Below are 144,179 nucleotides of genomic sequence, written 5' to 3' on the forward strand. Positions count from 1 at the left end.
ACTACTTCTAATCAAATCCAGGCTATAACCTACAAGGCCCTGACATTAACATTGGTTTTACTAATTAGCAACATCTTTGGGTGTAGCATTTTAGTTTTTCTAATAAACATTTGTTGGTAAATACATAATTTTTTAAGGTGTACACTATGGACAGATAGCATGGCCAATGGTCAGGGATGATGGGAACTGCAGTTCAAAGACATCTGAGAGACCACAGGTTCTCCACCCCTGTTGAGTGTTAGAATCGTATAGCAAGCATAAGCTAAAATTGACCCATGCTTTGAATTTCCAATTTACTGAGATTGTAGCTCCCTACCATCTGGAAAAAAAACCTTTTGAAATATGAAGTAAGACAGTGGTTGTAGGTTGTGATCTTGATATGTGATGTGGCATTTATGAGATCAGTCACCATACCAACATTATCCACTTTTTTTCCTATCACCACTGTGTAAAAATGGTTGTGAAAATGTAGAAAATCTGAAACAAAAATAGTATTAAAAGATTGGCTGTACTTTGTATGACTGTATAAACTCACAGACCTTGTATACTTTCCCTTCTCTGAAAGAGAGAATTGGCCCACAGTCACATTCTAACAGACATATTGAACTATGTCCAATTTTTTCTGCCAGCCAAATTTTATCTGAAAATGATTTAAAGGTTTTATTAAAATCTAGTTAATTCTAGTCTGGAAAGAGTCCTAATAGAGATCAACATGTGAGTAAACATGTAGCAATGTTCTTACCTGGAGCAGGAATCCCATCTAGACAATACATAGACAAGCATATGGAGAGAGAGTTCTGAGAAAACCATTGACCAGGGAAGTTTTAGAAAATATTATTCAGAACATCAGAGTATTAAAAACACTATGATCAGCAGCTGCTCTGGATTTCTGTCCTAATACATGTTTTGAAACACTCTCAAAATAGCTAGGCTTGGTTGGAATGAACAGGAAGGGATGATAAGAGATTGGGGATGAAGTAATTATTTGTGAGAGACTCAAAATATTGAGTCCTAAAAGTGAAATTGTAGCGAACATGATTAATAATGATGGGTAAAAGCTTATTTAATCAGAAATTAGGCTTTACGAGAGCCATGGTTTGGCACATTTAAAGCCTAATCCTGATTCAGCAGCATTGGCAAACACGTTTATCTGGGCCGTGTAATGCTGGCACTAGGCATGCTATTGCATTTATGACCATCCCTCCTGCATGACATAGATGGCATGTATGTTTTTGCTTATCACACTGGAGAACAGCCGCCAGCTTTCACTGAAAAACAAAACAAAACACAGAATAAAAGACAAATATTAAATAAAAGACAAATAAAATAGAATAAAAGATAAACTTAAGAAGCTTCTTGAAGATGTACCTGTTCACTCAGGCTTTCCCTGACCTATGATCACATCGCTCTGTTTTACTGATTTTGCAATGTTATGTACGTATGACATTTATATCCCACCTTTTTTCCTCCTCAAGTAACCCAAGGCAGCATACATAATCCTCCTCCTCTCCATTTTAGCCTCACAACAACCACCCTGTGAGGTAGGTTGGGCTGTGAGTCTGTGACTGGCCCATTGTCACCCAGTGAGCTTCCATGGCTGAGTAGGGATCTCCCAACTCCCAGTCCAACATACTAGCCACTATACCACACTGGTTCTCACTGGTTTTTACGTGGATTTTTATATTGTTTTTTTTAATGTATTTCTTGTATAAGCAGCTTAGAGATCTTATGATATGAAGAAGCACATAAGTAGTTTAATCAATCAATCAATTCCCAAACATGAATTTTTCACCCCTCTCCTTTTTAGGCACCATAAAACTACCCCTGTCCAGCTGTGCTGTCTGTCTTACCAAGTTCTCCCTACATCCCCTTGTTTCTGTTGCTTTGGGCCTCTCTTTTCACTCTCTGTGCCAGGAATGGGGAACTTGTGAACCTCTAGATGCTGCTGGATTACCAAACTCCTATCAGCTCCAACTAGGATGGCTAATGGTCAAAAGTGATGGGAGCTGTAGTCCTAACAACATCCAGAAGGCCAAAGGCTCCCCATCCCTGCTCTGTGCAAACCTTACACACACACACACACACACACACACACACACACCCCTACCTTTCCACTCTAAGTTGTTTCCTCTTTTCAGAGACACAATCCCAGCTCTGAGGGAGGGTTTGTGTGTGCATGTGTGGAAGGGGAGGGTGTATTTTGTGAACTCTTGTTATACCAGACCCATTATTGATGGATGGTACACAAAGTGGACACAGTAAGTAGAAGTCATGATTTTTGCCATCTCACCAAAACCATAACCAATTTTTGATAATGAAAACCTGAAATAAGGTTACATTTTATGCGAGACTGTCACTATACCTCAGTTATGGAGGGGCAATTTCAGGCTGTGTTGCAATAGAAATAAAATATACTAGAATGGCATTTCCAAAACTAAACCCTTTCATATTAATATTATTCTAATGTATACCTCTTTTACTTATTATTGTGCTGCTTTTGCCTGTGTTGAATCATTGGCTGATGCAACTACAATGGTGCTAGTAAACAGCAAGAATAAATGTTACAAATGTTATTTTAGAAATAACCCTCCCTTCCCATCTGGAATGTTTAAAATAGAAACATGCATAATGCTGTAAGTAATTCCACATTCTTTTTAATTTATCTGGGTTAGAACAACATTTTCAGTCATATTTACATGTTTTCACTTTGCCATATGGACAGTTAGATCCTAGGATTTAAAAGTATTTACGGAATTAATGATAACAGAGGAGTGTGGGGGAGGACATTAAAAAAAATGAAATGTGAAAAAAATGAGATTATTTAGATTTTAATTTGGGGGAGGGGAACTATGAGATTGACTGGATTATATATTTCTTTGGCTTTCCCCCTGTTTTTAATAAGGAGCAACTCCAGCCTCTGAATTCACATTTTCTAAAAGGGAAGGCTGTGTGTGTGTTTGTTGCAGAAACATCTGTATTCTGTCATTACCAAATGGCTTAGTGATATTAATTTTTAACTAGCATTTTATCTAGGTTTATCCCATCTTGCTGCTTGATGGGAGTTTGAAATTGAAAGATTATAAGCAAATGTGGTGTTTTAAGAGATTGCCCCCCAGAGGATAATATGGGTTATTGCACATGGGAGAGAAAGTGGAGTGAAAGCCATATAGAAAGATGCTGTGGTTTTCTCCAGAGACCACATATAAACTACAGGGTATTATCCAGGTCTCATTTTGCACAATATTGGTTTGCATTGCTTATAGCAGGGGTGGGCGACCTGTGGCCCTAGGGTAGGTCTAATTTCATGCAGCCCTCAGCTTAGTTTCATAATATAAGCCCACTTGCAAGTGATCAGTTCAGACTTCTGGAAAAAGTGATCTGTCCCTTCCTTGGCAGCCTGCTGCATGGGGAGGAAGGCTTATGGGGAGAGAGAAAGGGGTGGCAGAAAGAGAAATGGGGTGACACCTCCCCCCCTTTGGTTCTGGCCTTGCCCACGCTGGCTTCAGCCCTGCTCTCTATCAATATGCGCCCTTTGATGTTACCCACAAGGAAATGGGGCCCTTGACAGAAAAAAGGTTGCCCACCCCTGGCTTATAGCACGTTTGCCATGAACCTCCTGTTTTTTCCTCTGCTCTGGTCTAAAGAACTTTTCCTTATGAGAGTGCATAAGCATTTAGTTCTACTGGAGGTGTGTGTGTGTGTAGGCAAGAAATTGGTAATGGTTATTTCACTGCTCCACTGAATGGTGAGAAGTTGAGGATAGCTTTAACAGGCCAACCTTTGTAGAAGAGTGCACTGGTAAAATATAAGATCTCAGAGAGAGAGAGAGAGAGAGAGAGAGAGAGGTATGTATGTACGCATGCATGCATGCAGAAAACCTAACCTAAGATATAAACAAACAAAACCAAAATTTCCTCTAAAATGCCTAGGCAGGTCTTAACCTGGTACTGGAAATATTGTATTTATCTAGGCTGGAAATTCTTTTGTCCTTTGTGATTCATGGGAATGACCTTCATCATTCCTTCTAACAAGGAACTCAGCTGGGTGAGTGCCAACAGGACTGTAGCCAAAACAGGGCCACTGAGAAACAAGACAGAAGGGTCAGCATGCTTGTGGGAATCTTTGGAGGGTGGTGGGGGGAACCTAAAGGAGCAAAACCTCCATCAAACATCCCGATGAGGACTCAACATGCTCAGTGGCCACAAAATGCTATTTGTTTGTTGGGAGGAAAAATGGAGAACTGGGGAGAGGGGAAATGGAATGGGGTATGCTAGAAGAGGGCATTGGCTGGTTGTCTGGAACATTGAACAGAAGCACTCCAGACTGCAACATTTTGTTGCAGGTCCCACTGGTATTATGTTTTTAATCTACCACAGTTTTTGCATTTTTACTAGTACTTAACAAAGATGCTTAACCACAATATAGAAAAAAATAAATGTTCAAGAATACCCTTTGAACTGTGCAAAGGAGGCCACAAGAACATGAGCATGATTGGACTTGGTTCCACCTCCGGCAAAAAGTCACAATGCTCAGTTCCTCTACATACATTCTTATTCTGTTTTAAATGAAGAAATTTGTCCAATTCAGAGCCGGACAATGTACATCACAGCAAAACCCACATGATTCATGAATGTTGTTTGTGCAGACTGCAGGTTCCAGGTGCTTGATTTGGTGCCTTAAATGGTGTAAGAGTTTTAAAGCCACTTTGGATGGCTTTAAAAGGGGGTTGGACAAATTCATGGGGCTATCAATGGCTACTAGTCCTGATGGCTATAGGCCACCTCCAGTATCAGAGGCAGTATGCCTATGTACACCAGTTGCTGGGGAACATGGGTGGGGGAGTGCTGCTGCATACATGTCCTGCCTGTGGGCTTCCCGTGGACACCTGGTTGGCCACTGTGTGAAGAAAATGCTAGACCAGATTGACCTTTGGTTTGATCCAGCAGGGCTCTTCTTATGATTTTAAGAGTTGTTTTAACCCACGAATAAGCCACAGTGTCTGGGTTTGCACAACACAAAGCATCCACTGATTGTGTCATGGCCCATCTTCAGCACTGCAGCGGACCTTATGGTTTAAAGCCAGAATCAGATCAGAAGTGGTCCAGAAAGGCCTATTCAGCCTGTGGAATGTCAGAAGCACGGTGAGCTTATCTCTGTCGGTTTTCTCAGCGGAAAGCAGGCTACTCCCATTCAGCTGGTAGCTTCGGCCTTGACAGGGAAGGAAGCTGGCAGCTTCTCTGTGAGAACCTAACAGAAGGGGGGGGGGTTCAAAGGTGTCACACAGTTGAAGTGTCACCCCTGAAGGGCAGAATGGAGACACCGTTTAGGCAGGGGTCTTGTTGATGGGCTAAAATAAGTTGTCAATTAGTTGTTTTGGAGGAGGGCTATTGCAGCCACACCTTCGCCTTTAAGCAGATGCCCAGGCTTGGAGCCTTTGTTAGGAACTTTTTTGCCTTTACTGCATCAAATCCTCTCTGTTTGGACTTGTTGGACCTTCTTGAGGCACTCTTCACATGGACCCTCCATCCAATTTGGATTCTCGTCACTTTGAACTCTGTTTTGTTAAGAACTTGCCATGAAAAGTATTGCTATACTTTTCATAGACCTTGAATTCTTGTTTGTTATGGATTTTGACCCACGTAGCATGAAGATATCAAAGTGGAAGCTATGGTCATCAAAATCTCTGCGTGTGTGGGATTACTTTGGATTTACTCTTGGACTTCTCTTGATTCTTGGATTTGATGGGCCTTGACCATGTAGCACTGAGTTTCCAGTGAAGATTTCAAGGTTGGACTAAACCTCTGCTTGTGTGGATTTGTTTAGGTCTTTTTCTAGAACCCTTGTGTTGGATTGCCTGGGATAAATAATGCCAGGAATCTTCTGAGGCCCTTTCCCTGTATTTGAAAACCCTTGTCTTGGATTGCCTTGGATGGATTATGCCAGGAATCATTCAAGCTCTTTGCCCTGTATTCCGAGCTGTAGGGGTTACAACAGGGAAACCAAGTTGTCTGGATCTCTGACATGATTATAGTTATTAGCTTTGGATTGTTTTGGAATTACTTATGGAGCCTACAGCTAATGGTCACCAGCTATATGATTCCTGAAGAATGTAACCATTAAGTTTTTACTGTGGGATTTGCTGCAATTAAAAAGCCTCACTGATTTGGGGTGTCCTGTATCAAAATGCCAGAGTGTGTGCTTTGACGGATTGGGCCCATGACAGATCAGAGGTTAATTATGCAAAATGGCAGCACACGCACACAGCATACAACCCGATAAATCATGGGTTGATTAATGAACCCACAATTTACTGCCATTACGTGCGAACCAGGTCATAGAGTTACATCCAACATTATACTAGTGGACTTCCACTCAAGCACTGGGACTTTCCCTTTCCTTCCTCCCCCTGTAGCCTCCAGCATCCCCCACAAATCTATTTCAGTGGGTCCCCTAGAGCAGAATTTTTTGGGTTCACCAGGGGCTACAGCGGAATCTGTTCCACTAGCAGGTGCTATTCCACTGCCAGAAAAACACTATTGGATGCAATCCATACAAATATTCTTACATCTGTAACAACTCAATTATATTTGACCTAATAAATCCCACTTGGGCTTTGGTTAGTTCAATATCAAGATTTCATTGCTTCGAACATATTCTCAAAAGTTACTGCATACATGCTCCCCCCACAATCCAAAAGCTGTGGCTGTATGTGTAAACTTAAAAAAACCCTAAGGAATGGGGAGAAAGGATGTTGTATACCTTATTAAAAAAAAGAAGCTTCAGTGTTAACAATAAAGGAGGCATTGAAAGATGCTTGATCTGTTAGGGATGTTTAGTGATTGCAATATGGTCTAATCCTAATTTGAAATATAAATTGCAAATGAAAATTTGGCAAAGCTAAAAAAAGAGGAAGTCTAAAATTCTACTGATCACCTGTTCAGGAGAAGGAGCAGGAATTCAGTCCTCTTGCTAAACAGCTAATTGCTGAGATTTTTGTGTTTTAAAAGAGCTCTGAATGCACAGGCCTAGTAGCTCCATGTGCCGTATTGGATTCATTGTATGTATTACCTGTTTAGAATTCAAGCAATTGCGGTTCATGTTGTATACACTTGGACTTTATTTCTCCCTTGTTTATTTATATTTCAGTATACTTCAGATTTTACTGAACCTATCACAATCTCTGTTGGCATCCTGTTTCTGAAGTAAATGTTGGTCATGCATACCACAATGAACCATCACCTTTCATTTTCTTGTTATAGCAAAGAATCAGTAGTCAGTAGTGCTTCTAAAAGGTGTTGCGCATGTGATGAACAGAAGAGGGCAATGTTCAATTATTTTTCATTGCTAGAACAAGAACAACTAGACTGGATAAGGAATAGTTGCTGAAGAAAGAAGTGACCTAAGGTAGATCTCAGTGCACCAGTGAATCACTGTGCAATTTCCAGCAAAGCTTTGGTCTCATCCTGAAAGGCATTTCATAGTTCTTAAGCAAGAATATTTGCAGTCTTTGTGGGGTTGCCTTTGAAGATGTTCAGAAGCTTTAACTGGTGGGAAATGTGGCTGTTCAGGGGGGCAGATCAGAACATATAACATCAATTTTGCACCAGTTCTGGGCCCAAGTGAAAGTGCTGGCATTAACCTTAAAACCCCTAAAGAGTTTTTGACCAGGTTATCAAAAGGACCATCTATTCTCCAGAGCCCTAGTATCCATTGGTGCCAATCGAAGTTTTTTTTTCTTAGCTTAATTGACATGCAGGGAAAAACGGGGATTGCAGATGTGGAGCGAAGGGCTAACACCCTCAATCCCCCCTGCATGGCAATTACACCGAGAAAAAAAATTCAAATTGTGCCAATGGGAGGCTTTTTTAAAGCTTAATTGCCATGCAGGGAGGGGGATTTCCAGGGGGATTGCAGTTGAGGAGGGAAGGGTTAACCATCCCCTCCCTGTGTGATATCTCTCCCCCCCACCCCATGGCACTTAAGCCATCATGCCAATGGAATCTTTTTTTGAGATTTAATTGCATGGGGTGGAGCCAATTTTCCTCCAGAAAGGAGGGAGGTGGGGGAGAAGCAGGGGAAAAGAGTGGGCAAGAAAGAGAGAGACTGTTTTTTGTCTTCCTGAAGGTTAAACATTTGGGGGTGACCCCCTGATTCAACCTTGGCTTGCTTTTGTGAAATTAGTCTTCTGTCAAATTTTTGAAACTCAATTTTGGTGCAAAAGTTGGCATTTTTAAGTGAGAGTGGGGAGAAAGGGCTCATGAAAAACCATCCTCCTTTTTTCCATTTTTCATACCATTGCAAATTTATTTTAATTGAAGAGGAACTACTGATTTGGGATGATCTAGGGCAGGTTTCAAATTAATAGAAGACTTTCTTTTATTTGAGGTAATTTGGATGAGAAATTAATTGGCTGACTTTACCTTCTGTGACATTTAAATAAATCCTTGTAATTGTTTCTAAATTTGTGCATATAAATTAGCATATACAAATTTTTAAGTGCCTAGCAACGGCCCTGCCTCGGAGTAAGCCCTACTGAACTCAGTGGGATTCAATTCTGAATAGACATGCATAGGTTTGTGCTGTTAAGCAGAGACTGGTAAACTCATACTTTCCAGTTCAGAAAAGGAAGCCAATTATTATTAGCTTATTAGCTGAGATAATTACAGAACTATTCCTTGTGAGCCTCTCAGCAACCAGCATACATTTTATTGCAAACAGGCTTTCTGACTTTAATAATGAGCTCTCAGCAGGAAGGGAATCGAGAATCTATTACCAGATAAAGCATATATACCTAAATGATTAGTAAAGAAACAGCAATTCAAGGTGGGCCAAGCGCCTATTGAAACTGTAGGGAGAAAAGCAGCATTTACAAATCTCTACAATAATAATGTTAATATAATATTTATTTATACTTCATACCGTTCTGAATGTTTGGGAAAGATTACTTCCAAACTCAATCATAAAACGCTCTTCATAAATAACTGAGAATTTTAAGCTTGATCTGTAAAGTTGAAGAAACAGAGAACTGTAATAACCTCCAAGTTAAAATGTATTTATTTACCTAGAATTTTGTAACATGTAGCCCCGAATTCTTTAATGAAAAGTGGATTCCCCGACTGCTGTTTTTAAAGAAAAACTGACCAATGCAGAGGAGAGCAAGCAAAATGACCATGGCCTGCAGCAGCTCCCTTATAGGCAGTGGTTGCAACATCTCAGACTCTTTAGTTAGAAAAAAGGTGAGTAAGGATGGACATGATAGAGGTGTATAAAATTATGCACGGTGTGGAGAAAGTGAATTATGGTGTTTCTCTCAATACTAGAACCTGGCATTGTCCTATGAAGTTGAATGGTGGGAGATTCAGGACAGATAAAAGCACATAGTTAAACTATGGATTTCACTACCAGAAGATGTAGTGATGGCCATCAACTTGGGTGGCTTTAAAAGGGGGTTAGACAAATCCATGGAGGATAAGGCTATCAATGGCTACTAGTCATATTGGCTACATATTACCTCCAGTATCAGAGGAAATATGTGTATGAATACCAGTTGCTGGAGAACTTGAGCAGGATGGTGCTATTGTGCTCATGCTCGGCTTGTAGGCTTCCCATACGCATCTGATTGGCCACTGTGTGAACAGAATGCTGGACTAGATAGATCTTTGGTCAGATCCAGCATGGCTGTTCCGATGTTCTTATGACCTCATATGTGACAAAATGGCTACTCACTAAATTATATTTATTTCATTTCTATACCGCTCAATAGCTAAAGCTCTCTGGAGGCTCACAACAGTTCACAAAATCACAAACCACAGATACAAGATAATAAAATACAGCATAAAATTTCAATATGCAAAATTTAAAACAATTTAAACAGCTAAAAACAATTTCAATAAAATACTAAACCTGTTAAAGACAGTTGACATAAAGGCCCCATCACATGCTATTAAATGCCTGGAAGTCGAGGGCAGTCTTAACCTGGTGCCAAAAAGATGAGTGTTGGTGTCAGGTGGGCCTCAGTGGGGAGATCATTCCACAATCGGGGCTACCACTGAGAAGGCCCTCTCTCTTGTTGCCACCTTCCGAGCCTCCCTGGGAGGTGGCACTCAGAGGAAGGCCTCAGATGTTGATCCTAGTGTCCAGGTAGGGATCAGGAGAGGCGTTCTGTCAGGTATTGAAGTCCTGAGCCGTGTCAAGCTTTATAGGTTAAAACCAGACCCTTGAATTGAGCTCGGAAACATACATGCAGCCAATGCAAGTGGGCCAGAATTGGTGTTATATGCTCAGCCTTTCTGGTCCCAGTTATTAATATGGCTGCCATATTTTGCATAAGCTTCAATTTCTGAACAGTCTTCAAGGGCAGCCCCACATAGAGTACATTGCAGTAATCTAACTTGGAGGTTACCAGAGCATAGGTTACTAAAACCAGGTTATCTCTGTCCAGAAAGGGGTGTAGCTGGGCCACCAGCTGAAGAAACTGATTGCAGTGTGGCTGTGACCAGGGGTACCTTCGTCCAATTTTGGCTGGTGGTCCAAATGCACCCTTTCCTGGTGAAGGAGGTTCTTGTCGCAGTGACACATGCTTTAGTCACGTCCTAGTTAGACTGCTGCAACACACTCTACGCGGGGCTGTCGTTCAAGATGCTCGGAAACCTCAGCTGGTGCAAAATGTGGCAGCCAGACTGCTGTATGGACTACATTACATTGGTCTTACAACAGTTGCACCGGCTGCCGATTTGTTTCCCAGCCCAATCTGAGGTGCCGGTTTGTACCTATATGTATCGTACGCTGCTTTGAGGGCCATTGGCAGAAAGATGGTGCAGAAATATTTTAATAAAATAATAAACAAATTGTAAGCCTGTACATATCAGTCAATCTTAAAGGAAATCAACCCTGAGTGCTCATTGGAAGGACAGATACTGAAGCTGAAGCTCAAATATTTTGGCCACCTAATGCGAAGAGAAAACTCCCTGGAAAAGACCCTGATGCTGGGAAAGACTGAGGGCAAAAGGAGAAGGGGACGGCAGAGGATGAGATGGCTAGATGGCATCACCGATGCAATGAGTATGAATTTAAGCACACTCCGGGAGAGAGCGCAGGACAGGAAGGCCTGGCGTGCTATGGTCCATGGGGCACGAAGACTCGGACACGACTGAACAATGCGAAGAGAAAACTCCCTGGAAAAGACCCTGATGCTGGGAAAGACTGAAGGCAAAAGGAGAAGGGGACGGCAGAGGATGAGATGGCTAGATAGCATCACGGATGCAATGAATACGAACTTGAGCACACTCTGGGAGAGAGCGCAGGACAGGAAGGCCTGGTGTGCTGTGGTCCATGGGGTCACGAAGAGTCGGACACGACTGAACAACAACAACAACATATTTACTAAGAAGTTCCATAGAGTTCAGCTGAGCTTGTTCCCAAGTAGTGTATAGGATTGTGGCCTATAACAGCGGTGTTGCTAGGCCAGGTCCTTGGTCCAGAACCTATTCCTCACAGCCGAATGCCCATGGAAAGTTTTTTTTGTCAGATTTAATTGCCTCGAAGGGGAAAATTTTGAAGGGGGGCTGCCCCATACGCGGCAACCCCGCACAAACAAAATCCCCCCTCGCGCGGCAATTCGGCTCAGACTAAATCTTCCCGTTGGTACCACCCCAACTCCCCCCCCCAGCTTAACCGCGCGGCGCCTCAGGCGGCAGCTCCATCTGCGCGTCGTGCGGGCGGGGCGGGGCGCTTGCTGGCGAACACTACAGGGTCGTGCCGTTCCTCTGCTCCTTTGTGAACAACGTTAAAACGTTTTGCACTCGCGGGGCGGGGGAAGGCGGGACAGGCGTGGCGCGGCGGCGGCGGCGGCGCGGGCTTGGCACAGCCGCCTCAGGGCCTCCGCGAGGCGCGCAGTTCCCCAGGCGCGTCCCCGCTCGCTCCTCTGGCCCGGCGGAGGCGGCGCCGCGCCGGCCGGGCAGCCCCTCGCCCACCACCCCCGCACCGCGGGGTCTCTGGCGGCGGCCTCATGGCGACCCCGGCCGCGGCGGCCGTGGCCCGCAGCCACCTGCTGAGCGCTCTCAGCCGGCAGCCGCGGAGGCTCTGGGGCCGGAGCAGGCCGAGCGCCCCCTGGGGACGCCCCGCTTCCACCCGCCGGAGCGGCGGCGGCGAGGGGGCTCCGGCGAGCGCCCCCTTCCTGAAGGGAAGCTACCGGGAGCGGCGCGAGCGGGCGGCCGAGGCGCCCGGGCCTTTCTGGGGGGCGCTGGCCCGGGAGGCGCTGCTGTGGGACGCCGCGCACCACACGGACTGCGAGTGGGATTTCGCGCGGGGCCGCGTCCGCTGGTTCCTCGGCGGCCGCTTGAATGTGGCGGGTAAGGAAGGAGCCCCTTCCCGGGGCGGCGGGGGGCGGCGGCGCGACGAGGCGCTGCCCTGGAGCTCCGGCCCCTGCTCTCTCCCGAGCGCGGAGCTCTCGAGTCGCGCGTTGCGTTGGTGTGTGAATGCCAGCGGTGAGGGTTTATTGACCGCCTGGCTCCGAAGGCGAAAGATGCGGCGTCCTCTGCAGTGCCTGGAAGTCACGCCCAACCCAAGTGGAAGCCCTGCCCTTCTAAGCCGATGTCCGTGCGCCGTGATAACGTGACTGCTACTCGATGGGGAAAGGGGGGGGGGCGGCTTGTTCTGCACATGCTCAAAAGCACCGTCGTTTCGTTAGTTTTATGCCTCCCAGGTCTGCCCTGGTGTTGGAAGCAGGTTCTGAAGGGCCCGACTCGCACTCGTAGGTTCTGGAGGCGTGTTCGAGAGGCCACACGCTAGAGTGGCAGAGCGCATGCTTTTGTGTACAGAAGGTCCTGGGTTCAAAACATCCCTTGCATTTCCAGTTAAAAGGACTGCTGGACCAGGAAAAACTTCCTCTCGGATCTTGAAGAGCTGCTGCCAGGCAGAATAGACAGTACCGGGCAAAATGAACGATGGCTCCTGGTATAATGCAGATTTCCCTGATTGGTGCCCTCTGGATGTATAATAGCCCAGCTTTATGGTGGTTATAGTCCAACACATCTTGAGGGCACCAGGTTGAGGAAGGCTGCCCTACACTCTATCCAGGGGATCACAAAAGCTCTCAGAGATGCACAGTAGACAATAGGAGGAAGGCGTGTGAAATATGAAGAAAAATTATACCAGCCTTCCCCAAACTGGTGCCCTCTGGGTGTGTGGGACTACAGCTCCCAGCATCCCCAACCATCAGTGGTCCTGCTAGCTGGGGCTCATGAGAGTTGTAGTCCAAAACATCTAAAGGGCAACAGTTTAGGCAAGGCTGGGATCATTTTTCTTCATATTTCACAGGCCTTCTCTTCTGCTGTCTATTATGGGGATTATGGGAGTTGTAGGGAGGGCAACCAGGTTAGGGAAGGCTGGTGTGGGAGATTCATTTGAAATCTTTCAGGACATTTCCAGCAAAAACAAAGACTTGTGCCATCTTAAAGGCTAACATACATAACATAATAATTTGTTAATCTTTAAGATGTTCTTTGTTGTTTCTATGATCATAGGTGTCTTATGCTGTGTGATGATTCTCTGGATTTTAATATCATTACATGACATGCTTTTAGCTGCTTTGGTTTTTATGTGGATGGTAAAAGCAGAACTAAAATGTTATAAATTAATAAATATTGCATTTCCCCAGCATTTAAATGCTTTGTCTCTGTGAAAAGGTTTTTTTTTTTTTTAAATGGAGTATTTCCATTGTTTCTTAGAATGCCATGTGGAATGTGGTTGTGCCCGTGTCACAGGGCACCTATTAGATAGTGTTTGTGATATCACTTGTGATGAGTGACACAGCATTTCCCCTCTTTGCCTTATTTATTTATTTTGTGACAGCAGTGTAAATGAAAGTTTAATGTAAACAAAAGATAGCACCCTGGCAAAAATCACTTAGAAAGCTTTCCCTTACATTTACATAGGTTTTTTTTTAATTGCAAAATAGTGTATGATGGATCTTTGCATTAAGCTCTCCTAGACAGCAACCTTGCACATCCTTGGTTTGGCAGTTGTGCACTATTTTGAGAGTATGAGCAGTGGGACAAAGGTACCCTTGGAGCACAGATGCAGAACCTCCTGCCTGCTGAGGTTCTGCATCTGGCCTGCAGAACCTCCTCAGGTTCCTCCAGGGGGCAGGGCGTCATAGAATCATAGAATAGTAGGGTTGGAAGGGGCCTACAAGACCATTGAATCCAACCCCCTGCTCAACGCAGGAATCCAAGTCAGAGCATCCCTGACAAATGGCTGTCCAGCCAGCCTCATCTTGAATGCCTCCAGTGTGGGAGAGCCTACTACCTCCCCAGGGAATTGGTTCCATTGTTGTATTGCTCTAACAGTCAGGAGGTTTTTCCTGCTGTTCAGCCAGAATCTGACTTCCTGTAACTTGATCCCATTATTCCGTGTACTCCACTGTGGGATGATCAAGAAGAGATCCTGTCCTTCCTCTCTGTGACAACCTTTCAAGTACTTGACGAGTGCTATCATATCTCCCCTCCATCTTCTCAAGGCTAAACATGCCCAGTTCTTAAAGGCTTGGCCTTTCAGCCCTGTCTGGTGATGGAATCTCCCCCTGGAGGAATCCCTACAGAGTGCATGCTGCCTACCTGGGAACAATGCATGCTGCGTGAAGCCACCGACTGGGCTGGCACCTGGAGGAGTGACTAGGGATTAAGGCTTAGAGGGATGGAGGCCTTAAATGATGACTTGCTGTACTGAAGGTATGGCTCATGGTGATTCCACAGTTGCCACTGCTTGTCTTGTGTGTGGATCAGGAGAAACGGAGGATGAATGCCACATTTGTAGGTTTATTTTAAATATTTTTATACTGCCTCTGGAGTCAAAGCCTTCTCAACGCAGTTTGCAAGATAAAATGATAAAACAATAAAATATAAAATACAGTTAATTAAAACAGCAGCATAACAATATTTAAAATAACAGTGACAGCTAAAAAAAAGTCCCAATTTATAAAATAAAGATTTGCATCCATGCATTTAAAAGCAGGCTGGAACATCCAACTCTCTGAGGCCCATTTAAAAACAGTGGCCTGGTTCAGATGCAACAACAACTAGGTTTTTCTTCTTCTTCTGTTCTTGTGAATGAGCCAGCATGCTAGTCACCGTGGCACTTCTGCTCCCTCTTGTTTTTTCCTGCCAGCGGGAGCAGCTAAACAATCCAGGGACACACTGTCCCTGGGTTATCTAGCATAATTTCCAAACTCTGGCTTGTCTGTCCCTTCACAAGCCAGAGTTGGAGTCAAGAGTTTGGCGCATGGAGCCACAGTGACTAGTATGCTGACTTGTTCATGACAACCCAGGGTTTAAAAAAGTTAGTACTTTAAATTGGGCTTGAAAATGCACTGGCAGCCAGTGCAACTGGTACAGAAATGGTTGTATTTTCTGATAGCCTAGTCTCCACAAGAAAATGGGCAGCTGCATTCAGTACCAGCTGAAGTTTCTGAACCATCTTTAAAAGCAGTTCCACATAGAGGGCATTACAGTAGTCTAGCAACCAAGCATGAACGACTGTAGCAAAGTCCACTTTATTCAGATAGAGATGCAGGTGAATCAGCCAAAGCTGATAAAAGGAACCCCTCGTACATGATGTCATCTGTGTTTCCATAGTTAGCTCCAAGGCTGCATACCGAAGATGTGTCTTTCTACATTTGAACTTCCCATGTAGGGTTTCTGCCCTAGTATAGGCAGTATGATGGTACTGGTTGACTTGGGATGCCTCCAAATGACAGCTTTTCTAACCACCTAGCATGCTGACATGAGGATCAGCATGGTCCCTTTATGGATAGCAGCTGCAAGGTGCAGTGATTCAGACTTTACATCATGGCATGGCAGTATCATATCACAGTGCTCCAGAAACATTTCATGCATTTGACTGTACAGTTGCTAGCAAGTAGCTATTTTGTTAGATTCATAATTCTGGTCTTGTTTGCGATAATTATACTCCACTGATCTATCCAAATGCACAAGCTGCCAGTTGTATTTTGTCAGACCATTACAAAAGACTCTTAAAAATTTGAGAATAGTTTCCTTCTTGAAAACTTGCTGGCTTAGATCTTAAGTGGCTCCTCTGCTCATGCGCGGGAGGGGGGCAATTTCTGACAACTCCCACCTCCATCTGCAGCCCTCCTCCCCACACCATATCCCACACTATTCCCAAGGGTATTGCAAGTCCCAGGAGCAGATCTTTTGAGTGGGAGGTACAGGGAGCTGCAAAGGGGAAGGTGGGAAAGCCCTGTTTTGGGAATGTGAACTCATTTCTGTCCATGGAAAGCAAGTTAGAATCCAAACCATTGATTCCAAAGCCCTTTAATCAGCTGTTCTCTTCTCCACAAGGTTGTTTAAACACACAGGTCACCCCATGTAGTCCATGTGTACCTCTTCTTTCACTCTTTTAGCCCTTCCACATGCATTTTACAAACTCTTGACTACCCTAGCTGCTCTCAAATCCTCTGGAAAGTGATGCCTGTTTTTAAAGCTAGTTTGGCCAGTTTCTCTTGTTGGGGCTGATCCTTAACTTCCCCATTCACAAACTATAGATGGGATGGGCTCAGTCCAATCATGGTCGAGTGGTGGAAAAGTGTCCGCACAAAGCTGCCCCCATTAAGAACGTAAACAGAACTGCTGTTGGAAGCTTTCCTTGCATAAGTATCAACTGTCAGATTAAAAAACACCCCGCAGTTTGCAGAGAAAAGTATGGTTGATAAGGGGCCTTCTTGTAATACATACATATACCTTTATGTATCGTGTTTGAAAAGTAGAAAGTTACAGTTGGTGATGATGGTGCATTCAGCACACTTCACCCTCAATATACAGTCAGGGCCAGAAATATTGGAACAAGGATAACTGTTTTGGCAGTTGGCCTCTGTACACCACATTGAAGTTGAAAGGAAACCCACCCAGATGGGAGCGTAGTCAGGACTTTCAGCTGTAATTCAAGGGGTTTGGAAAAAGTGGGGCACTAACCATTCAGGAAGGACAGCCAGTGGCATACACACACACCCATCGTTGGTGGCTCATAAGTAATGGAATGAATGGCTGACAATCAGCTGCATCTCCAGGTGTGGCCTGTTTCCTGGGCACCCCATGACCAATCAAGCAGATAAAAGGCCTGGAGGTGGTTCTGAGTGTGACATTTGTATTTGGTAGACATGAGGTCCAAACAGGTGTCTATGCGAGTGAGGGAGACCATCATTAGGCTGAGGAAACAAAATAAACCCATCAGAGAGATAGCAAAAACATTGGGAGTGGCCAACACAACACTTTGGGACATCCTGAAAAAGAAGGATTTAAGTGGCAAGCTCAGCAACAGCAAAATGCCTGGAAGACCACGGAAGACAACTAAAGTGGATGACTGCAGAATTCTGCTCATGGTGAAGAGGAACCCTGTCACAACATTTAGCCAGGTCAAGAACGCTCTTGAGGAGGTAGGCATGTCATCATTGTCAACATCTACAGTCAAGAGACGGCATTATGAATGTAAATACAGAGGCTTCACAACAAGGTGCAAACCACTGGTAATGCTCAAGAACAGAAAGGCCAGATTAGCCTTTGCCAGCAAACACCTAAAAAAGCCTGCCCAGTTCTGGAATAAGATTCTTTGGACTGATGAAACCAAGATTAACTTGTACCAGAATGATGGGAAGAGAAAAGTATGGAGAAGGAAAGGAACAGCTCATGATGCAAAGCATGCCACATCATCTGTCAAACATGGTGGAGGCAGTGGTATGGCATGGGCATGTATAGCTGCCAATGGAACCGGGTCACTGGTGTTTATTGATGACCTGACTGCTGATCAAAGCAGCAGGATGAATTCTGAAGTGTCTAGGGCTATACTTTCTGCTCAGATTCAGCCGAATGCTGCCAAACTGATAGGACGCTGCTTCATATTGCAGATGGATAATGACCCAAAACATACAGCAAAAGCTGCCCAAAGGTTTCTCAAGGCAAAGAAGTGGGATGTTCTTCAATGGCCAAGTCAGTCACCTGCTTTCAACCCAATAGAGCATGCTTTTCACTTACTGAAGACAAGACTGAAGGCAGAAAGACCCAGAAACAAGCATCAGCTGAAGGCAGCTGCAGTAAAGGCCTGGCAAAGCATCTTGAGGGAGGAAACTCAGCATTTGGTCATGTCCATAGGTTCCAGACTTCAGGCAGTCATTGACTGTAAAGGATTTTCATCCAGGTATTAAAGGCGATCCTTAAGTTTGAAATGATGTTGGTTTGTTCCATTACTTATGAGCCACCAACGATGGGTGTGTGTGTATGCCACTAGCCGTGCTTCCTGAATGATTAGTGCCCCACTTTTTCCAAACCCCTTGAATTACAGCTGAAAGTCCTGACTTCGCTCCCATCTGGGTGTGTTTCCTTTCAACTTCACTGTGGTGGTGTACAGAGGCCAACTGCCAAAACAGTTATCCTTGTTCCAATATTTCTGGCCCTGACTGTATTTGTTACAGGTACTGGATTTTTTTGGCCCCTGGAATGCTTGTTTTATTATTTATCTATTTAGTTTATTTAAAGTATTTTTATCCTGTTCTCAGCCAAAAAGGTCTCCTGGAGTGGTTTACATATAATCAGTAAAAAAAAGTCAGTCATGGCACGTAGGCTTGCAGTTTAAAAAGACACGACAGAGAAGGAAAAAGTAATGGGAAGGGAAGTGAGGGGAGTCAGCAGGGCTGGTGGAGTGGCCCCAGTTCCCCCTCTCTCCCACAGAACAGTCTGCTTGTTGGCTTGGAAGCCTTCTTGTGGAACTTGGCTTTGTGGTAAAATAACTCTTGTTTTTCTCCTTTTTAAAACATGCACAGGAAATGAGCCAATGTGGTGCAGTGGTTAAAGTGTTGGCCTCTCACTAGGGAGATCCAGGTTCAAATCCCCTCAGCCATGAAGCTTGCTGGGTGGCCTTGGGTGGGTTTGCACAGTCATGGAGGGAAAATAAGCCATGTGCTGGTCGCCTAAGTAGCATAATTATCCTCTCAGGGTGTAGGTTGTTGTGATGTCTGAACCCGGCAAAGGTGGCTGGCTGGGGTGGTTTACAAACCACCCTGAAACCCATGGCTTGTTCTAGGGCTTCAGAGTGGTTTGTGAACCACCCCAGCCACCCACCCTTGCTGGGTCCAGATGTCTTGACAACCCGCACCTGGCAAGGTAGTTATGCTAATTAGGCAGCTCGTGGTTGGCATGCGCGGAGACTGGCATGCAAACTTGGTCTCTCTCTCTCTCTCTCTCGGCCCAACCTACTTCATAGGTTGTTGTGAGAATAAAATAGGTGGGGATCACTTGTGATGCCTTCAGCTCCTTTGAAGAAAAATGGGATATGAATGTAATAATAATTAAGCAAACTATTTTTTCTGGTTGGGGATATTTCTTCCCCTTTATTATTTGTCTTGTATGCTGTTGTGTAACACTGTAAAATGCTTTGTGGCAATTATGTATATTTTTAAAGGCAGTTTATCATTGGTCAGTTAGTAACTGGAAAAAGGAATACCAACCAGCCTTTCAGTTTGAAGGATTTGTCATGAGATTAAAGTCTTCCTCCATCGCTGTTCCTTAATTGCAATAAGAAACCCCACTTGAGAGAAGGTTGTGCTAGAATTCTTCTCCCCCACCTCCTCTGTTTATTTAATTACACTTGCACTGATTTACCCCTGTGATTAGTTTGAATTCATACAAAACAAATACTGGTGTTTCCCTTAGTTATTCCAGTGTAAATCAAGGTGGAACACAGTTTCATAAAATTAATGAGATAAAGAGCTGGTGTGCCTTACTCTTAACACTTTCTGGATATGGCTTTATATTTACAACAATTACCTGTGATGCCAGAGTGCTGAGATTTCATCATCGCAATCAGCTTATGGTGAAGAAAACTACAGTGAAATTATAGGTGACATTTTCCAGAAATGCCATATAACCTTCTTCAACTGCTGCTTTTTACAAGTTAATGTTCTACAGAATACGTGCCTTAAGTTGTTGCACATAGATGGTTTATGATGAATAAAGTAACTGCATTAAAAGCCATTTCAGTTTGATCATTGACCCAGGTTCAATCTAATTTTTAACAACTCCCAAGTGACCTAGCTCAAAATTAATGCTGCCAACGTCCACTTGTTTTAATAAAGCCTGTCATATTATACCCACGTTTGTTAATAACACAGTGTTCCATTTTATGTTTGTTCCAGTTGTATCACAGTTGTATGCATGCTTACTTAGAAGAAGATTCAGTTGACTTGAGTGGGCTTTACTTGCTTAAAAGGTTGGTGTGTTAATGTCTTAGGGAGAAAATTTATCTTGTGCTACATCTTTCATAGAAGGGGATAGCAAATTGCAAACTAATAAAAGGATAAAAAGAAAAGGTAAAGTAAAAAAGTAACCTACATGAGTTTTCCTTACATATGCTGATATATAAATAATCATATTCATAAATAAAACTGTCTTGGAGATCACTTGATCAAAAGGTGAAGTATAAGAAATATCTGAAAATAAATGCAATTTAGTTAAAAAGGAATCAGGTATTAAAGTGTCTTACAGTGGAGTCTTCAGTGTACAAAATAATCAAGGTCATGAAAGCCATTTCAATGTTAAATATTTGGGTATTAAAAAGTTACAGAGGAATCCTGTATAAACTCAGGAGTAAGGGTAGTATCCAATGTTACTCCTATGCAGAGTAGACCCATTGAAGTGAATGGGCCTAATATAAGTAGGACTGCCATTGGATACTGCCTTCAATCCCATTAAGGTCAGTGGAGCATGCTCCCAGATAAGTGGGCATAGGATTGCAGCCTTAATCACCCATTAAGCTACCATTGCCATGTAATTAGGGAGATTGTGCACATAAGAGTTAAAAGATACACTGAATGTGACTGAAATGTGAAGGAATCCAATATTGCTACTGTTTGCTGAAGAACTTAGGCTGCAATCCTAAGTACTGTTACCTGGAAGTAAGTCCCACTGAATTCAGAGGAACTTTCTTCTGAGGAATCATGCATAGGACCGCACTGTTAGCCTTTCCTTTTCAAGGACAAGTTTGGACTCAAAGGCTGTATCTCATAAGAAAAACCCGATTAAGTATTTCTTGCATAATTTCTCCTGTATAAGTTCCACATACTTTGTACAGTAAACAGCTGCCAGTTGTATCCTTGATAGTTTGAAGTAGTGCTGTGCTGAAACCCCACCTGCCCTTTTGCAGCCTCTTCGTTCCCCTGCAAAAGAGGCAGTCGTTTTTCTGCCTCTTTCGTTGGGATGTTTTCTGAAATTTCTTACCCTACTGGAAGCAGGTGGCAGAGGGGCCCCTGTGTGCCCTTTCTTTTACCATTTTTCCCCAGCCTGTCCTTGCAGCATCTCCGGCTGCATGAGCATCTCGGAGAGCCCCGTGGACGACTTAGCCAGGACTTCCTACCATGGGGCTTTCCAGTGATGCCACCTACTGAGTGCCTGAAAGCCACAAGGGGCAGTTTTTTGTTTTTTGTTTGCTTTTATTTGTTGTTAGACATCCTTTTAACAACAAGAACAGCAAGAATAAGAAGAATAACAACAAATTCTCTCTCAGCTTTCAGGCACTCAGCAGGTAGCAGCATTGGAAAGCCCCAAGGGACAAAGTGCTGGCAAAGTCCTCCAGGGGGCTTTTTGAGAGACTCAGGCAGCCAGAGAGGCTGCAAGGACAGAAAGGGGCATGGGGGGGGGGGCGTGAGTAAAAGAACGTGCACACCCCCCCCTATGCCACCTCCTTACAGTAAGGTAAGCACTGAAGCCCTCCACCCTGAGAAATTTATCTGAAATTCTCACCCCTTCCCACAATTTTCAGGTGCAGTTTCTTTTCACTACTCCACTCCAGTGAATGGTCGAAAATAAAGAGGTTGAAAAAATTGGCACAGTGCTAGTTTGAAGTTCTTGTAAAGAAAACTACTTTAGGGAAAAGTTTTTTTAAAAAGCAGTGAAGGGATTGGCTGAAGAACCACAGTGTTACAATATTTGGTTTCCTGAACATACGTTTATGATTATAAAATAGTCTTTTTCTTGATGGAAAAAATGAATTGATGTGGTCTAAAACAATGCTACACAGTTATACAGTGTGCAGTTTAGCTGTGTGCTGCCGATGTTCCTAGCCTTCATGGGAGTGAAGAGCTGGAAAACATGAGGGCAGGTTCTGCCAAGCTGCGAGCTGCAGGGGAATTGTGTGGGTCCTCCTATGCTTAGGAGGAAGGACTTTTGCAGCATGTTTTTTAAAAATGTAAAACATTTCTATAATGCCTTTTATCAGATCAGATTCCAGGGTGGTGTACAACATGTGAAGATTATAATACAATAAACAGAAAAATCAATATCATAAAAGAAATGGCAATAAAATCACAGAACACCACAGAGGTTAAGCACATGCCTATCCTTCCTTATAATAATATGTAGCATATACATAGTGCTAAATTATCCAAATGGTTTGAATCTCTTGGCCCTTCAATTCCCATTGTACATCTCTGCCTCTACTAATCTCAAGTCCTTCCCAGATCTTACATTTTTTTCAGATGGAATAAATTAGGTAAATATTTATTATTACATTTCTATCCCATCTTTTTTCCTCTTGCAAGGAACCCAAGGTGGCTTACATGGTCCTCCCCCTCCCCGTTTTATCTTCAAAACAACCCTGTGAGGTAGGTTAGGCGGAGAGTCAGCGACTGGCCCAAAGTCACCCAAGTGAGCTTCATGGCTGAATGGGGACTACAACCTGGAACTCCCAAGTCCCAGTCCAACACTCTAACAACTACACCACGCTGGGTCTTATATGCATATATTCCTGGCTTACATGCTGATCACATAACTTTGGTTTGGTGGTTTTAGAACTGTAGGTACTCTAAACTGTAAGGATATCAGTAACCTAATTCAGGGAATTGGTCAGTTTTGCCCATTTTTTAAAAACAAACAGAATCCTGTTGTCAGCCTCCTAGTCTCAATACCCTATTGTAACTGAGCAGAAGTGCATGTAGCTATCGAATCACATATTCTTCCCCTATTCACTCCTGTCTCCATTTCTTTCCCCTTTCTTAGTAGTATCCCTATATCTATATTTTGACTGTAGACAGTTGTTTTCCGGGCCAAATTCAAGGTGTTGGTTTTGACCTTTAAAACCCCATATGGTTCCGGCCCAGCCTATCTTAAGGAGTGCCTCCAGCAACACCAGACAGGCCACTTAACAAGATCAGCCTCGGATGGCCTTCTCTCTGTCCCATCAGCCAGGACAGCTAGACTGGTGGGGACGAGGGAGAGGGCCTTTTCTGTGGTGGCCCCCACTCTGTGGAAGTCCCTCCCTAGGGAACTCCGTCATGCCCACTCTTTAATGAGCTTCCGTCGTGCATTAAAAACGTGGTTGTTCAGGCAGGCATTTGGGGTGGGTTAGGGTATTTTAAAAAAATTTTATGGTAGAATTTTATTGTTTTAAATTGTTTTATGGTATGTTGTACATCGCCCAGAGTGGCTGGGTGACCAGCCAGATGGGCGATTAATAAATTTAATAATAAATAAATAAATAAATAATAAACCCCTGGTGGTAGGCACCTGTCAAACCTGTTCTTTGTAAATCACCATGTACATAGTTGGCGCTGTAAAAATAAATTATTATTATTATTATTATTGTCAGCTAATACATGTGGTAACTGAATCTAGTGAGACCATCCTGATATTTAGAAGCTGAGAATTCGTGCAGATGTTTCACTGTATGTTTATGAATTAAACTGAAGTACAATGCAGCCTCATTTAGCTTAATGACCTTTGAAATATTGAAAACATCTAGATAATGAGATGGAGTGAATGAATGGATGGGAGTGCTGTTTACATAGGCTTATATTGCGTCGGGGGATGTATAGCAAAAACAGTTAATAAGGAGTATTGTAAAGACTAGGCTAAGAAAATGAAGATTCTACATGTAACATTATACATTTTAAGGCACTTTAAAATCTAACAGATTTATTATATGGACTAGATCAATAACAAATTGCATGCTTTGTTTTCTTTACAATTTGTTTGTGTGCAGTTAATTGTTTGGACCGGCATGCGCAACATTATCCAGACAGAGTGGCTTTGATTTGGGAAAAAGATGAGCCTGGCAATGAAGTGAAAGTCACCTACGGGTATGGCACCTTCCTCCTGCTTTGCTTCCGAATGTGTCTTATGCAGCATTTGGAGCAGATTTACTGCCTGCTTGAGGAACTTTTGTACAAAAACCTTTGCTGCTTTTGATGATGGCCAGTCTAGAAAAGAAACGCTGTTCAGGAATAGTAGAAAAGAACATGGCACGTGTTCCCAATTTAGTTCCCAAATAGTTCAAGTGTTGGCAACTAGAAACCACTGCATTAGCATAGCCTTCTCGGTGCTCAAATGTGGGATGTATGCAGCTTGGCCACAAATATGGATCTTTCAGGGGAATATTAGCCTTCTGAGCAAAGTTGGGGCTTATGTGTATGACCATTTTACATGGTAAAGCCAACATGGACTCTCTTCACACCTGGCATTTTATCCCACTACAAACCGATCGTTTTGATTCCAGATCCCTTCCGGGATTTACACTGGCCCTGTATACAGGCATCTCTCATAGCACGTCCCTCTACATTATATCTTTACATGGCGGGGCCGAGCTGCATGGGACAATCAGGACAGAAGGGGGCTGCTGGCTCCATACCCCCTCCCCTCTGCTGATCATTGGTTCCTGTAACACGATTGATGGCTCCGCCCCATCCCTCCACTCCTCCACAGCAGGCTTGTAGTCGCAAGCCCTTCTAGTGATCTGGATAGCAGGCTGTTAGAGCTTGTCCCCTCCTTCCTCCAAGGGAGAGAGTGTCTTCTCGGTGGCTTACCCCGACGTTGCTGGCGCTGCTAGTCCTTCTCTGCAAAATATGTCAGTGTGTGATGGAATTAAATGCAGTATATTGCTTGCACTACTGAGTTTGAAGGGTATACCGATTTCCGGGTTCCCAACTACAGAAGTAAGAAATCCACAAATGGACTTGTATACAGTCAATGCACTAAGCCATCCCTAGCAGCCCCTGCCCCCCCAGGCGACCACTTCATGGGGGACACCTTCTTAATTAGACCCAGCTTGCTTCCCCCCCCTGCGCTTTTGTTGCTCTTCCCCCTTATTCTGGCTTCCCAACGACCCTGCAAGGTGGGCTAGGAGAAGAATCATGGAATAGTAGGGTTGGAAGGGGCCTACAAGAGATAGTGGCTGGCTAGGTGGGAGGGAGTACTATGGAAAACCACCTCAGCATTACTGCCTTGTCTACAACAACTCCACACCCCAAAAAGAAACTGTTAAAAATGACCATTCCAAGCTCTGCATGATGAATTTATTCAAGGGAGGAGAAAAGGCACTTTTAATACCCATTGAAATCCTAACTGTCAAGCCTTTCTCCTGTGTGGCTGAGAAGGGAGACTCCTCCATCCACCCTGGGAGGAAAAAAAGCCCATCTATCTGGTGAGCAAAAGGGAGAAGAAGCAGTCAGTGAAGGCATTGAAGGGAATGGGAGACCTTAAGACTGATACTCTACATAAACGTACAATACACTCCTATGCATGCCTACTCAGAAGCAAGCCACACAGATTTCAATGGCACTTCCTTCCAAGAAAGGAAAGCCTTACAGGCAATGGGTTTACTCAGAAGTAAGCATTGTTGTATTCAAGGGGATCTTGGAGCCTGTAGTGGAATGGGAGAGAGGGAGAAACGGTCATTAGAAGCCCGGTCAGTGACCTGCCCCCCTTCCCACCAATTTGTTGTCATGACAATGTTATTCAACACCGCCCAGCAACACCCCCTAGCACATACCCATACAAAGTGGGACAAAGCGCTAAAGGGGAAATACACAGGGGGGAAATGACGATTTCACTCACAAGCACAGAAAATGCTGGGTTTTCTCCATTCTCAGATAACGTGGGAAGAGGGAAGGAAAGTTGTGAGATAGCAGCGGCTTCATCTAAAGCTCCCGTGAAAACCAGTGATTAAAGAAGAATGATCCTGCTAAAAAACTCCGGTGTGAAGAGAGCCATGGAATGACTTTTTGACAGGGTCTTGTGAACACGGGTGACCAGAAAGTAGATCTCAACTCCCAGCATTCCTGACCATTGGCCATGCTGGCAGCGGCTTTGGGGAGTGGAAGTCCAAAACTTCTGGAGACCTACCTTCTGCCCACCCCTAATCTAACTTCAATCTGTTGCATGTTGAGGCAGACACCTGTTCTCTTGCACTCTTTCAAGTGCCACGCATGCCAATGTTGCTACATAAATAAATGAATAATCGTAAATTTCTGGAAAATAATTGGAATGTTAGTTGACATGTGAGGTGGTGAGCCAGTGCAATCGCAACTGTCAAAACATTCACAAGAGCAGGCCAAAAAAGTCAATTAATGTGAATGTGAATTAACTGGACTCTTTTTTCTGGGACTTTGCATGCAGAAAGATCGTTTAACTGTTATATGTAAAAGAAAGTTGTTAACCTTCTCACAATTTCTTTTCTTTTCTTGGAGGAGGGAGCCTTCACAAACAGACATGCTTAATTTAGCCTTGAATGCTAGAGGAGCAAGCACTCACCTCATATCAGTTGATGTTTCTGAACTCGCTTAGTGGAGTAGAGTGGATTTGTGTCTGGGAAGGCCTTGGCCCCAAATGCATATTATTTCTTAACTAGAAAGGCACATAAATGTTTGACTGAAAGCACAGCTCTCCTGGTCTGTCCTGCAATCCCTAATTGTTCTGCTTTGGGAAAATTCTCCTTCTCAGTGTTGTTTCCGATTTGTATTAACAGCTCCCTATCCGTTGTGCAAGGTTATACCAACGTTGGAAGCTGCTTTATACAGAGTCAGGCCATTGTTCCATAAAGTTCAGTTCTATCTAAAGTGACTGGCAGCAGTTCACTGTTTCAGACAGGAGCCTGTTTCAGCCCTACCTGGAGATGCCAGGGATTGAATCTGGGAACTTTTACATGCAAAGCATGAGCTCTGCCACTGAGCTACAGCCCTTTCCCATACATGATTGAAGAATGGCCTTGACTTATTTTTTGTTTGAAGTGTCTCACCTGTGCTACACATGACACCTATAATTAAGACTTTCAGGTAAAAGTCCTGTCAGTAACATTGTAAGCTGCTTCAGGTGCCTTTTTCGGCTGAGGAACGGGATAAAAATACTATAAATAAATAACTAAATAAAATTAGGGCTGTTATGAGGAGACCTGAAGATATCTATCTATCCTTGGCAGAGATCAAATGCTTTCTTAAAAGCAGAGTTATATAAGTCATCTGTCTACAGCGAGGCACTGTTTCCTGCAAGGTCTTCTAATATTTGTTACCTATAACAAGTTGTTAATAGACTCTGGGCAGTACCCAACAAGGCTGTTGCGCAAGCAGACCCACCCGTCGCTTCTGTTGCGCAAGCAGTGTCCCCCCCTTCCTGCCAATTCCATTGCGCAAGCAGACCAACTGCTTGTGCAATGGAGATTTAACACTTCCCATAGGGAGCTCTGAAAAGAGCAGAAACAATTGTTTCTAGATTGGGACCTGCCCCATCCCAGAAGTGAATATTTCAACTCGTTTCTGGTTGGTCCCAGAAGTGTTAAATCTCTGTTGTGTAGGCAGTGGATCTTGCTTGCAGAATGGAATCTGGGGGGGCACAGCGCCACACTGGATGCTGCCCTTTGTCCTCAAATTAACCAAGGTGCTATAACAATGTATTGTCTGTTCTAAGGAGTCCATACCCAGCTGTTGCCAGCAAGAGCCAGATAGATATAGCTGTTACCATGTAGAAAGCAGGTGACCAGAGAGATAAAATGAGTACATGTGTGTGTGTGGGGAGCACATCTACCTTGACAACAAGGGAAGAGGTAAATAGCCAGAACCTGTTAGTGTGGATTGTTATCTTAACTCTTATTAGCTATGTCCACATGTTTGAATAGTAAGTGATGCTTGCTTCCTATTTATGCTGTCTGGGGAAATCGGAGAGGATGGTGGAGGTGATGCCTTCAATGTGGTGTCACATTATGTGTTGATTTGTTGCAAAACTACATAAAAAATACACTTCCAGACCCTTTATCTTCCTTTCATCTGATCCTAATCTTGCGGTCTCTGTTCCTAGGCAGTGTCTGACTGCATTGGTAAGATGGGTACAAGTGAGCCAATTGAAATGGAATCCCAATCTCCAGTATAAGCTACTTAGCATGTCTGGTGATCTTGAGCATGTTTGATAATTTTTAAATCATGGGATGAAGTATATGTGTTAGCTGAGGTTTGTTTCTTTGGTGCGCTTCTGGTCCCTTGTACAGTCAAGTTGTACCAGGAGCTAGGGGTTCACTTCACATTTTAGCAGATAAGAAGGTTGCAATATTTTGTCTAAGATTTATTAAAGACAGCTGTCATTTGTTTTTTATTATTTATTTAAAAGATTTTGAACCTGCCTTTCAGGGCACACTTCCCTCACAAGATGGCTTATAATATTACAAAAACATTAACATTCAATTAAAACACACACGAGCAGCAGCTAATGATTTTTTTTCTAATTATTTATTGAGAAAGTATCTAAGTACAAAATAGCTGTAGCACACATCCAATACACACATACATTTAACATAAAAATACAGTCAACATACAAAAAATACAGTCAGATAAGAACCATATGATATTAAAGCGGAATTTTATCAAAACATAAAACGGTCAGCAGCATCTTTGGATTAAGCCAGAAATTTAACATGTAGCAAATAACTAGTCTCCATATGAGGCAGATGGTTTGATAGATCACAGAGGTCCTCTGATAAGCACTTAGTTTAATTAATTTAAGAGGATCTCTCAGGCTGCTTGAATCCCATTGAATTCCATGGGATAGACAACTGTGCACAGGATTGCAGCCTATGGGAAAAGTACAACAGGGGTTCAAATTCTGAACCTTTAAAAAATTATTAATACATTTATTATTTTTGAAAACAAATTACTTTACAAAACAGATCACTGTGAACTCTAAGACACTGCTGTTTTTTTGATGTGGTGAACACTAAAATCTATTACAAACTTTAAAAAGCAGTGAGACCCATCAAGTACCTTCCAACATCATTAGAAATCATTAAAGCTAATGATTTTAAAGCACCAAATGCAGACTGGAATAAATGTGTCTTCAAGGTTTGTTTGTTTTTTTAAAGCTGGCAGTGATGAGGCCATATGTATCTTCCTGGGTAGGGAGTTCCAAAGGTGTGGAGCCACCACTGAAAAAGACCTATCCCTAGTACATGCCAACCTAATGGCTCTTGCTGGTGGGCTAGAAAATAAGGCCTCTGACACTGATCTGAATGCTTGGGCAGCCTCATACATGTCCTTCAGATAACATGATCCCAAACCATTTAAGGATTTAAGGCCAAAACCAGCGCGTTGAATTGGGCCTGGAAACTAACAGGCAGGCAGCATAAGCCATACAGAATAGGAGTAATATGATCAAAGCAATTAACTCCCACAAGCGTTGTAGCTGCCATATTCTCTTCCAGTCACAGTGTCTGAATCAACTTGAAGGGCAGCTCCACGTACAGCACATTACAGTAATTCAAACTGGACATAACCAAGGTATCTGCTACTGTGGCTAGGTCAGTTTTCTTTAGGTTGGGCTGCAGTGGCCAAACTAGCCTCTGGTGGTAAAAAGCACTTCTGACAGCTGATGCCATCTGCACCTCCATAGACAGTGCTGAGTCCAGGAGGAGTCCAGTACTCACAGACTGGGTATGTGAGACCCCATCTAGAGTCAGATCTAAACCTCCATGCAGATTAGTGGACTTCCCAACTCATTTCTCCCTTATTTGGATTATTTCATCTTATGATGAAACATCCCTCAACTATTCCAATACTGGGCCCAGACACCCATCCAGGGTTTCACCTGCCCCTAGGATTAGATGGTGGAAAAGTAATATGGTTTCCCATCCAGGGGAAAATTGATTAATTATACGATGTTCTGCAGGCATCCCAAGTAACAAATCCAGTTTTCCTGGATTATTTTATGTATGTATGTATGAATGTATTTATTACTACACTTATATACTGAACCTGTATGAAAAATGCTCAAAGGCTGGGTTACAATAAAAGGTAAGATGCAATAAAAAATACAGTCCACAACAACACAGTAACCAGCCTCTTAAAATGAAAAGCAAGAAAACAACAACAGATAACAATAATAAATCACAGCAGGTAGAAACATAAATAGTGGCTTTAAAAGACTGTGTATTACACCTTTCCATTACATCTAGTATTCCAATAAATGTAAACTATATAAACAGTACTGTAAACACAGCCTTACTTAACCTTGTAAATTCATCTGTGGCAATCGAAACATTGTGATTGTCAGTTAGGCAGATATGTAGCTCTGCCTCTCATGCTGTAGATTGCTTTTACGGGATGCATTTTGTATGCAATTTCCGTTTGCAAGTTAAAGCAATGTTTTGTTGACCACATCCCTTTCTTAGGGAGCACAAATTGATATGAAAGATTGCTTGAGTAATGTCACAAGATCTCTCTTCTTGCTAACTGTGTTATGATTCTGGCTTTAGTTAAACAGTTCTTTTTATTGCAGGTCTTTCTTTAAAGAACAGGTTGTGAACCTTTTTCCTATGAAGGGCCATTGACCCAAAGAAAAAGTCAGTTGGGGGCAGAGGTGATGTTGGGTGGAGTTTGCAGGATTGCAGGACTGCATAGCTTTGTTTTTCTGTGCCAACTCATCCCTTCTCTACCTTATGTGTGCATACACATGAAGCAGAAGAGGAAGCAATTCCCGGAGAGACAGTTTAGAGAGCAAGAGTAGGCCTTGCAGCATCCAGAGAGCTAGATGACACTGAGGGTCAGATGAAATTACTCTGTAGTCCAGATGTGGCATGCAGGTTCCCCACCCAGGTTGTAATGGAACAGAAAAGTCAACTCTTGGACAGCCAGGAAAAGTTTTGCTAATAACAAAAGGAGATTTCTTTTTCTATCCCTGAAAATGCATATATGTTCTTGCACAACTTTTTCCATTCCTCCTCCCAAAAGTGGACGGCAAAATGAATTTGATCAGTGGAGTTTTGCAGAGAATTTAATGCCAGATCTGGAGTCCACTTCACAAGAGATGCACTCCTTTATGCAGGTCTTTGACACATGTACACCACTGTTACAGAAAGAAAAAAAGAGCTAATATTTCAACCTGTGGCATCCAAGGCATCTTTCAGGCAGCAGCCAAGTTATCTCCCCTCCATGGATGAATAGTATATATCAGGACAGCTTCATATGCTACGGACTGCTTACACAGAATGCACTTTCATGTATGAGTTAACAATTAAATGTCTACATCAATCTGTTGGTGTTTGTCTATTCAAATAAAGCATGACAAATAAGCAAAGATGGCAATAGAATTTTGTTGCTTTTTATGAGCCTCAAAGTTTTATTTTGATGACTTTGCTGGGTATGCCAGCTATACAGCCTAGATCAGTCTTCCCCAACCATACTGGCTGAGGGATGCTGGGAGTTGTAGTGCAACACATCTTGAGGATGCCAGGTTGGGGAAGGCTGTGATACATTAGATGACTACCCTTGTAGCCAATTAATATATAGCGGGTGAGAACTTTGGTGGATTAATAATTGTCTGTAATGGATCTCTGAATTGGCACTTACCAGTTTTCCTTTATAGATCTAAGTCTTCTGCAATGGAAACATATTTAACAAAGTGAAGCATACCCAGATGAAAAGCCAGTTCTTTTTTGTGTTGCAGGGAACTTCTGGACATGACTTGCCGCCTTGCTAACACCTTAAAGAAAAATGGAATAAAAAAAGAGGATCGAGTCGCTATCTATATGCCTGTGTCTCCACTGGCAGTGGCTGCCATGTTGGCTTGTGCCAGAATTGGTGCTGTCCACACAGTTGTTTTTGCTGGATTCAGTGCAGAATCCTTAGCAGGGAGGATCAATGACTGTGAGTACTTTTCAGTTGCTGGGAAAGGATGGATATTAAACATTCATAATTTGACTTGTTCTCATACTTCAGAGCAAATTAATCTTTCTCCTGAGAAAATCTCTAATACATCATCATTATCATCATCATCATCGGGATACTTAAAACTTATTAGGGTCATTTTCTGATCAATAAGCTAAGGAGTGCCCTATGCACACAGTGGGTATACCTTATATGCATGTGGAGTATTCCCCAGCCTAAAATATGTGTTAACCTCTTTGTGAATAAAACTGAGGGTACGATAGAGCCCTGTGAAACTATGCTGTCCCAAATGGTCTTTGATGTAGTAAATAATATTGGTTGCTTTCTAACACCAGTACATAATGCGCTGTAATCCTATTTCTGAAATAATAGTAATATATGTATCTTTTCTTGTGATGATTTTTGCACTCATATGCCCATCCAGAGATGTCTTGTTTGTGGCAACTATGAAAGAGAGTTCCTAGATCAATTTTAATCTTATAATGGATACTTTCATGGTAATTTCAGTGTTGTAATGGCTCCAAATGAGGTGCTAAAATAGTCTGAAGTTGGAGAAATAAGTTCAAAAGTACATTCATTTGGAAAGTGGCCAGCTCATGGTCATGACACCACTTTCCACAGGGATTTATCTTGCCAAACGTAACATACATTTCTATATTTTATTTATTCTTTATGTGATTTAGGGAGCAATCCTACTGGGATAGGCGGCTGCCTCTGAACTCGGAGGCAACCACCTATCCAATGCAGGGCAGGAGAACCATGGAGGGGATCATCCCCTCCATGCTTCAGCTACCCTGCATTTGTGGCTAAACAGCCAATTTTGGCTGTCTAGTCGCGGGAAGGCAGAGTGGGGGAAGCAGCTGCTGGACGACATGTTGGATGTGTCGTAGCGGCATGTCCGTTTTTCCTGCCCCGGAATGCCCCCTGGAATGCCCTGTGTCAGGGTGGACACTGAGCCCATAGAATCCCAGAGTAGTTCTGATTCTGAGGTGGAGCAGCCACTCCTGGGAGAGGAGCGCACTCATCCTTCCCAGGGCCAACAGCTGGCAGAGATTCCTCCCACCGGCATTCCTGACATAGATAGTGGTCCCGGGAGTGAGAGAGCGCAGGAAGAAGACTTGCTGGACACGCGAGGCCGACACAGGGAGCGGCGCCAAATGGAGGGCACGGAAAGGAGGCGTAGTGCCCGGTTGGCGTGCAAACAACGGTTGCGCCCAGAGGATCCAAGGGAAAAGGGGAGGGACTCTCCCTAGCCCTTAAGTTCAGGGTCTGCCAGTGATTCTCCTTCAAATGGGGACCAACTGTTCCAACTTAGGGCATAGGTACTCTGCTGCTTATAGCTAGTTGCTAACAGTAGAGTTGTTAAGTTGTAAAAAAGGAATAAAGCTTTGAAAAGAATCCGTTTGTCTGTGTCTGGACTTGGCTACTGGATTAGACTGAAAGAGGCCGCCAAGGAGCCCTTGACACCCTGTTTTCAGCACTCCGTGCTCCTCTTCCGAGCGCGGGGCTGTTCCAAGCAGCCTGCTAGGCAGTGTGGCGGTGGGGGGGGGAGGTCGGTTCCCGGAAACCCATGTATCCCATGGCCATCTAGCCGCTGACTAGCAGCCATAGGATTGCTCCTTTAAACACTGTACTTCAATAAAATTTCCATGGCAGTTTATAAAATTTAGAATGGCACTTGGTCATCCTCCTTACTGCTTCATTTTCCCCATGATTAGGTCAGAAGCTAGGTTGGTATACTATGATACAAATTGTATAGAGGGGAAAAAAACACTTTAAAGGCTGACAAATCTTTTTGTCACCACCTTAAAGACTGACACATGTATTATGGCATAAGCTGTTGCGGACTACAGGTCCACTCCTAATTTTGGTTCAAGATTCTTTGTTTTTGCTAATAAACACAGGTCTAGCCCACTGATGTTTCCTGGCTTTTGTGCACTTTTCCCCATTCGAAAAGGTTGAAATTCCTCTCCTAAGGTTTTGTTATTGGCTGGTATTTTTGGTTTTTGGCCCAGCTCCTTTTGCCTTTGGCCCGGCCCACCACTGGAATGTGGCCCCCGAGAGCTTCTCCGAAATGGTCCTTGGGTTGTAAGAGTTTCTGCACCCCTGCTGTAGGATGACTTCTTCTTCTTCTTCTTCTTCTTCTTCTTCTTCTTCTTCTTCTTCTTCCTCCTCCTCCTCCTCCTCTTCCTACTACTACTACTACAACTACTACTACTACTACCACCACCATTTATATCCTGCCTTTTTTCCTCTTTAAGGAACCCAAGGCGGTGTACATAATCCTCCTCCTCTCCATTTTATCCTCACAACAACAACCCTGTGAGGTAGGTTGGGCTGAGAGGCAGTGACTGGCCCAAAGTCACCAGTGAGCTTCTATGGCTCAGTGGGGACTAGAACCTGGATCTCCCAACTCCCAGTCCAACACTCTAGCCACTACACCACACTGGCACTAACCTGCTGCTCTGCAATATATTACATGCTGATTACATTGTACCTTGGGACAATAGTGTACATAGAACTGCTAAATCCACAAATGGTTTCTCTTCCTAGCTGAATGCAAAGCAGTCATCACCTGTAACCAGGGACTCAGGGGAGGACGGGTCATAGAACTGAAGAAGACTGTGGATGAAGCAGTGAAGGACTGTCCAAGTGTCAAGTGTGTCTTCGTGGCTCAGAGAACTGTCAACAAAATCCACATGGGCAGTCGTGATATTCTCCTTGAAGAAGTATGTTCATGATGTTCACTGTACTTCTTTTAATCAGGTATTCCTACAGGGCATGATATCTCAGCAGGTAGTCTTCTTGTTGTCTTCTATATAGGATAAATTAATGTGTGCCAAACCTAGTTTTATGATAGATCAAAGGCTAAGCTGAAACTTGGGGTGAGATTCTCAAGGTAGGCCAGGGCATGCCCACATGGCAGCTTCATATCTCCTCAGTTTGGTCCTCTAACAGAACCAGAAGGAAATGAAATGTTTTGGGAAGAGGTAGCTAGCTTTTCCCTGGATTACATGTGTTTGCTGCAGGAAGCTAGTACTGCTCTCATGATCGTTATTGTCAGCTGTGTAGCCTAGTGAAGGACCAGCATGAGCTGATGAAACCTACCTCTCTTTACAGTCTATGTCTTCATTACACACACATATCCTGTCTTTAATCCTTTCTCCGCTCACTCACCAGTCCTCCCCTGCAAAGGTCACCTTACCACTTTTCCTTCAGTTAGTCTTACGTATCGTTTTGGAATCTGGATGGGTGGGAGTGGGGTGGGGATGGGACAATTAAATTGGTGTCAGGAGCATTTGTGTGTAAAAAAATCGGCCAGATCTTACTGGCCAGATAAGGGCACAGCTGGCTTACCAGGCGAATGCGGTAAAGGATTCCCCTGGCCACCCAGGAGAAGAGCAGAATCCAGAAGTACACCCAAGCAGCAAATTTGCTGTTTTGGGGTGAGTGCAACACCCATCAGTAAATGAAAGCAATTAAAGAAACGAAAGTACAGTTTTCATGAAATTACCCATGGAAAATACTTATCTGTATTTCCCTTCTTTCCTTTTTTTTCTTAAGGAGATGGCCAAGGAGGCTTCAGTTTGTCCCCCTGAAATCATGGACAGTGAAGACATGCTCTTTATGTTGTATACCTCAGGGAGCACAGGGAAACCTAAAGGAATTGTTCACACCCAGGCTGGCTATCTTCTTTATGCCGCCGTAACACACAAGGTACTTGAGCAATCATCTCCCTGGGGAAGGATATTTCTTGTTTTACCACATCAGTAGTAATTGTGGAGAAAGTAAAAAAAGAGAAAAAAAAGAAATATTAGCCAGTTTGGGGGCAGTGAGCATATTGTTGCATTTTGAATATGGTACGTGACAAAGAAATCTCTGATTCTATCAGCTAGAGTTAAAATTAATATGCACACCAAAATCTGATGCTTTATCACTTCAGCTGTTGTAATTAATTTGGGTTAAGTACTGATAATGACTCTGTTCTCCCATTATTTTGGGATAAGGACAGAGAAGGAGTTAAGAACACTGCTTGCTGCGTCTCTTGAGGGTGCTTAGAGAGTTTCTTTGGTCCCACCTAAAAGTGATTCCCCAAGTTAAGTGGTTGGCTCCCTCCATTTGTTTTGTAATAAATGCTTTGGGTGATATCTGTCCTTCTGCTTCAGGTAGGAGAGGGAATGTATGTGTCAAGAATGGGATAATAGAGTAGGAGCCATGAGGGCCACTGGCGAAGCCGCCACCTGGAGGTTGATTTTTTTAGCTGTTTCTCAGCTCTGCAGCTCAAGGCCACGGTTTGCTGTAGCTAATTGGAAAATGATAACAGCTGTGTCTGGTGGGAAGATGCAACCTCTTCGGAGGCTGGGGTGAGGTGTCCCGGGCCTGGGTTTGGATTGGGTGCCTCAACTCTGCCTTGGGTTGCTAGGGCTGGGCAATAAAAGGAGGGCTAAGGAAGAGGTGGGTGTCTGGCTCTGATGGTACTAGGATGTGCTGCTGGTCGATGGCTATCGTGGGAGGCCCATACTTTGGTATGTATAGGATAGGCTAGCTAGCTAGCTAGCTTTATTGTTTTGCTCTTGGGAGTGTGTGCCTTGGTCTTTAGCATTTCTGGTTTTGTTTAGAATTTTGTACCTTGCTTGTAATTTCCTGTACAATCTACCACCTCTCCCTATTCCTTCCTCTTCATTCCTTCTCCATAATAAACTTTTATCCAACTTCCAGTTGGTGTGGTGTGTCCTGAATAACTTCAGTGCTAAATACAGTGCCTATTGGCCTGGAAGGGAGCTACTGGGGTAATTTTGAGGGAACTTGTGGCCACGTTTGGCCTGGTCTACCTTGCAGGGTTGTTGGGGTGAAACCAGCAATCCTTCATGGTATGTTTTTTTGTGCTGTACCTGTCAAGGAATGGGGCATGTGTGTTGTCATGTCCTTGCTGCAGAAAGATGTCCATAGCTGGTAACTTATCAACTGTACAGTCATGGAAGGATTGCTCTGATTCTCTTCCCAGTAACTGAGCGTCTGGCTGGGTAGTAACATGTAACTATGTGACCTGGTTTGTAAGCTCTCCGCTGAAACTCAGCCTGCCTAGATTAGGGAGTATTCAAGTAAATTAAAAGTTTATTCGCTTTTATTTGTGTTCTAATCTCTCTGAACTCTAACAAAGCCATGTGTATCGTTTAAGATACAGCTTTGGTCTATGTTTTCTAATAGCTTTTCATCCCCATGAACATTAGACTGCTCCGGGGCTCACTATTCAGAGGAAATCAGAAGGAATGAAGGACTGATGGGAAGCCAGGATCACATAACAGTGCTAATTAAACACTGGTGCATACATTTCTGTTTTCTTCTCTTTTTGAGACACAAAGTATTCTGATGTGAATTGGAGGTGTCCATATTTGAATGTGAGAGGAAGGGCCTTCTCCTTTCCATCTCAGAATAAATAAATACTTGTTTTAAACACATAGTAGGCCAATTTGGGCATCATGATAAACCATAGCGAGCCTTGGGATCACATGCTTTCCTCTCCTCCTCCAGCACAACCCCAAAGAGGAGATGAGATTTAACTTCCATTTTTGATTAACAGTAGTTTAGCATTACATCTGAACTCATAAGATGTGAATAATCACCTTACGGCTTCTTTGAAATAAGCCATAACCTGTGGCGTTGTCATGGTCCAGGACCCCAACTCCTCATTCTCAGAGGATGAGGCTCTGGATCAGAGAAAGGACTTGGTTACAGAAGGGCATCATGAGGTTCTCACCTCCTTAGAACCTAGTTCTCCAGAAAGGCCCCAGGGACCAACTTTTCTGTGTCCAGAGGAGCCTTATGTTGCTGTCCTTAGGTTCTGAGGATTCTGGCATGAAAATATCATCAAACTGCAGTAACTTTTGCAGCTAGGGATGTCAGAGAATTCCGCCACGGATCTCGGTGAGGCTGAATGCCAGTGCATTCGGCCCCCCGAACTCCGTGGCGGAACGGACTGCCCCCCGCCCCCCCCGCGGATTCCCCCTGGGACGAGACTTACCTGTGGCGGATCTTCCAGGCGGTGGCGGCTGGTCTTCCGACCACCTGCCGCCGCCGCCATTTCCAGGCTTGTGTAAAAAAAAAAAAGATGTGATAGGCTACGTAAATCTTTACGTAGTCTATCATGGTTGGGTGGGTTTAAAAACAACAACAACAACCACGTATGCAAATGGCGGCGGCTATGGCCACCACCATTTGCATTCCTTCTTTTTACCGTCTTAATCTATGTAAATATTTACGTGGACTATGACGGCGAAAATAAAGGGGAACGCAAATAGCGTAGCGGGTGCTATTTGCGTCCCCTTTTGATTCGCCGTTTTAGCCTACGTAAATATTTACGTAGGCTAAAACGGCGAATGAAAAAGGGACGCAAATAGTGCCTGCTATGCTATTTGCATTCCCCTTTATTTTCGCCGTCATAGTCTACGTAAATATTTACGTAGGTTAAGACGGCCAAAAAGAAGGAACGCAAATGGCGACAGCCGTAGCCGCCGCCATTTGCGTACACGTTTTTTTTGTTTTTACCCAAAGCCCTCCGTGGCCGGAAATCCGGCTGTGGACAGCTCTGGCCTGGTTGGGCCTGGCCAGCTGCTCCGCGGAGCTGCCGCGGAGCACAGCCGGCCGTTTGAGGATTCCGGGGCGGGGGAACGGAGCGCCCCCCCCCCCGGCGAGCATTCCAGGCGGAGGGACGGAACGATTCCCCCCCCCATAAATTTAATCCGCAAACAGGTAAGTCACTTTCGTACATCCCTATCTGCAGCATTCTTGAGGCTGCTGAAATAGACTGGGCCTCTTGAAGGGAGAAGGCCTCAGTCAATAGGGAGGTGGGGGCAACCAGCCTACAGGAAGCCAAAACCACACTGAATAAGGCTCAGTCACAATCTGTTGCTTGTTGGAGCAACGTGCAGGCAGGTTGTCCGGCTTCCAGCCACAGCATCACTTGGAGCTCTGTGTGGTGCTGGTTGGTTTCCTCTCTCTCTGTCTCTGGGAAACCTGACTCTTGCTTGGTTGGAATCAGCTGAACCTGACTTCCCCCAAGTCCTCAGTGTGATTTGGACTTCATTGTGCAACAATGACGCCAGGCCCTCACTCACTGGCTGAAATGGAGTAGCCTTGACGTTGGCTTGTTTCAGACAAATCATAGGTAAGATTAACTACCGTTTGTCAGGACTGGGCAAAATAACAAACTGTGGTTAATCAAAAACAAGTGAAAGCTTATGGACATCTCTTGGCTGTGTCAGAGGAGGAGTGGGGAGGGGGGACACGTGAACCTGAAACTCTGCATTTCATTCCATCACAATAAACCAAGATTTATTATGACACCTGAACCAGGATAGAGCTATTATATGTGTTTATTTATGTTTGGCTGTCTGTAGCTGATTGAGCAGAAAAGCTTGCATGGTGTATTCATGGTTAATAGCCTTGATTCACTTTAAAAAAATGAATAACTTGCCTTACTGTTCATCTCTGTAGCATGTATTTGACTACAAGCAAGGTGACATTTTTGGTTGTGTGGCTGATATTGGCTGGATCACAGGACACAGCTATGTTGTCTATGGACCACTCTGCAATGGAAGCACCACTGTTCTGTTTGAAAGTACCCCAGTTTATCCTGATCCAGGTGACTTAGTAGAAATGGCAGATCTGATATATAGATCCTCTACTGGGTATAGGGAAGGGCTGTTGCTCATGGGTTTTAGTACATGCTTTTGCTTACAAATTCAATCACTGGCATTCCTGCTAGGGCTGGAAAAGGATTCCTGTCTGAAACCCCAAAGAACTGCTGTCAGATTATGAACCCCCAGCCTGTGAAGCCTTCCCATCCAGCTTGCTGAGTCCCCCCCCCTCTGAAGTCCTGCCTCTTGGGAAAAGGGAGGGAAGCCACCTTCCCAAGGCCCCTGGAGTGCCTTGAAGCAGCAGTTCCCAAAAGAGCAACCCCCTCTTTGCCACTGCTCAATTGTTTCCCCATCAGCTGAGCAGCAGGTGAGAGAAGGCAGGGAGGAGAGAGGTGTGTGTGTATGGTGTGTACTGTATAGATGGATGAATGGGTTGTGTGTGCTGTGTGCATTTGCATGGATGGATGAATCAGGCGGAGTGGTGTGAGAATGTGTGTGAACGGTGTGTGTGATTTGGCCTCACCTATTCCTGGCATAAGCCTGCCCATCCACTTTTCCCTTAGGAAATGTGGTTCTTGGGAGCGGAGCATGGAGCGGGGGGGAAGGTTCCACATAGGTTTTGATCCAGTTCCTCTTGCCTGTCAGTCATTTCTTCTGCCTTTGTGCCTTTAAAAGCAGGCATTTTGTGTCCATTTTGCCATGGAAATCTTTGTACAGTAGTCTGTACTATAGACAAGCATTGCCATTGTGCTTGAAATATTCTGTGCGTGTACCGTTTTATGAAGTTCACTTCGCAAACTTCAAATAACTATTTGGGATTTTGCAGGCCGCTATTGGGAAACTGTGCAAAGATTAAAAATTAATCAGTTTTACTGTGCCCCCACTGCATTACGTTTGCTGCTGAAGTATGGAGAGGAATATGTGAAGAAGTATGACAGATCTTCTCTGACTACCCTTGGATCGGGTGAGGATGAGGGACTTAAGCTTTACTTCCTTTTGAAATCAGTAGTTCTGTTGATTTTCTGTGGAAGCAGAATTTCCTTAGGACTGCAGGAATTCTGTGGCTAAATAGTTGAGATAAGCTCTGTATTTTATCAGAGACAAGGGAGCGTGGGCTAAATCCTACATTAGAAACACATGTGATTACGAAGAGCGCAATACATGTTTTTTCTGAGAATGGGAAAAAAGTCACATTAGTCTTCACTAGGTAGATCAGAACCCCTGAGTAGGTTGCACCGCAACCTTAGCTGAGTTGTACCAGTGGCACCGCTATTTTCTTTAGCTTGGAAAAAAACAGGAGAGAGAGAGAATAGCCAAACGCAAAAGGAGGACAAGATTCCTGTGCCTCTTACAGTTGGTAGCTTTCAGCAGGTAAAGCTTTTTTTCACCCTGCAAGCTGAAACATCCTCCTGCTCTGCAACAATTGCAGGAACTCTACTCTGCTCTTTTGCATTTGTTCATCCTAGAGAGAAAAGGAGAAATCTACAATAGATGTTTTAAGTTGGGTTCTATATTGTAGGTTGGGATTAAAGGTGGATTCTGGAGCTGACAATGTAGAAGAAAAGTACTTGCATAGACAGTGTAGCCCAATGCCAGGGCCAGATTGGGGTCATGGGTGGTCTAAAAGTGAACCTGGTCTGGTGAAAGTGCTGCAGAAGCTGGAATTTGAGCCTTGAGTGCACCAGACAGGAGATTCTACTTAGTTGACAAGGCAAAGCACAAATGCTTGGGTTGGTGCATTTTGCAAGGGTTGGCCATTTGCAAACCTCAATAGGAGGAATATAACTGAGAAGGTGATACGGGGTTGCCTCCTTTCCAGATATCAAGAAAACGCTTGATTGTTGCCATTTCAATTTGTGCACTCATGGTTAGGGGTCTAGGAGAATAATCTGGGAAATCTCGGCTCAAGACATGGAATTCATGACATCAACCCCTCTTGCTCTTTAGGTTCTTTATAGTAACTTCAGCAGATACCAGTCCATGTTTTCCTTGAAAACCTACATGGTTTTCTGCAATTCTCTAGCTTTTTAAAACCATATTCTGTGGTTGAACAGCTGTATCTTATTAAGAAGTTTTTCATTTAAAACAGGGGTGGGCAACTTGTGGCCCTCCAGTTGTGGTTTGACTGCAGTTCCCATCAGCCCCTAGCCAGCATAACTAATGGTGAGGGATGATGAGTGTTGCAGTCTAACGACATCTGGGGAACCACAAGTTGCCTGCCCCAATCTAAATGCACCAACCTTTTTAATTCCATCCTGTTGCTTCATGTCTTATTCTTAATGGGAAGGATGAACAATTTTGAGCATTGTCAGTGTGCTCCCTATAGTCTGCTTTCTACTAGGCTAAATGTGCCCAGTTCTTTCAGCCATTCCTCATATAACTGACTTTGCTGACCAGTTATTAAATATAAAATATTCTCACCAGAAATTACAATTATTTCTTTTACTGCTTTTGATTTTAGTGGGAGAACCAATAAACCATGAAGCTTGGCAATGGTTCTACAATGTGGTTGGAGACGGAAGGTGTACCCTTGTGGACACTTGGTGGCAAACAGGTAAAATAATGGCAGTGAGTGGGCAGTGTTTACTAAAAAGGCATAGTGGAGTGGCTTGTGTATCTGCTAATTGGGGTAGCTGTTGGTCCCAGCCATCAAGCTCGCTAATGATATTGCACACTTGCCAGTTATGTTAATAGGTTTTTGCCAAAAAGGGCAATCACTTTAGTACACACTTGTGCGTTCCTGAAAGTCTGGATTACAGTACATGTCTTAAAGGTGTGCCATCTGTGTCTACGCTATAGATTTAAACCAGTTTCAAAATGGTTTAACAACCATAATTTCCAACCAAAGGATCCTGGGAAATGTAGTTCAAAAGGCGTCATATCTTTTAGCCTTGTGATACGTTCCATGGGGTTTTCTTGGCAAGAATACTGGAGTGGGTTGCCATTTCCTTCTCCAGTGGACCACATTTTGTCAGAACTCTCTGCCATGACCTGTCCGTTTTGGGTGGCCCTGCACGGCATAGCTTATGGCTTCACTGAGTTACGCAAGCCCCTTCGCCACAACAAGGCAGTGATCCATGAAGGGGAGTTCAAAAGGAGCAGTTCTCAAATACAGATTTGTGGGACAAGAATTCTAGAATATGTGTATGGTATTTAGAAATGAAAGAATTTTGTTCTTAGTTTTGCTATAAAGTAGAAGTAAACTAATAAAGCTTAACATTCCTTTAGCACTATGTAGCACAGCAGGGGAAAGCCTTGTGGGTGGAGAGAAAAGAAGGTGTCCTTTATCCTTTCCTCAGTCCTGAAACTCACTGCTCCCCCGCCCCCCCAGCTCTTGTTCCAGGTTGTCTGGAGCCATGAAGAGTACGCTCCAACATTTTGTTGCAGATCCCACCAGTAGTTAATTCAGGTGGCTGAATGCCTATCAGTTTGGAAGCAAAATGGGGCCACTCAAAAATAAGGTAGTGGTTTCTATATACATGGGGATTCCGAAGGTATGCAGAATCATGCAAATACGTAAATTAAATGAGACACTTAAAACAGATTAAAATCTCCAGACAATGATTTTTGGAAGGATCTGCATGGAATGTTAAGTGTCAGTTGTCAGGGGTGGGTGGTGGGTGGGAAAGAAACTGAATGTTGGGGGAGAGAAGAGGGAATTGGTCTGCTCAGGCCCCCAACATCTCCCTGGATGGGGGATATGTGCCATGAGGTTAAAGAACTTCCTTCCCTGCACTATGCAGGGAAATTTAAGGAGGAAGGAAAGGAAAAGGGATACAATTTCCCTTTACTGCTCTCTAGAACCACTCCCCCACCACTATGTAGCTACAAAATAGCTGGTCTTTATAAGAACTTTTAACTAAGAACTAGTGCCTGAATTTGCTTTTTTCCTCTTTTTCCCGAATTCCTTTTCCTTTTGTGTTGTGCATATACTGTAAGTCTAAGCACAAGGACTGTCTTATTACTGATTTTTTCAAGCTTGTCTGGGAGCCTTTTCTGGCTGAAGATCAGTATAAAAATGTTGTTAAATGTTCACTTCAAAACCTCTCTAGCACTATATCACAGCAGGGAAGGCCCCAGAGATGTGGGAAAGGAAAAAGGTGCCCTTCCCCCCATTTCCTGAAACAGTGTCCCCTACCCCCTCTCCCCAAGAGGTCTGAACAGCATGACAAGGCTCCTATTCCAAGTGTTCTCCTGTTAGGGTCTGGAGATACATTGTAAGATTTTGTTTCAGTTCCACTTCTAAAATAATAATGTTGGTCTATCTAGTTTAAACAAATTAGTTGAAAATATAATGATTTTTCCATAATCACTGTTGCTAGAAAGAAGAAATCATAATCTCTCAAAAGCTGATTACTCAGTGTAAAAACAATGTACACATTCTTGTGGAATGTATTATTTCCTGTGGCTATAAATGGTAACGATAACAATAATTCATACAGAGAATTGATTTGCTGTAGTGTTAGCTCAATTGCACATCACACAATCAATTTAAAAATAGCTCATTAATTGCTGTTTATCCTCTCTGGAACATTGCTCTCTGAAGCAGCAGCGTGCCAAAAGATAATCAACTTGAACAGGCATAAAGATTAGCAAATCAGTCTTTACAAATCCATTTGAAAGCATTTGGGTGAGTGGATAAGTGCGAGGGAGATTATGAGAGTGAGATAGAGAGTGTGTGTGTGTGTGTGTGTGTGTGTGTGTATGTATATGTGAGAGAGCGAGACAGAAAGACAGGAAGCTCATCCTGCAAATCTTAAGTGTTCATATATTTGGAAAGTGTGATCAAGCTCTGTGTGATAGCATAGTTTCTAAACCTAATGTCCCAGTGAACCTTGAGTCTTCGGAGCATAGTGTATTACTCTCAAACATAATATTTCTTTCCGTAGTTCCATAGGTTGCTGCCTTATACCAGGTCAGACTATTTGTCCACCTAGCCCAGTATTGTCTACTCTGACGGGCAGCTCCTATCCGGGGTCTCAGGTGGTGGTTTTTCCCATCACCTGCTACCTGATCCTCTCACTGGTGATGCCAGGGACTGAACCAGGGACCTTCTGTATGCAAAGCATGTGCTGTACCACTGAGCTATAGTCCCTCCCCTATTTATCTAGGAGACATATATATAAAAACAGGACAAATAAAACGGTCTCCGTTTAGTGCTGGAACAAAATCAGTTGGCTCCAGGTGAGCCTCCCAGGGAAGACCACTCTGGAGTTCTGGCACCACAGCCAAGAAGCCGCCAGTCACCACCTGCTTTGCCTGTGCAGGCAGGAAGGCCTGCCGAAGGAAGAGCCTCTGAGCCTGAGGTAGACCTTAGTAACTGGCCGGGTTTGTGTGGGAGCAGGTGGTTCTTGTGTTACCCGAGCCCCAAGCCATTGCAACAATACCCAGTGTTTAAAACCCCAAACCCAAGACAATAAACACACTCCAGGATATTAAAGCCCATCACCATGCCAAGAAAATGTGTGCAAAATGGCCTTAGGGCGCTGATTGCACTATTCAAATGTCATTGCACTCAGTAAAGTATATAGCGCATTCAAGTATTCAAAGCACCTCACATACATTATCTCAGGGTCAAACTACATGTTATATTAGATACATAACATGCAGCCCCCTTTATATTTTTGTCTATGTTTTACTTACTGTAGAGTGAGTATGAGGGCCTGATCCAGATCAAGACCGCAGCATTCAGGAAGGGGAAGTTTAATCCTTCCCACCCCAAAGTTGGCCATTCTGTGTGGCAGTTAGTGGGAATGGGGGGCTTTTTTTTTTTTTTTTCACTACTGCTAAATGCTGCATTTGGGTACAATTCCAGCTGGGAGGGAAGGATTAAATCTCTCTTCCCTGCATACTGTGGTCCTGATCTGGAATGGGCCCCCATGTTTACTTGAGAGTAAAATAAAAACAGAAAGCAAACTGCAAGCTGTGTGTCTTGACATGGCATGTGACCCTTAGGCAAATATTAATATCCCCACTGCTTACTTAAGACCATCCACCACGTTCATGACAGGCAATATATGAGATTTAGGGGCTAACTTAACATTACACAACATGCATTACTACCACATGTGCTGGTTGACATGCATGGAGCCACTCAGATGTTTAATCTAAGGATATTTTACTTTGATTCACCAAGCACTCCTGAAAATAGGCACCTTGGTATTAAAGGAATCAAGAAAATGAAGACAAGGATTTTGAAAGAGTAATATGATTTGTTTGTTAGAATTTTTGGGAAGCATGAGCATCTAGCTAAACATAGGGAAGGTAAGAAAGGAATCTGTTCAGTTATGATCCAATTAGAAGATTTCAGTGATCTAGAACACAATGGGTAGCAGAGTTTAGAGCAGGTTTAGGGGTACAAAAGATCATGGGTTGATGTAAGCAAGGAAGAAGAGATCTGAGGGTTGGGGGATGGCTGTTCACTGGTGTGGAATGTAGGATAAGTCATGGTAAGGAAATAATGTTGTGGGGGAAAAGACCTGGCAGCAGTTTCATGGGGAGTTTAAATCTAATGAGAACTGAGATGTTCAGACCTTGCTGAGAATCTTCATTCTTGAATTAGAAGAACAGATGCTGCTGCTGCAAGCAACCAACCAGGAAAAGTATAGTTTAGCCTATCTACTTGCTTGCTTATTTTAGCATCTTTATTTAATTAAATATGTATTTTCTTTAGGGAAAAGGCTCACCGAGTGGCTTATGAAGACCAGTAGTATGACCCTACCCTCAGGTTGACCATCTAAAAGACATGATACACAAGAATGGAAGGGGAGGGGGAGGAAAAACACTAGGTCAGGCACCAGTTCTTAAAGGTACAGTTTGCATAATGACCAGCTGGGACTGGAAACCGTTCAAGTAGCCTGGTGGAATGGCTGCTGCTAGGTGACAGTTTGAAGGAGGCTCAAAGGCAGCTGGTCTCTCAGCAGAAGTGATGGAATAGCCCTACTCCCCTTCTGTCCCTGCAGCATTCTTGAATAGCCTAAAGAAATAGTAGTTTAAAGTACTCACTATGTCTGTGTTTGACAATGCAGGCATTCCTCAAAAGCGAGGATGAGCAGGGCGGCTCTGAGTAGCCAGAACACCGCAGATCCAACAAACATTTTGTTAACGTTGGCATATATTAAGGCTGAGCAGAGAAAAGGAGTTCCAGCTGCCTAATGGACTATGGAGGAGGCACTCAGACATGGGTGGGGAACTGATTGTTGTTGGATTACAACTCCCATCAGCTCCAGCCAGCATGGACCATAGTCTGATGATGGGAGTTGTGGTCCAACAACATTGGAGGGCCACAGTTTCCTCACTCCTGTAATAGGAATTAATAAGAAGAATATACCTGTCCTTAGTCTGCATGGTTTGAGATTGAATGTGCCCAGTAGCAAGAAGAGGGGTTTAGAAAAGCAGAGACTTGCAAGTTTGCAATAGCTGCGTTTGGACATCATGATAACCCATGGTGGCTTAATAAGCTACTCACAGTAGCTTATTTTTTAAATAGTCCACGATGCCCTGCCACATGACTGGGCTAATAAGCTACTGTGAGTAGTTGATTAAGCTACTGTGTGCAATTTTACTCAACCACTCCCTGTCCTGCTGCAGTCCTCTTGCCTGAGCAGTGGTACTATTTCACCTTTAAAGTGCTGGAAGTCTGCAAGATCTGGACAAAATTTCAGACACAGCTGTTCATTCCCCCCCCCCCCTTTACTCTGTTGGCTTGGTCACTTTAACATGTTCTAAAGTGCTAAGCCAGCGAAGAGCAGAGCAGCGGCAGTTTTGACCACTGTTCTCACACACCTCTGTAACTGGTCAAAATAACCCATGGTGACTGCCAGACGACACGATTACCCACGATGGGTTAAATAACCCACTCTGCAGTCCATGGGTTATCAGACTGGGTCATTTTGGCCAAATAAGCCGTCATGGGTTAAAAAAAAATCCCACCAGATGACACAACAACCCACGATAGGTTAATTAACGCATCGTAGGTTATCATGACGTCTGAAACCAGTCGGTGTCTCAGTGAGGATTCTTGGGAGAAAATATTCCCAGTGTATATGATAAATAGTAACAATGGCTTTAAGATATGTTGCAATGATGTGTAATTAGGGCAAACATCCATTACCTCTGAGGATTCCCAAATACCTTTCCCATTAGCATATAAGCCTTTTTTGAGCTCTGATCTCTATAAAGGAAAAAAAAATGTAGGATTGCTATTTTTTGCCAACTGGGCAGCTCTTCCCTCTTCTTTTCCAGCCTTCAGAGTGCAAGCAAGAGGCAAAATCCTTCGAAATGAGTATTAATAAATTAGACATTTCCCAGTAGATCTTCATTTAGTGTAAATTGCCGCTATCAAAGGAATTGCATACATTTATGCCAACTGTGGGATATGGCTTTTATTACTGTAGGGATGATTTCTTTGATTTTATTACCATTGCTTCTTTTTGTGTTCATGTTAGTGTTAGGCTATAAAAGATCTGATTAAGGTTGAAATCTGATTTAACATTTATCCTGATAGAAATGAGGAAAGAATGATTAAGAGGCTCAGTCCTGAACTGAAAATAATCGCAGAAAGCCCATAATGGGTGGGAAGATCTAATCCTATACAATAATAGTATTTTAGTCTCATAAACCGCTTTTCGGCAATCCATTTGAAGTGCTGTGAAAACAGCATGAGGAAGCACATTTTGTAATATCCTTACACTTCTTTCATTGCTGTGGAAATCACTTGCTGGGTGCATAAAATTGGGTTGAATATAATTTTCTAGGCAGCTTCATGGTAGTGGGGGGTTGGGGTTGAATAGAACATGGAGCTTCCCTGTATTTTTACGTGGGAACTGTTTTACATGTTAGGAATTTGGCCCCAAATGAGCCCAGTATAGGCATTTCAGCTCAGTTATAATCCGCAAATATAGGGTAAGTTGGTATGGCCATGGTCTTCTTACCTGATGGTTCCGGTGTGAACTCAGCTGCATGGGCTTAGTACAGTGTGTCAACAAAAGACCTTCTTGAAGGTCCACAAAGTCATGACAGCGTTTATAGGAGGCTGTAGGACAGGAGTGGGAAACATCTTTTTTTTCTATTGAGGACTGGGTTCCCTCGTGGGTAATCTTTTGGGGGTTGCATGTCAGGGGTGGAGCCAAAGCCAGTGGTGGGTAGAGTCAGAACCAAAAATGAGTGGCTCACCCCTTTTCTCTTTCTGCCACCCCTTTTTTCTCTCTGTCTGCCACCCTTTTCTCTCTCTCTACTGCTCCCTTCCCAGGCAGCTGGCTGCCAGGGAAGGGATAGATTGCTGTTGCCAGAAGTCTGAATTGATCACATGCAGAGGGCTTATGAAATTAGGCTGAGGGCTGCATGAAATTTGTCCCAGGGCTGCAGTTTGCCTGCCCATGCTCTAGAATGTGATTGCCTTCCCGAACATACCAACACTCATTCTTCCTTTGTGGACAGTTTGGCGGTCTTATAACATCAGCTAGAAATCTAAGTTTTAACCCTGATCTATGATTGCCCATTGTTGCTCTAGTAGTTTGAGTGGCTGGAGTCAGAAACAAAATTTTCAACCAAAAAACAGTCCCGTTTCCCCTTCCCCTGGCATTTCCACCCATTGCTTATTAAGGAAAACTGTAAGGTTGGGAGAATAATCATATATATAGCAGTTCAGTGTGCATTTCTTGAAGCTGGGATTCTGGTATAGTGATGGGGATCCTGTGGGGAAAGGGTAATCAAATGCCTGGGCTTTAATGAATTATCCGTTGTATATGATAATTGTTTGCAAGGCTGTTTTATTCATTTTCTTGGGGTACAATCCACCTCCCATTGTAATGAATGGCAAAACATTTGTTAAAATGAGGCTACATATTTCCTTTAATTAGAGAAGAGCAGAGGATACATGGATTCAACTGACTTGCCTTCCTCATTATTCTTCCAGAAACTGGTGGCATTTGCATTGCTCCTCAGCCTTCAGAAAAAGGAGCTGAGATAATTCCTGCTATAGCAATGCGGCCTTTCTGTGGGATTATTCCAGTACTGATGGATGAGAAGGTGAATTGAGATATTGTACAATTCTGGGTGTTGAAAATGCAGAGATATTTAGTAGAGATGTCGATTTTTTGGTTTATCTATTGTTCCTAAACCCTCCTAAAGCATTTTAAATGTGTCTTTAAAAACATTTAATAACACCTTAAATATATTGTTACAAGATTGCTTCTTCACTGCTGCAAAGGAGTCTAGAGTTTGAATAAGAATGGTTTAAAGGGGCCAGAAGGACCACTTAAGTTTTTTGTACTGGTCAAACTGCCAGCCAAGCCTGGCCATACCTTCATTTTGTTAGGGAGATTGCTGGCTAAATGGCCAGTAGATGCTCTGAATAGCTGTATAGTCCTGGACTGTTCTGAATAGGGTCACACCTTTCTCTCCCCACCCCAGCTAAAGATAATGTAATCTAGGTAGGGGTGTGTGTGTGTGTGTGTGTGTGTAGAAAGGAACAAAAAAAACAGTTTGAGATGGGAAAGGGACAAAGGGCACTTCCAGATGGGCAGCTAACAATCAAAAGACATTGTGCAGTTGTTCCCTCTTTTCCTCTTTTGTGGAAAGAAAAAGGAGGGAAGAAGTGGTGGGAAAACATGGGACAGTTCCAAGTGAAAGATCATGTTGTCTGATCTCCCATAGAAATTGCATGAATGAGGCAGGGTGATTGCATGCTAAAAGCACCCGGAGAGGGCAGATTTTCTTGCGCTAAAAGCTAAATGCATTTGGGAACATAGAGGTGTCTCTTTCTGGGGATCTGGTATGAGGTAACTCTTCTGTTGCCTGATGGAGTGTAATGCTGTGTACAACCAATGCTCAACATGTATATTTGCAAATAAACTCAAATGCTACAGAAACATCATAAGCTTCTCTTTACAAAGGAAGCCACACTCAGGTAAGCAGTGCCTCTGGAACGTCAGGCAAGTATAATAGTATGTTTGTTTAACATGCATAGAGCTCTAGCTCCCAGTATCAAGGTATCTCTTCAGAATCACTCCTTTTCAAATGGTTGTTTACTATGTAAGTTTTGCAAGTCCTTCTCACTCCCACAGTTCAGCTTCGCTCAACTTCATTCCAAAAAATAGGACATCTAGCTTTTCATCTCATCTAGTTCTTTGAATAGCTTATCAAGACCTCACCCTGAGGTCTTTGCCAGTCCCATGGTCTGAGAGCCATTAACTTGAGATACTAAGGGTTGAACCTGGGACCCTGTACATACAAAACACGTGCTCTGCCATGGGCCCTGACCTGGGAGACACCTAAATCAACATCACACATTGAGTCATGTAGACAGTATGGTCCATGTTGACCCTGCCATCTTACATCTGTCTGTCTGCTCAGGATCAGTGCAGGCTCATATCAGAGTACGAGTAGCTTGTGGGGATTGAATCCACTGAGTGTGTCCAATGACGGCGGGTGGGGTAGGGTGGGCAGGACAAACATCTAGATATGTCATAAAGGCTTTACATTATTCACTGCAACAACTGTTTCCTTGATCTATTCCCATTTGAAGATGAAGGACTGAGAGAAATTGGCTTGCCTGAGGCTACCTGGTAGCTGAGCTGGAATTTGAAAGCTGGTATCTTTTAGGTTCAGGGCCAACACTCTTAACTTTAGCCAGATGTCTCCAGATGTTTTGGACTAGAACTCCTATAATTCCAGACAATGGGCTGTGCTGATGGGCTAAGGATTTATCCGAATCATCCGGAGGGCACCAGGTTGAGTAAGGCTGCTCTAGCCATACTGGCTCTGCATTGATTTATGGACCTAAGATGCTGTTTGAGTTCTCCGGGTTAGTATAACTAACTCCAGGAGATGAATCAGCCCTCCAGCAGCACTAGAGGAAGGCAGGTACATATCATCTCCTTACCCCTCCTTGTGCTATAAAATAAATTAAGTATTGGGTGGGAAGTGATATTTCATTGTGTTCCAAGAGGTCATATCTCTTTTCCCACCCTCCCACCCCCTTTAAAAAAAAGTTACTTTGTTCATATCTCTGGGCATGTTGTATACGCCATATGTTGTTTTTGACAAGCACTTGGATTTGGAAAGAAGGCTGTGGTTCTCTTGCTGGTCCTAGTGTTAATACTGCTGATGTGCTAACTCATAGGTGTTAATGGAAAGCACAGTTAGGCCATTCAGCTCAGCTTCTGAGACATTTCTGTTTCATAGTCACGTTGACAGTCTCTTTTGTGCTTGGACCCCTAGGGGAAAATTTTAGAAGGCAATGATGTGTCTGGTGCTCTGTGCATTGCACAGCCCTGGCCTGGTATAGCACGGACTATCTATGGAGATCATCAGAGATTTATAGATGCTTATTTCAAAACTTATCCAGGTAAGAATGATGAAAAGAAATCTTGGTGCAATTAGTGCACATCATTATTTGCATAAACTGCTGGCTTTTTTTCTTTTGACATGTTGTACAGTTAATGCTGTTTTATCTGCACTTAAAAACAACAAAAAACAAAATTCTGTACCAGCAAGTTCTTGTGCTAATTAAAGCTGAATCCTGCAACCTGTACCAGTCATTAAGCAAATGTGTATAGAAAGGCAATGTTGATAAAAATGAATATTTTGAAACATCTCTGCTGATTTGATATAGAATCATAGAATAGTAGAGTTGGAAGGGGCCTATATGACCATTGAGTCCAACCCTCTGCTCAATGCAGGAATCCAAGTCAAAGCGTCCCTGACAGATGGCTGTCCAGCTTCATCTTTAATGCCTCCAGTATGGGAGAGCCCACTACCTCCCTAGGTAATTGGTTCCATTGTCGTATTGCTCTAACAGGAAGTTTTTCCTGATGTTCAGCCAGAATCTGGCTTCCTGTAACTTGAGCCCATTGTTCCGTGTCCCGCACTCTGGGATGATCGAGAAGAGATCCCGTCCTTCCTCTCTGTGACAACCTTTCAGGTACTTGAAGAGCGCTATCTTTCTCCCCTCAGTCTTCTCTTCTCAAGGCTAAACATGCCCAGTTCTTTCAGTCTCTCCTCACAGGGCTTTGTTTCCAGTCCCCTGATCATCTTCATTGCCCTCCTCTGCACCTTTTCCAGTTTGTCTGCATCCCTCTTAAGGTGTGGTGCCTAGAACCAGACACAGTACTCAGGATGAGGCCTAACCAGTGCTGAGTAGAGGGGAACTAGTATTTCCTGGGATTTGGAAGCTATACTTCTATTAACGCAGGTGAAAATATCATTCGCCTTCTTTGCAGCCACATCACATTGTTGGCTCATATTCAGCTTGTGATCTACAACAATTTCAAGATCCTTCTCGCGCACAGTATTCTTGAGTATCCCCCATCTTGTAACTCTGCATTTGGTTTCTTTTTCCTAGATGCAGAACTTGGCATTTATCCCTATTAAATGTCATTCTGTTGTTTTCCGCCCAGCGCTCCAGCCTATCAAAATCACTTTGAATTTTGTTTCTGTCTTCCAAGGTATTAGCTATCTCACCCAAGTTTGTGTCGTCTGCAAATTTGATCAGCATTCCCTGCACCTCCTCCCCCAAGTCATTAATAAAAATGTTGAAGAGCACTGGGCCCAGGACAGAGCCCTGAGGTACCCTGCTCGTAACCTCTCCCCAGTTGGAGAATATCCCATTGATAAGCACTCTTTGAGTCCGATTCTGTAGCTAACTGTAGATCCACCGGATCGTTGTTTCATCTAGCCCACTTTGAGATAGTTTGCTCATCAGGATATCATGGGGCACTTTGTCGAAAGCTTTGCTGAAGTCGAGGTATATGATGTCCACAGCATTCCCACAGTCCACAAGGGAGGTTTCCTGATCAAAACATGAAATCGGATTTGTCTGGCAAGATTTGTTCGTGACAAATCCATGTTGGCTTTGAGTAATCATTGCATTGTTTTCAAGGTGCTTACAGATCGATTCCTTGATCATCTGCTCCAGAACTTTCCCAGGGATTGATGTCAGACTGACTGGTCTGTAGTTCCCAGGTTCCTCCTTTTTACCTTTTTTGAAGATAGAGACAACATTAGCCCTCCTCCAGTCATCTGGCACTTCACCCATCCTCCATAACTTCTCAAAGATAAAGACTGTGGTTCTGAGAGCTCTTCTGCCAGTTCCTTTATTACTCTAGGATGCAGTTCATCTGGCCCTGGAGATTTGAACTCATTGAAAGTAATTAGGTGTTCCTTGACCATATGACCTATCAATCTCAAGCTGAAATCCTGCCTCTTCGGCCCGTACTTTGCCCGGGGGCTCATAGACCTTCTTTCAGGAGAAGACTGAGCCAAAGTAGGAACTGAGCACTTCTGCCTTTTCTTTGTCATCTGTTACCATGTCATATGGACCTGAATGCTAGAGCAGAAAGAAAGTTGATGGGAAATGTGCAGTTACATAAGGATAGCACTTGAATTTCAAAACTGTAAAACCTAATTACAGACTATTTCAGACTATTTCACTTGTTCCTTCGGATAGGGATATGCTGCCCCTACCCGAAGACTCTCTTGGCTCCTCTGCCACCTGATCCTGCTGACCAGGCAGCTGCAATGGCAACCTCTGGCGAACTGCAGTGATGGCACTGAAGTCAGTGCAACAGAGAGCACAGCACAGGAGCTCCCCACTCTGGCAAGCGGCTGTGGTGGCACAGAGACTAAGGCCCCTGGGTCCCATTTTCAAAGTTCATGTTTTCAGACCCTGACCCCTTCCAGTTCCTTGGTACATGTACCCATAACCTGCATGTGTTAGTAAATATGTTAAGTTTGCTATGCATATACATTATTAGATGTACATAGTATAAGAAAATTGTAGTGTGTGATGTAACCTCAAGATCATTTTCTCCCATTATTGTTGTTATTACCAGTGAGTAATTATAATTACCAATGAGTGATTATAACCCATGTACAACATACACACACCAATTTTCCACAGGAGTAACGTGCAGTACCTTTTAAGAGCATTGTGAATTTAAGAGCATTTAGTGTGTTAAGAGCACAGTGAACTTAATAAACGTGCATCAACACTTACTGTCACTACGTCTGTTTGTCACTGCAGGTTATTATTTCACAGGTGATGGTGCTTATAGAACTAAAGAAGGCTATTACCAGATAACAGGGCGAATGGACGATGTCCTAAACATCAGTGGACACAGGCTTGGAACTGCAGAGATTGAAGATGCCATGGTAATTCCTGGGGGAAGGATAAGTGTGGGTGCCAGTAATTCTCTTATGTAAGGTGATTTGGTCATAATCGATCATCAAGGAGCAGCATTAATGTATACGGTTTTGGTTTTAGGGCTGGTTTACACATGTATATTCATTTATGCTTTTATTGTGGCATTAAGTGACTTCCATGTGTGAATGAGCCATCATGGATTAGTCACCACAGGTGGAACTTCTGTCACTCTGTGTCAACTCAAACACAATACTTACAATGGAGAAGGCTCACATATTTGGCCAAGTGTCATCAGTTGATGCAAGGTCAAGGCCTGGGTTTCCCAAAGGATGAGTTGGTGAATCTGTATCTCTTAGTACTACATCAGACTGCATGTGAGGGTACATAAAGAAAAACACTTGGAGGAGCGTTCCATCATGCGAGCCCTCACCTGCTGCTTGAAGTGGTATCATTGAGATACAGCTTTATCATTTACTGTTTGTGACAGCTAGGTCCATGTGGCATATATACATGTACGTATGAAACAGCCTTTTGGCATCTGTTTATACAGGTTTTAAAGGAAGGCATAGGTTAAACCAGCATAGATGCATAGCTTGGTTTTCTTTTCTTTTTTTCCTAATTCATCTTTTTTTTTAAAGGATGAACACCCCGCAGTACCTGAAACAGCTGTGATTAGTTTTCCCCATGATATCAAAGGGGAGGGTAAGTGACTGGAATGTTTTAAAGCTGTTATTCAAATATTTAATGTCATGTTTACTAATTGCCTTTTTAAGGTCCAGGTATGGAAACCTGGTTAAAGGAGGAAAAAGTGAATAGATCCCATTCCAGGTGTTTGTGTTGCCAGTTTGATCAGTTCTGCAGAATCAGGACTGGAGGGTGGTTTTTCTTCCTACCTATTACATTTCACTGCATAAAAATGAGGCTCCTTTGAGGAATCTTGCGCAAGTAGCAGTCATCCTTCAGGGGTCTGATCCTTCGTTTCCTTTCACTACATAAGGAAAGCATGTAGAATAATCTATTATTCAGTGACATAAAGTGTGATTTATTTATATTTATTTTATTCTAAATTACGTTTAGGCTGCCTTTAAGGGTAGAATCATCGAGTCATAGAACAGTAGGGCCGGGAGGGGCCCGCAAGGCCATGGAGTCCAACCCCCTGCTCAGTGCCGGAGTCCGAGTCAGAGCATCCCCGACAGGTGGCCGTCCAGTAGAACATTCTCAAGGCAGTGATGTGGTTTGGCCTCAAACCTATGCACGCTTATCTGGGAATAAGTAACATTGAACTTAACAGGACTTAGGTCTGAGTAAACATACCTAGAGTTGCATTGAAAGAGTATTTTCACAAGTAAAGCTGAAGTCATTTGAACTTTACTTTAAAAAAAACACACACAGTGAAACAGCTGCATTCATCAGAACAACATTCTTAGAATCCCTTGTGAAAATACCTTTAGACCTAAAAGCTTTCAGGCCAGATAGTCACCTGTATTGCATTGAGTAATGGATTATTCTACATGGTCTATCTTGCATAGTGAGGAAGAGTGCCCCACACATGTTGAAAAGCACGTTATTGTACAGTAAATGAATTCTGGTCCTTTCTTACAGTTGCATTTGCTTTCATTGTGCTAAAAGACAACACGGCAAATCCAGAAATAGTTACCAAAGAGCTAAAAGCAATAGTTGCCTCCAAGATAGCTAAGTATGCTGTGCCTGATCATGTTCTGGTAAGTTCTTCAGGATGATAGTCAACATTTTAAACTGTTACAAAACCATTTATCTTTAATAATGTCATGCTCTCCTCAACCTACAGGGAGTCAATTGGGACTGCCTGTGGCACTGGGGACAATTCCTAGGGGAGGCTCAAACATTTATTAGACCCCTCACAGATTAGCTTGTACATATCCCTTGATTCAGTCAAGGTACCTGTTGCCCATCTTTTCATCATTTTCTTCAGTGAAATGGGAACAGCTCATGTTGGGTGGGTGAGGGCTATTAATGACTAATATGGCTTGGGCAATGTTATAGGCCTATATTTTTGACAGGCTTTTTTTTTTTGGTCTTCATATCATGAGGGGTATAACTCAAACCATGTTTCTGGGACTACAGTTGCCTTAATTTTAGGGAGGATCAGACAGATTTTTCTGATTTAGGGAAGCTCACTGTGTTAGCTTGCTATCCTCTGAGTTGGGAGGGGTAACTTACCTTTACCTCCCAAGATACGTCCTTCTTCATTGTAAGACAAGGGTACCCTCTCATTACTAATTCTCTCAGAATTCTCCTTATAGTCTGAGGGGTTTCTTTGTACTCAAGCCTGGCTTCCTATTACTAGACCTATACCACCACTCATGAATGCTAAGGCTATGAATGGCTATGGGTATCGGAGGCAGTATGCCTCACAGTACCAGTTGCTGGGGAACAGAAATGGGAGGGTGCTTTGCACTCATGTCCTGCTTGTGGGCTTCTCATAGACACCTGATTGGCCACCTTGGGAACAGAATGCTGGACTATATGGGCCTTTGGTCTGATCCAGCATGGCTGTTTTTGCATTCTTGCTCTTTGTCCTACATATAGCACTTTAAAATGTCAGGTCTCTCTTTGCATACACATACATTTACTGCTTTAGGGATATGACTAATGTACCACCTAAATATAAAACAATGGTCCAGTTAGGATGTAAAGGGAAATCGTGGTGGTTTCTTGTTACGAGAATGAGCCGCATGCATCTTGGGCTTGTACAGCCCCCTTCCCTTCCTTCTCCTTTCTTTGCATGCAAGGAGAAAAACTTTAAACCTTCCTTTTATGGTTTGGAACAACTGCTTATCCACCATATATGATTGCATATTTGTTATATTCAAATATGGGAAACCATGGTTTGTTCAAGCTACAGTTAGAAGAAACCAAGGTCTGAAACTACAGTTTGATCCTAGTTGTTTTACATTCTGTATTCAATTTTCAGGGGAGAATACCTACACTCATGGAGCATAAATAGCAAGAACCATGTACAAGAGGGGATGTATCAGTAGACTTGTGGGGGTGGGGGTGGGTGAGGTTTGCAGAAGTTACTTCAGAAAAAAAATAAGAGTAGGGAGAAAGCCACCAAAACAACCCAATGAGGACTGAGCATGTTCAGTGGGCACAGCTTGCTGACTGACGGAGTAAAAAAAAAACCCAAAACCAGGTGGGAGGGGGAATAGAATGGAGCGACTGGAAGAGGAGAAGGGAGGAAGAGACACATAGATGTAAAAAGTGTAGAAAGAACTCTCCCATTTTCTGTATAGATCACTTTTATAATCAGTAGGGAAAACCACTAAACCATTCAGGTATGACCTAAATCATATCCCTTATGAATATACAGTGGAGGTGAGGAATAGATTTCAGGGATTAGACCTGATAGCGTGCCTGAGGAACTATGGACAGAGGTCCGTAACATTGTTCAGGAGGCAGCAACTCAATCCATCCCAAAGAAAAAGAAATGCAAGAAAGCAAAGTGGCTGTCTGATGAGGCTTTACAAGTAGCTGAGGAAAGAAAGGAAGCGAAAAGCAAAGGAGAAAGGGGAAGATATATCCAACTGAATGCAGAGTTCCAGAGAATAGCAAGGAGAAACAAGAAGGCCTTCTTAAATGAACAATGCAAAGAAATCGAGGAAAACAATAGAATGGGAAAGACTAGAGATCTTTTCAAGAAAATTGGAGATCTCAAGGGAACGTTTTGTGCAAAGATGGGCATGATAAAGGACAAAGAAGGCAGGGACCTAACAGAAGCAGATGAGATTAAGAAGAGGTGGAAAGAATACACAGAAGAACTATACAGGGAAGATCTTAATGTCCCTGATAGCCATGTTAGTGTGGTCACTGAACTTGAGCCGGACATCCTCGAGAGTGAAGTCAAGTGGGCCTTAGGAAGCATTACTAACAACAAAGCTAGGGGAGATGACAGTTTTCCAGCTGAGCTATTTAAAATCCTAAAAGATGATGCTGTTAAAGTGCTGCACTCAATATGCCAACACATTTGGAACACTCAACAGTGGCCACAAGACTGGAAAAGGTCAGTTTACATTCCAGTTCCAAAGAAGGGCAATGCCAAAGAGTGTTCAAACCACCGCACAATTGCGCTTATTTCACATGCCAGCAAGGTGATGCTCAAAATCCTACAGGCTAGGCTTCAGCAGCATGTGAACCGAGAACTAACGGAAGTACAAGGGGGGTTTCAAAGAGCCACTTTGCTTTCTTGCATTTCTTTTTCTTTGGGATGGTTTCAAAGAGGCAGAGGAACTAGAGATCAAATCGCCAACATTCACTGGATCGTGGAGAAAGCAAGAGAAATTTCCAGAAAAACGTCTATTTATGCTTCATTGACTACGCTAAAGCCTTTGATTGTGTGGATCACAACAAATTGTGGAAAATTCTTAAAGAGATGGGAGTACCAGACCACCTTACCTGTCTCCTGAGAAACCTGTAAATTAAGGGTCAAGAAGCAACAGTAAGAACCAGACAAGGAACAACGGATTGGTTCAAAATTGGGAAAGGAGTACGACAAGGCTGCATATTGTCACCCTGCTTATTTAATTTATATGTAGAGTACATCATGAGAAACGCTGGGTTGGATGAATCACAGGTTGGAATTACGATTGCCGGGAGAATTATCAACAACCTCAGATACGCAGACGATACCACCCTAAGGGCAGAAAGCGAAGAGGATCTAAAGAGCCTCTTGTTGAGGGTGAAAGTGGAGAGTGCAAAAGCTGGTTTGAAACTCAACATTAAAAAAACGAAGATCATGGCATCTGGCCCAATCACTTCCTGGCATTATAGAAGGGGAAGAAATGGAAGCAGTGACAGATTTTACTTTCTTGGGCTCCAAGATCACTGCAGATGGTGACTGTAGCCATGAAATTAAAAGACGCTTGCTCCTTGGGAGGAAAGCTATAGCAAACCTAGACAGCATAGTAAGAAGCAGAGACATCACCTTGCTGACAAAGGTTTGTATAATCAAAGCTATGGTTTTCCCAGTAGTAATGTATGGCTGTGAGAGCTGGACTATAAGGAAGGCTGAGTGCCGAAGAATTGATGCTTTCGAACTGTGGTGCTGGAGAAGACTCTTACGAGTCCCCTGGACTGCAAGGAGGTCAAATCAGTCCATCCTAAAGGAAATCAACCCTGAGTGCTCCTTGGAAGGACAGATACTGAAGCTGAAGCTCAAATATTTTGGCCACCTAATGCGAAGAGAAAACTCTCTGGAAAAGACCCTGATGCTGGGAAAGATTGAAGGCAAAAGGAGAAGGAGTTAGGAGTGTTATTCCGTGCTCTGTGGATACAGTTAGTGAGCAGGAGGCGGTCTGTGGCACACCGGTTTTGTGGGATCGGTTCCAGCTTCTTCATTCTGATGAAGTGGACAAGGTGCTTTCATCTGTAAGGCCGACCACCTGCTTACTTGTTCCTTGCCCATCTTGGCTCATTATGAGCTGCAGAGAGAGGCTGGGTGAGGGGATCAAGGCGGTGGTGAATGCCTCCCTTGAGGAGGGAGTGATGCCATCAGCCCTCAAGGAAGCAGTGATAAGACCGCTTTTAAAAAAGCCCTCCTTGGATCCCCAAGTTCTGAACAACTTTCGCCCAGTGTCGAATCTGCCTTTTTTGGGCAAGGTGATTGAGCTAGTGGTGGTGATGCAGTTGAAGGCAGACTTGGAAGAAGCCGATTATCTAGATCCATTTCAGTCGGGCTTCAGGCCTGGGCATGGGACAGAAACGGCCTTGGTCGCCTTGGTGGATGATATGAGGAGGGCTCTGGATAGGGGCGAACGCTCCTCCCTTGTTCTCCTCGACCTCTCAGCGGCTTTTGATATCGTTGACCACGGTATCCTCCTGGACTGCCTGGAGGGGTTGGGCATTGGAGACACCGTATTACAGTGGTTCCGATCCTTCCTCTCCGGCAGGTACCAGAGGGTAGCACTGGGAGAGGAGGTTTCGGACCCGTGGCCGCTCACTTGTGGGGTTCCACAGGGTTCCATCCTCTCCCCGATGCTATTTAACATCTATGTGAAGCCGCTGGGGGCTATCATCAGGAGGTTTGGGGTGTGGTGTCATCAGTATGCGGATGACACGCAGCTCTTCCTCTCGTTCAAATCTTCACCAAGGTTGGCCATAGAATCCCTGTCCAAATGTCTGGAGATGGTGAGTGGCTGGATGGGGAGGAATAAGCTGAAACTGAACCCTGACAAGACCGAGGTACTTTTGGTGGGAGACAAGAGGAGGTTGGGGGATGTTGACCGGGAGTTGAATGGGGTACGGTTACCCTTGAAAGACCAGGTCTGCAGTTTGGGGGTCATCTTAGACTCCCAGCTGTCTATGGAGGCTCAGGTGTCAGCTGTGAGCTGGGCGGCGCTGTACCAACTCCATCTGATACGGCAGCTGCGCCCCCACCTTCCTGACCATCTGCTCCCATCGGTAGTACATGCCCTGGTCTCCTCTCGTTTAGACTACTGTAATGCGCTCTACGTGGGGTTACCTTTGAAGAGGGTTTGGAAGCTGCAGCTGGTACAGAATGCGGCAGCTAGCCTGATTAAAGGCAGCCGCCGGCGAGATCACATCACTCCAGTGCTGAAGGAGCTGCTCTGGCTACCAGTTGTTTTCCGGGCCAAATTCAAGGTATTGGTTTTGACCTCTAAAACCCTATATGGCTCCGACCCAGCCCATCTCATGGTGCGCCTCCAGCAACACCAGATAGGCGGCTCAACAAGATCAACCTCGGATGGCCTTCTCTCTGTCCCATCAGCCAGGACAGCTAGACTGGTGAGGACGAGGGAGAGGGTGGGCCCCCCACTCTGTGGAACTCCCTCCCCAGGGAACTCCGCTATGCCCCCTCTTCAATGAGCTTCCGCCATGCATTAAAAACGGTTGTCCAGGCAGGCATTTGGGGTGGGCTAGGGTAATTTTAGAAATTTGATGTTTTTAATGTTGAATTTTATTGTGTAAACTGTTTTTATTGTTGTACATCGCCCAGAGTGGCTGGGTGACTGGCCAGATGAGCAATTAATAAATTAAAGGAAGGAAGGAAGGAAGGAAGGAAGGAAGGGACGGCAGAGGATGAGATGGCTAGATAGTATCACCGATGCAATGAATATGAACTTGAGCACACTCCGGGAGAGAGCGCAGGACAGGAAGGCCTGGCATGCTATGGTGCGTGGGGTCACGAAGAGTCGGACACGACTTAACGACTGAACAACAACAACAACAATACAATAGAGTATATAAAAATTCATACGCTGTATACATCGGAGTACATCGGAGTACTATACATTACAATAAAATAACTTTAAACCTCCATGATCACAATCTGTGAATGGGGAATGATAGAGAAAGCTACATATTATAAACAAACTAACATGTACCATCTAATATAGATGCACATAAATGCCAAAAACTTTTGACTCTTCAGTCTTCTTCAGCTACATAGTTTAGAATTAGGCAGACCTCTTCAGAATAAATACAGAAGGCACACTCATCTGATTATATAATTGAAAAAAAAATACTCTAAATGCTCCTCTGGTTAAACCTACCTGGTCTAGGTAGAAACTCTTCCAGTACAAAATTCCAAACAGCAGTTATGTGTCTCTTTTAAAATATAAGGCAAGCTAGCCCTTGGGCTTCCCATATAACCAACAATTAATTATACTAAACTGCTCTCAGGTATAAAACCCACCAGAATGGTATTAAGCCATCTGTAAGGATATATATATCCCCCACCTTTTCTGTTATCCTTCTGGATCCATACTGGAAAAAGCTCAAACTTCTATAATGCCACATGAGGTGGCTCATCTAAAATTTATTAATTTAGGGCGCAATCCTATGGCTGCTAGACTGCGGCTAGACGGCCATAGGATTGGTCGCTTTCTGGGAACTGACCTTGGAGCCCGTGCTCTGAGGTCGGTTCCTGGAGAACCCCCTTCCCACCCCCTCCCCTGTCGCCTCATAGGTGGCGCGGATTGTCCCCACATTCCGAACTCGTAAGAGCAGTGCGGAAAGTGGGCATTTCTGGGGGCGGGGCAGGATGGGGAGTTCGGAAGTGCCAGTGTGACACTTCCTAGGTGTCGTCAAGCATCCCCACCCCGTGCTTTGAGGCCCTGTGGCTAGACAGCTGAAATTGGCCGTCTAGCCGCAAATGCAAGGCGGCTGGAGCATGGAGGAGACGATCCCCTTCACGCTCCTACTGCTGTGCATTGGGTAGGCGGTCATCTCCAAGTTTGGAGGCGGCCGCCTCTCCACATAGGATTGCTCCCTCCATAGTTCTGTAAAAAAAGTAAGCTAATAGGGTTTGTGTCTTAAGGGTGTACCTGATGTTTTTAAATATATTCTGTTGTATTCTGTTTATAAATGTTTCTATTTTTTAGCAGTGTTTGTATTTTTTGTTCTTACCTTTTATATATTGCAGTTTGACTTTTGAGTGGTTAGGATATTATTATTCTTTGTTTGACTTGGTTAGGTCATTTCCCAGTTCTTACTGTGAGAAGCTATTTTTAAAATGTCTCCAGAGATAGGAATGAGAGCTTGCCATAGAAATCAGTGAAGGAACTCAAGATTTGAATGTTGTTAAGGTTGGACACCAGTGTGTCCATCCCACCCTCAGGCAGCAGTTGTTGTTGTTCAGTTGTTAAGTCGTGTCCGATTCCTCGTGACCCCATGGATCATAGCACGCCAGGCCTTCCTGTCATCCGCTCTCTCCCGGAGTGTGCTCAAGTTCATGTTAATTGCATCGGTGATGCTATATAGCCATCTCATCCTCTGCCGTCCCCTTCCCCTTTTGCCTTCAATCTTTCCCAGCATCAGGGTCTTTTCCAGTGAGTTTTCTCTTCGCATTAGGTGGCCAAAATATTTGAGCTTCAGTATCTGTCCTTCCAATGAGCACTCAGGGTTGATTTCCTTTAGGATGGACTGATTTGACCTCCTTGCAGTCCAGTGGACTCGTAAGAGCCTTCTCCAGCACCACAGTTCGAAAGCATCAATTCTTCGGCACTCAGCCTTCCTTATAGTCCAGCTCTCACAGCCATACATTACTACTGGGAAAACCATAGCTTTGATTATGCGGACCTTTGTCGGCAAGGTGATGTCTCTGCTTCTTACTTTGCTGTCTAGGTTTGCCATAGCTTTCCTCCCAAGGAGCAAGCGTCTTTTAATTTCATGGCTACAGTCACCGTCTGCTGTGAACTTGGAGCCCAAGAAAGTAAAATCTGTCACTTCTTCCATTTCTTCCCTTTCTGTATGCCAGCAAGTGATGGGGACAGATGCCATGATCTTAGTTTTGTTAATATTGAGTTTCAAACCAGGTTTTGCACTCTCCACTTTCACCTTCAAGAAGAGGCTGTTTAGATCCTCTTCACTTTGTGCCTTTAGGGTGGTATCATCTGCATATCTGAGGTTGTTGAAAGACCAAGAGAGAGTTCCTGCTCTCTCTGTTTTATTTAGTGTGAAACATTTTTTAAAAAGACAACTATACCCAACAAATGCAATTTGGAAGCAAATGCAGTTCACTGTCCCTATATTGCAGGTTAGAAGGGGCTGTGGCTGGGTCTGGGAGAGAATGACTTGTGACAGTCCAGCAGCATAGTTTATGCTGAATACTGCAGGTGTTTGTAACGTCCCTGCTGGCATGGCTGGCGGTCCTGTCGAAGCCCTAGTTACTCTGTAGAATGTAGATGATTCCCAAGCACCCTCTCCCTCTGAGCAGAGCCTGGGCAGGTCCTTGGTATACACTTGAGCTGAGGGCAATGAAGCACAAGGAAAATTGGTTAGGGCACAGGTGGAGGAAAACTTATAGAATCATAGAATAGTAGGGTTGGAAGGGGCCTACAAGGCCATCGAGTCCAACCCCCTGCTCAATGCAGGAAACTTGTGCCGAGACTGACCAAAGATAGGTTAGAGCTCATTATCAAGCCTACTCTGTGGCAGTGAGGGAGTTCTTTTCCATCATCATAGCATATTCTCAGTGTCCTGCAGTGGAGTTTTTTCTGAGTAGTTCATGGACTTTTGCAATCTGTGCCAGGGAGAGAGTTGGTGGAAACCTCAGCAGCATGCTGTGAGGAGTTTGCATGACTCATTGACGAAAAAGTTGCTCGTATTCATCATAAATTTGACACCACAGTTAATGCATTCCATTAGTGGAGATGTCCAGAGCACTATCTGGTTCTGTTTTATTGGATGAGTTTCAGTTGTTGAGGCCCAGGATGTGGACAAGGTGCTTGGCCAAGTCTGGTTGACCACCTATGTACTTGACCCTTGCCTATCATGGCTTATTACATCTAATAGGAAGGGGATGTCCAGCTGGGTCCAGGAAGTTGTCAGCTCCTCCTTAAGAGAGGGAGTGGTGCTGGCCACTTTAAAGGAGGCAGTTATTAAGCCACACCTGAAAAAGCCTAACAAGGACCCAGAAGATGTTAACTACTATAAGCCGGTTGCTAATATCCCCTTCCTGCACAAGGTGCTTGAGTGAGTGGTTGTTGACCAACTCCAGGCACTCTTGAATGAAACCGATTATCTCGATCCATTTCAGATGGGCTTCAGGCCTGCCTTTCGGATGGAAACTGTCCTGTGGGATGACCTTTGCTAGGGGAGGGACATGGAATGCGACCCTGTTGATTCTTGTGGACCTCTCGGTGGCTTTTGATACCATCGACCACAGTATCCTTCTGGATAGGCTATCTGGGCTGGGAATTGGAGGCACTGTGTTGCAGTGGTTCCACATCTACTTGGATGGCTGATTCCAGAAGGTGATGCTGGGGGATTATTGCTCTGTCCCTTGGCATTTATCCCCTTGGGGTGCCCCAGGGCTCTATTTTATCCTCCATGCTGCTCAACATCTACATAAAACTGCTGGGGGAGGTTATCTGGAGATATGGACTGAGGTGTCACCAATATATGGATGGCACCCAGTGCCATCTCTCCTTTTCATCAAATCCAGATGAGGCAGTGGGAATTCTGAACCGGTGCCTTGATGTGGTAATGGACTGGATGAGAGCTAATCTTAGACTCAATCCAGACAAGACAGAGGTACTGATAGTGGGTGGTTCATCTGTCTGGCTAAGAGATGTTCAACCTGTTCTGGAGGGGGTTGCACTCCACCTAAAGGATCAGGCTTGTAGTTTGAGGATGCTTTTGGCTCCAGCATTCTCACTACAGGTACAGGTGGACTCAGTGGCGCAGAGCACCTTTTATCAGCTTAGGCTGATATACTAGCTCTTTCCTTATCTGGACAGAGACAGCTACAGTTATCCATGCTCTGCGAACCTCTGGTCTGGATTACCGCAATGCGTTATACGTGGGGCTGCCTTTGAAAACGGTCCAGAAACTTTAGCTGGTCCAAAATAGGACAGCAAGATTGTTAATGGGGACTGGCCAATGTGATCATATTGTGCCAGTACTTTTCCATCTGCACTGGCTGCTAGTCCATTCATTTCTGGGCCAGATTCAAAGTGCTAGTATTAACATTCAAAGCCCTAAACGGCTTAGGGCCAGGTTACCTGCCTGTACTTTTCCTTTGTTGCTTGGCCTTCCTTCCACTTCCTATATGTGTGCTTTTTTGTTTTCTGGTCGTCTCTAAGCTTTTTGTGAAGCCACATTGGCTTCTTCTATTGTCTCCCGCCTTTTTTTCTTCTTGGAATTGTTTGTAATTGTGCCTTGAGAATTTCTGTTTTTAAAAACTCCCACCCATCTTGGACTCCTTTTCTCGTTAGAGTCGCTTTCCATGGGACCTTACTGATCATTGTTCTGAGTTTATTAAAATCAGCTTTCCTAAAATCCAGAGTATGCGGCTGGCTACACTCGGCTTTTGTTTCCTTCTTCCTTCTGTTCTACCAGGAACTCATGGTTGCTTTCTCCCAGAGTTCCTGTAACTGCTACTTTATTCACTAAGTCAGCGGCCCCCAACCTTTTTGGGACCAGGGACTGGTCTCGTGGAAAACAATTTTTCCATGGACCGGGGGTGGGGATGGGACCGGGCCACAGTAGGGGTGTGGGAACCCCACTTACCTTTGGTCCACGAGGGGGGGAGGTGATCCATCCACCCCCCCCCCAGAATCCTCGCCAGAGTTCTGAGTCCGTGGAGCTGCCGGCTGGCGGACTTCCGGCCGCTGGGATGCAAAAGGCGCGCGCGTAGTGGACGCCATTTGCATCTCAGTGGCCGGAAGTCTGCCAGCGGCTGGAGCTGGCCGGCAGCTCTGTGGACTTGCCGCAGAGCAGAGCCAGCCATCGCCTCCCTCCCCCCCGCAGACCCAAGGTAAGGGGGGTTCCCACACCCCTACTGCAGCCCAGTTCCTAACAGGCCACGGACTGGTACCGGTCCATGGCCCGGGGGTTGGGGACCCCTGCGCTAAGTCATCTCTGTTGGTTAGGATCAAGTCAAAGATAGTCGATCCTCTAGTTCCTTCCTCTACTTTCTGTAGAATTTCTTGGAGGGGCCATGTTTTGCAGAATTTGTCTCCCAACAAATATCGGGGAAATTGAAGTCCCCCATTACTACTACATCATGCTTCCTTGAAACATTGGCTAGTTGTTTTCAAAAGTTCCATCCTTGTCCTCCTTGATTCGGTGGGCGGTAGTAGACTCCATGTTCCTTTTATTCTTTGCTCCATTTATTTTAACTCAGATGCTCTCGATGGGGCTACCAAGCTCCTCCTCCTGTATTTCTGTGCAGAGATATGTATTTTTCACATATAGTGCAACCCAACCTCCCATTCTGTTCCTCCTATTCTTTTTGAACAAGTAATATCCTTCAATTGCTGTATTCCAGTCATGAGAGTCATCCTACCAAGCCTCAGTTATACCTATCAAGTCATAATTTCCCTCCTGTATTAAGAGTTCAAGTTCGTTCTGTTTGTTTCCCATACTCAGTGGCTCAGGTAACACACACCTGCAGGTATACACTGCAATAGTGTTGCAGGGCCTTGCTTATTCCTTCTATTTCCAATTTGATTCTCTAAGTGCTGTTGCTTATGTAGCCAAACCCACTCCACATATGTAGAAGGGGGCAGCATCAGCTGGCTCGAGGTAACCCTGAGGTTTGCAGAAGTGCAGAAACCTTTAGGGATCAAAACCTTAAGGGGGAACCGACCTCCCAAAATATCCTAATGAGGATTGAGAAAGCCCAGTACCTACAGCAGGGGTAGAGAAATTCTTTCAGCTGGAGGGCCGGATTCAATTTAGGAGAAGCTCTCAGGGACTGCATTCCAGTGGTGGGTGGGGTCCAGAGGCAAATATGGGGATGGGGGAATACCAAACATAACAGCACATTTTAGCTTAAAGCTGTTACTGCCAGTAACTAAGCCTTAGGACACACATTTCAACCATTTAGAATGGGAAAAAGCATGCAAAAGCTGGAAAACCACCAAATGATTTGTGGTCAGGTTGTAGGAAAAATAATTTACGGATAATAAATCCAATTAAGCAGACCCCCGGTTATCTTGACAGACTTCTACTTCCTGTCTATATCTGGGTCCATAGAGATGTGGTTTTTCTGATTCTGAGAAGGACTCAGAATCAATGAGTTGAGTAAAACACAAGTAAAATGTGTTGAGTCTTTTTACACTCAACACAGTTACTTATAAATGCAGTAGATGCTCATAGACTATATTTTCAACATTTATTAACAACAAGGAAGTGTATTTAAGATAATTATAGAAAGAAATTGATACTTGGTATGTGTTGACAAAGATTACAATAGGAAAAGAAGACAAAGGACAGTGTAAACATTACCAATACAAATTTCTGCCAGCAGAGATTACTCCCTGCCAGTAGAAACCCGACCCAGTTTCTTCCCTTTACTTTTATAGTTTTATACTTGTGCAAGAGATGTGATGTGATTGTTTACTATACTCTAATTGGCTATTGTACTCTTTTAATTCCAGCTCTTTATAATTATTCATATTGGCATGACATATTTTTACTTGTACAGTTCTATAGAAATTTCCCATCTTGTTCTCTGTGGTTTTGATTTGTCTAGGGCATGAACCTTATTGAACAAGAATGTTTCTTGTAATGTTCTATTTTCCCCAGATCAAGCTTCCTGCCAGTAATAGGTCAAAAGCAAACTTTGGTTCAGACAGCCATTTTAGCTATGCTGCTTTGATATGCCTGACATGACCATTGCCTTAAAATTGCCTACAAAGGGAAAGTGGAGGTGGCCAGAAAAAGGGGGTATGACCACCTGGGGTACTCTGAAGGGCCAGATTTGGCCTGCAGACCTGAGGTTCCCCATCCCTGGTCTACAAAAGACTGACTCCACTTTCAGTCAGGGTGGGTGGGGGAATGGAATACAGTGGCTGAAAAGGAAGAATGAAAGACATGTAGATATAAAAAGGGTAGGGAGAACTCTCTTACTGTCTGAATAGGTAATTTCATGGTTCACACTAAGGATGCTGAGATGATTCTCCCTGTACATGTTGAAAGAGAGAGAGAGAGAGAGAGAGTGTGTGTGTGTGTGTGTGTGTTGGGGGGGTGTAGTCCCATTCCCTGTGTGTTTGGAGCACATTGGAAAAGGCTTTATGTGCATATTGATTATATGTAAGTAGTGTGTCCATCCCAGAAAACTCACAAAATGGAACTCCTTGCAATAGTTCAGTGGATATGGAATGCTGGTTGTGAGGGTAGAGTGTGGGTGGGAATGAAAAACCAGTGAGAAGGGACAGGGAATAGAATAGAATAGAATGGAGTGGCTGAAATGTGAACAGAAACATTTTGCTGCAGGTCCCCACTTGTTTGCTTTAACTGTAGTTTGAGCAAACTACATTTTCCTCTGTTTGGACATAAGGAAACTGTAGTTTGTTTCAAACCATGAAAGAAAGCTTTAAACTTCTTTCTCTTCCACATTCTTGCATTGAAAAACCATGGTTTTCTGTTACATCTGAATCCAGCCAGTATTTCAAGGCTGTACGACTGGCTTGATTTAAAGTAGTAGTAATTAGTAGTAAAAATAGGTTTCATTCTTTTTTTCTTCTCAAACAGGTAGTGAAGCGTCTTCCCAAAACCCGTTCAGGAAAAATCATGAGAAGGTTGCTACGGAGAATAGTGACAGGCACTGTTAGTGACATGGGAGATACCACCACACTGGATGATCCCAGTGTCATTGCAGAAATACATGATGCATACAAGAAGTACAAAATTAAGCACCCTACTTTGTAATTGGAAGCTGTGGAGATAAGTTCCATAAGAAACCCAGAGGAACAAATGGAATCACCAAATCTACTCATGCTCTGTCAGAGAATTCTGTTTGCTTATTCATGTGAGGAACAGAAGATTATACTCCTAAAAAAATTCTGTATATTACATTTGTTGGCCTCCTGTGTGTGCTTCTCTACACTTCACTATGCTTTCTTTGAAACTATGCAAGGCTTAATTTAGATTTTATTTTAGAGACTTTCTGCCTCTAGCATTTTAAAGACCTTGTTAAAGTCATGGCATGTGGAAACTCTAAGCTGCAGGCCTGAATTGAGCCTCATATCTGTGCCTCAGGAAATGGGAAGCACCATTTTGAGCTTTGTCTTAGGGAAATCTGTTCAAGTGTCCCTGACCATTCAGATAAGTTGAAATTTTCAGCGCTTGAAGTCATGCGAGTTCCTAAACCTTTGTAATCACACAAATGAAGATATTTCTGTATGCCTTTTTTCTTGAAAGAACAGTAAGAAAAAGCACTCTTCTGATTTTTAAGCTTTTGGCTAGCCAAATCATGTTTTCAGACTCAACTAGGATTCCTTTTTAGTAACATGTGGTTCTATAGTATGTATGAAAATGGAATCACAGGTTGGAATTAAGATTGCTGGGAGAATTATCAACAACCTCAGATACGCAGACGATACCACCCTAAGGGCAGAAAGCGAAGAGGATCTAAAGAGCCTCTTGTTGAGGGTGAAAGAGGAGAGTGCAAAAGCTGGTTTGAAACTCAACATTAAAAAACAAAGATCATGGCATCTGGCCCCATCACTTCCTGGCATATAGAAGGGGAAGAAATGGAAGCAGTGACAGATTTTATTTTCTTGGGCTCCAAGATCACCACAGATGGTGAATGTAGCCATGAAATTAAAAGACGCTTGCTCCTTGGGAGGAAAGCTATGGCAAACCTAGACAGCATAGTAAGAAGCAGAGACATCACCTTGCCGACAAAGGTCCGTCTAATCAAAGCTATGGTTTTCCCAGTAGTAATGTATGGCTGTGAGAGCTGGACTATAAGGAAGGCTGAGCACCAAAGAATTGATGCTTTCGAACTGTAGTACTGGAGAAGACTCTTACGAGTCCCCTGGACTGCAAGGAGGTCAAATCTGTCCATCCTAAAGGAAATCAACCCTGAGTGCTCATTGGAAGGACAGATACTGAAGCTGAAGCTCAAATATTTTGGCCACCTAATGCGAAGAGAAAACTCACTGGAAAAGACCCTGATGCTGGGAAAGATTGAAGGCAAAAGGAGAAGGGGACGGCAGAGGATGAGATGGCTAGATAGCATCACCGATACAATGAACATGAACTTGAGCACGCTCCGGGAGAGAGTGAAGGACAGGAAGGCCTGGCGTGCTATGGTCCATGGGGTCACAAAGAGTCGGACACGACTTAACGACTGAACAACAACAAGTGGGGGAAGGCTGGTAGAGGATTGCTGTAAAGTTGCATTGGGATCTATTCATGAATGTAGGGTTCTTTTCATTTGGCACAAAATAGCTTGTTTTTAATATTAGGAAGCCCTGTCCTCTTCTTTAAGATGCTGTAACTTCCTCCCACTTTTTTTGAGCTGGTAATGTGCCCGAATTGACTCAACAAGCCAGCAGTGGGTTGAGTATTCATTACACTCAAAATTAATAGAAGTGCCATGATAGTTTAATAATGTTGGGTTATCATGTTTGCCCAACTCATAATTCAGTTGTGCAGTTTTCCTGTGTGTGTGTGTGTTGCTTTTATGACATGTGAAAAACCAATAATATATGGGAGCTGAAGGTAAAGCATCATGCAGTATGAAAAGAAGAATAAAAGCGAGGTCACACAGGAAGACTACAACAGCCAGGATGCCCAAATTTCCACCGGGGTGCCTTAACGAGAAACTGATTTCTGAGGATATTGCACTCATATCCTAGGGGAGGTGCACTCAGAACATCTGAAGTAGAATCAATTATGATTCATATCCTTTTTCATAAAAAGTGAATTTTAGTTAGGAATAATGAGAATATAAATAAATTCTTTAGTAAAAATAAATACGCATGTGAACCTTTTTATATACATATGCACATATATTGCCTATTTAAAAATACGTAGCAAGTCTAAACACATGCAGTCTTTCATAAATGATATTCTGTGCCACTCCAAAATCTTGAATCCAAGCCAACACAATTACTTGGGTTTTGAGACTAATAAATTCCTGTGACACTCAGCATGTGATGAATTGAAGGGAGAAGGAAGAATGATTCATTAGTATATGAGAGCTGCTTAGATATTATTAGATTGAGTTCCTGTAATGTTGGGATTTTCATGGTCTATTTTGGTGCTGAGTCCTGCTTGTTTTTTAGCCATAAGGGTTATTCCTTCTGTGGGATTCCTGAATACCCCTCTTGCCAGTTGTTACAGATTGTTTAGTTAAACAATGCATCTGCTTTCACACCTTAAATAAAAAATGGCTTTTAAAAAGCAACACTGAGTGTCTACTTAAATAATGTTGTACGTATACTTTGCAGAGGCATTGGGACCCATTTCACGGTACTATTTACTATTAAGAGCAGGAGTCAGAGAGGTGTCCTTCACCCAGACAAAAAAAGGCAGAGGGAGTGAGGATCAACTTACTCCCACACTTGACACACTTTCGAAAAGGTGCCTTTGTGGCCATAAGACAGCACCGCAGCTGTGGTTGAGGGACGGACAGACGGATGATGAAGACGACAAAGGGAATTTTGTTTGTTCGTTCTGGAACGACGACAAAGACAAGGGAGATGAACAACAAGAAATAAACAAATATAATTCCTCAGCAGCAGCAAGGCAATTATTTTTCTAAGCAGAGAGGAAGCTCCAAAAAGACTATCTGCTATGGTGGTCGAAAGAGAATTGAGGGAACGGGTGGGAACCCACTGGGACTTGCGCAGTGGACAGTGGTGGAAGGGTTCCTGCCAAAACGTTCCTCAGCTATAGAAGCTTCCCGAATGAGATTCAGTGCAGGCGCAGAGCCCATATGTGTGATGCACAGAGACCACGAAGAAGAACCACCATTATAGTGGTATAATGTGAGTCCGCCAGCGGCCTAATATATAATATAGCTGCGTGTACAACACATGGATCTTGTGTCAGTTCTGAAAATTGCAGATTTCTTCCCTTCAAAATACACAGGAGCAAGAATTTGGTCCTTTCGCGGTCACCACTTCCATGTATTTTGAAGAAAGAAGCTACAATTTATATATGTGTGTTCTTCAAAACTGATTTAAGATGTGTGTATTCCGAATCTGAGTGTTGAAAGTAGAGTACAGCATGCATCCTAAGAAGTAGCACCCAGAATCTCCTCTGCTGTCAACTTATCAAAACGCCTGCTGTGCTTCTCATACCTAGAACAGCTCTCTAGTAATGTATCTTGCCAGTATTAAAAGAACGTCATTGATTGCAGCTTGTTTCTGAACCCAATTCAAGGTGTTAGTGCTGAACTTTAAGGCCCTACGTGGCTTGGGTCCAAGGTACCTAAGGGAGCAATCCTATCCGGAGGCGAACTTGCAGGTGACTGCCTATCCAAAGCAGAGCAGGAGAAGCACGGAGGGGATAATTCCCTTTGAGCTTCTCCTGCCCTCCTTTTTTTGCGAGACAGCTGATTGCGGCTGTGTAGCCGTGGGAGCACGGAGCAGGGAAGAAGACTACTGTACGACACATTGGATGTGTCGTACACGCAGCTACGCCCTCCCCCCCAGAACGTCCCCAGCCACGCCCCTTTCCAGCCCCTCCGCGCCCCTCTTACGAGCACAGAGGAGGGGGCTGTTCCGCACGGAACTGGGGGGAGGTTGGATCTTCGGGAACCAGCCTCGGAGCATGGGCTCCCAGGTTGGTTCCCAGGTAACAGTATATCCTATGGCTGTCTAGCCGCTGTCTATCGGCCATAGGATTGCTCCCTAAAGGAATGCTTATCTCTATATAATTTGCCAATGCTCTCATTCATTATACCGCCTCATAGCTGAAGCTCTCTGGGCCGTTCACAAAAATTTAAAAACTATTAAAGTACATTATATAAAGTATAAACTCATTCACATAATGACATAGAACAAATATCACACACAACAACATATAAATAAAACAGCTTAAAACAATTGGCTGGAGACAAAGAGACTCCCTATATGTTGCCAAATGCCTGAGAGAAGAGAGCAGTGTAACCTGGCGCTGAAAAGATGACAAATGTTGGCACCAGGCGAGCCTCGTCAGGGTGATTATTCCATAAATGGGGGGCCTCTCCCTTGTTGCTGCCCTCTGAGCCTCCCTTAGAGGGGGCTCCCAGAGGAGGGCCTTAGATACAGAGCATAGTGTATGGGTTGGTTCATGCTGGGAGAGGTGTTCCATCAGGTAATATGGTCATGAGCCACGTAAGTCTTTATAGGTCAAAATCAGCAGGTCGAACTGGGCTCAGAGGCATATAGTCAGCCTGTACAAGTGGGCCAGAATCGGTCTTATACATTCAGACCTTCTGGTCTCCGTTATAAGTCTGGCTGCCGCATTTTACACAAGCTGCAGTTTCTGAACCGTCTTCAAAGGCAGCCCCGCGTAGAACGCATTGCAGTAATCTAACCTATTGGTTACTAGAGCATAGAGAACTGAAGATAGGTTGTCCCAGTTCAGTCGGTGGCCCAGCTATACCCCTGTGAAGTTGGTAGAAGGCACTGTGCGCCACTGAGGCTACCTCAGCCCCCAAGCTATGAACCTCCTTGAGGGGGAGTGCAACCCCATCCAGGACAGGTTGAGCACCCTCCATCTTGTTAGGAGAACCACCTGCTAACAGCATCTTTCTCTTGTCTGGATTGAGTTTCTGTTAATTAGCCCTCATCCAGTCCATTGATGCAGCCAGGCACTGATTTAGCACATCCACAGCCTCGCCTGAAGAAGATGAAAAGGAGAAATAGAGCTGCGTCTCATCAGCATACTGATGACAGTGCACACCCAAACGCCGGATGACCGCACTCCATGGTTTCATGTAGATGTTAAATGGCATGGGTGCAAAACCAACCACTGTGGAACCCCATACTGGAGAATCCACAGGGCCGAGCAATATTCCCCAACCACCACCTTTTGGAACCTTCAGGTCCCCTGCTGTTGGAGGTGACGTAGGTGATGACCAGAGGGGGCGTATGATGTGCCTGTTGCACCCAGGTTGTGGAACTCCCTCAGAGAGGCCAGGCTGTTACCTACTCTATTATCTTGTTAGGCTTCAGCCAAGACCTTTTTCGGTTTTCCAAGGCCTTTTAGTGATTTCAGTCTGCTGTTTTGTTACGCGGATTGTATTACGTTTTTATTGAAATTGTTATGTAAGCCACTATGGAATTTTTTCTTCCTTAATGAAGATGGTATAAAATACCCTGAATTTTTTTTTTAAAAAAGGGTAAAGTATATAGTAACTCAGGCTGATTCATCTGAGTGAATCGGATCTCTCTGCCTTTTATTAGTTTGAAAACCTGGATAATTCCTGTTTTCTTGCTTTACATAGCCAGAAGGAACTGCAGAATGGCTCACAACGAAGAGCTTATTTTACTAGTACAGAGAATTAGTGCCATCTAGTGGCTGGCATATAGTGCATCTTAAGGAAAATTGATCACTCTCATGATTTAATTATGTTTTGTCTGCAGCTTGGAAATCACCAGTCTACAATAAGTACCCATGGGTGGCAATCCTATGTAGATTTTCCTGGGAGTAAGCACCATTAAACACAGTGGGACTTATGGGTATTCATATATAGGGTTGTGTGATTGGATTTGAAACTATGGCTTCATTGGGGCAACTCCTATGTAAAAGGCTTTCAATTATAGGCAGGAGCTGTAGCTCAGTGGCAGAACACATGCTTTGCATGTAGAAGGTCTGACGTTCAGTTCCTAACAACTCTAGGGAGAGCTGAGGACCCCATCTCTGATATCCTGCCAAACTGCTGCCAGTTTAGAGACAATACTGAGCCAGTTTGACTTGGTACAAAGCAGCGTCCTGTGTTCCCAACCTTGGTGTGCAGGCAGGTTTGATCCTGGGATGATTATAGGAAGTAGGCAAGGTGAGATTTTGACCCAATGCCTATTTTAAATGAAAAATATCTTATTTCAGATTTCTCTAGGGTGCTTCCAGATGGAGGGCTTCTATCGCTAACAATCAAAAGGCATTCATTGAGTAGCTATCCCACCTTTTTTTCCTTAACACATTTTTTTTCTGGTAAGAAAAAGGATGGAAGATGTGCTGGGAAAAGGCAGGAGGGCTACAACTGGAAGATGACATCATCTTGAACTCACCCAAAATTCCATAAATGAGACAGTGCAATCACACAATAAAAGCCTAATTTGGAAGCACCACTAGTAATTAGGGGGGTGTTAGTTGAAATTAGATACAGCTATGATCTGTCAAAAACCTTAATTTTGATACTCTGACAGAGCAGGGCTCAGGCAGAGATAGATGTTTTGGAATAGGGCACACTCCCTGACATTACCAAAAGCAAGCTTAACTCTAGGTAGGAATGACCCCAAGACATTCCCCGCCCCACATCTCTGCCCAATTTCTTGTACAGAAGCTGACAACAGGGACCTTCCTTTTAACACTAGAGCCAGGACAGCATCCTCCACTGCAGCTGAGAGCAGGGCAGCAGGCTAGCTTGCCCCAGGGGCGGGGGGGGGGCACAGGGCAGACTGTGTGGCACTCATGGTTCCATCCTACACCTCCCCACCTTCCAGCAGTTTGCTGCCTGGGGGCTGCTATGTCACTCTGCTTAATGGTAGGGTCAGCCCTGAGTCTTGGTATGGTTGGCAATTACATGTTCTTCCATTGTACCTGGCTTCTATCAAATTCATTTCTCACTTTCTCTGAAAACTTTCAACATCATAGCAGCAGCCAGCGCTCCAACATAGCACTAGTCAAGACACTAGATGGGAGTGAATGTTGGACTGTGGAAGCTGTCTTCACAAGACATGGGGGATTTGCAGTGGCAGCCAGGAACAACATAAGTTTGCATTATAGTTTTATTTACTAGTATTACTTTGATTAACCACCAACTTCCCAAGGAAACTGACTAACCATGTATTCACTTGTTTTAACATTATGGCCAGCTTTTCTGTATAAAAAAATACAAAGTGGCTTACAAATGAATTTCAAAAGCAAAACATACCATCCTAATTAAAAAAAATATGAAACATAAGAAAAGCAGCTACAGTAAATAAGCCTATGTATAAAAGAACAGCCAGGAAAGCTTTAAAAAATCAGGGCAACAGGGCGGACTCCAGCTTTGAGGGGACCCTAGGTGAAATCCCATCTGATGGGCCATTGATGACAACAGTGCCCCAAGAGTGGCTGGAAGCTAGCATTTTATTTCCGAAGAGTCGGACATGACTGAACGACTGAACAGCAACAACAAATAATGTCACTAGGGTGGCATTTTAAGTGGTGGCTTGTAGATACAATGAGCTGGTGTGGGAGACCCAGGGCAGGTGTCAGTGCTCTGGGCCCTGCCATAAGATGTTGCACCAATAGGAAAGAATCATGGATGCTTTAGGGCCGACTTCTCCAACATGGGGGCTGCCAGATATTGGGCTTTATTTACTATAATCCCCAGCCACTCTGGCCACTGGCCAGGGACAATGGGAGTTGTTAGTCCAACACCTGGGGACCCTATGTTAGGAAAGACTACTTGAAATAAATGGATAAATCTAATTGAACTCAGTAGACTAACTTGAGGAAACCCAGGCTTAGGAGCATGCCCCCTGATCCAACACAAATAGAGCATGATTAGGAGTTAGCGGTTAGTGGTAAGGAGTTATATTCTATAATTTCTCAGAGGGTGGGAGACTTCAGAACTGATCCAAAACCAACAGCTTGCAGTCACCAGATCAAGTACGCTGTTTTCTAAAACAAGTAAAAATCTTATGGCACCTTAAAGACTAACATTTTTTTTCTACCATAAGCTTTTGTAGACTATAGCCCATTTCATCAGATGCATGGAATATTATGGAGAGTTTTAGGTTTATGCATAGTACCTATGGGGAGGGGGAAGAATGGTAGACACTGAGGTCAGAAGGCAATTAAATGCAGAAAGTGACAATCACATTATTAACAGTGATCATTTACAATGCTGTTACTGATGATAATCCAAACATCCTGGCACCAGGGAAACCAATCAGCACATGTACTGTGATAAAAATCTTTTATCTCGATTCAAGCCTCTGGGGACAGAGTTAAACCGCCGATGAATTCTAACTCGGCAGCCTCCCGCGCTCCGATACCCACTGCGCGGCAAGGAACGAGCGCGCGGCGTCGCTGACGTTTTCTACGCCCCTAACAGAAAACAAACGAACATTCTCTTGATCCCGCCCCTAAGCAGGCAACTCGAACCCTGATTGGGCAGCTGGGCTACATGCGGTGGGCGTGGCTTTCAGGCAAGCTGATTTGCTGAATGCCCAGTTGAGAAGGTCGCGCGCGCGCGCGGGAGGGAGGCGCTTCTGTAAAAATGTAGGGGGCACGGCAGAAGTTGAGCCGTTACAGGCTGTCTTGAGAGACCCTTGCCCGTCGCCATCGGCCGAACAGCGATGGGGGCGTGGCTCCGCGGAGGCTGCGGGTTGGCCATTGACAGGGATGGGCTTCTAAGGCTGTGGGCAACGGCTGGGCTATCGCGGAAGCAGGGTGGGAGTTGGATGGCGCTGATTGGGCCGTCGCGTAGAAAGGGGTGGGACGCTCGTGCGGCGGTTGGGCTGCCGTTGGGCGAGCGGAGCGGAGGAGAGGCTCTGCGGCGGCCGTTGGGCGGGCAGAGGGGAGGAGGGGGAGGGGCTCTGGCGCGGCAGCCGTTGGGCCAGGAGGGCGGGGGAGCGGCTCTGCGGCGGCCGTTGGGCGGGCACGGAGGGGTGGGCGGGGCTCTGGCGAGGCAGCCGTTGGGCAAGCATGGAGGAGTGGGCGGAGCTCCGTGGGTGCGGTGGTGGGCGCCGGGGGCGGGGCGCGGCGCGCTGTGGCGGCGTCGGGCGAGCCCGTGCTGCGGTGGCGGGCAAGCGCGCCTCTGGTCTGTCGCGCCGAAGAGCAGTCCGGGCAACATGAATGAGGCTGAGGGCCTACGGCAGCGCCGCCCTATCCGGCCGCAGGTGATTACCGAGGACAACACGGCGCAGGAGACCAAGGGTGGCAGGTGCGTGGGGCTGGGGGCGGGATTCCTCTCCCCTCAAGGCGCCGACCCCGCGCGGCCCGCCGCCCCCGGAGGGGGAGGGACAGTGCTGTTGCTCAGAGGGGGTGGGGTGTCGCGCCTTCCCGTCGCTGCCAGCCCGGCGGCGGATGCGAGGGAGGAAGCGGAGCTTCTCGGCGCGCGAGGGGAACGTTCTTCCCCACTCTCAGCCCCGGAAGGCGTTGTCTTGAGGGCTGGGCTGGTGGCTGAAGGGAAGGGACGCAGGCTTAATGTTTCAAGTGGGACGACCCTGAGCTCAACGATTTGAAAGGCCTCTTGGAATCATAGACAAGTAGGGTTGGAAGGGGCCTACGAGACCACTGAGCCCAACCCCCTGCTCAGTGTAGGAAGCCTGATCCCCAGGCGCCCATCCAGGTTCTAACCAGGCCTGACCCTGCTTAGCTCCGAGATCAGACGAGATCAGGCACAATAGCTGCATAATATTGTTAGTATTAAATCATTAAAACAATACCGGCTTTTGGTCTTCTCTGGGGTCCCAAGACAAAATGTAAAATAAATACAATATTTTGTATCCGCTACGTTTTATTTGGCCCCACTGTTTGCATTTCCTCCCAATATACCTGTGTGTGTGTGTGTATGCATATGCACACAAACGCAACACTCCTGCCAACTGAAAATAATACTTCGTGCATCTGTTGAAATGGGGTATCTTTAAGGAACGCTTAGGCCACCCTTCCCCAACCTGGTGCCATCCAGATGTGTTGAACTGCAGTTCCCATCATTCCCAGTCCGCATGGCCAGATTTGGGAAGGCAGGCTTATCCCTTAAGGTGCTACAAGAGTCCTCTCTCTCTCTCTCTCTCTCTCTCTCCCCCTCCCCCTCCCCCCCCCCCGCTTCCAGCTTTCTTTTGTGTTAAGCTGTAACAAAACCTAGGTATGTGTTTGATTAACTTACTTGTTCATCACTTACTATCCTAGTTTCTCCCTTCTCTCACCCCTGTGGTTCTCCATTCTCTCAAAATTTAGCCTATATGATGCTTGGGAGCAGGATTAGCTTCTTTTTACATTATTCAAGGCAGTTAAAGTGTCAAAAATGCCAGTGCTATACAAACAGAAAAACAGCTCTATGATAAAAGCAATAAAACTGCAGCAGTAAAAAGTCCAAATAGACTTTTCTCAATCCTAGGTGTGTGTTAGCTGGCTATGGGCACAGGAGAGGGTGCTGCACATGGTCTCAGAACTTTCCTTTATTTATACTTCCTAGAATATCTTGGTCAGAGATCTGATGTTGGAAATACAGTCTAGCTGTAAGCCCTGAACTCTTTTAAAAAAGAAGAACCACAGAGAGAGGGTGACAGTTAACTAGGTAAGAGGTTAGTAAGGGAGAGTTCAAGAATATTTATGGCATAGAGAAGCCCCTAATACTTGTACATGCTCTATTGTTTAAATACCTTTTCCTATTGCAGAACCTTAGTGAAGGTGCCTCTTAGAAAATCTCAAGAGAGGGATGTGGCGTTCCTGCCTCTTACCAGTGAGAATACCTCTTCGCTAAGGCCTTTCCCACAGCAGGCAACCCGCCCCCCACAATAACGCTGTTACCAGGACCTTTAGCCTCAGGTCCAACCTTTTACTCTGTTTTTGAGCCATGAGGACACACTGGCTTTATTATAGCCTGTATTATTCCATTTATTACTTTATCTTTTTGTAGTCAGAAGCAGAAGGCATAGGATTTTATAAAACAAAGGAATCTTTATTATTTACAGCATTAAGATGGTAAATAATAAAGTAGTAACTTTTAAAGCTTCTGTCTACGTATATCTTCTCTCCCACACAGAAATCCTAGTCACACTCTCCTCAATTTATCTCTTCACAATCAATCTTTTCACAGACTCTATCTGATCAAATCTCTGCTTATATACCAGACACACTTCACCGCTCCTTCACTCACTCAGCCAATCATCTCACATATGCAAAAGCACCATTCCTCCTGTCACTCATTCCACTCTCACACTAGATATACTCACCATAACACACAGTCATGACAGGAATACGGATCTAGAACTGCAATTCATAATATACGTATGGGGAAACAAGTATTGCACAATTTAAATGCTATTAAGTATTTGTCAAGATTGATGGCCTGTTTTCCACTGTGAGATTAGGCCAGGCTGTCACGTCTGATGTAGCCACTGGGAATTGTATGTTATCTGGAGGCTCCTCGGGCCCCTTGCTGAAGGCCAGGCACAGTCCCTGTTAATTGGAAGTGATAACAGCTGGGCTTAGTGGGGAGTTCCAGCCCCTTCCAAGGCTAGGGCAGCCCACCCAGGGGCTGAGCCGGTGACTGGCCAAGGGAAATCTGCCCTGGGTTCCAGGGCTGGGCTTTAAAAGAGGACTGAGGTAGGCATGGGGTCTCCCTTCGTTATGGTGGTGCTGGACTTGCTAATGGCTGGATACTATCCTGGGAGGCCCATACTTAGGTATGCTTAAGGATGGGCCAGGTAGCTTTATTGTTTTGCTTGGGTGTGCAGTTACAAGGCTTTCTGTGTATTAACGTTTTTTGTATAAGTAATTTGGCTTTTGCTGTTTTGTACAACTTGCTATTCCCATTCTTCCTTTTCCCTCTACCCCCTTTTTTACCTTAATAAATATTTATCTAACCTTTAGTTGGTGTGATTTTCATAACCTCAGTGCTAATTTCAGTGCCCCTTGGCCTAGGAGGGTGGCTCCTGGGTAGTTTGGGGGACTTGAAGCCAGGTTTGGCTAGTCCTATCTTGCAGGATGGTCGGAAGTAGTTCCAGCAAACCTTCACAGTACTATACACTGTATTTAGTGTAACTTTTGCATAAGGAAGTAGGAACCATAATATCTGTGCCAGTTTCATGAGTTCAGAGTTGTGCTTATTATCAGCATCCATGACTGATCAGATGACAACGCTAAGCTGTAATTGAAACTTTAGATACTAACAATATTGCTTAAAACTTGCAACACTAAACTTATGTAACTTAAATCCTTCTGACGTAAGGAGACGTAATGGATGTCTGTTTGTTGTCCTTGATTCAACAACTATGCATTTTTTTCTTTCCCCTATCCCTTTCTTGTTACTTTTCTTTTTTGTTGATCTCCTTTCTACCCTGCTGCTCTCTGGATCAAGAAGTGAAGAAAGTCTAGCTGTTCGGTGTAGAGAGGATGAGTCAGGGCTTGTTCATAGGCAGTAGTAGCCAGGACTAATTTGCAGTTTAGCTGGCAATGAAGTGGGTATATGTCTGCTTGAGGAATTATCCTGGAGATATATTGACCTACCCGTATGGCTTTTTGTACACATTCCACCTTCGAATAAACAAATAGCTCCATTTTACAACTTGATGGTTATGTACATAAAGGTAATACATTGAAAAGGGAGTAACAAGGGAACATCCTCCTAGGTGATATCTTGGGTAAATATAACGCTTGCAAAATAATTGATTTGTCTGTCTTTGTGCCTGTTACTGATGCAGTCACTAGGAGAAATAGTTAAGTATCCCACATGTTGTCTTCAGGCTAAATTCATACCGGAGAAATGACTAGGGATGATTACGTCTTAGCATTACAAGAATCATGGCGCAAATGCGGCAGTGGCTTCAGATGCAATGATAAGCCAGAATTCTAGAGAATCCTGGCTTACTGTGATTCATGGAAAGCTAGGGTTAACAGCTCAGAACAGCGAGTAGTGCTATGTTCTGAGGCCCTTGTGAAGTTTGTGCCACATAGAGTGGAAGAAAATGCATTGAAGATGAGGCACAGATGATCGTGCGTTGCGCCAGAGCTATTTTGATAGTTGGAGGTGTGGAGCCACCAGAGTCCCTACCTGCATATGTGGTGGGATTGCCCACTGGTGCAAAGGTGTTGGGTCCAGGTCTTTGCCTTTGCCAGTAAGGTCACGTAAGAAGATATAACATTATCTGCAAAATTGGGAATACTATCTGCTTATATGGACTCGAATACACAAATAAGACAAACTGCTTCTGACTTTCTTCTGGACAGCAGCCAGGTTGGTCATAGTTGCTAACTGGAAATCAGCAAATGAACTTTCTCTTATCATATGGGAATAGAAAATTTGGGACCTTGCACTAATGGAGAAACTCCTTAAACATTTTTGAAGACGGTTCAGAAACTTCAGTTGGTGCAAAATGCGGCCACCCAAGTATAATGCCTATACTGCACCAGCAGCACTGGTTACCAGTGTTTTTCTGGGCCCAATTATTCTTCATTATGACCAAGAAAGATGGAGGACAGAGAGCCATACAGGATTTCAAATTCATGAAGAAATATGTCAAACTCTGATAATTCTGCATGGAAACATTACACACTATCAGGAAACACTCCACAAAGGAGAGTTTGTAGCATCAATAGATCTTACAGAAGCTTATTTTCATGTCCCGATCTCCAACCATCATTGAAAATTCTGTAGATTCACATACCAGCAGCACCATTTCCAATACAGAGCCATGCTCTGCGGCCTAACCTCAGCTTCTTGAGTCTTCACCAAAATAATGGTGTCTCTGGTGGCTCATCTATGACCGAAGAGTGTTCACATTTATTCATACCTGGACCGACCTACTCATCTGATCTCCAGACACAAAGCACAAGATGATACAACTCTTTACAGTGTCTTGCTTCAACAGCCGCAGCTTCATTATCAGTGAGACAAAGAGCCACAAAAGTGGCATAATAGTTTTGATAATCTATAGTTAGTCTATAGGATAGTCTTGATAATCCACAAAACTGAGGGAGGCCAGGCTGAGATGGTGCTTCCCCAAATCTACCTGATTATCTTCCTAGCCCAAACAGTATGTATGGAAATGTCTCTGAAGAAGAGTGCTGAAGAAACCTCTATAATGCCACTGTAATATTGGCTAGCATTAAAGTCATCATTGAATGTTAAATGGCATAGAAGATGAGATTTCAAGTAGGATTTATGCCTTTGCCTCTTTTTCCTTTTACCAATCATTGTTGGTAATTAAAGCTTGCTAAGGGTCAGAAATGCAGCCTTTGCCCTGGGAAAGCAAGATTTAAGCTGGCGTCATCCACAGGACATCCACGGTTCTGTTTCTCTAACTTGCTTACCCTTGAAAAGAGATTAAGAACTAAAAAGAAGTTTGGATTGAAACTGTGGGATTGATACATCTGTGGATAGTACCTCAACCACATAAATTGAAAGTTTGAGTGATGCATAATGTCTGGTGTTCCTAAATCCACTCACTTGCCCTGAACAAAGATGTCCTCTCCTCTGAAGTTTATGGAGAGGGAATCTTTGTGTGTTGGTGGTGGCGGCAAAGTGAAGGCAGAAAAAACATTTACCCTTTCTGTAATTATAGAAAACTAGAGAGAATGACCCCTTCAGGTCAAATCAGTCCATCCTAAAGGAAATCAACCCTGACTGCTTATTGGAAGAACAGATACTGAAGCTGAAGCTCAAATATTTTGGCCACCTGATGCGAAGAGAAAACTCCTTGGAAAAGACCCTGATGCTGGGAAAGACTGAAGGCAAAAGGAGAAAGGGATGGCAGAGGATGAGATGGCTAGATAGCATCACCAATGCAATGAATATGGACTTGAGCACGCTCCAGGAGAGAGCGGAGGACAGGAAGGCCTGGCATGCTATGGTCCATGGGGTCACGAAGAGTCGGACACGACTTAATGACTGAACAACAACAACAACAAGAGAATGAAGGGGTGGTCACCCGCCCTTTCTCCTGGATGAGCTTTTTGCAGGAATTGCTTGTGCTTTCTGTAGAAGATGAATGAGGACAGAGAAAACACTTCCTTTTGCCTGAGTTCTTGGCACATGCCACAGTATTCAAGTCAGTGACAATGACAAATAATGGTTGGCTGATAAGCCAAGCCAAACTTTGTGGACCCCTGCTAGTGCATCTTGTCTCATACCTTGAGTAGACATAGCAACTCTTTTAATGGTAGGGCTGTTTTTCTATGAACAGCTGCATTACAAACAAATTCAGCAGGTGGTGAGGCTTTCCCCATGCTGGGCAAAATTTATTTTATTTATTTATTAAATTTCTTAATAGCCCATCTGGCTAGTTACCCGGCCACTCTGGGCGATGTATAACAGTACAGTTTAAAACAGTAAAATTACACATTAAACATTTAATAATACCCTAACCCACCCCGAATGTCTGCCTGAACAACCACGTTTTTAATGTGCGGCGGAAGCTCATTAAAGAGGGGGCATGGCGGAGTTCCCTAGGGAGGGAGTTCCACAGTGTGGGGGCCACCACAGAGAAGGCCCTCTCCCTCATCACCAGCCTAGCTGTCCTGGCTGATGGGACAGAGAGAAGGCCATCCGAGGCTGATCTTGTTGAGCGGCCTGTCTGGTGTTGCTAGAAGCGCTCCTTGAGATAGGCTGGGCCAGAACCATATAAGGCTTTAAAGGTCAAAACCAACACCTTGAATTTGGCCCGGAAAACAACTGGTAACCAATGCAACACCTTCAGCACCGGAGTTATGTGATCACGCCAGCGGCTGCCTTTAATCAGGCGAGCCACTGCGTTCTGCACCAGCTGCAGCTTCCAAACCATCTTCAAGGGTAACCCCACATAGAACGCATTACAGTAGTCTAGACGAGAGGAGACCAGGGCATGTACTACCGATGGGAGCAGATGGTCGGGAAGAAAGGGGCGCAGCTGCCATATCAGATGGAGTTGATACAATGCTGTCCGGCTCACGGCTGACACCTGAGCTTCCATGGACAGCTGGGAGTCTAAAATGACCCCCAGCCTGCGGACCTGGTCTTTCAAGGGTAGCCATACCCCATTCAACACCAGGTCAACATCCCCCAACCAACATTCCACCAAAAGTACCTCAGTCTTGTCAGGGTTCAGCTTCAGCTTATTCCTCCCCATCCAGCCACTCACCATCTCCAGACATTTAGACAGGGATTCTACAGCCAACCTTGGTGAAGATTTGAATGAGAGGAAGAGCTGCGTGTCATCCGCATATTGATGACACCACACCCCAAACCTCCTGATGATAGCCCCCAGCGGCTTAGATCTTAAATAGCATAGATCTTAAATAGCACCGCGGAGAGGATGGAACCCTGTGGCACCCCACACATGAGCGGCCATGGGTCTGACACCTCCTCTCCCAGTGCTACCCTCTGGTGCCTGCCAGAGAGGAAGGGCTGGAACCACCATAATACGATGTCTCCAATGCCCATCCTCTCCAGGCGGTCCAGGAGGATACCGTGGTAAACGGTATCAAATGCTGCTGAGAGGTCGAGGAGAACAAGGAAGGAGCATTCACCCCTATTCAAAGACCTTCACATATCATCCACCAGTGACCAAGGCTGTTTCTGTCCCATGCCCAGGCCTGAAGCCCGATTGAAATGGATCTAGATAATCGGCTTCTTCCAGGTGTGCCTTCAACTGCATCGCCACCACCAGCTCAACGATCTTGCCCCCAAATAGCAGATTTGAGACTGGGTGAAAGTTGTTCAAAACTTGTGGATCCAAGGAGGGCTTCTTTAAGAAAGGTCTTATCACTGCCTCCTTGAGGGCTGATGGCATCACTCCCCCCTCAAGGGAGGCATTCACCACCTCCCTGATCCCTTCACCCAATCTCTCTCTGCAGCTCATAATGAGCCAAGATGGGCAACGATCAAGTAAACAGGTGGTCGGCTTTACAGATGAAAGCACCTTGTCCACTTCATCAGAAGGAAGAAGCTGGAACTGATCCCACAAAACCGGTTTGCCACAGGCCGCCTCTCGCTCGCTAACTGTATCCACGGCGCACAGAATAACACTCCTGGTCTGATCAATTTTATCTGCAAAGTGCCTTGCCAAGGCCTCACAGGAGTCCTTAGAATGCTCCAGCGGTTCCGGAGCAACTGGACTGACCAGGCTCCGGACCTCTTGGAACAGCTTCCTGGGACAGCAGTCTGCGGACACGATAGAGGCAGCATAGTATTCCTTTTTTGCTGCCTTCATCGCCATGTGATAAGCTGAAGATACAGCTCTAGCCCGTGTCCGATTGTCTTCAGGGCGAGACTTCCACCACCGGCGCTCTAGCTGTCTCACCTCCTCTTTCAGGGCTTGTAACCGCAGATTGAACCATGGTGCAGTTTGCACCCTGTTCAAGGGGAGAGGGCGTTTCGGAGCCACCTGATCTAATGCCCCAGTGATTGCAGCATTCCAGCCACCCACCACGGTCTTGACTGAGTGGCCATTTGCGTGCTCCAGAGAATCCTCAAGCGCATTCAGGTATCCATTTGGATCCATAAGACGCCCCGGGTGGACCATTTTAATAGGACCATTTTAATAGGACCACCCCTGCGGCGGGGTTGTGGAACTGAGAAGTCCAACGTCACCAGATAGTGATCTGACCATGACAAGGGGGTGGTGGATATATCCCTGACTTCCAGATTACTCCTTGCTTCTCCAGAAACAAACACAAGGTCTAGTGCATGACCAGCTACATGGTGGGCCCAGTTAGAGTACGGTACAGCTCCCAGGAAGCCATGGTCTCCACGAAGTTCCAAGGTGCCCCTGTGAGAACGGCCTCTGAATGTACATTGAAGTCCCCCAACACCAATAAATTAGGAGACTGCACATGCTCACCAGAGATCACCTCAAGCACCTCGGCCAGGGAGTCAGTTGTGCAGCGGGTTGGACAGTAAGTGAGCAGAATCCCCAGACTGCCCTTCGGGCCCAACCTCCAGTATATGCACTCAGCAACCTTGGTCTCCCGGAGAGGGGGTCTGGTGAAGACCAAGGACTGCTGGTACATAACAGCCACTCCCTCTCCCCGATCCCCAGCCCTCGGCTGCTGTGCATACGAAAATCTGGCCGGGCACATGGCTGCCAAAGTTGGAGCAGCGGCCTCAACCAGCCAGGTCTCCGTAATACATGCCAGGTCTGCACCCTCATCCAGGATCATGTCATGGATGAGAGATGTTTTCTGGGTAACAGACCTGGCATTGCAGAGCAGCAAACGAAGGCCAGAAGATGGAGTCACGTCTCCTCCACCATCCTTTGGTTCTGGACAGGCCCGGAACAGGGGGCAGATATTACACATCTCTCCCTTATTCCCCTTACCTGGCATGGCCTGCCCCTAGCACTCCGCCAGCGCCTGCTGCCCAGCCTCTGTATGCCTCTGTATAGTCTGGCCCCCAACACTCCCCCCACTGCCTCCGTCAGGTGGACACATACCCCCTTGCTTCCGCCTATCAGACAGGCTACCCACCCCTAAAAACACAACAACCCCTCCCAAAACCCACCCCCCTCCAACAGTTAAACAAAAATCAACAAAACTACACTGATTGGCACCCCCCCAGGTCCCCTCAATTGGCCCAATATCCTTCCTCTCAGGCACATACCCAGGCCACCAAAAAGCCAGACAAAGGAACAGGGTCCAGCTCCTGAATCACTCACAACTAGGTGGTTCCTGGCACTTCCAGCAGTAGGCAGCCTTTGTAGCTGGAGCCAGGTTGGGGCCCTTCCCTCCCAGGCCAGGTGGAACGAGCTAGGCAGAGAAGCAGGGTCCAGGTCCTGCAGGGCTCACAGCTGGGTGGTCTCTGGCCCCTCCAGCAGCAGGAGAGCCTTTGTAGCTGGAGCCAGGCCGGGGCCCTGCCCTCCCAGGCCAGGTGGAAAGAGCCAGGCAGAGAAACAGCGTCCAAGTCCTGCAGGGCTCACAGCTGGGTGGTCTCTGGCCCCTCCAGCAGCAGGAGAGCCTTTGTAGCCAGAGCCAGGTTGGAGCCCTGCCCTCCCAGGCCAGGTGGAAAGAGCCAGGCAAAGAAGCAGGGTCCAGGTCCTGCAGGGCTCACAGCTGGGTGGTCTCTCCACTTTGCGAATATTTATTTCTCATGTGGTTGTTAAAGGCAAAGCGATCCTTAAAAAAATGTTTGGAATTCTGTTAATGATTGGGTGTGAATGTGTCCACCAAAATCGAAGGAGATTTAATACTGGGAGATTAGTAGATAGTTTTGTTGCTGTTGTTGCAACGTAGCAATTTTATTTATTTATCTATCTATCTCCTTACTTGACATAAAAGATTTAGAGTTGATCTTCATATTAAGCAGGACCACATGCTAGATGGGACTGTACCGCTAAAGAATGCAGGTAGGATAGTGGTTATAATTACAAACTTCCCCACATAAAAATAAATATCCTTGTGTGGAAAGCTAACAAGTTGAGAGAAGGGTAGACTAGAATCTCCCAGGTTATAGGAGTTTCTATATGTAAGAAGTTCTATATGGGGGATGCATTTGAATATGCAATCCTCCACCTACACTTTGAAGTGGTACAATTGGGCTGTACCATATGATTTTCTGAATGGCCTGATTTACAAATAATGCTAAACCATGGTGTGGTTTATCTCCTCAAACAAACCATTGTTTGTTAACCAGCTATAAACCACAAATAGAACCCTTTGTTGTTGGCTTACAAAGTCAGGCTTGTATAAACCATGGCTTGTTATGTTTGAACCTAGAACCACAGCTTATCCCTGGCTTGTTTGTGCTGCTGTCTGCCTTGATACCGTAAGAGCAGCCTAAAAATGAAACAGCTCTGAAGTTTGTCAAAATAGGTGGGAGAGAAACAGACCAGAAATAAGGAAAACAATCTACAGTTTGCTCATTTGCAAGACAATTCATGGCTAAAGCAACATATCATGGTTAACATTAACTATGGCATAAGCGTTATATGGAAATGCAGCCAATGTGTTGCTCAGCTCTATGTTTATTGACAAACGGTACTTAGTTTGAAAATGGAGTTTTGGAACTGAATGTCTTATTTGACGAATTCCCCTCAGATTAGTGGAATACCATATTTTGAGTTCATATTTTAGGCTTATGGAAAAACAAAGGCATACATAGATGCATTTCTAATGCATATTTGTACAGAGAACCCACATGTTCACAAAATACTATAACCATGGCCTGAAACTGATGCAGTTTTATTCTAATTAGCATATTTGGGCAGATCTGCAGTTACTTATACATTAAGATTCTAATTTCTGTTTTGTATTTTTGTTGCAGCACTTACAGCAACAAAGTATTTCGTGTGACTTTCATGACTCTGGCTATATCACTAATTATTCCTTTGTTGGGAGCTATAATGCTTCTGGATTGTCCAATAGACCCTCAGCCTATTAGGTGAGTAGTTAACCATGTATGACACCAAAACTTAGCACATAGCTTATGAATTCAAGTGTTTAATTGATCATCATGGTGTGGGTTTTTTAGTATTAAGATTTCGTCTCTTGCTGTAGAGAGCAGGTATTCAGTGTAGAAAACCCATTGTACAAATGTGTGCTTGATTGCACTAGTTGCCATTGTACTTCTGGGCACTAGTCAAAATGCTGGTCTTGATCTTCAAAGCCCTAAGTGGCTTGGGCCTAGAATAGCTTAGGGAATGTTTTCTCCTATATGAACCTTCCCATCTGCTGTGAACAAGACTTATGTCACTGTTCTGGGTTTGTTTATTTATTTTGTTTCTATACCACCCAGTAGTTGAAGCTCATATACAGCCCAATAGCTGAAGGTTTACCCTTCCCTTCATCTTGATAGGCCTCGACCATGTAGCCTGGAGTTATCAACAAAAGATCTTGAAAGGCCTAAACAAAACCACACCCACAGAGAGTCCGGCTTTGAATCTTTTGTTGATAACTCCAGGCTACATGGTTGAGGCCTATCAAGATCAAGGGAAGGGTAAACCCAGACACGCAAGGAGTTCCATGCCACCCTTTCACATTGGTAACTCCACACTGCATGCATCCAGGCAGATAAAAGCCCAAAAGTCATAGATCAAACCCAGCCTGCCAGTATGCTGAGCTGACGACAAAGACACACAATCCACAGCAAATGAGAAGCACTGAAGTCTATGAAAAGCCTCACAGTACTTTTCATGGCAAGACTTTAGCAATCCAAAGTTCCAATTAGAGGAGAGTCCATGTGCAGAGTGCCTCCAAAAGCCCAGACAATGATGGATCCAAACAGAGAAGGCTTCGGGCAATGAAGATGAAATGTCCCTAGCAAAGGCTCTGCCTTTGCATCAGCCTAAAAGGGAAGGCTAGACTGGAAGACACCCCCTCTGGATCACTTGACAGACAAGGGCCTTTAGCCTTTCAGCAAGGCCCCTGTCTAAACATGGCATCACTGCTCAGCCCTCCACTATTGATGCTTCAATCTGGGCAACCCTTCCGCAGACCCCACCCCACTTCTGTTAGGTTCTCACGGACAGCTTCCAGCCTCCCTGCCTGCCAAGGCCAAACCAGCAGCTGGACAGGGAGTCAGGTAGCTCCCCTGGGCTCTGCTCTGAGAACACTGACAGAGATAAGCTCACGCGGATTCTGACATTCCAGAGGCTACTTCTAATCAAATCCTGGCTATAACCTACAAGGCCCACTGCAGTGCCGAAGTTGGGCCCTGACACACAGAAGTTTGCTTAGCATAACAAAGTTGCCCAACTAGTCATATCCACAGGCCTCAGAAGTCCCCAGAAATCCGGGCAGTTTTTAGCCTCCTATACCTAATTGCATGCAACTTGCTCAAACTATCACATGACCTCACACTGGATTCCTGTAAAGTTGTGGCTCACGAGTTCACCAGTGCACAGGTTTTCATTGGTGACAATGCTGATGAAACATACATGCAAGCACACTTGTAAGGAGTTCTCTTTTGACATGTAAAGGCAGTAATTAACAAGTATTTAACCTCTTGTGATCTCTACCCAGTTTTTTGTGTGACTTTAGATTCCTCTAGTTCATACAACCTTCCACACTGTATTCACTTTAGTCCATTTAGCTTAACTTACATTATCCTTATGGCAAAGGACAGAATGAAATACTATAAAGCAAATCTAAAACAGGGAAGCTGTCCACAGCCAACAATATCCATTGCAAGATTAACACATTCTCCTATCTTAAGCTCCCTAAGTATTCCATTTCATCTAGGTAAGAGATTTCCTTTTTATCCTAAGCTGCTGGGTAGTGTTGTTGACCTACCTGCTAGTATGATCAGTTCTCTTGATGATTGCATTTTAATTGGTCAAAGTAATCACCGTATTTGTTTTGAGATGGTCTGATTCTGTAAGGTACTACATAAAAAGCAAGCTTCTTTTAGAAGCACTTTAAACAAGGTATTCTAAAAGAGGTATTAAATTGGGACTGGAACACTGTTTCAGAAAAGCAGTAACAATATTGTGAATATGGAACTATATTGTGAATATGGAACTGCAATAGCAATATTGTGAATATGCCCAGATGGTAATATTGCAATTCCAGCATTGCTACTTGTGCATATGTTGCCAAACTGAAAGAAGAGGAAACTGTAGAGTAAAAAGAGGTACAAAAAGAGTGGGATTTCTTCCAATACTCCCTTCATAATGGGCTGGTTCGCATGATCGAACAGGCCACTATGATTTGTTGAGCATGTTGGCAGCCATTTTGAATATGTTGAATAGTGCCTGGCTTGTGTCATGCGAACCTGAGTGGGTTATGCAAGGTTGTTTTAATCCTCGCATAACCCATGGTCTGTTGTTGGGTTGTTTAACCGTTGCATAACCCACAGTCCCCGGGTTCACACAACATGACAAACTGGCATGCAGAACATGTTGGATTAATAATGAGGTTAGCAAGGTGGCTAACGTACCAGCATTGCCCTTCAAGGGTCTGTAGTGAAACATGGCACAATTGGCCTATGTGGTGATGATTTGTAGAAGTGGTCTGTGTCTGTTAACTGAAACAGTTTCCATTCACCAGAAACAACATGAAATTAACATGGAACCATTATTTTAATTCTTAACAGCTATGGAACCTACTGTGCAAACTTGTTTCAAGCTGCTAGTCCACTTAATACACTTTATTCCTAAGATGATGCAGGCTATTGCTGCATATTAAAGGTATTAGATAAACAGTTGGCATGTAGGAAAACGAACTATGCTGTTTTGAAAGCATGTCTGACACTTGCCAGTTGGTAAACTGTTCTAAGTTGCTCAAGAGTGCTCTACTCTGAACGCACTCTGATGAAATTGCCTCTTTTTTTTCTAGCTTCAAAGAACCTCCTCTTCTCACCGGTACATTAGAGCCAAATTTTAAGCTCCGACAAGCGGAAAGGCTATTTGAAAACCAACTTGTTGGACCAGAATCTATTGCAAATATTGGTGGTAAGCACATTGGGAATTAAAGTGCTTGCTTAATAGTTCCTTCCCAGAAATAACTTCTGCATGCTAAACTAGGAAGAGCTCTGCATTTGCCTCTTAACACTTAGCTCTTTAATCAAACATGAGGCTTTCAGTACCCAAAGCAACCTTCTGGTTCTCTGTCAGCAAGGGAGTGGAGCAGGGAGGAAAGAGTTGACTCCCACTTCTGTAGAAGGCAGGGCCAATCACATCAATGTTGTGTCCCACAGGAAGGGGAGGAACCCCCTCTCAGTCCTGGCTCTGCCTCCTGCAGAAGAGCAGGGTTAATTGTTTGCTCCCTGTTTCTTTGGGAGCATAGGCCTTTTTTCTCTCTTTCTGTCAACTTTCTGTCAGTTCTTAGATGGGAGTGTTGGATTTTCTCATATTATGAGTTGGGCTCCCATTGCAGGAGTGAGTGAGAGGCTTTCAAAACCTGCTTTCCCTCCTCTCCTTTTCATCTCAGAAATTACCTCATTAAAAAAATTATGCGGAGAGAGAATTCTAGTTTAAGATCAGTAGGGAGGAAATTTGCCATTGACTTATGAAAATGGGAAATTGCTGTATTCTGAGTTAGACATACTGTCTATGTTGCCTGCCTATGTTGGGTCTCCATGGTCTTGGTCGGAGATCTTTCTGAACCCTACTGGCTGTCTTTAACTGGAGATGGCAGGAATTGAACCTGGAAGAGCCCTGCTGGATCAGACCAAGGGTCCATCTAGTCCAGCATTCTCTTCACACAGTGGCCAGCCAGTTGTCGACCAGGAACCCACAAACAGGACACGAGCACAACAGTAGCCTCCCGCCCATGTTCCCCAGCAACTGGTGTACATAGGCTCACTGCCTCTGGTACTGGAGGTGGCACATAGCCATCAGGACTAGTAGCCATTGATAGCCCTTTCCTCCAAGAATTTGTCCAACCCCCTTTTAAAGCCATCCAAATTGGTGGCCATCACAACTTCCTGTGGTAGCGAGTTCCATAGTTTAACTGTGCTCTGTGTAAAGAAGTACTTTCTTCTGTCCTGAATCTCCCACCAGTCAGCTTCCTGGGATGACCCCGGGTTCTAGTATTTTGAGAGAGGGAGAAAAATGTCTCCCTATCCACATTCTCCACACCATGCGTAATTTTCTACACCTCTATGATGTCTCCCCTTACCCTCCTTTTTTCCAAACTAAACAATCCCAGCTGTTGTAACCTTCCCTCATAAGGAGGTTGCTCCAGCCCCTTGATCATTTCAGCTGCACTTTTCTGCACTTTTTCCAGCTCTACAATATGCTTTTTTAGGTATGGTGACCAGAACTGTACACAGTATTGTAAGTGTGGTCACACCATAGACTTTTATAAAGGCAGTATATGATATTATCAGTTTTATTCTCAATTCCTTTTCTGATTATGCCTAACATGGAGTTTGCCTTTTTTTCTACAGCAGCTGCACACTGGGTTGACATTTTTATCGAGCTGTCCACCACAACCCCAAGATCTCTTTCTTGGTTGGTCAGCTCAGATCCCATCAGGCTATACTTGAAGTTGAGATTTTTTGCCCCAAAGTGCATCACTTTACACTTGCTTACATTGAACCGCATTTGCCATTTAGATGCCCATTCTCCCAGTTTGGAGAGATCCTTTTGGAGCTCCCTACTTGACTCATGCCCTCCTCCTTCGCCCACTTCCTCCCTGTGTCCCAGATGCCTTTACTGCTCTGTAGTACTGGCATGTAGAGTGGCTGGTTATCTGTTGCAGTTGATGAACCCAAAGCAGAAGTATGAGAGGCAGAGGCAAAATACCAGTTGATTAGGAAAAGCAATGGGAAAGAGCTGTTGCCCTCATTTCCAGCTTGTGGGGTTCTTGTAAGTGCCTGGTTGGCCGCTGTGAGAAACAAGATGCTGGTCTAGAATGACCTTGAATCTGATCCAGCAGTGTGGCTGTTATATGTTCTAGGAAGCAAACAGTAACAACCACAACAGATTCATAGACAACATAATATGTTCGCGATTCATAATCAAAATGATAAAGCAAGCATATCAGTTCCAAAAAGACACACACTATATAAGCAAACAGAACATTACTGAAACATCGTAATATAGAAATGAGAAAATAATCAGAATGCACACATGGTTAATGTTACAATTAAATGCCACTGGAAGTCTGGTCAGTCTGAGATAATTCTAATTAATGGCAACAAGGAGTGTAGTGGCACCTTAAAGACTGATGAATGGGAAACACAGTAAAATGAAAAAGTGTCTCTTTGATCAGATTATGCTCGATGAAAATGGACAATACCTTCCAGGTAGACCGTATTGGTGAGTAGTACTCACCACCACTACAAAATCCACTGATGGCTAATTCCTGTTATAGTTTCTTTACAGCAGGGCTGCAGAACCTTAGGCCCAGGTCTCAAGCCAGTCATCTAGGGTTCCCTGGATGGCCACACCCCCTCTTTTGACCACACCCCCTCTCCCCCAACCACTGAATGTTTGCTGGTTTTCTGGCTTTTGTGTGGTTTTTCCCCATTTTAAAAGTTATGATCCTAAATTTAATGACTGGCAGTAAGAACTTTAAGCTAAAATATGCTGATATTTTTGGCCCTGTCTCTTTTGCCTTCAGCCCTGCCCACCCCTGAATGTGGCCCCTGAGTTTCTCCAAAACAGAATTTGGCCCTTGAGGTAAAAGAAGTTCTGCATCCCTGCTTTACAGTCACTGAGATAAATCCATTCAAAATTCATGATGCCTACTTCAAATAATCCCACCTACTACAAAGGAAGTCAAAATGAACAAGTAGTCTCTCTTAGAAAGGATCTACCTTATTTCTACAGAAGCTTGTGTGCTGGTAATCTTCTTATGTGGGTTGTGCATGCTGGAGAGTGTCAGTGTGGCTTTGACCAATGGTCATCTGCTAGTATGGACATCAGAGGCTGATTTTAATGTAATATATTTAAACTTCAAGAGTTAAAAGTCGATACTTTTAATATCTTGAATTCTTATGAAGCTCTTTTATGTCACAATGGTTATGTAGCTCATCTTAGCATTTGTCTTTCTTAGATGTGCTGTTCACTGGTACTGCTGATGGAAAAATTCTGAAGATTGAAAATGGGGAAATACACATACTAGCCCGACTTGGCCATGGGCCTTGTAGTAAGTAAAAACTTCTTATTTTGTAGGTGTGGTTACACTGTTGTCTGATTGTGTAGTGCTTAACTAGTCAATGTTGAGGTCTTGCAGTATATCTTCTACTTTGCACTGTCTTAAGTATACAATATATGTAGTAGCTAACTTGTTTTAAAGTGCACAATTTTTTTCTAGATGGAAAAAATAGGTATATTTCATAAAGTTCTTCTATAGCATGGATGGGCAGAAAGTAGATTGGGATCTACTGGTAGATCACTGAGTGAGCTGAAGTAGATTAGCAAGGATTTCCAACTCCTAATTATTGAACAGTGGCAATAACAAAATGAGTGCTTCACCTCCCTCCATTACAGCTGCTGAAATGAAGAAACCTTGGTCATTATTGCGGTAACCAGAAGTAGATATTTATGCGGAAGGACGCAGTTCAGTTCTGGTATTCAGAACAAATTCCTGGGCTCAGAATTCTTTAATTCTATGTTTTATGTTTTGCGCCTACCTCTGGTTGGTGGATTGTAGGGTTCTAGTAACCCCTACTCCCCCAAAGTAAGTCCCACAAGCCTGAAGGTTCCCTGTGGAATAAGAACATATTGATAACACCTCTGTTTAAAGGCCATTAGCTATACCTTAGTCCATTGTTGTTTTAACTGAGCAATTATTCTCACTGTCTGGTTCTTCAGTGTTTGTGTCCCATTAACCATTTGCTAGTGAGCTGATCTGGCTCAGCTGCAGCCCAGATTGCTGGAGAATTTCTTTGCTTGAAAGTGACCAAGGCCGTGGCAAATGGCTGCTCTCTCAGACTCATGACGACAGATAGAACAAAAAAATTCACCACCTCCAAGCTTCTCTGCTACTAAAGCCATATTCTGGCCCTTTTCAAAAGAAATGATTCTATGATTCTAAGAAATAATTTTCTCACAGCTCATCCCAGCTGGTCTTAAGCAAGGATAATACCCTAATTGTAATTAAAGCCTACAAATTCTTGCATTCTTCTGCCTCTGGCTCTAGTTGATATTCTAGTTGATGTTCAACAGAGAGAACAGCTCCAATAGCGCCCAATAATAGTCTTCAGACACATGTAGGAAGAAAGCCAGACTATGAAGCACATGGTCTTCGATGTCTGTATACTAATGCCCAGAGTATGGGAAACAAACAGAACGAACTTGAACTCTTAATACAGGAGGGAAATTATGACTTGATAGGTATAACTGAGACTTGGTGGGATGACTGTCATGACTGAAATACAGCAGTTGAAGGATATAACTTGTTCAAAAAGAACAGGGGGAACAGAAAGGGAGGTGGGATTGCACTGCATGTGAAAAATATATATCTCTGCACAGAAGGACAGGAGGATGAGCTTGGTAGCCCCATCGAGAGCATCTGGATCAAAATAAATGGAGCAAAGAATAAAAGGAACCAGGTGGTCGGAGTCTACTATCGGCCACCCAATCAAGGAGAAGACGAGGATGAAATTTTTGAAAAGCAAATAGCCAATGTTTTAAGGAAGCATGATGTAAGAGTAATGGGGGACTTCAATTTCCCCGATATTTGTTGGGAGACAAATTCTGCAAAACATGGCCCCTTCAGGAAATTCCTGACTTGTGTGGCGGATAACTTCCTCCTACAGAAAATAGAGGAAGGAACTAGACGATCGGCTATCCTTGACTTGATCCTAACCAACAGAGATGACTTAGTGGATAAAGTAGCAGTTACAGGAACTCTGGGGGAAAGCGACCATGTTGCACTTGCGTTCTTGGTTCTAAGGGAAGCGAAAGCCGAGTGTAGTCAAACGTGTACCCTAGATTTTGGGAAAGCTGATTTTAATAAACTCAGAACAATGATCAGTAAGGTCCCATGGCAAGCGACTCTAACGAGAAAAGGAGTCCAAGATGGATGGGAGCTTTTAAAAAAGGAAATTCTCAAGGCACAATTACAAACAATTCCAACAAGAAGAAAAGGTGGAAGACAACAGAAGAAGCCAATGTGGCTTCACAAAAAGCTTAGAGATGACCTGAAAACAAAAAAGGACACATATAGGAAGTGGAAAGAAGGCCAAGCAACAAAGGAAGAGTACAGGCGGGTAGCACAGAATTGCAGGGATGGCGTCAGGAAGGCTAAAGCTGAGAACGAGCTGAGGTTAGAAAGGATGCTAAAAACAACAAAAAGGCTTTCTTCAGCTATGTGCATAGTAAAAGGCAGAGGAAAGAAATGGTTGTTCAGTTATTAAATAAGGATGGCAAAATGATAACAGAGGACAAAGAAAAGGCAGAGGTGCTCAATTCGTACTTTGGCTCAGTCTTCTCCCAAAAGAGGGTCTATGACCCCCTTGACAAAGGTGAAGTACAGGCTGAAGGGGCAGGATTGCAGCTTGAGATCGATAGGCATATGGTCAAGGAACACCTCATTACTTTGAATGAGTTCAAATCTCCAGGGCCAGATGAACTGCATCCTAGAGTAATAAAAGAACTGGCAGAAGAACTCTCAGAACTGCTGTCTATTCTCTTTGAGAAATCATGGAGGACGGGGGAAGTGCCAGATGACTGGAGGAGGGCTAATGTTGTCCCTATCTTCAAAAAGGGTAAAAAGGAGGAACCTGGGAAGTACAGACCAGTCTGACATCAATCCCTGAGAAAATTCTGGAGCAGATGATAAAGCAATCCATCTGGAAGCACCTTGAAAACAATGCAGTGATCACTTGAAGCCAACATGCATTTGTCAAGAACAAATCCTGCCAGATGAATCTGATCTCATTTTTTGATCAAGTAACCTCCCTTGTGGACCGTGGGAATGCTGTAGACATAATATACCTCGACTTCAGCAAAGCTTTCGACAAAGTGCCCCATGATATCCTGATGAGCAAACTATCTCAAAGTGGGCTAGATGAAACAACGATCCGGTGGATCCACAGTTGGGTACAGAATTGGACTCAAAGAGTGCTTATCAATGGAACGATCTCAAACTGGGGAGACGTAACGAGTGGAGTACCGCAGGGCTCAGTCCTGGGCCCAGTGCTCTTCAACATATTTTTTAATGACTTGGAGGAGGAGGTGCAGGGAATGCTGATCAAATTTGCAGATGACACAAAATTGGGCGGGATAGCTAATACTTTGGAAGACAGAAACAAAATTCAAAGTGATCTGGATAGACTGGAGCGCTGGGCAGAAAACAACAGAATGACATTTAATAGGGATAAATGCCAAGTTCTGCACCTAGGAAAAAGAAACCAAATGCACAGTTACAAGATGGGGGATACGTGGCTCAACAACACTACAAGCAAGAAGGATCTTGGAATTGTTGTCGATCACAAGCTGAATATGAGCCAACAATATGATGTGGCTGTAAAAAAGGCAAATGCTATTTTGGGCTGCATTAATAGAAGTATAGCTTCCAAATCCTGGGAAGTACTAGTTCCCCTCTACTCAGCACTGATTAGGCCTCATCTGTAGTACTGTATCCAGTTCTGGGCACCACACTTTAAGAAGGATGCAGACAAACTGGAGAGGGTTCAGAGGAGGGCAACCAAGATGATCAGGGGACTGGAAACAAAGCCCTATGAAGAGAGACGGAAAGAACTGGGCATGTTTAGCCTTGAGAAGAGAATACTGAGGGGAGATTTGATAGTGCTCTTCAAGTACTTGAAAGGTTGTCACAGAGAGGAAGGCCAGGATCTCTCCTTGATCATCCCAGAGTGCAGGACACGGAATAATGGGCTCAAGTGACAGGAAGCCAGATTCTGGCTGCACATCAGGAAAAACGTCCTGACCGTTAGAGCAATACGACAATGGAACCAATTCCTTGGGAAGGTGGTGGGCTCTCCCACACTGGAGGTGTTCAAGACAAGGCTGGACAGCCATCTGTCAGGTATGCTCTGACTTGGATTCCTGCATTGAGCAGGGGGTTGGACTCGATGGCCTTGTAGGCCCCTTCCAACTCTACTATTCTATGATTCTGGCCAGCCATGGAAACAGATTCTCTCCCCTTCACAGCATCATTTATTAAGGTCCAGGATGGCATCTGACTGTAAGATACAGTTTCTCTGTCACATTCAGCACTTCAGTGCAATAAGGATAACATACCCCTCATATGATTACAGCGCAGTATGTAGTCTTTGACTTTTGTTTAGCTTTGTGGTGTAGGAAAGCCTTTAACACTAGAGAAACATCTGAGGGACATCTGAGATGTCACATGAAGGATGAGTTAATGCGCATTTGTAGCATCTGGCATTACACTATTGCATGTAACACATCAACATTTGACCTCTGATTTCTTCTAAATTAGCTTCCCTGCATAGCTTTCCTTTTTCTAAAGCTTCATCTGTTAACTTGGTAAATAGATGAAACTTTGAACTATGACTCACAGCATTCCTGATGATTGCCTATGCTGGCTGGGGCTGATGGAACTGAAATCCATAACATCTGGATTTCCATATATCCCTAACATCTGGAGGGTATCAGGTGGGGGGGGCTAACTTAACACTTATGATATTCCTTTCAAACGTTGAGGTGTTTAAGAGACTCTAGGGTACCAGGGTTCAAATTTCTGGAGTGATTGGTTCTAGCCTGTTGTAAGTTAAGAGACAACTATGCATTGTTCTGCCTGGAATTGCTATTTCAAAAGAAGAGGAGTGGGAGTAAAACGTTTTCAGAAAAATGAACTGAGTGCGCTGGCCACTGTCTATGCTTTTCATGTGTTGCACCCTGTGAAGTCAGTAAATATGGGGCAAAAAATGACTGTGAGGGGTGTTAAGTTAATTTCATTTTCAGGTAATCAAATATATGAATAAACAGAAAGGAACTGCTACTAGGCTTCAAAATGTCTTTTTTATTATTGGCACTGAAGCTGCTTTTGTTCGTTTACTTACATTTTGGAGCAACCAGTGAGTGTACTTGACCATTTTAAATATCTGCTAGTTCTGTTGCATCTTCATTTTAATGAGAAAAGAATAACCTGTCTTAAAAACGGTACCAAAACTTACATGCAAATCAAAATACAGTAGTAGATCAGCGTTATTCAGTGTAAAACAACTAGTCTTTAGTCCATGAAAGCTATTAATCTTTTAGATTTTAAGTTGTGTATCAAAATATGCAGCTTTGCAATAAAAACAATGGACTGATATGACTAGCTCTTTGGAATTTATCTGTAATAAAATGGTATTGGAATAACAAAAGCAAAGCTGTTGTTGCTTCAAAATCTCTACCTTTGATCTCTTGTCTTTCTATGGATTACATTCTAGACTTTGGGGATTATTGTTCTGAAGCAAAAAGAAACCTTTGTATACAAACTGCTGATTGTAAACCTGCTATAAATGTGTCTTAAAAGGTGCTAGAGAAGATGAACCCACATGTGGGAGACCTCTTGGAATCCGTGTTGGACCAAAAAACACACTTTTTGTAGCAGATGCTTACTATGGACTCTTTGAAATAAATCCTGTCTCAGGTAGGTTTCTTTTGTTAGAAGCTCTGTAGTTCTGCCTGTTTGTGTTTTTTTTTTTTGCCTTACCTTTTCACCTTTCATTGATCTTGCGCTTGTTTTGGTGAAGTGTTTGTCTGTCTTTGGAAGACTGCATAGGGATTAAAACATGTTCTCACTGAGCAGTTTATTCAAACATTCCAGATGTTATAGTGATTCCTGTGTCATTGTAATCTCATAAATGCTGTCAAGTACAGTCCAAATTCCTTGAGTTGAAACTTCTTAACTGCTTGTGTAAATATTAATTTTTTAGTAACTTGACTTGGCTCAAATTGCTTAACAATGGCTTAGATGACTTGACTTATTCAGAAGATGCAACTCCTTAGTACTTAACTGCTTCAGTTACTTAACTCTTATTCAAAAGGATGCTGAGTGATGTTCTCATTTCTACTAAACAGTCTTAATCATGAGCCTGCATTCAGCATCATTCAACCCTCTTCAGTAAGATGCCAGGATTACTAAATTGAGTCTGTGTCTGTATATTTTCCATCTTCAATAGAAATCCCAGTAATAAACAAATCAAGATAATTCTTAATTATTTACACACAATACAATGGATGGTATCCAGTGTTGTGTGAGGATGGTGGTAGGGAAATTCCCCACTGCAGCCCTCTATCCCCCCGAAGTGTGGGGTGGTGAATTGGATGGAGGCAATTTGTGCAAGCTGTTAAAGCTGAACTGATACTGTTAATCTATACATGTATCATACTATATACTAATCAAACCATATTGCAGATTAAACATATCTCAGAAGTTCACCTTTTGAAGCTACATTTTGTACCTGTTTTGACTATGGCCTAGTTTGCATGTAAGACAGTCTAGAATATAGATTGTGTATGGGGTTATTGTTGAATCGCAGGTTGTTACGTGCAAAATCTGCACTATTGTTTAATTATGGGTTGTTAACCACAAACAACCCAGGAAGAGAAACTATAGTTTATTGTTGGGTTGTGAACTTTTGTCAGGCCCAACTTTCTGTCACACGCCGCCAAGCCGACAAAGAACACAAAATACACTGAAACCCTTTATTGCAACAGATCAGGTTACACACAGATCAGTTTTCCAGAGCTTGTGGCACAGGTTACAGTGTTTATAGATCCCAGTAAATCAAACAGCCTAGGCAAAAGCTTATCAGCTTGTTGCTTTCTTTAAGAGAAAGCTCCAAGGCTAGAATCCACACAGAGTCAGCGTTCCAGTCCAGATATAGATATATATTTTGCAGTCGGAGTCTTTAACAAAACTGGTTTCAAGGTAGAAAAGAATTCATGAAAAGTCCAGGCAAGAAAGTATTCCAGGCAATAAAGACTTCCTCAGCAAAGGATCTTCTGCCCGTGTACTGGCTTAAATATAGGGGAGGGGCTGCTAAAGCCCCTTTTTGACAGTCTATCCTGATGGGAATCTGGGCCATGAGCAAGCACTTTGTCAAAGGGGGTGTCTGTGTTTTTCCCTCTTCAATTGATGTCTTAACCTGGGTGACACCCCTGAGCCACCCTCCCCTGTGGAATCTTCCTCTTGCTTGGTTCTCACAATCCCAGGCTGTAAATCAGAGGCCTTATTCAAGGCTGACTCTTGCAGCTGTAGCTGATAGGGCGTATCATCCTCCTCCAGCCTGCAATCAGATGGGAAGTTAGGCAGAGCTGGGCTCCCAAGCTCCGAGTTCTAGATTCTAAATCATCCAGCTTTAGCTCAGAATCAGACTTTGGCTCCAAAGTCATAGGGCCTGCAATGGCGCTTGGGCTAGACCTGACAACTCTTGCTTGGAACTGATTTTGTGACTGGGTAAACTTGATAGGCCTTCGTACTTTAAGAATTTATAGAGATGAGCAAACCTTAAAATGTAGGCTCTCTCATGGCAGGAAAGGTACAATCTACACATAAGTTAAAGCCTGTAGTCATTTAAGTACAGGAAAGCAAGGGATTAAAAGGAACACTTCTTTTTCTATGACCAGGTGAAGTGAAGCTGCTTGTGTCTTCCAAGACTCCCATTGAGGGGAAGAACATGTCCTTTGTGAATGATCTTACACTGACTCGGGATGGAAGGAAAATCTACTTTACTGACTCCAGCAGTAAATGGCACAGGAAAGACTATTCCTTGTTAATCATGGAGGCTTCAGATGATGGACGGTAAGTGTGCTGGTCACAAAGTTGTGAAAACCATTGCACTGGTTTTGAATGTCAACTGCCAATGTTGACTAAGTAGTGTGATAGAGTTGCTAGGTGAATGATTTCCAGTCAGTGGTACAGTTAGGACTACCTGGTGTGGTATTTGCCTTTAGCCAGTGTGCTAATTCTTAAAGTTACATAAATTGTAACATTAAATGTACAGGCCCATCTCTGAACTGAAGTTTTGGAGTTGTACACTTGCTTCTGATGGTGCTCCAAGTGCAATTCCAGCTGCTGCGTTTCCCTATAATATTACGTGTGTGTGATATTGGAAGGAAATATAGCACCCAGGATTGGAGCACCAGCAAACGCTAGGAGCGGTAGCAAATAGGACATCATGACCGGGTAAGAGAGGCTGAGTGTCCTGATATGGCTCACTATGAGGAGCAGGGTTCCTGGTTTCTTCCCTGTTAGGTCTGATTGAGGCAAGATGAATGGGTGTATAAACCACATCTCTGTATTACCCAGTTGACCTTGCCTCTTGGCAGTATTGAGCTGTAGTCTTAGCCAATGTCTATGCAGCTCCTCTGATTTACTGAGTAGGCTGTGAGACACAATGAGTAACTCATGGATTCAGATACCATTGTATGTGGGCATAGGGGAAATGGATTGACTGATTGCATTCCTATACTGTCTTTTTGGGGCCAACCAAGACAGTTTAGAAAAAGTTCAGAACATAAAATCCATAATCAAATAAAAACATAGTAAAATATTAAAAGCAACATTAAAAACATAACGATTTTAAAAGCCCAGTTAAAAAGATGTGCCTTGACTCCTTCTTGAACACAGAGAAAGTTGGAACCAGTCGCAACTCCACAGGGAGTGCTTTCTGTGAATTTGGGAGCAATACAAGAAATACAAGCCTTTCCCCCATGCCTGACAAGCAGGCCTCTGTAAGCGAGGATGTCTTCAAAAGGGCCTCTCCTGCTGATCTTAAGAACCAAGCAGGTTCATACCAAGACAGTTGATCTCTCAGATAGTCAGGCTGTAAGCTGTTTAGAGCTTTAAAGATTAATACCCAACCTTAAATTGAGCCTGGAAAATAATTGGCAACCAGTGCAGATCTTTCAGTTTTGGAGTGATATGTTCATGATAATGGCATCTCATTCCAAAGCTCCGGATGGCCTCTCCTAGCAGTTTCATGTAGATGTTAAGTAACATAGGTGACAGGACAGAATCCTGTGTGACACGATAGACCAAATGGCCACAGTGCCAAACAGTAGTATGCCAACACTACTTTCTAGACAAAACCTGGCAGGAAGCACCAGAACCACTGCAATACAGTGCCCCCCAAGGTTGTCCAGAAGGATACTGAGGCTGCTTCAAGCTTTACTCGCATGGCTAAACCAAATGAGCTTATCACTGCCCATGCTGTGTGATCATGTCAGCAGAATTTCTAGAGACAACTGACAAAAGCAGACAGGGCCACATGTTTGCACTTGCACCACTTGATTATATTAATATGGCAGTATGGGTGGGGCTGAAGCTGGGAAGAAGCCTTTGCTCTTGGCTGATGAACTCTTGTAAACCTATGTACTTCCATGAGAGTGGGATAGCAAAATATTTGGATGGTGGTTTTACTGACATAATTATTAAAATAGGTCACATTTTTCAGTGATTTCTAGGATTGTTAGGTGAGTGGTACATTTTAACATCCCCATTAATTTTCTTTATTGGGGTGCACAATTCCAGGTGCCCAGTAGCTACTGGCATCTAAACAACTGGGCCTGGCTACTGGATTGCAGCAGAGTTCAGAAAGCAGGCTTTGCCTCTTATCGGGCATCTAGGTTGTGCACACCTGTTCTTTGTGAAGTAGACAAAATGTGATGCTCAGTAGCTACATAAGAACATAAGAAGAGCCATGCTGGATCAGACCAAGGGTCCCTCTAGTCCAGCGTTCTCTTCACACAGTGGCCAACCAGCTGTCGACCAGGAACCACAAGCAGGGCATGAGTGCAACAGCACCCTCCCACCCATGTTCCCCAGCAACTGGTGTACATAAGCTCACTGTCTCTGGTACTGGAGGTAGCACATAGCCATCAGGACTAGTAGCCATTGATAATCTTTTCCTCCAGGAATTTGTCTAACCCCCTTTTAAAGCCATCCAAACTGGTGGTCATCACTACTTCCTGTGGTAGCGAATTCCATAGTTTAACTATGTGCTGTGTGAAGAAGTACTCCCTTTTATCTGTCCTGAATCTCCCACCAGTCAACTTCCTGGGATGACCCCAGGTTCTAGTATTTTGAGAGAGGGAGAAAAAGAAAAATTACATCATGAGTAATTTTATAGACCGCTATCATGTCTCCACTTACCTACTTTCTCAAACTAGTATATATTTATAATCAGGGAAGGTGGGCGGTGCAAAATGCCACTGCCTTCATCATTAATGCCTGTGTAATTGTTCTGCTCTTAGGTTACTTGAATATGACACAGTGACAAAGGAAGTGAAAGTCTTAATGGGAGGGCTCAGATTTGCAAATGGAGTCCAGCTCTCCCCTGCTGAAGACTTTGTGTTGGTGGCTGAAACAACTATGGCAAGAATACGAAGGTAGGTCAGACAGTTTCTGAGGTTCCTGTGTATTAAAAGCAGGTATTAGCCAAATGTTCTGAGCTAAGCTATCTTTAAAAAAAAAATGCTTCATGCAAGATTTGTTGACCTGGGGTTGGGGATTTGGCCTCCTATTTACATTTGTCTTGTTACCATCCTTGCTGAATACGAGGTTTTTATAAGTTCTTCGTGGTCTCTGTGCATCACACGTATGGGCTCTGTGCCTGCGTGGAGCCTCAGTTCGGGAAACTACTATAGCTGAGGCATTTTGGCAGGAACCCTTCCCCCACTGCTCATTGCACATGTCCTTAGTGGGTTCCAGCCTATTCCGTCAGTTCTCTTTCATCTGCCAGTGTGGCAGCCTTGTAAAGAGCTTACTTTGTCTAGAAGTGTAGACTGTATATTCTCCAAGGTGTTTTATTCTATCTTTATATTTATGTCATGTTTTTCCTTCCTCTCTCTTCTTGCATTATTTATTTTGTTTTCGCAATCTAGTGATTGTCCGCGAAGGGCGTATGGCTCTCAGGGCCCCCTTCTGAAAGTGCACACACTGCAGTAGCAAGTTGCCCCTGTCAGATGGGTATTCTCTCTGCCTCTTGTGCCCAGGAGAAGGACATGTGGTAGAATCGGGCCAATTCTGCCAAGCTTTTTCTAAGCAGACATAACGAAACTGCTCAGATAGACTTAAGGCAGCGTTGTGGTGAAGGGAGCTTGAAGTGGTTGAGGAGCCTAAATCTTCAATGGCCCAACCTCCAGCTACTCTGCCTCCACCTACTCCTGCACTTGCCACAGTGGGGGAAAGGTCTTCACAGCACCCCGCCCAGACAACGGCAAGCATGCAGGACCAACCCCCAAAACTTGGTAGGTTCTTGGTGCTTGTGTTAGCAAAGAATCGAACTAAAAAGGCTAAATCAGCAAAACAAGCAGGGCTTTCCATGGTTGAGGGGAAAAAAGAAGAAAACAAACTCTTCAAAGAAGTCGGATGGCTCCGTTAGGGATCAGTCGCAGTTGCTGGGATCGCCCCGTGGCTCTGTATCATCACCATTGCCCTGGACTCAACCACAATCCCCATCACTGGTAGTCCCACGTTAGGATTGAGCCCCACCAACACCAAAGACTATTGCTCCTGTGTCACTGCTCTTGGTGTCCCTGATACCACAAATTGTATCGATCCCAGTGGCGGATCATTGAATGATCACCTCGACATCAGAAGGGGAGATTAGAGATATATCCCCAGCCCCACAATGACTGTATGCCTCTCTGTGGTGAAATGCCCCGAGGGACGGCATCAGGGATCACCAGAATCATTGTTCTCAGCACACTCGTCAAGGGGCTATCACCAATTCTGTGATCACTCTCGTGATCGCTGTCGATCACTGCCAGGTTGGGAGCACCACTGGCATTGATCCTCTCTCTCCTGTCTTGGAGAGACTGGTTTGCTTCTATTGACCTCAAGGATGCTTATTTTCACATTGCTGTAGTGCATCCACACCACAAGTTTCTTCGGTTCACAATTGGGAATGAAGCCTATCAGTTAGGGTGTTACCCTTTGGCCTCTCCACCGTGCTGAGGGTATTCATCAAAAGCGTGGCCATCATTTGTGCTTATCTGCTGACGAGAGGGGTTGACATTTATCCATATATCAATGATTGGCTGCTGGTAGTGTCCACCGCGAACACATTGATGAGTTCGATAGACCTGACTTACAGTCTCCTTGAGGGGCTAGGACTTTACATCAATCCAAGCTACAGTCGAAGCAGAGGCTTCAGTTCATCAGAGCAATTTTAGACTCCCGCTTGGGAAGTGCCTTCCTTCCAAAAGACCAATGCCACACACTGGCCACTCTGATGGCTGAACTATATACACAGAATGCAATGATGGCTTTTCAGGTTCAGCGCCTCCTTGGTCTTATGGCAGCGATGATGGCAGTGGTAGATTTTGCCCGATTTCAGATGTGTCAACTGTAGGCATGGTTTTTGAGTGTCTTCGATATCGAACGAGACATGAGCCAGACCCTGCTCCAAATACCTCCAACTGTGAGAAAATCTCTTTGGTGGTGGACCTTACCCGAGAACCTTCTGAAAGGTATGCCCTTTCTCCAACCCTCCTCAACCTGAGTGGTAACCATGGACACGTTGCTCTCGTGTTGGGGAGCTCATTGTGTGAGACCTATAGTGCATATCTGGTGGATGCTTAGCAAGGCCAAGGACCACAACAGCTTCTTAGAACTCTGTGTGGCGGAGAAGGTGCTCAAGGCATTTGAAGTGGACCTAATGGGCAGATTGGTCCAGGTCACCTCGGACAATATAACCATAATTGCATATCTGAACAAGCAAGGAGGGACAAGATTGCCCCCCTCTCTTTACTGTGACTCTACAGATCCTGCAGTGGTGCATGACTCGCCCCATTGAGATACTGGTGGTCCATGTTGCTGGAGTCAACGGTAGTTTTGCCAACCACCTCAGTTGCACAACCTTGACCTCACACAAGTGGGAGATGGACAGGAGTGTATTTGTAACCCTGTGCAGCCGATGGGGCACACCAATGGTAAACTTATTTGCCACTGAGGACAATGCGGTCTTCCCACAGTTTTGCAGCAGAGCGGGCCACAGTCAAGGATCGATGGGTGACAAGTTCATCCTTTGATGGACTGGGATAGTGTTCTATGCCTTCCCTCCATTCCTGCTCATGATGCGAGTACCGGCAAAGATTGGGTCCGAGGGGAAATGGTGCTTCTTGATCACCCCAGTGTGACCCAGGCAAGCTTGGTTTGTGCCTCTTCTTCGAATGGAGTGAGGACAATATCTCAGACTCTCATTGGCACTATCTCTGCTCATATGTGTGGACTGTGAGGTGCGACACCTGGATCTACTGACACTTCAGTGTGGAATATCTGCTAGATAGCTCGGGCGCTGTTTTTTCTCCCATACAGAGGATTCTGGATGCAGCTCGTAAGCCTGCGATCTGTCACTTGTATGCTAGGAAATGGGCCACTTTCACTGCTTCAGAGGGCTTTGACCCTCACAGGTGCAATGTGATCCAGGTGCTTTTATTTTTGCCAGAGCTTTTTCATAAGGGCCTTAAGCATTCATCTATTTGCATCTGCCTCTTAGCCATTTCCTCCTTTTATCTTCCTGTAGAGGGTTTTTCAGTATTCCCTCACCCAACAGCAAAGAAATTCCTAAAAGGGGTTTGAAACCTAGCTCCTCCGATCCATCCCACAGTACCGTCATGGAGCATATTGGTAGGACTGAAGGCACTGTCGTTGAAGCCGTTTGAATTGATGGTGACAACTGATGTACGCCTCCTCACCTGGAAGGTGTCTTGCTTAGTAGCAATCACTTCTGCCCACCGGGCTAGTGAACTTTGTGTGCTATGTGTGGACCCCCGCCCCCCACCTTCTGTTTCACAGGGACAAAATGGTCTTGCGCCGATATTGTTTTTCTGCCAAAGGCGCTATCCGATTTCCACCTAAGCCAAGATATTGGCTTACCAGCCTTTTTTCCATCGCCTTCTACTCTGCTGGAATCAACACTACATACCTTAGAGGTTCGTTGAGCTATTGCCTTCTGTAAGTCTAGAACTGAGCTGTTCAGGCAGTTGCCTCAGTTGTTTATCTGCTGCAGAGGGACGCGCAAGGGACGGCTGCTGTCTTCACAACTGTTTCCATTGTGGATAATTAAAACTATTGAGCTCATCTATGAGCTGGTGGGACTTATCTTCATGATATGGGTGCACTCCACAAGTGCGGTAGTGACATTGATCACTTTTGACAAGGGCATCGCAGCCAGACACTTGCTGCCCTGCAACGTGGTCCACACCTTCAGCCTTCATACGACACTATCGACTGGATGTCAGGGTGAGGGCTGACTGCACCTTTGGCCACACAGTCCTGTCATCGGTGCTTACTTAGGACACTGACCCACCTCCAGTAAGTCCAGCTTGCTATTTGCCCATATGTGTGATGTACAGAGACCACAGAGAAGAAAGACAGGTTGCTTACCTGTAACTATAGTTCTTTGAGTGGTCATCTGTTTATTCACACAACCCACCCACCAATCCCCTCTTCAGTGTCCTGTTTGAATTCGATATGGTACCAAAGGTGAGGTTTTTTTCTTTCCTTCAGTTTCGAGGCTGCAATGTCAGTCTCAAGGAACTGAAGGAATAGGTGGGAACTTGCTAAGAACATGCACAGTGGGGAAAGGGTTCCCACCAAAATGCCTCAGCTATAAAAGTTTCCCAAACTGAGGCTCTGTGCAAGTGCAGAGCCCTTATGTGTGAATGCAGAGATGATCACTCAAAGATCTATAGTTAAGCAACCTGTCTTTACTCATTGGACTGGTTTGCATGATCAGACAAACCACTGTGGCTTAGATAAATTAGGCTAATGTCACCCAGTACACACCTTCTCTTTAAATAAGCCATGGTGGCTTGTTTAAATCGGCAGTGCGTGCCAGGCACCATTAGTCTAATTACCCACCCAGGCGGGGCTTGTTGTGTCATTCGAACCTGGGTTGCATGGTTTCTTTGAGGGGGAAACAACCCTCATAAACCATGACACAGTTGATTTATTTAAGCCACAGTGGCTTATTTTAATTGTGCGAACTGGGTCTGTGATTTATAAGTGGCCTTGTGGCATTTCTTGTGTGAGAAGCAATACTGACTTATCTGAAGCATTCTGTCCACTTCTGATATAATGGATCTTTCCTTGCATCTTCTTCCTAGTAAGCAGTAAACTGTTTGTTTCCTACAGCTCTTCCTTGACTTGTGCTGTGGTCTGTAAGATGTTACGCATTTTTGTTATGCACTTTTCAGATATTACGTGTCTGGCCTAATGAAAGGTGGAGAAGACATGTTTGTAGAAAATATGCCTGGCTTTCCAGACAACATACGTTTAAGCAGCTCTGGAGGTTATTGGGTGGCTATGTCAGCTATTAGAGCCAATCCCGGATTTTCTATGATGGATTTCTTATCTGAAAAACCATGGATTAAAAGAATAATATTTAAGGTAAAAACAAATGAGCTTCTAAAAAATCTGTGTCTAATCAGTTCAAAATACTTTAAGGAAATTCTTTCTACATCTAAACTTCTTTTGCATAGAGCAGTCCACCCCCTGGCCCCAACCGGTGCAATTTTGATAAGTTGTGGACCTGGAATCCTTAGTTGGAACCAGCCTGCTCAATGTTATCTTTTTATTTTACAGTATTTATATACTGCTTTTCAACCGCTTTTCAACTGTAATAGTAATCAAAGTGGTTCACAGTAATAAAATCAGATTTATGGGTGGATCACATTCCCTAAGAATGGCAGAACCAGAATGCCAGTACTATCAATGGCATCAGGTGATGGAATTACGTGGTTCCTTGTTTTACTCCCCTCAAAGATGGTGAAAGCAAAGGGAAGTCCCAGAGACAAATGCTTTCAGAGTCCACTCTCTGGTCCAACAGATGTTTGTTCTGTCACTGCTGCTTTGAATAGATAGTATCAACTGCTTCCAGCCCTTAGTATGGTCAGAGGCAACTGCTGCTGGAGACACCACAGGGTTGGTATATGGTCAGTGGTATATAAAGTTCTCTCCTCAGCCTTTTTGCTGATAGTAGCCAAGGGAGGTCCTGGGGACTCCATAATTTTCAGCCACCATGGCCAATGGCACCAGATTGTGAAGGCTGTGCTAGTAAATTCTAGGGATATACAAAACTTCCCCTCTTACTTTTACTGTATAAATTGTGTTTAGTACACTTTGCTGTCCAAATATCCTGTGAACTGAAAGCAATATCATGAGATTCTCTAATGATACATTTGATGATGACATATAGAGACACTACAAAAAGTCCCAACTGTCCACATCTGAAATAAATTTCTGCCTAAATGAACTTAAAATTCTGTTGATTCTGTTATGAAAGTTGAACACTTAAGTCTCTAAGTGTGCACTTAACTCTGCCACTGAAATAAATTGCTTGGGTGTTCAGGTGATTAAAATCTGTATTAGTGAACTTATTTTGTAGAAGTCAGTATTAATTTACTATTGGCTCCATAAACCCGTGTGTTTGTAATGCTTAAGACTAAAAGACAATTGTCCATAAAATTAATTCTTGTGTTTCAGCTGCTCAGTCAAGAAACTGTGATAAAATTTGTGCCAAAGTACAGCCTTGTTGTAGAACTAAGTGATACTGGATCCTACAGAAGAAGCTTCCATGATCCGAATGGAATGGTGGCAACATACATAAGTGAAGCACATGAGCATAATGGACAACTCTACTTGGGCTCCTTCCGGTCTCCCTTTATTTGTAGACTGAACCTTGAGGATGTCTAAATCTCGGAGCCAAAAGCAATACCACTGTTGTCTTGAATTACTCTGGAAGGACAAAAGAGGATTAGTCATAAATTTTGACCATGGAAGAAGGATGGAAGCACAGTCAGTCATGAGCACTGTATCACTATGTAACTAGCAGGATTCAGAGTCTGACCACTTCTCGTTTTAAGCATGTCATGCCATACAACCAGCAGTGGAAACAATCCACTATTGTCTTGTGCAATTTCCATTCAGTTTGGTGGGCCGTATCAAAGAGATTCCTGGTGCATTGTGACCAGTCAGTGTCATCTTTACTTACCTTTAAGGTCAATACAAAATTACCTCATGAAACTAAACGTATTACATTTAATAACTACTGAAAGATGTTATACATAGACATATGTGGTCAGCTTTCCATACTTCGAAATACTATACTGGAAATACAGCGTTCAGCTGAAGTTGCTAGTCTGAGATGATGTCTTGCATGCATTTATTTCCAACTTGGGTCTATCTTTGTAGGCATGTTTTTTAAAGCATGCATATTGTCATAAGTATGCATTTATAGATGTATTAATAAATTGAACTTGACTACAACTCTTCTTCCTATTAATGCTGTTTTCTACATGGATAATTTTAAAGACATGAGATTACTCCTAAGCGCAACTCCCTAAAACTGAAAATGTCCCGTCAGAACGATACAACTAACTTTGAAAAGAGCTGGTTCAATAGTCTTGTTTTGTCACTGAGCAAGTTCTTTATTGACATAATATTTTCAGACACAGGAGTGCCTTCATATCTTTAAATTGAAATGTAGAAACAGCCCTTAAACTCTCAAAGAGTATACCTGACTGGTATAGTTCTAAATTATAGCTATCCATGGAGGCCTTTATTTCTCTACTGGATTGGACAAAAGCTGCACTCATCTAGTATTAAACTCAAGGTTGGCTCAAATGTACATTAATTGTATGACTGAAATGACTTTTCCAAGCACATAGAAAATTAATATTTGCTAGTTAAAATATAATTTATTGTTTTGGCATATAAAATTAAGTCCTTCTATTATATGTGGACAGTTCAACACTTTTAAAAGATGTGAAGATTTGGTCAGAATAATTTAATATATATATAAGGTTTTAAAAATGGGTAAAGTGAACAAAGTCTTGGTAGACTTGTTGAGTTACAGCTAGGTGGCATTTAAATCCACAGAAACAAATGTTATAAAGCTTTGTTATGATTTCTCAGCCAAACAAGAAAATTAAATGATAACATCATCCAAGAGCTGTAGTCTGGTATCTTATTTAATATTTTTATATTTTGTCTTTCAAAAAAAATGATGACAACTTAGGGAATAAGTATGAACATAAACTGAACAAAATAAGTAGCAGGTGAAGTCCAGCTCAAACTCACCATCTAGAAGCAGCAAAAATAAACCAGTACATTGAATTAAAATGCCTAGGCAAATAAAACTTTTTACCTGGTGCAGAAAATTCATGAAAGTAGACACCAGACCACCAGGCATACAGATCTAGGGAGGGCATTCCATTTATGGGGTGCCATCTACAGAAAAGGACTGTACTCTGGTCATACCACCCACCTCATTCAGGAGGCAAAGGAACCCAGAGAAGGCCCTCAGTGGGTTATCTAAAGGCATGAGCAGGTCCCCTTTGGTCACAAACTGCTCAGGAGTAGTTTTTGAGCACAACACATAAAGGAAAGGAAGAAAGGAGGGGCCTTAGAACACAGTATCCACATAGTTCCCTTGGCAGGAAGCTTGCAGAAAACATGCATAACCCTCACCAAGGGGGAGAAAGACACTTTTGCCTAGCAGCCAACAGGAGGGGCTAGGATACACAGCTAACCAAACAGGTCATAGGGTTGGGAAGCAAGAAAAATGAGTTTGGGCCATACTAGTGGGAAATGGCCTCACTCAAGTTTCACATGCCTGGAAAAAAAACATTTTTGCCATCTTTGTAAATACATATATACTGTGTGTGTGCACACACATGCACACGCACACATTGGGAAAATCACTAGTTTTCCCACATTTGGCATTCACCAAGGACTTATCTCTGGCCTAGTTTAGAGAACTGAGCTCCTCTTTCACCTTCCCAGCCAGAAAGCAAACTTTACAGTTTGCACTCAACTGCTCCTTTGTGATTCATCCTCTGTTGGCATTAATTATTGATAACGCAGCTGCAGTAACAGTTTCTAAGGCCAGGAGAAACTGATTTGGTGGTTAAACCCCCCCCACACACACACACACTTTGGCTCTGTTCCTTGTTGCAATGAAAAAGGGTGCTGCCCTGCTTAGCTGTGGGGAGGCCTGTCCTTCAAGTGTGCATGAACCTGTTTCCTGCTATTTGCTGTGAGCCAAATTAAAATTGGATTTTGTAGCTCCCTTGCTTGTTGCTTAACTCATCATTTTCTAAGCTGCCCATTGCAGTAAGGCCAGAGCTGCCTGTCTTGGGCAATTCCACGTTTGATGCAACTGCAGTGTCAATTTGTGTTTGAGGCAGAATATGGATTCCTGAGCATTCTATCATGTAATGTTTTATACGACCCTTGTGGAGATGATTTTGTAAACATGTTGATGGTGTTTATGGGAACATATATGAAGGACTATAAGTTGTTTGCACTAAACAGTGTGGGATAATTGATAGTGTTGGGAATTGGAGAAGGCCTAGGGTCACACAGTTTAACCATAAGGCTCTGTAGGCTGCTTTGGAACAGTCACACACTCAGCTTAATCTACCTCATATGGTTATTAGGATAAAACTAAGATAACTCCATATATGCCATCCTAAGCTTCTTGGAGGAAGGATGGAAAGCAATTGATTCATTTACTATGACTACTTTTATATACTGCCTCTCTGCCAAACCAGTTTACAGCAGGGGTGGTCAGACTTCCAGGATCTACTTAGTTGTTTACTAGAACTTAACAGTTCACTAATGGGATTTGGGTGTAAAATAGTGGCTCAGGGCAGATGTACACCTAATACAGTTAAGGAGCAGGGTGCCTCTGAGCACATGGCTTAGACCAAGAACTTGTTTTCAGTATCAGAACTGAACTTACGGTCCTTTCACACAAAAATCCACTCCTGGTTCTCCCCCGCTTGCTCCCACCAGGTTTTCTTCATTTCAGAAGCCTACATTTTTGGGCAGGGTGGGGGGGTGGGAATTGCTGCTGCTTAAACAATTTAGAATCAAAACCGTTTGCAGATCTGCAATCCACCAGGGATCTAGTAGATCCCTTACTTCTGCCCTGGCTTACAGTTTGAAATAATGGCTTACATTTTAAGGGTCAAACCACACATGAGCATGTTTTATGCTGTTTTTCAGCAGCCTGGCTATGATACCAGAAGTGACAGGTTTTGCTCCTCTCCCTGCTTTTGTATAAACCTTAACCTTCACCCCCACTTTATAGTCGAACAGACAAGCCTATGTTTATTAACACATGCACATCAGATATCTTCCTGAGATACTGTGGCATATGCCCTGGTTCAGAGATTCTCTCAAACTATATTGTCAGTATGTTGGCAACCACTGATCTAGTGTGTATACAGTCAGATTTCTCTTACAACCAGATACCATCTACAGTCAGTTCAATACTTCACTCTGATATGGGTAATACAGAATTCTAGTTCTTAAGAAACAGATTGATTATGTCCTTTGCAGCCAAAGATGGAGAAGCTCTATACAGTCAGTAAAAACCAAGACCTGGAGCTGACTGTGGCTCAGATCATGAGCTTCTTGTTGCAAAATTTCGGCTTAAATTGAAGAACGTAGGGAAAACCACTAAACCATTCAGGTATGACCTAAATCATATCCCTTATGAATATACAGTGGAGGTGAGGAATAGATTTCAGGGATTAGACCTGATAGACAGAGTGCCTGAGGAACTATGGACGGAGGTCCGTAACATTGTTCAGGAGGCAGCAACTCAATCCATCCCAAAGAAAAAGAAATGCAAGAAAGCCAAGTGGCTGTCTGATGAGGCTTTACAAGTAGCTGAGGAAAGAAGGGAAGCAAAAAGCAAGGGAGAAAGGGGAAGATATATCCAACTGAATGCAGAGTTCCAGAGAATAGCAAGGAGAGACAAGAAGGCCTTCTTAAATGAACAATGCAAAGAAATCGAGGAAAACAACAGAATGGGAAAGACTAGAGATCTCTTCAAGAAAATCTGAGAACTCAAGGGAACGTTTTGTGCAAAGACGGGCATGATAAAGGACAAAGAAGGCAGGGACCTAACAGATGCAGATGAGATTAAGAAGAGGTGGCAAGAATACACAGAAGAACTATACAGGAAAGATCTGAATGTCCCTGATAGCCATGATAGTGCGGTCACTGAACTTGAGCCGGACATCCTCGAGAGTGAAGTCAAGTGGGCCTTAGGAAGCATTACTAACAACAAAGCTAGTGGATATGACAGTCTTCCAGCTGAGCTATTTAAAATCCTAAAAGATGATGCTGTTAAAGTGCTGCATTCAATATGCCAACAAATTTGGAATACTCAACAATGGCTGCAAGACTGGAAAAGGTCAGTTTACATTCCAATTCCAAAGAAGGGCAATGCCAAAGACTGTTCAAACTACCGCACAATTGCGCTCATTTCGCATGCCAGCAAGGTGATGCTCAAAAGCCTACAAGCTAGGCTTCAGCAGTATGCGAACCGAGAACTACCGGAAGTACAAGCTGGGTTTCGAAGAGGCAGAGGAACTAGAGATCAAATCGCCAACATTCGCTGCATCATGGAGAAAGCAAGAGAATTCCAGAAAAACGTCTATTTCTGCTTCATTGACTACGCTAAAGCCTTTGATTGTGTGGATCACAACAAACTGTGGGAAATTCTTAAAGTGATGGGAGTACCAGACCACCTTACCTGTCTCCTGAGAAACCTGTATGAGGGTCAAGAAGCAACAGTAAGAACCAGACATGGAACAACCGAGTGGTTCAAAATTGGGAAAGGAGTACAAGGCTGCATATTGTCACCCTGCTTATTTAACTTATATGCAGAGTACATCATGAGAAATGCTGGGTTGGATGAATCAGAGGTCGGAATTAAGATTGCTGGGAGAATTATCAATAACCTCCGATATGCAGACGATACCACCCTAATGGCAGAAAGTGAAGAGGATCTCAAGAGCCTCTTATTGAGGGTGAAAGAGGAGAGTGCAAAAGCTGGTTTGAAACTCAACATGAAAAAAACGAAGATCATGGCATCTGGCCCTATCACTTCCTGGCATATAGAAGGGGAAGAAATGGAAGCAGTGACAGATTTTACTTTCTTGGGCTCCAGGATCACCGCAGACGGTGACTGTAGCCATGAAATTAAAAGACGCTTGCTCCTTGGGAGGAAAGCTACGGCAAACCTAGACAGCATAGTCAGAAGCAGAGACATCACCTTGCCGACAAAGGTCCGTCTAATCAAAGCTATGGTTTTCCCAGTAGTAATGTATGGCTGTGAGAGCTGGACTATAAGGAAGGCTGAGCGCCGAAGAATTGATGCTTTTGAACTGTGGTGCTGGAGAAGACTCTTACGAGTCCCCTGGACTGCAAGGAGGTCAAATCAGTCCATCCTAAAGGAAATCAACCCTGAGTGCTCATTGGAAGGACAGATCCTGAAGCTGAAGCTCCAATATTTTGGCCACCTAATGCGAAGAGAAAACTCTCTGGAAAAGACCCTGATGCTGGGAAAGACTGAAGGCAAAAGGAGAAGGGGACGGCAGAGGATGAGATGGCTAGATAGCATCACCGATGCAATGAATATGAACTTGAGCACGCTCCGGGAGAGAGCGCAGGACAGGAAGGCCTGGCATGCTATGGTCCATGGCGTCACGAACAGTCAGACACGACTGAATGACTGAACAACAACAACCAAGTATTAGCATAACAGTACTGAATACAAGAGCTTATGCATACATACATTCAAATGCATGAAACATCTGCATTTTGTTGGACTCAATGGGCTGGACTCGATGGTCTAATAGGCCCCTTCCAACCCTACTGTTCTATGATCTGGCATCATTCTTAAACAAGGCTTCTAAGCAAAGTCAAGTGCATTTGCTAGTTCTCAATAATAACCAATATCAAGCTTACCAGGTTGATTCTACAGGCAACACGTTAGGGAAAGCTGATCCTAAATGATACCTTTCACTGTTGTGTATTCTGAGTCTCCTTTATATACTTTTTGGATGCTATAAAATATGTCCAAACTATTTTTACTACAGTTTATATTTCTTATCGAAGAATTCCCAAGATAACCTTCCTACTCTAAATCTTCATATGTCTAAATAAGAGTATTGAATTTTCAAGTTTCTTAATTAGATTAATGTGCATACCAACATACTTACCTAACATTTTAGCTTTCTTTGACGTGCTACAGGTATGTTTTTGACACAAACTTATTTACTTGACATCATCCTGTCTTGTGAGCTTGTTTTTCTCATATTTATGGTCTCCAGTGAGGCCTCTTGGTCATTTATCTGATGGCCCACCTAACCTAATAATCTTACAAGACTCTACTAAGTGAAAGTCATAAACCTTTTAACACTGACACCTCCTTCTCTGGATTCCTTTCTAAACAGTAAGAGGATCTAATTATTTCTAATTGCCTGTCACAATTGTCTCTCAACTGGCAAACCTCAGAGCTAAGACATTTTAATTACTCTTGGGTGAGAGGCCCATACTGAGTGAGTGATATTAGGCATTGGAATCCCATTTTTAATTCCAGAATTATCTTGGAGGCATTGATTACAGAATGTCCTAATCGACCAGCGGGGGTAAGATCATGCAAATATGAAAGATTTGCTTGGTCTGCCACAATACATAGTACAAAAGGAACCAGGAGCACATTCAGATATCCACTTTTTGATACTGTCACATAATACAGTTACATAATGGCCAGGTTTGGATGATCACAGGGGGAAGAGAAGCCATCGTGGCTTCTTTTCCCTGCCCGGGAATGCTGCTTGCATGACCGCCATTTCCCTAATTACCTGTGACACAGAGCGGGTTAGCATGTTGTCTGAACCTGGCATGGTGCATAGCAGGGGTGGCTTCTAAAGCACCCCACAACCCATGGCTTGTCAGGTGGTTTAGAAGCCACCCCTGCTACACACCTCACTGGTTCGGACAACATGCTAACCTGTGTCATGGGTAGTTAGGGAAATGGCAGTAGTGTGGGCAACATGTGCGGTGCAGGGAAAAGAAACTATGGTGGCTTCTTTTCCCCTTGTGATTGTCTGAGCTTGGCCAGTGGCTGTAGGAGATCTTTCTGACAGGGTAGAAACCAAATAGAAGTTGGTTCCAGCAAAGCTGATGTAGGGCGTTTCAATGACCTGGTTCGCACGATCAAACAGCCTACTGTGAGTTCTTTAAGCCATGGTGAGCTGTGGTGTGTGCCAGCCAGCATTTTTCATATTTAACCCCCAACCAGGGGTTGTCGTATAGTCTGAACCTGGCTACTGTGGGTTATAGAGCGTTAAACAATCCATGGCCTATTGTCTCACCTCTCCATCTGATGCTGCCAGGTGGAATGGCTGGGTGATACATAAATGTGATGAATAAAGTTTAAAGGGCTACTACCTTTTAAGAGTCCTGCTCCAAAGAAGAGAAAGAAGTCAAATGAGGGTAGATCACAACCCTTGGGAAATGCTATGAATCCAGTGGATGTGGCACTTTCTTGTACAGCAGCACTTTGTTTCAGTAGGATTTGTGGAATGCTACTGGCCTAGGAAGGACAAAGGGAAAAATAGCCAATGAAATCTGAAGGCTGCCACTTCTGATTTGGGAGGGGGAAGCAGCGTTTTGAACGAGGCCTGCTCTTGGGACAGTTACTCAGTGTGTGACACTAGTAATCGGACAGAAATATAGGTGTTCCTGTGGTCTCCTTTCTCTGTGGTGTCCCTGGGAAATTCAGCTGGACTTTTGTGACTCATTATAGGTCTCCACACAGAAACCAAGCCTGACTATTTGAGAAGGTAGAGCTTTTACATGCAGCAAGCTCTTGTTTCCCTAGCCATGGGCACGACTGCCTGTTTTTTTTTTCTTGACTGGACTCCTGTATCTTTATTCTTTAATAATTGCATGACATGCAGAAAATCTTCCTGAGTAGATCTGTTATGCATTCTATAAACAAATTCCACAAACTGTGATAAGCATTTGCCAAGAGCTGTATCAGCCTGAGCTGTAGTTTTAACAAGTAATAGCCAGTAAGAGAAGGGCTCTTTGGTGTAGAATTTGACAGCGGTGCTTTAAAGATCAGGCAAAGCAAATCCCTATTAAAAGCTTACAAAAGGACACAAAAACATGATGAACATAGCGAAAGAAGAAAGGCAAAGGTGGGCATCCTGTGAATGCCAATCTTTTTTCTAGGAAGGCTTATGTGCTTTTAATGTGTGCAGGTAGAAATTTAGCATGGTGTGGCTTTCCCCACCATTACCTCTTCATACCAGGAAAAGCTTTTCTGCTGAATTTCTGCTTATCCTGTAGTAAAGGCATAGGAGCTCTCCCTGAAAAAAAACACAACCCTAATACCTCTCCTTTGTATTCCAAATTACTCCATGCTTAAAAATTCCTGATTCTGCAAACATTTCAGCTATTGAGTTCAGAATAGACTGTGTGTCCGTGCAAAATGGCCTTTATATTAGACTCTGTGATCATTTATGGCTTGCTTTTTCTTTTAAAAAATCTTTGTCCAGAATTTGGAGTTCCCTGAAGAACTTTTAGATCTTTTTCTTTCCTCATGTAACTTATATCCAGTTCTGACAAGAGCTACGTACAGTCTTTAAACAAGTGAAATCAACCAATGTTTGTTCACAGTTCAGCGCTGATTCCCCATCCCCTCCCTTTCAGAGAATGGAACATTTGATTGCTGTATAGTGGGTGAGGCTGTTATAATGTATACATGTTCAATAGCCATAAAAACTACCTCTCACCAAAGCAAGTGCAATAAAATGCACAATGTTAGGTACATAAAAAAGAAAACGCAATTGCTGCAGGCAAAGTCCATTTAGCAACTGTCGAACAACAAGATGAGGCTAAGGTGCCACTGTGCATGTTCTTCTATAAGGTGTTTCAGGTTAACACAGCTAATTTCTTTTCTTTTTTTTAGTTACTTTTTATTCTATTTTTTAACTTTATAAATGAAATAAACAATACCAACAACCTAATCAATAACTACAATTTCCCAACAATACAGTATTCTTGAGAGGACACAGCAATAACGGAAAAGAAAGAGAAAACGAAGAAGGAAGAAAGAAAGAAAAAACCATGAAAAAATATATAAAGAATTATTTAAAGAAATTAAATTTAAACTCCATTACACAGAAACTTCAAATCCCATTCTGCTTAAAAATTATACCTATAACATTGGCAATATTACAATTCAGTACAGTGTAAATAATCAACCTAACATTTCAATATCATATCATCAGTCTTACAACAAGGAAGCAGGCCTACAATTCATTTCCAGTAACCATATATTGCCCTTCAGCTAACATGTAGTAATAAAGCTTAACAATTTAACTAGCCAAAACTCATACTAACCAGTAATAATAGTCATAATAATTTTAAAAGGAGATTTTAAAGGATATATAATAATAATAATAATAACAAACCACTAATAAATTTTATAATGTTATATAATAATAAAGCTTAAAATCAACCTCACAACAATCAATAATATATTTTGTACTAGATATATAAATGAGTGGATACATTGTACAGTATATCATATCCATTTTAAAAAGAAAGGATTTAAAGAAAAGAGAAAAAGAGAAAAAATAAGAGAGGGGAAAAAAACACATCTTTGGCCTATCTGTATCTTCCAGACTAAACATAGTCAGTTAGCAAAATATGTTTGTAGATTTCAGTTCATGGCGCTGGAACAGAAATCTCACATGATTTTCCATTTAGCCACGCCTCCGCCATTTCATGATTTAGAAACTTCTTCATCTGACCCTCAGAAAAAATGCAAAATGTAGCAGGATATTTTAAGTGATATTGTAAATTCATTTGTTTTGCCAAATTTTTCGCCTTAGTAAATTGCCTTCTTTTATCAACAATTTCTTTGATGTAATCTGGAAATAGCATAACTTTATCTTGTTTCCAAAAAAGGTTTCTAGCCTCTCTTGCCAAACGCAGGATATAATTTTTTGTGGAGATTCTTGCAAATTGGACTATAATCGTATCACCAGTCCCTTTGGCATTTGACACACGGAATGCCTGCTCAATATCAAATGAATAATCAGATGGCACAGGGAGTATCTCATGCAGGAACGTATCTACAAAAGTAGACAGATTTACATCAGTAGGTAAATATTTAATAACAATAATGCGTACATTTGCCCTGCGCGCTAACACCTCCAGTTGAGAAATTCTGACAGAAAAATTGTTGAAAAAAGCTTGTGACGTAGTTTCATTCCCTGCTAGCCGATCTTGCAACTCTTTAACCTTCACCTCCATTTTTTGCCAAGAAGTGTTAATTTAATCCACAGCCCCTTGCAGGGCAGTGATGGAATTTTGGATGGTATCCAGCCTCTTAGCCTGTTCCGCAAATTGCAAGGACGTTTTTATCAAAGCAAGTAACTCCTCTGTATCTCCACTTCTCGAAGCCTTTGCCAAGGGAGGTGTGGGGTGGGTGGACGGGCGGAGATCCTTTTTTTCACCTTAGTGTAGTCATCCTTGTCATCAAACAAATCTTGCAGGTCCTCAAATATTATTGATATTTCTTAATCCATTCCTCAGATGTTGTTGGCGATTCTTAATCCAAAAACTACAGTGGAGCATGTCAGCCCTAGTTTCTCCTAATTAATTAGGAGGTTCAAACAGCTTTGAGAGTTGATTAAGCTCTGGCAGACTAGCCCCGGAGTACAGCCCCCCGCTACCACACTGAGAGAGTTGTTCTTCCAAAACATCATCCGGAGCTGCTCCCACCTCCCCTTTTAATTCCAGGGGAGAGATAAAAACGTTTCTCAACCTTTTAAAAAGCTATTTGAGATAGCGTCCTACAGAGACTCCGCGTGATGCTGCAAGGGCGACATTGGCTCTGACCGGAAGTCTCAACACAGCTACTTTCTTGATGGGGTTTGAACAAGAACAGCAGCTGCAAATCAGAGCGAATTTTCTGCCTATAGCAGTAAGTGGTGAGTTCAATGTGTGAATGATCTATTACAGATCTTACCCTACAGGTAGACTTCTTATGTCACTCAGTGGCACCAAAATACCCATGGTATTCTTCAACTAAGTCAATCCACACATTCAGCTGCCAGACATGCAGTGTTGAGTAACGATTTAAGTGAGAAATGTAAGACTGCAGTCCTGTATCTCAGCCTCCCAACCTGGCACCCTCCAGATAAGTTGAACTAAAACTCCCATCATCCCCAGCGATGAGGGTTCTAGTCCAACACATCTGGAGGGCACCAGGTGGGGGGAAGGCTGCTATACCCTCTTACCTGGGAATTCCCCCCTCTCCCCCAATTCAGCTCAATGGGTCTTTTAAGTGGATATGTATAGAATTGCACTCTGATACACATGCAAGAGTGAACCAACCCTCAGACAGTTCCTATACGATTAAAATGTTCTCCAAACAAGGGCAGCTGAACAACCTCATTTGCCCCAAATTCCTTCTGTGCTGGGAAGTCTGTGCATAACATTTGCCATCTTACAAGTTCGGCACCTACTGCTGCCACTGAAAAATTCACCAGTGGTGAAGTTAGGGCAGGCGGTAGATTGGGCTCTACTGATAGATCTCCGAGTTATTTGTGGTAGATCAGCAAATCAGTTTCAGTTTCTGACTCCCAGTAGTTTAGCCATGGCAACAAACATAAGGTGTCTCCCCCTCCCCGTACCTGCACTTTAAATCAGGCTGCCAAAATGATGGCGAACTCAGTTTCAGAACTACCAAAAAAAGGCACCCTATTTCTTAATTATAGGTATGTGATTTCCCCTTCCCTTTCCTCCTATTTTGTTTGTACCTGACTTGAGTTGGTGGACCTTGGAGCTCAAATAAAAAACAAAGTAGATATGCAAGGTTGAGGGCTGCCCACCCCTGGGTTAGGAACCTGTGGTGTTATATTTTGGGCACCATTTTGTACAAGAGGGCACTCTCCTAGACTACAGTAACTGTTACACAAATTCTGCCTACAATGCTGAGCACTTGTGTGTTGCTGCGGGCTGTGCATGCCTCCCCTATGCCGTTGCTCTTCAACATATTTTTTAATAACTTGGAGGAGGAGGTGCAGGGAATGCTGATCAAATCTGCAGATGACACAAAATTGGGTGGGATAGCTAATACTTTGGAAGACAGGAACAAAATTCAAAGTGATCTTGAAAGACTGGAGTGCTGGGCAGAAAACAACAGAATGACATTTAATAGGGATAAATGCCAAGTTCTGCACCTAGGAAAAAGAAACCAAATGCACAGTTACAAGATGGGGGATACTTGGCTCAACAACACTACAAGTGAGAAGGATCTTGGAACTGTTGTCGATCACAAGCTGAATATGAGCCAACAATGTGATGTAGCTGTAAAAAAAAGGCTCTTTTGGGCTGCATTAATAGAAGTATAGCTTCCAAATCCTGGGAAGTACTCATTCCCCTCTACTCAGCACTGGTTAGGCCTCATCTGGAGTACTGTGTCCAGTTCTGGGCACCACACTTTAAGAAGGATGCAGACAAACTGGAGAAGGTTCAGAGGAGGACAACAAAGATGATCAGGGGACTGGAAACAAAGCCCTATGAAGAGAGACTGAAAGAACTGGGCATGTTTAGTCTTGAGAAGAGAAGACTGAGGGGAGATATGATAGCGCTCTTCAAGTCCTTGAAAGGTTGTCACAGAGAGGAAGGCCAGGATCTCTTCTCCATCATCCCAGGGTGCAGGACACGGAATAATGGGCTCAAGTTAAAGGAAGCCAGATTCCGGCTGAACTTCAGGAAAAACTTCCTGACTGTTAGAGCAATACAACAATGGAACAAATTACCTAGGGTGGTAGTGGGCTCTCCCACACTGGTGGCGTTCAAGACGAGGATGGACAGCCATCTGTCAGGGATGCTCTGACTTGGATTCCTGCACTGAGCAGGGGGTTGGACTCGATGGCCTTGTAGTCCCCTTCCAACCCTACTATTCTATGACTATTCTATGATTCTATGAGAAAAAACACCTCGGTACCAATAAAAATAACATTGACACCGAAGTGGGGACGGTGGAAGGGTTGTGTGAATGCACAGATGACCACTCGAAGAACTACAGTTACAGGTAACCAACCTGTCTTTCTTCTTCATGGCCTCTGTGCATCACACATATGGGCGAATAGCAAGCTGGACTTACTGGAGGTGGGTCGGTGTCTCACTGCAGTACTGATGAGAGCACAGCCCTGCCAAAGGCACAGTCTGATTGGGCCCTAACATCCAATCTATAGTGCCTTATAAAAGTAGATGGTTTAGACTAGGCTAGCCTTGCACAAGTCCACCAGAGGTGCCCCTCCTGTAAAGGCTGTAGAAGTCGACATGCCCCATGTCAAATGTGCTCGGATTCGAGGCGGTAAGTCCCTTCCCAAGACTTGGTGTGCTAATCAAATAACCTGTACAATCCAGGATGCTAGTCTCTGGGAAGATACTGGTAAGCTGTTATTATGTCCTCCGTAGCATAGGAATTGTCAGGAGCGCCCTAGTGGCCTCTTTCAGTAGACTCCAATAGCCAACTCAAGACACAGACAAAAGGATTCTTTTCAAGGTTTTAATCCTTTTACAACTTAATGACTCTTTCAGATGCTAATCACCAGCGACTAAGCAAGGAACAGCAGAGTAGCCTATGCTCCGAGTAGGCAGTTGATCCACATTTGAAGGAGAGTCACTTGAAGACCCTGAATTTATGGGCTAGGGAGAGATCCTCCCTCTTTCCCTTGGGTTCACAGGAGGTGGCCGTTGCTTGAGTGCCAAACGGGCGCTACACCTCCTTTCCGCGCCCTCCATCGCTCGTCGCTCCCTGAGTCTGTGTCGAGCGTCTAGCAAGCCCCGTTCCTGCACTTTCTGCTAGGATCACTATCTATCTCAGGAATGCCAGCAGGAGGAATCTCTGCCAGCTGCTGTGCCTGTGAGGGATGAGCTGGCTCTTCTCCCACGGATTGCTGATCCTCCTCAGAATCAGAACTGCTTTGGGGTTCTATCGGCTCAGTTTCCACCCTGACAGGAATAAATGTGACTTATGGAAAGATTCAGTCCTTGACTTATAAAAAGCCAGGGCTCTTCGGACATCTAAAGTATGTAATCTCTTCTCCAAGTCTGAAGTCGGAGAGGGGAAGAAAGCAGGGAGGACAACTGGTTGATTTACAGTAACCCTGAGGTGGTCGAAAAGGAACTGAGGGGAAGGCAGGAACCCATGTAGTATATAATACGGACGGTGGGGGAGGGGTTCCCGCCAAAACTTGCTCAGCTTGGAAGTTTCCCAAACGGGTCTCCGCACAGGTGCAGAGCCCATATGTGTGATGCATGGAGATCACGAAAAGGAATCAGAATGACCGGCCACTCATGACCCTTCTCATGCCAGGGTTTCGTCCTCCTCATCACTTATGGCTTGATCAATCCAAGCTAACTCTCTTGTAGGGGTGGCTCTCATTGCCATTAAGGTAATTGGCAAGACTGTTACCAAATCAGAGTTTAAGTCAGTACATAGTTTTGACAGCTTGTTTTTCCGTATGCCATTGCTCTTTCCACATTTCCTGAACTTTGGGGGTGGTATAGGCAATGGAAGTGCTGTGTCACATTCATTATCTTGCAATCATTTTTCAACACTTGACCTGTGAAATGTGTCCAGCAGTCACTCGACAACTTAGCTGGTATGCCCCATGTGGGGATCACATGATTTAACAATTGCTTTGCCACCATGACTGCATCTGCTTTCATACAGGGGAATGCTTCAATCCAACCAGAAAATAAACACACTATAACCAAAATGTATTCAAACCCTCGGCACTTTGGCAATTGGATGAAATCAATCTTTAAGTATAAGAATGGACCTTCAGACAGACCTCTGTATCCATGCTTCACCTTTACAGGGTGTCCTGAGTTGTGGGACTGACAGGCAGTTTCTGCTGCTTCTAGGAAATTTATCACAAACCAATGCTTCCAAATGGTTATATCCATTCCCTCCTTCCTGGTGCGTGAAAAGGAATGTAGCATGTTGGCAAGATGGGGGTAGAGTGACTTTGGCACCACCAAGCGGCCATCTGGGGAGCGCCATAGTGAGTTTGCGTGCAGTGTGCAGCCAGTGGGCAGCCACTTATCTTTTTCATGGTTTGGAGCCTGATGTTGGGCTAAACTAAGGTCCTTTATGGTGGTTGTCAAGACTGGGTTAGCCACTGCAACTGTGGGCGGAGCCGTTGGCGTTGCATGAGTGGCAACATTGGTGGCTGCGTTTGCAGCAGCATTGGACTTTGTGTCAGATTTATTTGTGTGTGCTTCACATTTGGTGACAGCTATTGTTCTGGTTTTTAACACTGCTTCAAGGAGTTCAGGAACATACTCTCCATTTTTAACAGGGGACCCTGACAAGGCCAGGAACCCTCTTTGTTTCCACAATTGACCAAAATCATGGACAACACCAAAGGCATAGCGAGAATCCATATAAATGTTCACAGACAGACCTTGAGATAATTCACATGCTCGTTTTAAAGCAATGAGCTCAGCTACCTGGGCAGATGAAGCACCTGTAAGAGGAGCACTCTCTATCAATTCAAAGGGTGTAACAATGGCATATCTGCACAAAATCTGACCTTGTTCTCCTCTCATACATCTACAAACTATTCCCAGTCAGGATTTTGTAGTGGGACATCTTGAAGATCAGATCTGGGGAGGGTAGAGAGTTGGACAGCTTCCTCACAAGAATGGGGGTCACCTTCACCAGGCAATGGGAGCAGAATGGCAAGGCTCAAGATGTTACAGAGATGAACTGAAATGTGACTAGCAGTTAACAAAAGAAGCTCATATCTGCTGACACATGCTGAAGCCAAGTGCTGTGTCTTGGACTGCAAAAGTAGTGACTCCACTGAGTGGGGCACCATCAAGCTCAGGGGTGGTTGACGCACCATAGAGGCCGACTGTTCCACCGGTCGAGCTGCTGCAGCAGCCACAGACCAAAGACACGAGGGGAGTGCAGTAGCAAGAGAATCTAGAGCGGAGCTGAAGCAAGCAGCAGGACGATTTGAAGTCCCATGCGGTTGAGTGGGAATGCTTAAAACATAGCCATCTCGCTCGTGACAAAAAAGCGCGAAAGGTTTGGTATAATGTGACAAACCCAAGGCTGGGGCTGAAGACAAAGACTGTTTCAAAGACTCAAAAGAGGAATGGGCAGCATCTGTCCATTCAAAATTTTCTTGATCCAACATTGGCTTGGAGGGGTTTTGCCATCTGAACAAAGTTTGGGACCCATTGCCTGCAATAACTGACCATTCCTAAAAATCCACTTAATTGCCATGGGGTTTTTGGCTCTGGAAATTCTAAGACTGCTTGGACTCTTTCAGAAGTTAACGACCAACTCCCTTAAGAGAGCGTGTGGCTGAGGTATAAGACCTTTTCCTGACAAAGTTGAAGTTTTTCTTTTGAAGCCTTGTGGACCTTTGAAACAAGGGCATTTAGTAACACAACAGAGTCTATTTCTGATGATTCTAGGTCATCAGAACAGAGAAGAAGGTTGTCCATGTACTGAATGAGAGTAGAATTCCTAGGGAAGACTAGATCAGCAAGATCAGCCTGTAAAAATTGGGAACAGTAAGTTGGGGATTCGCAAAAGCCCATTGGCAAAACTGACCAGGTCAGTTGTTGACCTTCCCAGGAAAATGCAAAAAGTGACCTAGATTTTGGATGTAAGGTGACAGAGAAGAACGATGAACATAGGTTTATGACAGTAAAATATTTGGCGGAACTAGATATAGAAGCAAGAATTGCAGCAGGATTGGGGACTACTGGAAACTTTGGGATTACAATCCTGTTGATCTCCTGGAGGTCTTGGACAAATCTCCAAACCCTATTATTTGCCTTTTTGATGGCTAATATTGGGGTGTTGTAAGGGCTTTGGTGGGGAGTAAGAACTCCCTGTTCCAAGAGTGAAGAAATAATGGGTTGGAGACCCATGTTTGCCTCTGGTGACAATGGGTACTGCATGGTTCTTGGGGTTGGCTTTGAAGGATCAATTGTTACTTGGACAGGTTTGGCTGAGCGGATCCTGCCAATTCCGTGGAAGATTTGCCCAAAGAATGGGGGTGACTTGATCTAATAAGGACAAACAATAAACACAGGAACAGGTGATTCCTGGCAATCTCTGGTGCTGGGAATAGAAGATGAAACATGAAGAAAAACACCATTGGGGTACAAGAAACATTTCCTCCTATTTTACACAGGAAGTGGCTTCCTAACAAATTTACAGATATGGTAGGGTTCAAAAGAAAGGGATGATCTACAGTCACTGGACTGTTAAAGGTCTTGTTTCTGTAGGAGGAACAACCTGATTAGTTAGACCAACCACCTGCGTCATTTTTCCACTTAGTGGCAGTGTTTGGGAACTTTCGGCTCTCAAGGTAGAAGTGGTGGCCTCCGTGTCGATTAAAAATTGCTCAGACTTGCGGTTTACATTGAGGGTGCATTCTCTTCATTGGTTGAGGAGGAGGACTGGTAGCTGGAGGGGGTTTACAGGTCGTTCCTCGACATCCCATTATTGGGGTAACTGAGGCCTGTTCGAGCATTCATTCTTCCAGTGTCTGGATTGTTTGCAAAAGTGACAAACTCCCGGGACTCCTGGGGAATTAATTCAGCTGCCATTAAAGGCGGCTCAGTTTGAACCTCCTCTCCCTCTCCCTCCTCTTCCCCTCCCTCGACCTCTAAAGTTATTTGGTTGACTGGTTTGTTGGACTTGAAGGGCAAGAAGTTTCTTAGTTTGTTTCTTTTCAGAGTCTTTAAGAGACTGGTGGCAGTGTTGTGTCACATTGACAAGTTCATCAAGGCCTTTTGTCTGCCAATCAATGCACAGTCGTTTTAAAAGTTGTAAAGTGTCAGACTGCAAACCATTTACAAAAATATTTGCCAACAAACCCTTCCAGTTTCCTTCTGGATCTTTGATGCCTGAATATGATTCAAATACTCGTAGGAGGCGGTTTTTTTAGTCTGAAATCGATTCTTCTGAACCTTGTATGCAAGTTTGAATTTTCACCCAATTACATTTCCAGACCTCAAAGATGGCCTCACTCAACCTTTTTGCAACTTTTTGGGCATTTTTCATTTGGGCTGTGGAGGTGACGGGTCTGTCGTCCCTGCCTAGGACTTTTCCACCCTGCTGCTGACACCCACTTCTGGAAGTCTCCTGGTTTCACCAGAAGCTGGCAAAGCTGATGCAAGTCAGCCTTGCTGGGATTATATGATTCGCAGAACAAATGCCTCTGCAAATTTGGGTTTGGGAAGACCTTTTTCTGATTTAGTCCATGGCTTGTAGGTGACCTCCAGAGGGGCATCTTGATACCTAGGTTCAGCAAATAAGTGAATGGGCATTAATTTTTCATGTTCTCCCGAGTCTTCTGTGGTAAAAGTCAGGGCTGCAGTTTAGCGGCCACTTGGGCCAATTTTTCTGTTTGGTCTTTTTGTTATCTGCCTTGGATTTGGGGATGGGGAAGTTCATGTAAAGGAGGAAGGCATTGTCTTCTCCTCCTCCTTTCTTGGACCATGTTGGTCTCTGAGTCGCTGGACTCATGACCATCATTGTAAGGAGGTGGCTTTGGAATGCTCGGGTTAAGGAGCATTGGGCCATTTAGCGGTGGTGCACTTGCTAATTTTTGACACGCATCTTGGAGACCACAGATGGTTGAAAAGATTTTTTGTTTTTATGCTTCTTCATATAAAAATAAGAAAGAAGGCAGACCGTTGAGTGTTGGGCATTTTCATGCCTCAAGACTCAATTTTGTGTTGTTGTTTATTCGGTCAGTCGCTTCTGACTCTTCGTGACTTCATGGACCAGCCCACACCAGAGCTTCCTGTCGGCCATCGCCACCCCCAGCTCCCCCAAGGTCGAGTCTGTCACCTCCAGAATATCATCCATCCATCATGCCCTTGGTCAGCCCCTCTCCCTTTTGCCTTCCACTTTCCCTAGCATCAGCATCTTCTCCAGGGTATCCTGTCTTCTCATGATGTGGCTAAAGTACTTCAGTTTTGCCTTTAATATCCTTCCCTACGGAGTAATCCTAGGTTACTACGGGAAATACCATTGCTTGAACTATGCGGACCATTGTTGTCAGTGTGATGTCTCTGCTCTTCACTATTTTATCAAGATTTGTCATTGCTGTCCTCCCAAGAAGTAAACGTCTTCTGATTTCCTGGCTGCAGTCAGCGTCTGCAGTAATCTTTGCGCCTAGAAAGACAAAGTCTGTCACTGCCTCCACGTTTTCTCCCTCTATTTGCCAGTTATCAATCAAGCTGGTTGCCATAATCTTGGTTTTTTGGAGGTTTAACTGCAACCCAGCTTTTGCACTTTCTTCTTTCACCTTCATCATGAGGTTCCTCAGCTCCTCCTCGCTTTCAGCCATCAAAGTGGTATCATCTGCATATCGGAGATTGTTAATGTTTCTTCCAGCAATTTTAACTCCAGCCTTGGCTTCATCAAGCCCAGCACGTCGCATGATGTGTTCTGCATACAGGTTGAATAGGTAGGGTGACAGTATACAGCCCTGCCGTACTCCTTTCCCAATCTTAAACCAGTCCGTTGTTCCGTTGTCTGTTCTTACCATTGCAACTTGGTCGTTATACACATTCCTCAGGAGGCAGACAAGATGACTTGGTATCCCCATACCACCAAGAACTTGCCACAATTAGTTATGATCCACACAGTCAAAGGCTTTAGAATAGTCAATAAAACAGAAATAGGTGTTTTTCTGAAACTCCCTGGCTTTCTCCATTATCCAGCGGATATTGGCAATTTGGTCTCTAATTCCTCTGCCTTTTCTAAACCCAGCTTGTACATCTGGCAATTCTCGTTCCATGAATTGCTGGAGTCTACCTTGCAAGATCTTGAGCATGACCTCAGTGGCATGTGAAATAAGTGCCACTGTTTGATAGTTTGAACATTCTTTGGTGCTTCCCTTTTTTGGTATGGGGATATAAGTTGATTTTTTCCAATCTGATGGCCATTCTTGTGTTTTCCAGATTTGCTGGCATATGGCATGCATCACCTTGACAGCATCACCTTGCAAGATTTTAAACAGTTCAGCTGGGATACCGTCATCTCCTGCTGCCTTGTTATTAGCAATGCTTCTTAAGGCCCATTCAACCTCACTCTTCAGGATGTCTGGCTCTAGCTCACTGACCACACCGTCAAATCTATCCCCGATATTATCCTTCCTATACAGATCTTCCGTATATTCTTGCCACCTTTTCTTGATCTCTTCTGCTTCTGTTAGTTCCTTGCCATCTTTGTTTTTGATCATACCCATTTTTGCCTGGAATTTACCTCCGATGTTTCTAATTTTCTGGAAGAGGTCTCTTGTCCTTCCTAGTCTATTATCTTCTTCCACTTCCGTGCATTGCTTGTTTAAAAATAATTCCTTATCTCTTCTGGCTAACCTCTGGAATTTTGCATTTAATTGGGCATATCTCCCCCTATCACTGTTGCCTTTTGCTTTCCTTCTTTCTTGGGCTGCTTCCAGTGTCTCAGCAGACAGCCATCTTGCCTTCTTGATTTTCTTTTTCTTTGGGACGTTTTTTGTTGCCGCGTCCTGAACAATGTTGCGAACTTCTGTCCATAGTTCTTCCGGGACCCTATCTACTAAATCTAGTCCCTTAAATCTATTCTTCACCTCCACTGCATATTCATGAGGAATATTAGTGAGCTCATATCTAACTGCTCTGTGGGTTTTCCCTATTCTCTTTTGTCTGATTCTAAATTGTGTAATAAGAAGTTCGTGATCTGAACTACAATCAGCTCCAGATCTTGTTTTTACCAAATGCATAGATATCCGCCACCTTTGGCTACAAAGGATGTAGTCAATCTGATTTCGGTGTCGACCGTCTGATGAAGTCCATGTATAAAGTCGTCTCTTAGGTTGTTGGAAGAGAGTGTTTGTTATGCACAGTGAGTTGTCTTGGCAAAATTCTATCAGCCTATGTCCTGCTTCATTTTGTTCTCCCAGACCATGCTTGCCTGTAATTCCAGGTGTCGTTTGACTACCCACCTTTAGCATTCCAGTCTCCTGTAATGAAAATAACATCTTTGTTTGGCGTACTATCCAGTAGGTGCTGCAGATCCTCATAGAACTCATCTACTTCTGCTTCTTCAGCATCTGTGGTTGGGACGTATATTTGGATCACTGTGATGTTAAATGGCTTACCCTGAATTCGACTTGAGATCATTCTGTCATTTTTTGGATTGTATCCAAGCACTGCTTTAGCCACTTTATTATGAATTATGAAGGCTACTCCATTTCTTCTGTGGTCCTCTTGTCCACAGTAGTAGATCTGGTGGTCATTTGATGCGAAGTGGCCCATTCCAGTCCATTTCAGTTCACTGACACCCAAAATGTCTATATTTAATCTTGCCATCTCCCCAATAACCACAACCAATTTGCCCTGGCTCATAGATCTTACATTCCAGGTTCCTATGGTGTGTTGATCTTTAGAACATCGGATTCGTTGTTCACCACCAGCACCATCGGCTGCTAGCCGTCCTTTCGGCTTTGAGCTAGCTGTGTCATCACATCTGGGGCTAGTTGAACTTATCCTCTGTTCCTCCCCAGTAGCATTTTGACCAACTTCCGACCTGGGAGTCCCATCTTCCGATGGTATACCGACATATCTCTGGTTGTACTGATCCATTTAGTTTTCATGGCAAGAATACTGGGGTGGGTTGCCGTTTCCTTCCCCAGGGATCGTATTTAGTCTGACCTCTCTGCCGTGACCTTCCTATCTTGGGTGTCCCTTCACCATTTAGGTCATGACGACAATGAGGTGCTCAAGCTCCAGCACCATGACAAGGTAACAATCTCCTTTGCTGAAGTCGAGACTCAATAGCGCCCCTGAAATGGATGTTTTTGTCCATGTCAAAGGTTCTGTCCAGCAAAAACTGCCTTTTGGGCTTATCCCTAGTAAACAAATTCCACTTTCTTAAAAACCTACATGACTCAGGACTGTAATGGGTGTACATGTAATAAGCTGGCGTGCCTTTGGGAGGTAATGGTACCATTTTTGACACTGAAGATCCCATGTCTTCACCTACGGAGTCCCAGCAGACACAAAGAAGGGGAGAGGCAGACCACTGCAGCTAAGTCTGCATGCCAAGAAACAAGACAGATGCAAACCAAGTCGTAGAGCCCTTGCTTGCGAAAGCTTTTGCCTTAGGTGCAGCTGCCCCACAACTGCTTTACAACCGCTTTCATGACACTTCTTTTTATCTCCTGGGTTCAGACCTGTCGGAGGGTGGCAGGCCGGATTGCCCCGCTGAGGGGCTAGGGCGGACCTAGTTCACCTCTACCAGCACATTCACATGACAATAAGCGACAGATTTCAGACAAGACAACGGCTCCAGACTGACGGTCTATCCTCCCACCAACCTAAACATCCGTGAACCTTAAGGGTTCAGTCTCAGACCCACAGACAATACTCACCAATCGGGAGGAGCCATGTCGTCCTGGCAGTGACTTGCGTGGCTCCGTAGGCTGCTTTCTTCAAACAGTGGTGAAAAGGTTGAGAAACCTTTTTTCTTCCCCTGGAAAATAAAGGGGAAGCCCACAGTACCATCCGGATGAAATCTTAGAAGAATAGCTGCTTTTGCGAAGGAGCAAAAGGACTCAAAGCTAAGGTTAGTCACTGGAGTTAATCATCTACTGAAATGCTGTTTTGAAACTCTTAATTAATTAAGAGACTACAAGGACAGATGAGCTCCAATCTTAGATAGTATTTGTGAATTTAAATTATCAGCTAGCACCCCTGGCACAGCAAAAAGCGAAAGTATGGTAGTTGTATAAATCTAACCTGAATTAAAATCAAGGAGTTGCAGACTTTTACAAAGTGAATTTAGCTCAAGAGGTTCTCTCTCTCAAAAAAAGTACTAAGACTGTTTAATTTTATACCCTTCTAAATAAGTACTACAGCTTATTTTATTTTCTACTCTTTTAAACCATTGCTTGAATGCTTCAATGTTTGAAATTATATGGCTGAAAGCTATGTTTTGTCCAGTTGCTATCTTCTGCTGAATGACCTTGAGAACAACCTTGAGAAAGTGACAAAGTTAAAATAAACAAACTTTTGGCAGAAAGCCTGGAATATGCTAGTGCTGGCTTTGGCCGGATGCCGAAGAGAAAGCACTATGCGATTCCTTTAATACTGTGAGAGATGCTATTTGGATGTTGGAATAACATCAGTTTAGCTCTATGAATTTGGATAAGCCAGCAAAAGATATTAGAATAACACATAGCAGACTGAATTCCTGGGAGATGCCTACACAACAATCAAGTACGATTAGTAAATCCAGGAAAGGCTCTTTAACAGAGACCTCGACGGGAGCTACAAAATTACAGGTGAAAACAATATCTATAAGCAAGAAAGAGGTACCTGAGCAGAAGCAAGACACATAAAAGATGGCCTTGGATGAACAAACACAGAATATTATAGATGCTATAAGTAAAAAGATGGATGCTTTTGAATTACGCATAGAACAAAGGATGGGCACCTTTGAACAACATATAGAACAACGGATGGAGAGGCAAGGATTGGAAGTGAAGGAGGATCATAAAATCATAGAATAGTAGGGTTGGAAGGGGACTACAAGGCCATCAAGTTCAACCCCCTGCTCAATGCAGGAAACCAAGTCAGAGCATCCCTGACAGATGGCTGTCCAGCTTCGTCTTTAATGCCTCCAGTGTGGGAGAGCCCACCACCTCCCTACGTAATTGGTTCCATTGTCGTATTGCTCTAACAGTCAGGAAGTTTTCCCTGATGTGCAGCCGGAATCTGGCTTCCTGTAACTTGAGCCCATTATTCCGTGTCCCGTACTCTGGGATGATCGAGAAGAGATCCTGGCCTTCTTCTCTGCGACAACCTTTCAAGTACTTGAAGAGTGCTATCATATCTCCCCTCAGTCTTCTCAAAGCTAAACATGCCCAGTTCTTTCAGTCTCTCTTCATAGGGCTTTGTTTCCAGCCCCCTGATCATCTTGGTTGCCCTCCTCTGAACCCTCTCCAGTTTGTCTGCATCCTTCTTAAAGTGTGGTGCCCAGAACTAGACACAGTACTCCAGATGAGGCCTAACCAGTGCTGAGTAGAGGGGAACTTGTACTACCTGGGATTTGAAAGCTTGTTGTTCAGTTGTTCAGTCGTGTCCGACTCTTCGTGACGCCATGGACCATAGCACGCCAGGCCTTCTTGTCCTCCACTCTCTACCGGAGTGTGCTCAAATTCATATTCATTGCATCGGTGATGCTATCAAGCCATCTCATCGTCTGTCGTCCCCTTCTCCTTTTTCCTTCAGTCTTTCCTAGCATCAGGGTCTTTTCCAGTGAGTTTTCTCTTCGCATTAGGTGGCCAAAATATTTGAGCTTCAGCTTCAGTATCTGTCCTTCCAATGAGCACTCAGGGTTGATTTCCTTTAGGATGGACTGATTTGACCTCCTTGCAGTCCAGGGGACTCGTTAAGAGTCTTCTCCAGCACCACAGTTCGAAAGCATCAATTCTTCGGCGCTCAGCCTTCCTTATAGTCCAGCTCTCACAGCCATACATTACTACTGGGAAAACCATAGCTTTGATTAGACGGACCTTTGTCGGCAAGGTGATGTCTCTGCTTCTGACTATGCTGTCTAGGTTGGCCATAGCTTTCCTCCCAAGGAGCAAGCGTCTTTTAATTTCATGGCTACAGTTACCGTCTGCGATGATCTTGGAGCCCAAGAAAGTACAATCTGTCACTGCTTCCATTTCTTCCCCTTCTATATGCCAGGAAGTGATGGGGCCAGATGCCATGTTCTTAGTTTTTTTAATGTTGAGTTTCAAACCAGCTTTTGCACTCTCCTCTTTCACCCTCAACAAGAGGCTCTTGAGATCCTCTTCGCTTTCTGCCATTAGGGTGGTATCGTCTGCATATCGGAGGTTGTTGATAATTCTCCCGGCAATCTTAATTCCAACCTGTGATTCATCCAACCTGGCGTTTCTCATGATGTACTCTGCATATAAGTTAAATAAGCAGGGTGACAATATGCAGCCTTGTCGTACTCCTTTCCCAATTTTGAACCACTTGGTTGTTCCATGTCTGGTTCTTACTGTTGCTTCTTGACCCGCGTACAGGTTTCTCAGGAGACAGGTAAGGTGGTCTGGTACTCCCATCTCTTTCAGAATTTGCCACAGTTTGTTGTGATCCACACAATCAAAGGCTTTAGCGTAGTCAGTGAAGCAGAAATAGACATTTTTCTGGAATTCTCTTGCTTTCTCCATGATCCAGCAAACGTTGGCGATTTGATCTCTAGTTCCTCTGCCTCTTCGAAACCCAGCTTGTACTTCCGGTAGTTCCCGGTTCACATACTGCTGAAGCCTAACTTTTAGGATTTTGAGCATCACCTTGCTGGCATGTGAAATGAGCGCAATTGTGCGGTAGTTTGAACACTCTTTGGCGTTGCCCTTCTTTGGAATTGGAATGTAAACTGACCTTTTCCAGTCTTGTCACCACTGTTGAGTGTTCCAAATTTGTTGGCATATTGAATGCAGCACTTTAACAGCATCATCTTTTAGGATCTTAAATAGCTTAGCTGGAATACTGTCATCTCCGCTAGCTTTGTTGTTAGTAATGCTTCCTAAAGCCCACTTGACTTCACTCTCGAGGATGTCCGGCTCAAGTTCAGTGGCCGCACTATCATGGCTATCAGGGACATTAAGATCTTTCCTGTATAGTTCTTCTGTGAATTCTTGCCACCTCTTCTTAATCTCATCTGCTTCTCTTAGGTCCCTGCCTTCTTTGTCCTTTATCATGCCCGTCTTTGCACAAAATGTTCCCTTGAGATCTCCAATTTTCTTGAAGAGATCTCTAGTCTTTCCCATTCTGTTGTTTTCCTCAATTTCTTTGCATTGTTCATTTAAGAAGGCCTTCTTGTCTCTCCTTGCTATTCTCTGGAACTCTGCATTCAGTTGGATATCTCTTCCCCTTTCCCCCTTGCTTTTCGCTTCCCTTCTTCCTTCAGCTACTTGTGAAGCCTCCTCAGACAGCCACTTGGCTTTCTTGCATTTCTTTTTCTTTGGGATGGATTGAGTTGCTGCCTCCTGAACAATGTTACGGACCTCCGTCCATAGTTCCTCAGGCACTCTGTCTATCAGGTCTAATCCCTGAAATCTATTCCTCACCTCCACTGTATATTCATAAGGGATATGATTTAGGTCATACCTGAATGGTTTCGTGGTTTTCCCTACGTTCTTCAATTTAAGCTGAAATTTTGCAACAAGAAGCTCATGATCTGAGCCACAGTCAGCTCCAGGCCTTGTTTTTACTGACTGTATAGAGCTTCTCCATCTTTGACTGCAAAGGACATAATCAATCTGATTTCGATATTGACCATCTGGTGATGTCCATGTGTAGAGTCGCCTCTTGTGCTATTGGAAAACAGTGTTTGCTATGATCAGCGTGTTCTCCTGGCAAAACTCTATTAGCTTTTGTCCTGCTTAATTTTGTGCACCAAGGCCATGCCTGCCTGTTATCCCGGTGATTTCTTGACTTCCTACTTTAGCATTCCAATCCCCTGTGATGAAGAGGACATCTTTTTTTGGTGTTAGTTCTAGAAGGTGTTGTAGGTCTTCATAGAACCGATCAAACTCAGCTTCTTCGGCCTCAGTGGTTGGGGCATCGACTTGAATTACTGTGATGTTGAATGGTTTGCCTTGGATTCGTACTGAGATCATTCTATCGTTTTTAAGATTGTACCCCAGTACTGCTTTTCCCACCCTTTTGTTGACTATGAGTGCTACTCCATTTCTTCTAAGGGATTCTTGCCCACAGTAGTAGATATGATGGTCACCTGACTTAAATTCGCCCATGCCTGTCCATTTTAGTTGGCTGATTCCCAAGATGTCGATGTTCAATCTTGCCATCTCATGTTTGACCACCTCTAGCTTACCTTGATTCATTGATCTGACATTCCAGGTTCCTAAACAATATTGTTCTTGACAGCATCGGATTTTCTTTTCACCACCAGACACATCCACAGCTGAGTGTCCTTTCGGCTTTGGCCCAGCCGCTTCACTCTTTCTGGCGCTACTTGGAAATACCATCTGCTCTTCCCCAGTAGTATATTGGACACCTTCCGACCTGAGGGGCTCATCTTCCTGCGTCATCTCTTTTAGCCTTGTGATACGTTCCATGGGGTTTTCTTGGCAAGGATACTGGAGTGGGTTGCCATTTCCTTCTCCAGTGGACCACATTTTGTCAGAACTCTCTGCCATGACCTGTCCGTCTTGGGTTGCCCTGTACGGCATAGCTTATGGCTTCACTGAGTTACGCAAGCCCCTTCGCCACAACAAGGCAGTGATCCATGAAGGTGATTTGGAAGCTATGCTTCTATTAATGCAGCCCAAAATAATATTTCCCTTTTTCGCAGCCACATCACATTGTTGGCTCATATTCAGCTTGTGATCGACAACAATTCCAAGATCTTTCTCGCTTGTAGTGTTGTTGAGCCATGTATCCCCCATCTTTTAACTGTGCATTTGGTTTCTTTTTCCTAGGTGCAGAACTTGGCATTTATCCCTATTAAATGTCATTCTGTTGTTTTCTGCCCAGCGCTCCTGTCTATCAAGATCACTTTGAATTTTGTTTCTGTCTTCTAAAGTATTAGCTATCCTGCCCAATTTTGTGTCATCTGCAAATTTGATCAGCATTCCCTGCACCTCCTCCTCCAAGTCATTAATAACAATTTTGAAGAGCATGGGGCCCAGGACTGAGCCCTGCAGTACCCCACTCGTTACCTCTCCCCAGTTTGAGAAGATCCCATTGATAAGCACTTTTTGAGTCCGATTCTGTAGCCAACTGTGGATCCACCGGATCGTTGTTTCATTTAGCCCACTTTGAGATAGTTTGCTCATCAGGATATCATGGGGCACTTTGTCGAAAGCTTTGCTGAAGTTGAGGTATATGATGTCTACAGCATTCCCACGGTCCACAAGGGAGGTGACTTGATCAAAAAATGAGATCAGATTTGTCTGGCAGGACTTGTTTTTGACAAATGCATGTTGGCTTCAAGTAATCACGCCATTGTTTTCAAGGTGCTTCCAGATGGATTACTTTATCATCTGCTCCAGAATTTTCCCAGGGATTGATGTCAGACTGACTGGTCTGTAGTTCCCAGGTTCCTCCTTTTTACCCTTTTTGAAGATAGGGACAACATTAGCCCTCCTCCAGTCATCTGGCACTTCACCCGTCCTCCATGATTTCTCAAAGAGGATAGACAGCAGTTCTGAGAGTTCTTCTGCCAGTTCCTTTATTACTCTAGGATGCAGTTCATCTGGCCCTGGAGATTTGAACTCATTCAAAGTAATTAGGTGTCCCTTGTGCATATGCCTATTGATCTCAAGCTGCAATCCTGCCCCTTCAGCCTGTACTTCGCCTTTGCCAGGGGGGGTCATAGACCCTCTTTTGGGAGAAGACTGAGCCAAAGTACGAATTGAGCACCTCTGCCTTTTCTTTGTCCTCTGTTATCGTTTTGCCATCCCTATTTAATAGCTGAACCACCATTTCTTTCCTCTCCCTTTTACTATGCACGTAGCTGAAGAAAGCCTTTTTGTTGTTTTTAGCATCCCTCACTAACCTCAGCTCATTCTCCGCTTTAGCCTTCCTGATGCCATCCCTGCAATTCTGTGCTACCCGCCTGTACTCTTCCTTTGTTACTTGGCCTTCTTTCCACTTCCTATATGTGTCCTTTTTTGTTTTCAGGTCATCCCTAAGCTTTTTGTGAAGCCACATTGGCTTCTTCTATTGTCTTCCACCTTTTCTTCTTGTTGGAATTGTTTGTGATTGTGCCTTGAGAATTTCCTTTTTTAAAAGCTCCCACCCATCTTGGACTCCTTTTTTTGTTAGCGTCGCTTGCCATGGGACCTTACTGATCATTGTTCTGAGTTTATGAAAATCAGCTTTCCTAAAATCCAGGGTACACGTTTGACTACACTCGGCTTTTGCTTCCCTTAGAACCAAGAACTCAAGTGCAACATGGTCGCTTTCCCCCAGAGTTCCTGTAGTTGCTCCTTTATCCACTAAGTCATCTCTGTTGGTTAGGATCAAGTCAAGGATAGCTGATCGTCTAGTTCCTTCCTCTACTTTCTGTAGGAGGAAGTTATCTGCCACACAAGTCAGGAATTTCCTGGAGGGGCCAAGTTTTGCAGAATTTGTCTCCCAACAAATATCAGGGAAATTGAAGTCCCCCACTACTACTACATCATGCTTCCTTAAAACATTGGCTATTTGCTTTTCAAAAGTTTCATCCTCGTCTTCGCCTTGGTTGGGTGGCCGGTAGTAGACTCCGACCACCACATTCCTTTTATTCTTTGCTCCATTTATTTTGATCCAGATGCTCCCGATGGGGCTACCAAGCTCATCCTCCTGTATTTCTGTGCAGAGATATGTATTTTTCACATACAGTGCAACCCCACCTCCCTTTCTGTTCCTGCTGTTCTTTTTGAACAAGTTATACCCTTCAATTGCTGTATTCCAGTCATGAGAGTCATCCCACCAAGTCTCAGTTATACCTATCAAGTCATAAATTAAAGATATGAAGGAAGAATTGAGACAAGAAATTAACAAATTAGATGCTGTATTAAATCAAAGAGAAGAGTTTAAAATAATGACAAACAGAGTGGAAGTACTGGAAAACAATGTAGAAATTGTAACCATGGAGTTAGAACATGAGCAGGATGCCTTAGTCTGGTTTGAACTGAAAGACAACGAACGTGGGAAGTTACGGCAGTGGAGAACCTGACCTCAGAATGGAACTGGCAAAGGCTATAGCAGTATTTTTGAACAAAGAAGAAAAAAATATGGAAATAGATCAAGTTTATAGACTGAATTCGACATACACAAAAACAAAAGGTATACTCAGAGATATTATTGTCCATTTTGTAAAGAAAACTACAAGAGATTCAATTCTCCAGAAGCGCTACAAAACTAAACTGAAGATGGTGGATAGAGAGATTATTGTTATGAAAGAAATTCCTGGAAGATTTTTGAGGAAAAGGAGAGATTAAGCATTTCTAACAACAATCCTGAAACAGAAAAAGATCATGTTTAGATGGGAATTTCCAGAAGGTGTGGTTTTATCTTAGAGATCAGAGATATAAGCTGAACTCAGTTCAAAAAGCAAGAGAGTTCCTTCAGACTTATGGAAAGGACTGGATAGACTAACAACTTGACGTACAAGAAGATGATAGCACCCAGGGTGCGGTTCACTCACTCTGATTGCTCTCTCTCTCTGGGAGCTTGCTTGCTTCTACAGTCCCAAGACCAGCTGGAGCAGCTTCCTCTGCTCTGCTCAGCTGGGAGGTGGGAAACAGACTGAAGCTTCCTGCCCACACAGCTGCTGGGAGTACTCAGCTTTGTCAATTCTGGTAGTAGGTGCTGCAGATGTTTGCCTTGTGTCCCACTCAGAGGTTCTACCACATCCTGAAGAGCTGAAACTTAAACTTTCCTCTCCCTTGCAATATCCAACAGCATATTATGATGAAGCTATAACTGAGAAGAATCCATGTCAGTTGTGTAAAAGACTGCGATGGATGTGCTATCAATTTCTCCAGTGACAAATTTTTCAATTTTGCTCATATGTTCGCACACATCTGAGGAAAAGTGATTATGCAAACTGCTGCTGACATTATCAATCACATCATACAAGATTTTCCTGTAGAATTCCTCAGGAGACTCAAACTGGTGAGGCTCACACCCAGCATCCATGTGTTGTGGAGGCTTTCGGTGCCTAGGGAGGGCAGGGCTTTCTAAATCTAAATCTTTTGCTGTCATAGTGGTCTTTGTCCAGAATTCTTCAAAGTCGTTCCTCAGCTGCTTTGTACTCTCCTTGGCTGACACCAAAATAAGTTCTGCTTGATGGAACTGTTGGTTACTTTTTTGAAGTGCTGTAACAGCCAAACATAAGCACCAAGAGCTGCAGCATGAAGAAAGGAGCAAACCTCTGCAAGCTTTGCGCATTTCCATCTGCTTTTGCCCCAGTATCTCCTTTCCTCAGATGCGACATCCTCAAAGAAATCAATGAGCTCTCTATAATTAAGAGCAACTGACTGTAAGGAAGCTGCTCTAACAGTTCATCTTGTGGGCCAAAATTGTTTCAGATGTATGTTCTGCTCTCCCCTTG

At 43.9% G+C, this 144,179-nt stretch overlaps 2 protein-coding genes across 3 annotated transcripts; both read left to right on the plus strand.

Annotated features, from left to right (window-relative positions):
- The first annotated feature begins 11,829 nt into the window (after window positions 1-11,829).
- On the plus strand, window positions 11,830-72,395 carry ACSS1 (acyl-CoA synthetase short chain family member 1). The gene is made up of 14 exons (XM_084829184.1): window positions 11,830-12,350; window positions 24,040-24,136; window positions 31,755-31,954; window positions 34,529-34,704; window positions 35,540-35,692; window positions 39,470-39,617; window positions 40,439-40,576; window positions 42,074-42,166; window positions 49,529-49,641; window positions 51,835-51,961; window positions 54,638-54,765; window positions 55,396-55,459; window positions 56,360-56,478; window positions 69,740-72,395. Exons 1-14 carry the CDS (start codon window positions 12,008-12,010, stop codon window positions 69,914-69,916), a joined length of 2,076 nt encoding a protein of 691 aa, XP_084685310.1. The 5' UTR covers window positions 11,830-12,007; the 3' UTR covers window positions 69,917-72,395.
- Window positions 72,396-78,890: 6,495 nt separating this feature from the next.
- On the plus strand, window positions 78,891-115,235 carry APMAP (adipocyte plasma membrane associated protein). Of its 2 annotated transcripts, none has more exons than XM_084829185.1 (9): window positions 78,891-79,085; window positions 90,105-90,221; window positions 93,116-93,231; window positions 96,284-96,376; window positions 101,684-101,800; window positions 103,783-103,957; window positions 106,411-106,545; window positions 111,361-111,553; window positions 112,649-115,235. In XM_084829185.1, the coding sequence occupies exons 1-9, from the start codon at window positions 78,994-78,996 to the stop codon at window positions 112,856-112,858; spliced, it is 1,248 nt and encodes a 415-aa protein (XP_084685311.1). In that variant the 5' UTR covers window positions 78,891-78,993; the 3' UTR covers window positions 112,859-115,235. The 2 variants fall into 2 exon arrangements, with proteins under 2 accessions (XP_084685311.1, XP_084685312.1); XM_084829186.1 differs by having other exon boundaries at window positions 78,891-79,041.
- Window positions 115,236-144,179: the final 28,944 nt, after the last annotated feature.

The sequence above is a fragment of the Heloderma suspectum genome, chromosome 1 (assembly GCF_057233095.1).
Source record: "Heloderma suspectum isolate Gila_16-S chromosome 1, 16-S_ref, whole genome shotgun sequence".
Classification (NCBI taxonomy): domain Eukaryota; kingdom Metazoa; phylum Chordata; class Lepidosauria; order Squamata; family Helodermatidae; genus Heloderma; species Heloderma suspectum.

Coding starts and splice junctions, on each gene's coding strand:
- ACSS1 (XM_084829184.1), top strand. CDS start 12,008: ATGGCGACCCCGGCCGCGGCGGCCGTGGCCCGCAGCCACCTGCTGAGC. Junction 34,705..35,539: donor GTGATATTCTCCTTGAAGAA/GTATGTTCATGA, acceptor TTTTTTCTTAAG/GAGATGGCCAAGGAGGCTTC. Junction 35,693..39,469: donor ATGCCGCCGTAACACACAAG/GTACTTGAGCAA, acceptor TCATCTCTGTAG/CATGTATTTGACTACAAGCA.
- APMAP (XM_084829185.1), top strand. CDS start 78,994: ATGAATGAGGCTGAGGGCCTACGGCAGCGCCGCCCTATCCGGCCGCAG. Junction 106,546..111,360: donor ACTATGGCAAGAATACGAAG/GTAGGTCAGACA, acceptor TGCACTTTTCAG/ATATTACGTGTCTGGCCTAA. Junction 111,554..112,648: donor TTAAAAGAATAATATTTAAG/GTAAAAACAAAT, acceptor CTTGTGTTTCAG/CTGCTCAGTCAAGAAACTGT.